General features: G+C 44.8%; 1 protein-coding gene across 3 annotated transcripts; it reads left to right on the top strand.

Annotated features, from left to right (window-relative positions):
• Window positions 1-56887: 56887 nt before the first annotated feature.
• Window positions 56888-129720, top strand: SOCS6 (suppressor of cytokine signaling 6). 3 transcript variants are annotated; one of them, XM_069219892.1, is made up of 2 exons: window positions 56888-57003; window positions 125705-129720. In XM_069219892.1, the coding sequence occupies exon 2, from the start codon at window positions 125828-125830 to the stop codon at window positions 127424-127426; it is 1599 nt and encodes a 532-aa protein (XP_069075993.1). In that variant the 5' UTR covers window positions 56888-57003; window positions 125705-125827; the 3' UTR covers window positions 127427-129720. The 3 variants fall into 3 exon arrangements, with proteins under 3 accessions (XP_069075993.1, XP_069075994.1, XP_069075995.1); XM_069219893.1 differs by having other exon boundaries at window positions 56931-57048; XM_069219894.1 differs by having other exon boundaries at window positions 56936-57094.
• The last annotated feature ends 14459 nt before the right edge of the window (window positions 129721-144179 follow it).

Raw genomic sequence — 144179 nt, 5'->3', positions numbered from 1 at the left:
GGGGTGACTTGTGGAGCTCTGGCCAGGTTCTGTTACCCAGAATCCTTTGCAAACCTCAAACTTTGGCTAAAAAAACACAATTTCCTCAAATTTTGGTGACAGAAAGTTCTGGAATCAGAGAGGAGCCACAAATTTCCTTCCACCCAGTGTTCCCCCAAGTCTCCCGATAAAAATGATACCTCACTTGTGTGGGTAGGCCTAGCGCCCGCGATAGGAAATGCCCCAAAACACAACGTGGACACATCACATTTTTTTAAAGAAAACAGAGGTGTTTTTTGCAAAGTGCCTACCTGTAGATTTTGGCCTCTAGCTGAGCCGGCACGTAGGGAAACCTACCAAACCTGTGCATTTTTTAAAACTAGAGACCTAGGGGAATCCAAGATGGGGTGACTTGTGGGGCTCTGACCAGGTTCAGTTACCCAGAATCCTTTGCAAACCTCAAAATGTGGCTAACAAAACATGTTTTCCTCACATTTCTGTGACAGAAAGTTCTGGAATCAGAGAGGAGCCACAAATTTCCTTCCACCCAGCGTTCCCCCAATTCTCCCGATAAAAATGATACCTCACTTGTGTGGGTAGCCCTGGCGCCTGTGACAGGAAATGCCCCAAAACACAACGTGGACACATCACATTTTTTTAAAGAAAATAGAGGTGTTTTTTGCAAAATGCTTACCTGTAGATTTTGGCCTGTAGCTCAGCCGGCACCTAGGGAAACCTACCAAACCTGTGCATTTTTGAAAACTAGAGACCTAGGGGAATCCAAGATGGGATGACTTGTGGGGCTCTGACAGGTTCTGTTACCCAGAATCCTTTGCAAACCTCAAAATTTGGCTAAACACATTTCGTTGACAGAAAGTTCTGGAATCTGAGAGAAGCCACAAATTCCCTTCCTCCCAGCGTTCCCCCAAGTCTCCCGATAAAAATGATACCTCACTTGTGTGGGTAGGCCTAGCGCCCGCGAAAGGAAATGGCCCAAAACACAACGTGGACACATCACATTTTTTCATAGAAAACAGTGCCTACCTGTGGATTTTGGCCTCTAGCTCAACCGGCACCTGGGGGAACCTAGCAAACCAGCGCATTTTTGAAAACTAGAAACCCAGGGGAATCCACGATGGGGTGACTTGTGGAGCTCTGGCCAGGTTCTGTTACCCAGAATCCTTTGCAAACCTCAAACTTTGGCTAAAAAAACACATTTTCCTCAAATTTTGGTGACAGAAAGTTCTGGAATCAGAGAGGAGCCACAAATTTCCTTCCACCCAGTGTTCCCCCAAGTCTCCCGATAAAAATGATACCTCACTTGTGTGGGTAGGCCTAGCGCCCGCGATAGGAAATGCCCCAAAACACAACGTGGACACATCACATTTTTTGAAAGAAAACAGAGGTGTTTTTTGCAAAGTGCCTACCTGTAGATTTTGGCCTCTAGCTGAGCCGGCACGTAGGGAAACCTACCAAACCTGTGCATTTTTTAAAACTAGAGACCTAGGGGAATCCAAGATGGGGTGACTTGTGGGGCTCTGACCAGGTTCAGTTACCCAGAATCCTTTGCAAACCTCAAAATGTGGCTAAAAAAACATGTTTTCCTCACATTTCTGTGACAGAAAGTTCTGGAATCAGAGAGGAGCCACAAATTTCCTTCCACCCAGCGTTCCCCCAATTCTCCTGATAAAAATGATACCTCACTTGTGTGGGTAGCCCTGGCGCCTGTGACAGGAAATGCCCCAAAACACAACGTGGACACATCACATTTTTTTAAAGAAAATAGAGGTGTTTTTTGCAAAATGCCTACCTGTAGATTTTGGCCTGTAGCTCAGCCGGCACCTAGGGAAACCTACCAAACCTGTGCATTTTTGAAAACTAGAGACCTAGGGGAATCCAAGATGGGATGACTTGTGGGGCTCTGACCAGGTTCTGTTACCCAGAATCCTTTGCAAACCTCAAAATTTGGCTAAACACATTTCGGTGACAGAAAGTTCTGGAATCTGAGAGAAGCCACAAATTTCCTTCCTCCCAGCGTTCCCTCAAGTCTCCCGATAAAAATGATACCTCACTTGTGTGGGTAGGCCTAGCGCCCGCGAAAGGAAATTGCCCAAAACACAACGTGGACACATCACATTTTTTCATAGAAAACAGTGCCTACCTGTGGATTTTGGCCTCTAGCTCAACCGGCACCTGGGGAAACCTAGCAAACCAGTGCATTTTTGAAAACTAGAAACCCAGGGGAATCCACGATGGGGTGACTTGTGGGGCTCTGGCCAGGTTCTGTTACCCAGAATCCTTTGCAAACATCAAAATTTGGCCAAAAAAACACTTTTTCCTCTCATTTTGGTGACAGAAAGTTCTGGAATCTGAGAGGAGCCACAAATTTCCTTCCACCCAGTGTTCCCCCAAGTCTCTCGATAAAAATGATACCTCACTTGTGTGGGCAGGCCTAGCGCCCGCGACAGGAAATGCCCCAAAACACAACGTGGACACATCACATTTTTTTAAAGAAAACAGAGGTGTTTTTTGCAAAGTGCCTACCTGTAGATTTTGGCCTCTAGCTCAGCTGGGACGTAGGGAAACCTACCAAACCTGTGCATTTTTGAAAACTAGAGACCTAGGGGAATCCAAGATGGGGTGACTTGTGGGGCTCTGACCAGGTTAAGTTACCCAGAATCCTCTGCAAACCTCAAAATTTGGCAAAAAAAACAAGTTTTCCTCACATTTCTGTGACAGAAAGTTTTGGAATAAGAGAGGCGCCACAAATTTCCTTCCACCCAGCGTTCCCCCAAGTCTTCCGATAAAAATGATACCTCACTTGTGTGGGTAGGCCTGGCGCCTGTGACAGGAAATGCCCCAAAACACAACGTGGACACATCACATTTTTTTATAGAAAACAGAGGTGTTTTTTGCAAAGTGCCTACCTGTAGATTTTGGCCTCTAGCTCAGCCAGCACCTAGGGAAACCTACCAAACCTGTGCATTTTTGAAAACTAGAGACCTAGGGGAATCCACGATGGGGTGACTTGTGGGGCTCTGGCCAGGTTCTGTTACCCAGAATCCTTTGCAAACATCAAAATTTGGCCAAAAAAACACTTTTTCCTCTACTTTTGGTGACAGAAAGTTCTGGAATCTGAGAGGAGCCACAAATTTCCTTCCACCTAGTCTTCCCCCAAGTCTCTCGATAAAAATGATACCTCACTTGTGTGGGTAGGCCTAGCGCCCGCGATAGGAAATGCCCCAAAACACAACGTGGACACATCAAATTTTTTGAAAGAAAACAGAGGTGTTTTTTGCAAAGTGCCTACCTGTAGATTTGGCCTCTAGCTGAGCCGGCACGTAGGGAAACCTACCAAACCTGTGCATTTTTTAAAACTAGAGACCTAGGGGAATCCAAGATGGGGTGACTTGTGGGGCTCTGACCAGGTTCAGTTACCCAGAATCCTTTGCAAACCTCAAAATGTGGCTAACAAAACATGTTTTCCTCACATTTCTGTGACAGAAAGTTCTGGAATCAGAGAGGAGCCACAAATTTCCTTCCACCCAGCGTTCCCCCAATTCTCCCGATAAAAATGATACCTCACTTGTGTGGGTAGCCCTGGCGCCTGTGACAGGAAATGCCCCAAAACACAACGTGGACACATCACATTTTTTTAAAGAAAATAGAGGTGTTTTTTGCAAAATGCCTACCTGTAGATTTTGGCCTGTAGCTCAGCCGGCACCTAGGGAAACCTACCAAACCTGTGCATTTTTGAAAACTAGAGACCTAGGGGAATCCAAGATGGGATGACTTGTGGGGCTCTGACAGGTTCTGTTACCCAGAATCCTTTGCAAACCTCAAAATTTGGCTAAACACATTTCGGTGACAGAAAGTTCTGGAATCTGAGAGAAGCCACAAATTTCCTTCCTCCCAGCGTTCCCCCAAGTCTCCCGATAAAAATGATACCTCACTTGTGTGGGTAGGCCTAGCGCCCGCGAAAGGAAATGGCCCAAAACACAACGTGGACACATCACATTTTTTCATAGAAAACAGTGCCTACCTGTGGATTTTGGCCTCTAGCTCAACCGGCACCTGGGGGAACCTAGCAAACCAGCGCATTTTTGAAAACTAGAAACCCAGGGGAATCCACGATGGGGTGACTTGTGGAGCTCTGGCCAGGTTCTGTTACCCAGAATCCTTTGCAAACCTCAAACTTTGGCTAAAAAAACACATTTTCCTCAAATTTTGGTGACAGAAAGTTCTGGAATCAGAGAGGAGCCACAAATTTCCTTCCACCCAGTGTTCCCCCAAGTCTCCCGATAAAAAAGATACCTCACTTGTGTGGGTAGGCCTAGCGCCCGCGATAGGAAATGCCCCAAAACACAACGTGGACACATCACATTTTTTGAAAGAAAACAGAGGTGTTTTTTGCAAAGTGCCTACCTGTAGATTTTGGCCTCTAGCTGAGCCGGCACGTAGGGAAACCTACCAAACCTGTGCATTTTTTAAAACTAGAGACCTAGGGGAATCCAAGATGGGGTGACTTGTGGGGCTCTGACCAGGTTCAGTTACCCAGAATCCTTTGCAAACCTCAAAATGTGGCTAACAAAACATGTTTTCCTCACATTTCTGTGACAGAAAGTTCTGGAATCAGAGAGGAGCCACAAATTTCCTTCCACCCAGCGTTCCCCCAATTCTCCTGATAAAAATGATACCTCACTTGTGTGGGTAGCCCTGGCGCCTGTGACAGGAAATGCCCCAAAACACAACGTGGACACATCACATTTTTTTAAAGAAAATAGAGGTGTTTTTTGCAAAATGCCTACCTGTAGATTTTGGCCTGTAGCTCAGCCGGCACCTAGGGAAACCTACCAAACCTGTGCATTTTTGAAAACTAGAGACCTAGGGGAATCCAAGATGGGATGACTTGTGGGGCTCTGACCAGGTTCTGTTACCCAGAATCCTTTGCAAACCTCAAAATTTGGCTAAACACATTTCGGTGACAGAAAGTTCTGGAATCTGAGAGAAGCCACAAATTTCCTTCCTCCCAGCGTTCCCTCAAGTCTCCCGATAAAAATGATACCTCACTTGTGTGGGTAGGCCTAGCGCCCGCGAAAGGAAATGGCCCAAAACACAACGTGGACACATCACATTTTTTCATAGAAAACAGTGCCTACCTGTGGATTTTGGCCTCTAGCTCAACCGGCACCTGGGGAAACCTAGCAAACCAGAGCATTTTTGAAAACTAGAAACCCAGGGGAATCCACGATGGGGTGACTTGTGGGGCTCTGGCCAGGTTCTGTTACCCAGAATCCTTTGCAAACATCAAAATTTGGCCAAAAAAACACTTTTTCCTCTAATTTTGGTGACAGAAAGTTCTGGAATCTGAGAGGAGCCACAAATTTCCTTCCACCCAGTGTTCCCCCAAGTCTCTCGATAAAAATGATACCTCATTTGTGTGGGCAGGCCTAGCGCCCGCGACAGGAAATGCCCCAAAACACAACGTGGACACATCACATTTTTTTAAAGAAAACAGAGGTGTTTTTTGCAAAGTGCCTACCTGTAGATTTTGGCCTCTAGCTCAGCTGGGACGTAGGGAAACCTACCAAACCTGTGCATTTTTGAAAACTAGAGACCTAGGGGAATCCAAGATGGGGTGACTTGTGGGGCTCTGACCAGGTTAAGTTACCCAGAATCCTCTGCAAACCTCAAAATTTGGCAAAAAAAACAAGTTTTCCTCACATTTCTGTGACAGAAAGTTTTGGAATCAGAGAGGCGCCACAAATTTCCTTCCACCCAGCGTTCCCCCAAGTCTTCCGATAAAAATGATACCTCACTTGTGTGGGTAGGCCTGGCGCCTGTGACAGGAAATGCCCCAAAACACAACGTGGACACATCACATTTTTTTATAGAAAACAGAGGTGTTTTTTGCAAAGTGCCTACCTGTAGATTTTGGCCTCTAGCTCAGCCAGCACCAAGGGAAACCTACCAAACCTGTGCATTTTTGAAAACTAGAGACCTAGGGGAATCCACGATGGGGTGACTTGTGGGGCTCTGGCCAGGTTCTGTTACCCAGAATCCTTTGCAAACATCAAAATTTGGCCAAAAAAACACTTTTTCCTCTACTTTTGGTGACAGAAAGTTCTGGAATCTGAGAGGAGCCACAAATTTCCTTCCACCCAGTCTTCCCCCAAGTCTCTCGATAAAAATGATACCTCAATTGTGTGGGTAGGCCTAGCGCCCGCGATAGGAAATGCCCCAAAACACAACGTGGACACATCACATTTTTTGAAAGAAAACAGAGGTGTTTTTTGCAAAGTGCCTACCTGTAGATTTTGGCCTCTAGCTGAGCCGGCACGTAGGGAAACCTACCAAACCTGTGCATTTTTTAAAACTAGAGACCTAGGGGAATCCAAGATGGGGTGACTTGTGGGGCTCTGACCAGGTTCAGTTACCCAGAATCCTTTGCAAACCTCAAAATGTGGCTAACAAAACATGTTTTCCTCACATTTCTGTGACAGAAAGTTCTGGAATGAGAGAGGAGCCACAAATTTCCTTCCACCCAGCGTTCCCCCAATTCTCCCGATAAAAATGATACCTCACTTGTGTGGGTAGCCCTGGCGCCTGTGACAGGAAATGCCCCAAAACACAACGTGGACACATCACATTTTTTTAAAGAAAATAGAGGTGTTTTTTGCAAAATGCCTACCTGTAGATTTTGGCCTGTAGCTCAGCCGGCACCTAGGGAAACCTACCAAACCTGTGCATTTTTGAAAACTAGAGACCTAGGGGAATCCAAGATGGGATGACTTGTGGGGCTCTGACCAGGTTCTGTTACCCAGAATCCTTTGCAAACCTCAAAATTTGGCTAAACACATTTCGGTGACAGAAAGTTCTGGAATCTGAGAGAAGCCACAAATTTCCTTCCTCCCAGAGTTCCCCCAAGTCTCCCGATAAAAATGATACCTCACTTGTGTGGGTAGGCCTAGCGCCCGCGAAAGGAAATGGCCCAAAACACAACGTGGACACATCACATTTTTTCATAGAAAACAGTGCCTACCTGTGGATTTTGGCCTCTAGCTCAACCGGCACCTGGGGGAACCTAGCAAACCAGCGCATTTTTGAAAACTAGAAACCCAGGGGAATCCACGATGGGGTGACTTGTGGGGCTCTGGCCAGGTTCTGTTACCCAGAGTCCTTTGCAAACATCAAAATTTGGCCAAAAAAACACTTTTTCCTCTAATTTTGGTGACAGAAAGTTCTGGAATCTGAGAGGAGCCACAAATTTCCTTCCACCCAGTGTTCCCCCAAGTCTCTCGATAATAATGATACCTCACTTGTGTGGGCAGGCCTAGCGCCCGCGACAGGAAATGCCCCAAAACACAACGTGGACACATCACATTTTTTTAAAGAAAACAGAGGTGTTTTTTGCAAAGTGACTACCTGTAGATTTTGGCCTCTAGCTCAGCTGGGACGTAGGGAAACCTACCAAACCTGTGCATTTTTGAAAACTAGAGACCTAGGGGAATCCAAGATGGGGTGACTTGTGGGGCTCTGACCAGGTTAAGTTACCCAGAATCCTCTGCAAACCTCAAAATTTGGCAAAAAAAACAAGTTTTCCTCACATTTCTGTGACAGAAAGTTCTGGAATCTGAGAGGAGCCACAAATTTCCTTCCACCCAGCGTTCCCCCAAGTCTTCCGATATAAATGATACCTCACTTGTGTGGGTAGGCCTGGCGCCTGTGACAGGAAATGCCCCAAAACACAACGTGGACATATCACATTTTTTTATAGAAAACAGAGGTGTTTTTTTGCAAAGTGCCTACCTGTAGATTTTGGCCTCTAGCTCAGCCAGCACCTAGGGAAAACTACCAAACCTGTTCATTTTTGAAAACTAGAGACCTAGGGGAATCCAGGATGGGGTGACTTGTGGAGCTCTGACCAGGTTCTGTTACCCAGAATCCTTTGCAAACCTCAAAATTTGGCTAAAAAAACACGTTTTCCTCTAATTTTGGTGACAGAAAGTTCTGGAATGTGAGAGCAGCCACCAATTTCCTTCCTCCCAGCGTTCCCCCAAGTCTCCCAATAAAAATGATACCTCACTTGTGTGGGTTGGCCTAGCGCCCGTGACAGGAAATGCTCCAAAACGCAAACGTGGACACATCACATTTTTTGAAAGAAAACAGAGGTGTTTTTTGCAAAGTGCCTACCTGTAGATTTTGGCCTCTAGCTCAGCCGGCACCTAGGGAAACCTACCAAACCTGTGCATTTTTTTAAACTAGAGACCTAGGGGAATCCAAGATGGGGTGACTTGTGGGGCTCTGGCCAGGTTCTGTTACCCAGAATCCTTTGCAAACCTCAAACTTTGGCTAAAAAAACACATTTTCCTCAAATTTTGGTGACAGAAAGTTCTGGAATCAGAGAGGAGCCACAAATTTCCTTCCACCCAGCGTTCCCCCAAGTCTCCCGATAAAAATGATACCTCACTTGTGTGGGTACGCCTGGCGCCTGTGACAGGAAATGCCCCAAAACACAACGTGGACACATCACATTTTTTTATAGAAAACAGAGGTGTTTTTTGCAAAGTGCCTACCTGTAGATTTTGGCCTCTAGCTCAGCCGGCACCTAGGGAAACCTACCAAACCTGTGCATTTTTGAAAACTAGAGACCTAGGGGAATCCAGGATGGGGTGACTTGTGGGGCTCTGACCAGGTTCTGTTACCCAGAATCCTTTGCAAACCTCAAAATGTGGCTAAAAAAACACGTTTTCCTCACATTTCGGTGACAGAAAGTTCTGGAATCTGAGAGGAGCCACCAATTTCCTTCCACCCAGCGTTCCCCCAAGTCTCCCAATAAAAATGATACCTCACTTGTGTGGGTAGGCCTAGCGCCCGTGACAGGAAATGCCCCAAAACGCAAACGTGGACACATCACATTTTTTTAAAGAAAACAGAGGTGTTTTTTGCAAAGTGCCTACCTGTAGATTTTGGCCTCTAGCTCAGCTGGCACCTAGGGAAACCTACCAAACCTGTGCATTTTTTTAAACTAGAGACCTAGGGGAATCCAAGATGGGGTGACTTGTGGGGCTCTGGTCAGGTTCTGTTAGCCAGAATCCTTTGCAAACCTCAAACTTTGGCTAAAAAAACACATTTTCCTCACATTTTGGTGACAGAAAGTTCTGGAATCAGAGAGGAGCCACAAATTTCCTTCCAACCAGCGTTCCCCCAAGTCTCCCGATAAAAATGATACCTCCCTTGTGTGGGTAGGCCTAGCGCCCGCAATAGGAAATGCCCCAAAACACAACGTGGACACATCACATTTTTTTAAAGAAAATAGAGGTGTTTTTTGCAAAATGCCTACCTGTATATTTTGGCCTCTAGCTCAGCCGGCACCTAGGGAAACCTACCAAACCTGTGCATTTTTGAAAACTAGAGACCTAGGGGAATCCAAGATGGGATGACTTGTGGGGCTCTGACCAGGTTCTGTTACCCAGAATCCTTTGCAAACCTCAAAATGTGGCTAAACACATTTCGGTGACAGAAAGTTCTGGAATCTGAGAGAAGCCACAAATTTCCTTCCACCCAGCGTTCCCCCAAGTCTCCCGATAAAAATGAAACCTCACTTGTGTGGGTAGGCCTAGCGCCCGCGATAGGAAATGCCCCAAAACACAACGTGGACACATCACATTTTTTGAAAGAAAACAGAGGTGTTTTTTGCAAAGTGCCTACCTGTAGATTTTGGCCTCTAGCTGAGCCGGCACGTAGGGAAACCTACCAAACCTGTGCATTTTTTAAAACTAGAGACCTAGGGGAATCCAAGATGGGGTGACTTGTGGGGCTCTGACCAGGTTCAGTTACCCAGAATCCTTTGCAAACCTCAAAATGTGGCTAAAAAAACATGTTTTCCTCACATTTCTGTGACAGAAAGTTCTGGAATCAGAGAGGAGCCACAAATTTCCTTCCACCCAGCGTTCCCCCCAATTCTCCTGATAAAAATGATACCTCACTTGTGTGGGTAGCCCTGGCGCCTGTGACAGGAAATGCCCCAAAACACAACGTGGACACATCACATTTTTTTAAAGAAAATAGAGGTGTTTTTTGCAAAATGCCTACCTGTAGATTTTGGCCTGTAGCTCAGCCGGCACCTAGGGAAACCTACCAAACCTGTGCATTTTTGAAAACTAGAGACCTAGGGGAATCCAAGATGGGATGACTTATGGGGCTCTGACCAGGTTCTGTTACCCAGAATCCTTTGCAAACCTCAAAATTTGGCTAAACACATTTCGGTGACAGAAAGTTCTGGAATCTGAGAGAAGCCACAAATTTCCTTCCTCCCAGCGTTCCCTCAAGTCTCCCGATAAAAATGATACCTCACTTGTGTGGGTAGGCCTAGCGCCCGCGAAAGGAAATGGCCCAAAACACAACGTGGACACATCACATTTTTTCATAGAAAACAGTGCCTACCTGTGGATTTTGGCCTCTAGCTCAACCGGCACCTGGGGAAACCTAGCAAACCAGCGCATTTTTTAAAACTAGAAACCCAGGGGAATCCACGATGGGGTGACTTGTGGGGCTCTGGCCAGGTTCTGTTACCCAGAATCCTTTGCAAACATCAAAATTTGGCCAAAAAAACACTTTTTCCTCTAATTGTGGTGACAGAAAGTTCTGGAATCTGAGAGGAGCCACAAATTTCCTTCCACCCAGTGTTCCCCCAAGTCTCTCGATAAAAATGATACCTCACTTGTGTGGGCAGGCCTAGCGCCCGCGACAGGAAATGCCCCAAAACACAACGTGGACACATCACATTTTTTTAAAGAAAACAGAGGTGTTTTTTGCAAAGTGCCTACCTGTAGATTTTGGCATCTAGCTCAGCTGGGACGTAGGGAAACCTACCAAACCTGTGCATTTTTGAAAACTAGAGACCTAGGGGAATCCAAGATGGGGTGACTTGTGGGGCTCTGGCCAGGTTAAGTTACCCAGAATCCTCTGCAAACCTCAAAATTTGGCAAAAAAAACAAGTTTTCCTCACATTTCTGTGACAGAAAGTTTTGGAATCAGAGAGGCGCCACAAATTTCCTTCCACCCAGCGTTCCCCCAAGTCTTCCGATAAAAATGATACCTCACTTGTGTGGGTAGGCCTGGCGCCTGTGACAGGAAATGCCCCAAAACACAACGTGGACACATCACATTTTTTTATAGAAAACAGAGGTGTTTTTTGCAAAGTGCCTACCTGTAGATTTTGGCCTCTAGCTCAGCCAGCATCTAGGGAAACCTACCAAACCTGTGCATTTTTGAAAACTAGAGACCTAGGGGAATCCACGATGGGGTGACTTGTGGGGCTCTGGCCAGGTTCTGTTACCCAGAATCCTTTGCAAACATCAAAATTTGGCCAAAAAAACACTTTTTCCTCTAATTTTGGTGACAGAAAGTTCTGGAATCTGAGAGGAGCCACAAATTTCCTTCCACCCAGTCTTCCCCCAAGTCTCTCGATAAAAATGATACCTCACTTGTGTGGGTAGGCCTAGCGCCCGCGATAGGAAATGCCCCAAAACACAACGTGGACACATCACATTTTTTGAAAGAAAACAGAAGTGTTTTTTGCAAAGTGCCTACCTGTAGATTTTGGCCTCTAGCTGAGCCGGCACGTAGGGAAACCTACCAAACCTGTGCATTTTTTAAAACTAGAGACCTAGGGGAATCCAAGATGGGGTGACTTGTGGGGCTCTGACCAGGTTCAGTTACCCAGAATCCTTTGCAAACCTCAAAATGTGGCTAACAAAACATGTTTTCCTCACATTTCTGTGACAGAAAGTTCTGGAATCAGAGAGGAGCCACAAATTTCCTTCCACCCAGCGTTCCCCCAATTCTCCCGATAAAAATGATACCTCACTTGTGTGGGTAGCCCTGGCGCCTGTGACAGGAAATGCCCCAAAACACAACGTGGACACATCACATTTTTTTAAAGAAAATAGAGGTGTTTTTTGCAAAATGCCTACCTGTAGATTTTGGCCTGTAGCTCAGCCGGCACCTAGGGAAACCTACCAAACCTGTGCATTTTTGAAAACTAGAGACCTAGGGGAATCCAAGATGGGATGACTTGTGGGGCTCTGACCAGGTTCTGTTACCCAGAATCCTTTGCAAACCTCAAAATTTGGCTAAACACATTTCGTTGACAGAAAGTTCTGGAATCTGAGAGAAGCCACAAATTTCCTTCCTCCCAGCGTTCCCCCAAGTCTCCCGATAAAAATGATACCTCACTTGTGTGGGTAGGCCTAGCGCCCGCGAAAGGAAATGGCCCAAAACACAACGTGGACACATCACATTTTTTCATAGAAAACAGTGCCTACCTGTGGATTTTGGCCTCTAGCTCAACCGGCACCTGGGGGAACCTAGCAAACCAGCGCATTTTTGAAAACTAGAAACCCAGGGGAATCCACGATGGGGTGACTTGTGGAGCTCTGGCCAGGTTCTGTTACCCAGAATCCTTTGCAAACCTCAAACTTTGGCTAAAAAAAACACAATTTCCTCAAATTTTGGTGACAGAAAGTTCTGGAATCAGAGAGGAGCCACAAATTTCCTTCCACCCAGTGTTCCCCCAAGTCTCCCGATAAAAATGATACCTCACTTGTGTGGGTAGGCCTAGCGCCCGCGATAGGAAATGCCCCAAAACACAACGTGGACACATCACATTTTTTGAAAGAAAACAGAGGTGTTTTTTGCAAAGTGCCTACCTGTAGATTTTGGCCTCTAGCTGAGCCGGCACGTAGGGAAACCTACCAAACCTGTGCATTTTTTAAAACTAGAGACCTAGGGGAATCCAAGATGGGGTGACTTGTGGGGCTCTGACCAGGTTCAGTTACCCAGAATCCTTTGCAAACCTCAAAATGTGGCTAAAAAAACATGTTTTCCTCACATTTCTGTGACAGAAAGTTCTGGAATCAGAGAGGAGCCACAAATTTCCTTCCACCCAGCGTTCCCCCAATTCTCCTGATAAAAATGATACCTCACTTGTGTGGGTAGCCCTGGCGCCTGTGACAGGAAATGCCCCAAAACACAACGTGGACACATCACATTTTTTTAAAGAAAATAGAGGTGTTTTTTGCAAAATGCCTACCTGTAGATTTTGGCCTGTAGCTCAGCCGGCACCTAGGGAAACCTACCAAACCTGTGCATTTTTGAAAACTAGAGACCTAGGGGAATCCAAGATGGGATGACTTGTGGGGCTCTGACCAGGTTCTGTTACCCAGAATCCTTTGCAAACCTCAAAATTTGGCTAAACACATTTCGGTGACAGAAAGTTCTGGAATCTGAGAGAAGCCACAAATTTCCTTCCTCCCAGCGTTCCCTCAAGTCTCCCGATAAAAATGATACCTCACTTGTGTGGGTAGGCCTAGCGCCCGCGAAAGGAAATGGCCCAAAACACAACATGGACACATCACATTTTTTCATAGAAAACAGTGCCTACCTGTGGATTTTGGCCTCCAGCTCAACCGGCACCTGGGGAAACCTAGCAAACCAGCGCATTTTTGAAAACTAGAAACCCAGGGGAATCCACGATGGGGTGACTTGTGGGGCTCTGGCCAGGTTCTGTTACCCAGAGTCCTTTGCAAACATCAAAATTTGGCCCAAAAAACACTTTTTCCTCTAATTTTGGTGACAGAAAGTTCTGGAATCTGAGAGGAGCCACAAATTTCCTTCCACCCAGTGTTCCCCCAAGTCTCTCGATAATAATGATACCTCACTTGTGTGGGCAGGCCTAGCGCCCGCGACAGGAAATGCCCCAAAACACAACGTGGACACATCACATTTTTTTAAAGAAAACAGAGGTGTTTTTTGCAAAGTGACTACCTGTAGATTTTGGCCTCTAGCTCAGCTGGGACGTAGGGAAACCTACCAAACCTGTGCATTTTTGAAAACTAGAGACCTAGGGGAATCCAAGATGGGGTGACTTGTGGGGCTCTGAGCAGGTTAAGTTACCCAGAATCCTCTGCAAACCTCAAAATTTGGCAAAAAAAACAAGTTTTCCTCACATTTCTGTGACAGAAAGTTTTGGAATCAGAGAGGAGCCACAAATTTCCTTCCACCCAGCGTTCCCCCAAGTCTTCCGATATAAATGATACCTCACTTGTGTGGGTAGGCCTGGCGCCTGTGACAGGAAATGCCCCAAAACACAACGTGGACACATCACATTTTTTTATAGAAAACAGAGGTGTTTTTTTGCAAAGTGCCTACCTGTAGATTTTGGCCTCTAGCTCAGCCAGCACCTAGGGAAACCTACCAAACCTGTTCATTTTTTAAAACTAGAGACCTAGGGGAATCCAGGATGGGGTGACTTGTGGAGCTCTGACCAGGTTCTGTTACCCAGAGTCCTTTGCAAACCTCAGAATTTGGCTAAAAAAACACGTTTTACTCTAATTTTGGTGACAGAAAGTTCTGGAATGTGAGAGCAGCCACCAATTTCCTTCCTCCCAGCGTTCCCCCAAGTCTCCCAATAAAAATGATACCTCACTTGTGTGGGTAGGCCTAGCGCCCGTGATAGGAAATGCCCCAAAACGCAAACGTGGACACATCACATTTTTTGAAAGAAAACAGAGGTGTTTTTTGCAAAGTGCCTACCTGTAGATTTTGGCCTCTAGCTCAGCCGGCACCTAGGGAAACCTACCAAACCTGTGCATTTTTTTAAACTAGAGACCTAGGGGAATCCAAGATGGGGTGACTTGTGGGGCTCTGGCCAGGTTCTGTTACCCAGAATCCTTTGCAAACCTCAAACTTTGGCTAAAAAAACACATTTTCCTCAAATTTTGGTGACAGAAAGTTCTTGAATCAGAGAGGAGCCACAAATTTCCTTCCACCCAGCGTTCCCCCAAGTCTCCCGATAAAAATGATACCTCACTTGTGTGGGTAGGCCTGGCGCCTGTGACAGGAAATGCCCCAAAACACAACGTGGACACATCACATTTTTTTATAGAAAACAGAGGTGTTTTTTGCAAAGTGTCTACCTGTAGATTTTGGCCTCTAGCTCAGCCGGCACCTAGGGAAACCTACCAAACCTGTGCATTTTTGAAAACTAGAGACCTAGGGGAATCCAGGATGGGGTGACTTGTGGGGCTCTGACCAGGTTCTGTTACCCAGAATCCTTTGCAAACCTCAAAATGTGGCTAAACAAACACGTTTTCCTCACATTTCGGTGACAGAAAGTTCTGGAATCTGAGAGGAGCCACCAATTTCCTTCCACCCAGCGTTCCCCCAAGTCTCCCAATAAAAATGATACCTCACTTGTGTGGGTAGGCCTAGCGCCCGTGACAGGAAATGCCCCAAAACGCAAACGTGGACACATCACATTTTTTTAAAGAAAACAGAGGTGTTTTTTGCAAAGTGCCTACCTGTAGATTTTGGCCTCCAGCTCAGCTGGCACCTAGGGAAACCTACCAAACCTGTGCATTTTTTTAAACTAGAGACCTAGGGGAATCCAAGATGGGGTGACTTGTGGGGCTCTGGTCAGGTTCTGTTAGCCAGAATCCTTTGCAAACCTCAAACTTTGGCTAAAAAAACACATTTTCCTCACATTTTGGTGACAGAAAGTTCTGGAATCAGAGAGGAGCCACAAATTTCCTTCCACCCAGCGTTCCCCCAAGTCTCCCGATAAAAATGATACCTCACTTGTGTGGGTAGGCCTAGCGCCCGCAATAGGAAATGCCCCAAAACACAACGTGGACACATCACATTTTTTTAAAGAAAATAGAGGTGTTTTTTGCAAAATGCCTACCTGTATATTTTGGCCTCTAGCTCAGCCGGCACCTAGGGAAACCTACCAAACCTGTGCATTTTTGAAAACTAGAGACCTAGGGGAATCCAAGATGGGATGACTTGTGGGGCTCTGACCAGGTTCTGTTACCCAGAATCCTTTGCAAACCTCAAAATGTGGCTAAACACATTTCGGTGACAGAAAGTTCTGGAATCTGAGAGAAGCCACAAATTTCCTTCCACCCAGCGTTCCCCCAAGTCTCCCGATAAAAATGATACCTCACTTGTGTGGGTAGGCCTAGCGCCCGCGAAAGGAAATGGCCCAAAACACAACATGGACACATCACATTTTTTCATAATAAACAGTGCCTACCTGTGGATTTTGGCCTCTAGCTCAACCGGCACCTGGGGAAACCTAGCAAACCAGCGCATTTTTTAAAACTAGAAACCCAGGGGAATCCACGATGGGGTGACTTGTGGGGCTCTGGCCAGGTTCTGTTACCCGGAATCCTTTGCAAACATCAAAATTTGGCCAAAAAAACACTTTTTCCTCTAATTTCGGTGACAGAAAGTTCTGGAATCTGAGAGGAGCCACAAATTTCCTTCCACCCAGTGTTCCCCCAAGTCTCTCGATAAAAATGGTACCTCACTTGTGTGGGTAGGCCTAGCGCCCGCGACAGGAAATGCCCCAAAACGCAACGTGGACACATCACATTTTTTTAAAGAAAACAGAGGTGTTTTTTGCAAAGTGCCTACCTGTAGATTTTGGCCTCTAGCTCAGCTGGGACGTAGGGAAACCTACCAAACCTGTGCATTTGTGAAAACTAGAGACCTAGGGGAATCCAAGATGGGGTGACTTGTGGGGCTCTGACCAGGTTAAGTTACCCAGAATCCTCTGCAAACCTCAAGATTTGGCAAAAAAAACACGTTTTCCTCACATTACTGTGACAGAAAGTTCTGGAATCAGAGAGGAGCCACAAATTTCCTTCCACCCAGCGTTCCCCCAAGTCTCCCGATAAAAATGATACCTCACTTGTGTGGGTAGGCCTGGCGCCTGTGACAGGAAATGCCCCAAAACACAACGTGGACACATCACATTTTTTTATAGAAAACAGAGGTGTTTTTTGCAAAGTGCCTACCTGTAGATTTTGGCCTCTAGCTCAGCCGGCACCTAGCGAACCCTACCAAACCTGTGCATTTTTGAAAACAAGAGACCTAGGGGAATCCAGGATGGGGTGACTTGTGGGGCTCTGACCAGGTTCACTTACCCAGAATCCTTGGCAAACCTCAAAATTTGGCTAAAAAAACACGTTTTCCTCACATTTCAGTGAAAGAAAGTTCTGGAATCAGAGAGGAGCCACAAATTTCCTTCCACCCAGTGTTCCCCCAAGTCTCTCGATAAAAATGGTACCTCACTTGTGTGGGTAGGCCTAGCGCCCGCGACAGGAAATGCCCCAAAACGCAACGTGGACACATCACATTTTTTTAAAGAAAACAGGTGTTTTTTGCAAAGTGCCTACCTGTAGATTTTGGCCTCTAGCTAAGCTGGGACGTAGGGAAACCTACCAAACCTGTGCATTTGTGAAAACTAGAGACCTAGGGGAATCCAAGATGGGGTGACTTGTGGGGCTCTGACCAGGTTCAGTTACACAGAATCCTTTGCAAACCTCAAAATTTGGCTAAAAAAAATGTTTTCCTCACATTTCTGTGACAGAAAGTTCTGGAATCAGAGAGGAGCCACAAATTTCCTTCCTCCCAGCGTTCCCCCAAGTCTCCCGATAAAAATGATACCTCACTTGTGTGGGTAGGCCTAGCGCCCGCAATAGGAAATGCCCCAAAACACAACGTGGACACATCACATTTTTTGAAAGAAAACAGAGGTGTTTTTTGCAAAGTGCCTACCTGTAGATTTTGGCCTCTAGCTCAGCTGGCACGTAGGGAAACCTACCAAACCTGTGCATTTTTGAAAACTAGAGACCTAGGGGAATCCAAGATGGGGTGACTTGTGGGGCTCTGACCAGGTTCAGTTACCCAGAATCCTTTGCAAACCTCAAAATTTGGCTAAAAAAAATGTTTTCCTCACATTTCTGTGACAGAAAGTTCTGGAATCAGAGAGGAGCCACAAATTTCCTTCCACCCAGCGTTCCCCCAAGTCTCCCGATAAAAATGATACCTCACTTGTGTGGGTAGGCCTGGCGCCTGTGACAGGAAATGCCCCAAAACACAACGTGGACACATCACATTTTTTTAAAGAAAATAGAGGTGTTTTTTGCAAAATGCCTACCTGTATATTTTGGCCTCTAGCTCAGCCGGCACCTAGGGAAACCTACCAAACCTGTGCATTTTTGAAAACTAGAGACCTAGGGGAATCCAAGATGGGATGACTTGTGGGGCTCTGACCAGGGTCTGTTACCCAGAATCCTTTGCAAACCTCAAAATGTGCCAAACACATTTCGGTGACAGAAAGTTCTGGAATCTGAGAGAAGCCACAAATTTCCTTCCACCCAGCGTTCCCCCAAGTCTCCCGATAAAAATGATACCTCACTTGTGTGGGTAGGCCTAGCGCCCGCGAAAGGAAATGGCCCAAAACACAACATGGACACATCACATTTTTTCATAGAAAACAGTGCCTACCTGTGGATTTTGGCCTCTAGCTCAACCGGCACCTGGGGAAACCTAGCAAACCAGCGCATTTTTGAAAACTAGAAACCCAGGGGAATCCACGATGGGGTGACTTGTGGGGCTCTGGCCAGGTTCTGTTACCCGGAATCCTTTGCAAACATCAAAATTTGGCCAAAAAAACACTTTTTCCTCTAATTTCGGTGACAGAAAGTTCTGGAATCTGAGAGGAGCCACAAATTTCCTTCCACCCAGTGTTCCCCCAAGTCTCCCGATAAAAATGATACCTCACTTGTGTGGGTAGGCCTGGCGCCTGTGACAGGAAATGCCCCAAAACACAACGTGGACACATCACATTTTTTTATAGAAAACAGAGGTGTTTTTTGCAAAGTGCCTACCTGTAGATTTTGGCCTCTAGCTCAGCCGGCACCTAGCGAACCCTACCAAACCTGTGCATTTTTGAAAACAAGAGACCTAGGGGAATCCAGGATGGGGTGACTTGTGGGGCTCTGACCAGGTTCACTTACCCAGAATCCTTGGCAAACCTCAAAATTTGGCCAAAAAAACACTTTTTCCTCTCATTTCGGTGACAGAAAGTTCTGGAATCTGAGAGGAGCCACAAATTTCCTTCCACCCAGCGTTCCCCCAAGTCTCTCGATAAAAATGGTACCTCACTTGTGTGGGTAGGCCTAGCGCCCACGAAAGGTAATGGCCCAAAACACAACGTGGACACATCAAATTTTTTCACAGAAAACAGAGGTGTTTTTTGCACAGTGCCTACCTGTGGATTTTGGCCTCTAGCTCAGCCGGGTCCGGGGGGGCAGAAATGGCCTAAAATAAATGTGCCCCCCCCAACCCCCCCTGGGAGAGACTCTTGCCTACGGGGTCGCTCCCCCTGCGTGACATTGGTGCCAAAAAAAAATCCCCAGTGCCTAGTGGTTTCTGCCCCGTTGGGGGCAGATTGACCTAAAATCGGCCAATGGTCTAAATACAATTTGCCCCCCAGGGGAGCGACCCTTGCCTAATGGGTCGCTCCCCATCTCTAAAAAAACAAACAAACCAAAAAAAACACACAAAAAAATGTTGTCCTGGCGCCTAGAGGTTTCTGCCCCCCCCCTGGGGGCAGATCGGCCTAATAACAATAGGCCGATCTGCCCCCAGGGGGGGGCAAAAATGGCCTAAAATATATTTGCCTCCCCACCACCCCAACCCCCCCCACGGGAGCGACCCTTGCCTACGGGGTCGCTCCCCGTGCGTGACATTGGCGCCAAAAACAAAATCCCCGGTGCCTAGTGGTTTCGGCCCCCTTGGGGGCAGATTGACCTAAAATCAGCCAATCTGCCCCCAAGGGGGGCAGAAATGGTCTAAATACAATTAGCCTCCCAGGGGAGCGACCCTTGCCTAATGGGTCGCTCCCCATCTCTAAAATAAATAAACAAAAAAAAAACACAAAAAAGAAATTTGCCCTGGCGCCTAGAGGTTTCTGCCCACCCTGGGGGCAGATCGGCCTAATAACAATAGGCCGATCTGCCCCCGGGGGGGCAGAAATGGCCTAAAATAAATTTGCCACCTCCCCCGGGAGCGACCCTTGCCTACGGGGTCGCTCCCCCTGCGTGACATTGGCGCCAAACAAAAATAATCCCGGTGCCTAGTGGTTTCTGCCCCCCTTGGGGGCAGATTGGCGTTGCAAAAATTGCCCGATCTGCCCCCAAAGGGGGCAGAAATGGCCTAAATACAATTTACCCCTCCAGGGGAGCGACCCTTGTCGAAGAGGTCGCTCCCCATCTGTAAAACAAAAAAAAACAAAAAAACCCTGGTGCCTAGTGGTTTCTGCCCCCCTGGGGGCAGATTGGCCTAATCAAAATAGGCTGATCTACCCCCCAGGGGGGCAGAAATGGCCTAAAATAATTCCCCCCCCCCCAGGGGAGCGACCCTTGCCTAAGGGGTCGCTCCCCTTGTGTGAAATTCGCGTAAAAATAAAAAACTCCCTGGTGTCTAGTGGTTTCTGTTCCCCTTGGGGGCAGATTGGTCTCATCAAAATAGAGCAATCTGCCCCCAAGGGGGGCAGAAATGGCCTAAATATAATTTGCCCCCTAGGGAGTGACCCTTGCCTAAGGCGTCGCTCCCCACACCTAAAACAAAAAAAATAAACAAAAACAAAAGAAAAAAAGAAAAAATATCCCTGGTGCCCCTCTGGGGACCCCCCTTTCTGCCCCCAGGGGGGGCAGAAAAGGCCTTCCCAAAAAATGCCCCCCCTGGGAGCGACCCTTGCCCAAGGGGTCGCTCCCTTATGACAATTAAAAAAAAAAAATCCCTGGTGTCTAGTGGGCGTTTCAAAAGCCGGATTGCAAGCAATCCGGCTTTTGAAACGCTCGGAGAGACTTCAAAGGGAAGGAAATACATTTCCTTCCCTTTGAAGCCTCTCCGGGCCTTCCCCACGTGATCGAAAGAGAAATGCAAAGAATTTCTCTTACGATCGTGCTGAAAGCTGAGCTTCCGCGCGATGGGGGACTCTCTGTGACAAACTGCGCGCGTTCGCGCACCGATGTCACGGGGTGGGGGGTGGAAGGGGAAGGGCTTCCCCTTCCATCCCTGCCTTTGGGGGGGTGGGGGGAAGCACACAGAGGGAGCAAGAGCACTTCCTCTGGGCTGTGAGCCGAGGAAGTAATGGTTACGTCCTCGGCACAGCAGCACTGTGCCGCAGGACGTAACCACTACGTCCTCGGCACAGAACCGGTTAAAGAAAGACCTCTATCCCAGGAAAAACGCATAATTGTTGTTTCCTCAATCCCAGCCCTAGAGGCTGTTACAAAAGCCAGCGTTCCAAATGCAAAAGCACGCTGGATACAATGGGGCATGTCTTTGACAGCCATTGATGTAAAATATATTTTTGACCCGAAAATAACAAACTTAAGAATTTTTGCAGTATGAACTAGAATATCCAATTCCAGCAAACACGCTACCTATTGAACAATATCATAGTCATGTACACTGATGGCTCTGCACAACCTGCAATTGGCACAAAGCCCCAATATTCTGCTGCTTGTGCAGTCGTAAGCGGCTATATGGAGGACAATAAATGTTGTCCCCTACATACATTTACGCAAACCCTAGGGAATTGCACAGCACAATTGGCAGAGCTGAAAGCTCAGTTGATGGCACTGGAACATACGAATCCTGCACAGCCAACGCTGATTGTTTGTGATTCGTACTATTGTGTCCAGTCCTTCAATGAATACCTACATTACTGGGGCGCCAGAATGGGTTCAGAGATTTTAAAGGCAACACTATTAAACACAGAGTTCTATGGCGGAAAGTAGCAGATCTGAAAGAAATGCTACCAAATATCCACGTTGTACACTTGGACACCAGCGCATTGGAATACATGTTGCTGGGAATACATTGGCTAATGAAGCCGCAAAGTCAGCAGCGGCTGTGGCTGCTGTTGCTGCAGTAACTAGTTTGAGTTCAAAACCGGACGCAGACATATGGGCTGCCGTGACAGCTATGGCAGATGGTACGCCCTATCCAAAAGGATTTCCTGACAAATATTACTACCGAATGGGAGGTATGCTGAACGCTCAAGTTAAGATGCCAGGCGTAGGGGTACGAGATATTCCCAACAGAGATATAAGATCACAATTGATTAAAGCAGCGCATGAAGGGGTGGCAGCTACAATCTCAATTTTATAAGCACGTTGTTGGTGGCCAGGCCTCTACAAAGAGACCAAGCAGTATCTCCTTTGCTGTGACATCTGCCAACAAATTAAAGTTTCAACTGCCAAACTTCCGCTGCAGACACCCCTCTTGATTTCAAATAAACCATTACAATGTGTGTACTTGGACCATTGTGGTCCCCTAACACCGGACAGTGCATACAAGTACATATTAGTCGCTGTTGATTCTTGCTCCAGATTTTTATGGGTGTGGCCACAATGCTCGGCTAACGCTCGGACTGTTATTAAAGATTTGCGAGTCTTTATCGGTACATATTCGTTTGCGGCTTGCCACTCGGACCAGGGCCCTGCTTTCACCTCAAGGCCATTCAGGGATGCCATGCCTTCGTTGGGGGTCCACCTCCAGTACTTGTCTCCATTTCAACCCAAGGGAAATAGTATTGTGGAGTGCCTAAACTGTGATTTAAAGCAATCCTTAACAGCCAGAGTTTTAGGTACGGGTCGTAGTTGGCTTAATCACTTGTATGGAGTTCAGAGAGCACTTAACAATATGCCTAGAAGGTAGTGCCTGTTCAGGAACTCAAATGTATGTTCCTGATCTTGATGGTCCTAGCGTGGAGGTGGCAGAAACATCTTTTAACATAAATGAACGTGTCACTGTCTTACAGGAATTGCAACAGTTCCGTGATGACAATTCTTCTATCAGTGCTGCCTCCACAGGAATCAAGGATGTACCTGTAATGCCCACCGGCTGGATTACTAGAATCTGGAATCTAGTACGCAAAAAGGTTGCTGTGAAAAAGGAATTTGGTCCTTCTTATTGAGCACCAGTTCCAGTCTTTGGGATACATGGTACCAGACCTGTAATTCTACCACTGTTGGCAGGTGCCAAATAATTTTTTTTTGTCTCCATCGACAAAGTCAAACTACACCATCCGATCCTGCACGCAGACCAAGAGGAACAGCCAGTAGTTCCCGAATCCCTCTCACTACTGGTCAAGAAGTTCCTTTACATGTTGGAAGTAGCAACACTGACACCTCTCCGAGCTTGGGGAGGGTGGAAAATGATCTTGCATTGGTTCCATTAACATAAAATAATACAGAGATGATTGATCTATTTGATACAGCTTCGACACAAACGGATGGTGCTATTTATTCTGTGCCACTGCGAGAAACACCAACTCCACCAATGAACACAACTCCAGCTTTGGCACAAACTGCTTCTGGATATTTTGCAGACATCAATGATGACGTCTCAGACTCATTCGCCTCTACGACACCTGAACTGTCAAACACACGTAAGCTAATGAAATGGCTTAACACAAACATATTTTATTTTTCCATGGAACTATCTATGGCTTTCCTTGGCTGTACTAGCTTTCCTACTTTGAATTGGTTTTGTTATCACTTTCTTTTTATTAATACATGGTCATTTTCTTCCTGAAAAATAAACAGTTGAACTGGTGGATGAGGTCCTAAAAACACATTTTTCATCACACAAGGCCCGAAGAGACTTATCTTTTGTGAACATTTCCGCAATACCAATTCCTGATGGGATTGTTTGGGATAAGGTAATATTTGATATATATGGTCCCACAGAAGTTATTCAAATACCATATTTGTTCAAACTATCAATGAATTATATAATAATACCAGCCATTGTTTCTGATGTTTGGGATGTGAAAACAGTTGATTCTATGATGAATGAATTGCAGTATTATACTGTATTTGAAAACAAAAATGTTTATCAATCTAAAGAAAATTATGGTGACATATTTTGCTATAATTATTATGGGTACCATTTTATACATAGAGCAAGCTGCCCCAAAACTGTTTTTAATTATACACAATGGGAACATTGTCCGACTCCACCACAAGGGAGTTTCAAAACATATTTTGAAAAGTTTACATATTTTTCTGGGCAAGATGTAAAAAATGCTGAGTTGTATTATTATAACTTGCCACCTACTAAAGATATACATATATTATTGACAAATGCGAAATTTATATATTCAGAATCCTTTGTTTCCCGGTTGTCTATAGAAGGCTATGAATATTGGCTGAAGCTGATTGACTTAAAAAGTGTATGGGGAACTAGACATTGGCAAATAAGGGGGAAGGAAGCTTCATTTAGAGCATGCCTGATACCTGTACAAATGATATTCTTAAATGAAACAGTACAACAAACAAGTTGTCTAGGCTTAGCAAAGATCAAGGACTAAACACGCCCAGTATACCTGCCCCTGCAAAGTTTTGTAAATGGCAGAAATATACAAATGCAACTGCAGATCAGCTCGACGAACGGGTCCAAAATGGTACATTTAATGTTTCACTGACACGTCCTGGCGGGTGGTTATTGTGGCCAGTAGATACCAATGGGTGTATTAATCCCCCGGGGGGGTTTAGAACTAATAGGCCAGACCCTCTCTATAGATCATCTGAACATGAGGGTATAGTTACAACATACAGTGTAGGGAAACTATGCCAGCAATGGTTAAGAACTTCCTCACTAAATGTGGTTAGAGAACACCTCAGTCTCCTGTCTAATAATACTGATTTACAGGATGTCCTGTTAGGCCCCAAAAAGCACCATAGAAAGCGTTTCTTATATGAAGTATATAATGAAATATGGAAGCTTTCCCAACAAGAAGCAGCTGCCCGGTTAAGACAAATAGACCAGGAAAATCTAAAAAAGGCTGTTGTGGATAATGGGATTAATACCCCGTCCGACTGAATATACACCTTAAATAACATTGTCTCTTCTGCTATAGACATTATACAAACAGATATGTCTTCTTTACATCATGGACAGAGTCAGCTAAGGTCAATTATGCAGTTGGGTTGGACACTTCAAACATTAAGGCGGGTTGCGTTCCCTGGCAGCATGTCAATGTAAGGGAAATATTTTCTTCCTTTAATTTAACGCAACAACAACAACTAATGGCTAAGAAAGAAGCGACTTATGTTAAGCTAAACACTGAGAAGTTAGAAAAGTTGCCTTTTACTGTGGCTGAAATACCATCTGCTGAGTGGTTAATACACGGGGTCATCAATCTGCCTATTTCTACACTTCAATTGACCTCCTGTTTAAAACACATTCTGGTAGGCAGATATGAAAGGCTGGGAGATAGTTACATCCATAAGGTGTGGGACCTTCCCTTCTCATACAAATGTCTCAGTGGCATGAAAGAAGTCTTTCTTAGAGGTAGTGAATGTGAGACTTAAGTCAGCCATTCAATGGTTTGTAAACAGCTGTCCTTGCATAGGGCGTGTAACGCGTCTGCAGCAAACTTGGCTTGTTATCTGAAGGGAGTTCCCGTCCCCTTGATTGGACCTACGTTCCAGGTGCTTTCAAATGGCAGCTATGTCCTCCTCAACGGTGAAGACTTTTGTGGTATGCGAGCCGGAATAGTTTGTCATTTCGGTCTCTAAGAGAGTTACATGCTGCAGGAATTAACTTTTTCCGCCAACTAAGATTAAAGAAGTAGCTGACATTTGGCCTCACATTGCTACTTCAAATGTGAATTCTGACAAGTTGAGAAGAATCAAGGCTTTATTGTTTCAAAAGCATGTGGCCCTTACATCTGTACACAAGACCTACGCAATTCAGGTGGCAAGGTCGTCAGCAGAAATACAGTCCATTTTAAGTATAAACTTTCCGAGACACTTTGGTGAACTCGTGGGATGGATATTTAATGCGTCCAGTACAACTGGAATCGCACATTTCTTTAAGGCTGTTGGTTCTGGTTTCATTCACACCTTCTCCTCCATACTCGGTTTAATACCATCAGCCATCCACTCAATTTTTTCTAGAATTTTCAGGGGATTTCCAATAACTTTGGCTTTACTAGCTGGCATTCTGCTGTTGCTACTTTTTATGCGCAATGGCTGTCCCGCCACAACAAGGAGGAATGAAAGTGCTCCCATAAGCGCAGCTGTGTCGTGACCGCATAATGCAGTATTTTGGAGCAACACTCCTGGAGCAATTGGAGTGTGGCTGGTATCTGTCATTCAGACCAGTTTTATATTGTGTGCAGCCCGTGTTTCAGTGCCTCTGGTGCTCTTTTGAACACGCACTGGAAGTCTGTATTTCTCCGCAGCGCTTGCTTTCATTGGACGCTGATCTGTTGATTGTTCATTACCAGACATGCGCGTTGAGGTTGCGTTTGCTACGGGAAGCTACTTATGAGTTGCCCCTCCTGGAGGATGTGGCTTGTGACTCATCATTGGGCATACCACGGAATGCTGCATTGGCTGAGGCTGAGGCTACGGAGCACTACTGCTCCTTGATCCTTCTTGGCGATGACTTTTCAACTTTCACATCGGCCGAAGTGGAAGATTTTCTGTCCTCTATGGTCTCAGAATCGATTGGAACTTTTAAAATCGGGTTCTTTATGCCACATGTTCATGTTTTTAATTGTCATTCTATATGCTCACATGTCCCTTCCACTTGTCATAATTGACATTGCTTTTACATATATGTTCTAGGTTGAGCTTTTAGTAGCAATTTTATATGTCCTTAAGCTTTGAACCACCTTCAACAGACAAGGGGAGGGTGTTGTGTAGCCATTTTAGCAATAGCTCCATGCACCTTATTTTAAGACGCTATGCCAAGCCGCTGTGCACCTTAACCTAGATATATTTTATTTGGCTTTATTTTATTATTGTTACAATAGCCACTTTCACGGTCTTGTTTTATTTTCTGTTTATCTAACTGTTTTTGCCTAAGCCAGCACTCTGTTCTCAAACAAGACATTCTTGCTCACTCTGTGCTTCTTCCAAGGCTACAGCACGGAACATTGCCGGTGATCGTGGTAGAAGTTTAGTCTCCAACATTCGTAGAAAACACACATCCTTACGTAGGGACATTTTCTCAGAACATTAGCTTTATTGTTATAAAAACACTTCCTTGTCCCTTACACGTTAGAGGGATATTCCAGCCAGAGAACCACAACTGTATGCTGATTGCCGAGAGCTTTGTTACAGATGCTAATGCAGACTGCAGGCCTTTGCTCAGGTATGGGGGATGATGTCTTCCCAGGGGAAGCTGAAGGGCAGAATTAGAGCTTAACATGCTGTGCTCTACCATGGTCTAGGTAGGAGTTAGTCTATTTACCATAGCGACAATATGATAGCATTATTTCTATGCTTCACTCTTCTCATCACAATTTTAATACTGTCATGTTGTGTCGTCTTGGTTATTGTAGCTCACGCTTTGCTATCTAAAATGCAGTCATTTTATTAAAATCATTCTTAAAACCTATACTGCCACTGTTTGTCATTTATATATGAGACTAAGGCAACTGAGAGAAACAGATCTTGGCTGCCCAGTCATCCCTATCCTTGGGTAGAGATGAGGCACTGCTAGTTAGCCGGAGCAAAACCCGGGCAGGAGCAACAGGTGTCACCCGCAGTGGGTTAGACTTAGTATCCCACACTGCAGGCGATTCTGCCACTCAAAATCCAGTAGTCTCAATAGAGTAATGAGAGCCGACGCGACAACACTAGTCAACAAAGTCTTGTTCTAGCCTTAAGAGTAAATTTCAACAGCACTACACACTCAGTTTGTGCAAGTGTCAGATGATTGAAGGCCTAGAACAGTCTTACTCAACCCGGAGCAGTAGGTGAGTTCAGGAAGGAACTTGGTGCATCATCTTGGTCTCCAGCCTCTCGATGTGAGAGGGTTGTGGCATCTCACAGTCTCCTCTAGATGATGATGCATTAGGATACCACATTCTCTGGACAGCCCACAGAAGTGTTGGACAACTCCTCCTTGACTTCAATGGCATTTACTAAGTGTCACCACCGATAGTGGTCTCAAGGTAAGGTTCCTCTTGGTTGATTCTGCAGTACGGATTCTCTTCTCATGATGTTCCAGGGTGACACCCTAAAGCTTCACTGGTATCACCTCCTGACATACAGGGTCGCAAACGTATACTACCTTCAGGGCTACAGTCCTAATCTTCACAGTGGGCCTACCTGGTGTAGATGGTCACTGACTTACTCCAGCAAGGGTGACAGTTCTCAACTTCATGGTGGTCTCGAGTTGCCAAACAGGGATTTGCCGCTTTCAACAGCAAGGGTGACAGCCCTAGATTTCACACTGACCTGCAACAAGCATACTAGTGTCACCGACTTTTAACAGCAATAGCAACAGCACTAATCTTCCACTGACATATGGGGGTCACCAACTTACCACACCAGGGGCTGTCACCCCTCTTTACCGCAATGGTCACAACTGGACGTCTCACACTCGCTCATCAGGATCCACTCAACAGGATCCCCGCTGGGCCTTCCTCCCTTCAGGCACTGTCCTCCTCATAAGGTTAACTAGTCTTTGAAGGAAGGCAGACAGCTGGTGCTCCAAGCTAGGGGCAAGTGGTCTTGTTGATCTTCCAGCCACACTGATGAACAGCTTGTGGGACTCATGTTCATATTTTATAGTCAATATCCAGAAACAAATGAGATTTAGTGTCTGGGTCTTTCCAATTCAGGTTGTGGGTGTCAACTCCTTTGAAGTGCTCCCCCTCCTCTGTCCTGTCCTTTGTCAAAGTGAACAGTCTGCCACAGTATGTGAAATTCCAATTGACCCAAAATCTCTCATCTTTCTCTTCATTTTCCAAACTTTTCACTTGCAAGACACATTTTGTCTTCTTCCTCCTCAATTTTCCATTTTACCAGATGAACGTTATTTACCCCTCGCACTCTGACAGTGGCCAATCTTCCAATTTTCTACCCACCAAGTACATAACAAAACATCTTGCATTATTTCTTGTGTGTTCCATCTTCCGACATTTAAAACACCTCTCTTCCGATGGGAATACCCCTTTATGATATAGAGGTGTGCTCCCCTGCCCTGAGTGTCCAACTACATGTATTTGCTGGTAACCTGACTTATTTTCCTCCTGTTGTCTTGGTACTCTAAGCTTGTGAGCAGAGGTCTGGGTTGCACCATAACTGTTAGGTCCTGGACCAATCATTGTGGACTGTGAACTATAGTCCATGTCCTATGCATAGTACAAAAAGCAGTGGTGACAGCATACTGTGGGCATGATTGACAAAGGACCTCCGCTGACACGTGGACCCTGCTGTTTGTCTGTGCCTGATACCATGTAGGTCTTTGAGTGCCTCCCATAAAGTTCTAAGAGAGCTTTAGAAATGTACTTCTCTGTGGCGGATTGGGTCTTAAAGTACTACGTCATAAGGTGAAAAATTTGAAAAGGATGAGTCTGGTTGCCACTGGTCCACTTGGATTTTTCACACGAATATCTTCTGCAGCTTCTTATTGGATCCACCTTATGATTCCTAGAGATCTTCCAGTCGTTGGATTTCAAGTGAAAGGTAGTCCAGCCTCTTCAGATGCTTCTCACAGGTCACAGATGGCAAGTGCAGCAGGTTCATTTCACCTGCTATCCTTTCTAAGGAAGGCTGGGTCAGTGTAACGCTTTGTAGCGTTCACCAACCTGTAGGTAGGGGACACCCTAAGATACTCCTAGTCCATATCTGATCAATGGAGTAAATGTTCCCAGGTCCTGGTCTACCAATTTGTTAGTACTTCCTGTTTGCCTCACTGTAAACACGCCCAAAATGCAATATGCCAGACAAATCTAAGATCTGAAAGCTGTATATCCTAACTAGTTAGACACAATCTAACTCTACCAATGTATTTGATTTTTAATAACAGTTAGGAAAAGACGCTGAACTTTTTCTGTAGCCATTTCATATCGGATAATACACCAAAAAATATTTAATATGCTTTATCAGTATTTACTGTGGCAACAGCTAAACCCAATATAGTGAAAATAGCTTTTGGGTGATTTATTCAATGTAGGTATATGCTAACATTAATATAGTCATGTACCATTTCTAGACAGTGTGCACCCTACATTAAGGGCAATAAGCTAATTTTAAGGCTGCCTTATTTTGCACTTAAGGTCAGAATTTTAGGCCTGTAAGAGTTTAATTTTGCAGGTCTCTCTACAACCATGAGATCTCCATGCTGTAGGTGACTAGACTTTGATGGAGGTTTGTTTCATGTTTTCAGGCTGACAAAGTGGACGGCCCAATATAGTGCTTCGGTCCACATGTGACATTTAATCGTACATGCCATAGGTGACGTTTTTATGCTGCATATGATCGTTTTATAGTAAAATTAAACATGCCAAATTGTTTTTCCGCCTATTTCAAAGTAGTTTTAGGAGTTAGGGCATGTACTAGAGCACATAAACTGGATACCAGTGTCCCAGTGCTGACAATTCTAAATTATGAGAAGTGGAGTCCCAAAGAAAGAAAAACTGGGGGGTAACCGTGAAAGAAGCCACTTAATTCTTTATGTATGTTCTTATTCCCTCTGCTTTGTTTTCCTATAAGTTTACAATTTAGTCTATTTATACATGCATAATTATGTTTTGTTTTTGTACAGAATGATCTTGTGCTGGAACAAAAGATGTGCTATAACTCAGTACTGTTATGTGAGTGGGTTTCTTTGAAATAGTTAAACAATTATGATTTGGCTGCCATGTGCACTGTTAGAATGTGTTGCATTAGTTTAAGAGGCATTAACTCATGATGAGGGGATACCATGTTAGAGCATATTCTTAAGTTTATGTCAGCTAGAGATAGGGTACTGAATGCATTTGACTCTACTGATCGTACCCCATTTATACCATTAAATAATCATCCTATGTTTATAAAGCAGTATGTGATATACCATTCTCTTTTATAAGAGTCCATCATGCTTTTTTGCTAGTTTGCTAGCAATTACGGGTGTTTAGGCAGCAATTGTCTTTACAGTACAATCTCAATTACAGGAAGCTCAATGGGTAAGAAAGCATGAGAGCAGACTGCTTGATGGGTGGCTCTGAAGACATACATGTCCAGCTTAGGATGTTAACAGGCTTGCGTTTGCAGTAGGGTTCCATTTGCTGCAATTCTGGCCTAGCATATGGATAATGTATTAGCCTTATGTCCACAAGCAGTGCTGATGATCTGATATCGGCAGCCATAATTGTTGATCAATCTCTCTCAAATGGTGATTGCATCTGTTAGGCATTGCTAAGACATCTGCCTCCCCTAAGGCTCAGCTCACTTGCTGCACACAAAAGTGAGCCACAGCCTGGCCACTAAGACACCTGTGAGAAATTGGGTTTTTGGTTGGGAGGGATGTGAGCCCTTCTCAAGCAATAGTCACAATCCTTGTCAAGGTGAACAACAAAAGCTACTAAATTAATCTGTGCTCACCCTTCTGGTAACATGGCAAAATACAGTAAGGCTTTACTTAGAGGCAACGTGTAATGTATTCATGCACTACTCAAAGAGCAAAAAAGTAAAAACGCAACAAGAAAATCGTACACAAATTTAGAAAAACAGAGTCAAATTTAATAAATTAAATGACACCAACATGACAAAAATCAAATCAGTAGACCCAGAGTGATTAATCTTTAAAATTTAAAGTGAAAAATAGCGCCAGAAAGAACAAAGCACCAACAACGGGTATCTTGTTGTGTGAGACCAAGGCAAAGTCAAAAGTTAAGACCAACAATGATAAAGTGCAGTTTGGCTACACAGGGTGGATTGGGCCAAGACTCTGCTTATCTTTGGACTTAGAAGAGTTTTTGAAGAAAAATGCCTGAGACGGCAAAGTTCAGAGGGACAAGGCAGCCGGCGGTGTTGTCGGTGAGTCAGTTGATTAGGTCGTTGTGATGGTTTCTTCGTCTGGACTTAGTCTCTTTTTTGGAAGTCAAAGATCTCCAGAGGGATGAGGAGACAGGCTGTAGCCAACATGAGTTCCATGAGGCTGGATACGTCTTCTGCGAGGAGCTGCTGAACAGATTTTGCTGTTGAGGAGAACGTAGCAGGAGACACTGCAAAAACAAGCTGAAAGACGATGCAATCTGGCTGGATCGGTGAGCAGGTAGGTCCCAGTTTCCTGATGGTTCAAGCTTAAAACCAGGTCTCAGGCAGCAAGGCAGTCCTCTGAAGTACACAGCAGGCCTCAAGCAGCAGGGCACTCCTCTGCGAGTCCTTCACATGTCCAGAAGTGAACTGAAGAGTGGGTTTGAGGGTCCTATTTTTATATCTGGTGCCAGCTTTAAAATGGAAGAGATTTCTGGAGTTTTCCCACCCACAGATGATTCTGGGATTGGGTGGTGTAGGAGGCTAGCCTGGTGTGTAGTGGGTACCAAAGATACTTACACCGTATTCCAAGTCCAGTTATCCCTTATTAGTGAAATGTAGTCAGCAGCTAGCAGCTAGACTGCCTAGAGGTAGCTGTAGCAGAGCAGCCCAGGCTGAACTAAGAGACATGCAAAGCTCTTGCAATACAACTGTAGTCACACAGTACTCACGGACACGAAAGACAATACTCAGTGTTACAAAAATAAAGGTACTTTATTTTGGTGACACAATGCCAAAAATACCTTAGAGATTACAATCCCTTAGGAGGTAAGTTATATACACAATACATACACTAGTAACCAAAAACAGGTAAATACACAGTCAGAAAACAGGGCAAATAGTGAAAATCACAACAGGTTGCAAAGAGCCTAAGGGGAACACAAACCATATACTAAAATAGTGGAATGAGACAGTCGGTTACCCACCCAGGCAAGTGTAGTGTGTAGAGGGGTGCTGAGAGTGTAAGAAAACACTAAAGATAAGTAATAGAGCCCACCCCCAGAGCCCAGGAAAGCAGGAGTAAATCACAGTAAGTTTCCTGAAACACACAAGAAGTTGTGATAGAAGATTATGCAAGAAGCAGAAGAGACTGCAAGACTGCAAGACACCAACGATGGATTCCTGGACCTGAAGACCTGTGGAAGAAGGGGACCAAGTCCAAGAAGCACTGAAGAGTCCAGGAAGGACAGGAGCCTCTGCTAACCCGGATGAAGGTGCTAAATAAGATCCACGAGTGAGAAGACAAAGTCTATGCACCCAAGAAGACAGGTGCGGGTTCCTCGATGGTACAGAAGATATCCCACGCCAGATGGATGATTACAGTCTGGTTTGTGTCACTGGATTTCACCAACAGGCCTTGGCACACGCAAAGATCATGGTTAGCGGAAAATGGCGTTTCCCGGGAGCAGGAGGGACCTGTTGGCCTCTACCCATAAGGGGGAGAAAGAGGGGGCTCTCAGCAACTCAGAGAGCCCTCAGAAAACCAGGCAGCGTGCACAGGAGTCCCACAGCACGGGGAAAAAGAAGGTGCAAATCGAGGCCCACGAAGCACGACATAAAGGGATCCCACACCTCTGGAGAACCATTGTGCTTCACAGGATGGAGTGCTGGGGGCCTAAGCTGTGCTCTGCACAAAGAACTTCTTGGAAGGTCACACACAAGCCTTGGCAACTGCAAGTCACGCAGTGCACGGGGGTCCTGTCTTGCGTCAGGAGGCAAGCTCTTACCTCCACCAAAGTGGGACAGCTGGACCCTGGGACTGTAAGAGTCACTGTAAGAGTCACGTTAGTCAACCACCCGTGTTGCTGGACCCTCGCTAATCGTCTGGACAGGGAACCCACGCCACCGGTCGTCGCTGCAGAGAGGTGCCTGCTGAAGCAGGGAAGTGACTCCATCACTCCATGAGAGAGTCCTTCGGTTCTTCTGGTGCAGGCTGAAGACAGGCAGTTCTTGGAGGATGCAGGATCTGGAAACTGTTGCAGAAGTCATCTTTGCTTCTTTGTTGCAGTTTCTACAGCTCCTAGAGGGTCCAGCTGTGGTTCCCTAAGTAGAAGATGAAGTAAAGGATGCAGAGGATTCCTGCTGGAGTCTTGCAATCCGAATCTGAAGAAACACCCAGAGGACACTAAATAGCCCTGAAACGGGGATTGGTCACCTAACCAGGTAAGCACCTATCAGGAGAGGTCTTGGACATCACCTGCTGGCACTGGCCACTCAGATGCTCCCAGATTGTCCCACCACCCTGGAATCCAAGATGGCAAAACCCAGGGACACTCTGGATGAGCTCTAGGCACCACCCCTGGGGAGGTGATGGACAGGGGAGTGGTCTCTCCCCTTTCCTTTGTCCAGTTTTGTGCCAGAGCAGGGACTAGGGGCCCCTGAACCGGAGTAGACTGGATTATGCAAGGAGAGCACCATCTGTGCCCTTAAAAGCATTTCCAGAGACTCTGGGAGGCTACCCCTCCCATGCCTGTAACATGTAACAGGTAACACCTGTTTCCAAAGGGAGAGGGTGTACCACCCCTCTCCCAAAGGAAACCCTTTGTTCTGCCATCCAGGGCTAGAGCTGCTCAAGCAACAGGAGGGCAGGAACCTGTCTGTGAGGTGGCAGCAGCTGAGGCTACCTGGAAAATCTCAGAAGGCTGGTATGGAAGTACTGGGGGTCTACTATGGAGCCCCCATAGTGCATGGGATTGTACAACCAGTACTAGAATCAGTATTGAGGTACAATTCCCAGTTGTTAGACACGTCACATGGCCATATTTGGGGTTACCATTGTGCCTCAGGATGTAGGAATCATGTACTGATCCTGGGAACTTAGCGTTCACATGTGTTACGTATTTGTCTGGAAGGCACACCACTTGTACACTGAGCGAATATGTACTCTTCCGGTTTCTGTAGATCGGTTCATTGGTCCTCGGAGGTACCAAGGAGATGTGAGTCCCAGCAATGGCACCAATTACATGAGGGACATTTTATATGTTGTAGAAGACTGCTTTTGCAGTGGGCAATTTAGGATGTTGGGGGAAACCTAATGCTTGAGTAGGGCATCCAGCACATCATGCAACACCTTACTGAACTTGGGCTGTGAAAACCCTGCAGGCAGTCCCACTGTAACTGAAATGAGCCACTCACCAGAAAATGCAGGACTGACAACACCTGGACTGTTGGAGGAATGGCATGGGGATTTCTCAAACCCGGCAGGAAGTCTGGCTTCAACTGGGCGACCAGTTCCCTGATTCACAAACGGTTCAGTCGATAGGTCAGGATGATGTGGCGCTCTTCCATAGTATCAAGATCTACGAGTGGCCGGTAAACTATTCCTCATCACTCCATTGTGGCGATATCTGTGCGGGAACACAAACCACAATCTGGGAACCTCTCACAATGTAGGGCACCAAGTATGACACACGACAGTCACAAAGTTTTATTAATGCAAGTTGGCTGTAATGTTGTGAGAAGACAATAACTCCACACTCCATTCCTAACTAGACGATGGCACATAATCCCTGTGACAATGGACGTATACAGGACATGTACACATACACCTTCCATGTGTTCCACTAGACGGATCATATATGCTGACAGCTGTAGTGTGGTGATGTCACCAGACACTCACTACAAGTGTCATTATCCACTGTGTGACCTAATGTATCTATTTGTGATGACATGCAGGTACTTACGCAGTGTGAACCCGGAACAGTCATGTTACAGACTAATTTGGCATCCTCCTGTCCAGCATGCACTGGATAGCTGGAAGTGACCTCGTTCTGCCGGCAGAAGTCGTCATGGCAGAAAGGCGGTCAGAACCGCTGCGCAACTTCTCATTTGTTAACATTGATGTCTATGGAAGACTGGGAGCAATGCCGATCACCGCCGACGGTGACGGTCATGACAGCTGCAGTTGAAACCACCATTTTGTATGGGCCAGCTCACTTGACTCCTGGCATTCGGGCAAGACAGACCTCCACTTTGTGTGCTGCTGTGTCCTGTATCTGGGAGCAACAATGGCATGCACTGCAGGGGATAGAGCCCCAGCCTTCACTATAGAGGAACTGGAAAAACTAGTGGAAGGGGTCCTACCCCTGCATTGGCGGTTGTACGGTGCTCCAGGACAACAGGTCAGTACAACGTCCTTTGTCCCATGTCGGGTGGTGTTTGACGATATAGGTATGCACATTGACATGTCATGACTTATCAGGTCTGTAGCATGCACATGATATTTGTGGGATATTGCCAATGTGCATGGTCCAAGTTTGTTGTGTGTCGCCAAAGGTTACAGCTGTATTGGTATTATTTACATCATGTCCCCCATTTTCGGAATGTTTCCCATGCAGGTCAGTGCCCACCAGAAAAAAGGGTTATGGAGAGCCATCGCCAAGGAAGTGAGGACCCTATGGGTCCATAGCCGGCGGAGCACCCACTGCTGGAAGCCGTGGGAGGACATGACATGCTAGGACCAGAAAACCACTAAAGCCCAGCTGGGGACAGCCCCCAATAATGGGAGGGGTGCCCGTCAGACCCTGACCCCCATAATGGCTCACATACTGGCAGTGGCCTACCCATAGTTGGATGGGCGCTTGAAGGCAGCCACAATGGGGTAAGTGTTGACTGTTAGGTGACTTCTGCATGGTTGTGTACTGTGACCCTCACTGGACTTGGAATTTATGTGGTCAGATGAGATTTAGAGAATGTACAGTCCTGGTTGTCACACCAAATATGTAGGAGTGTGTCACATTATCTATGTTGAGCCATGCAGAAAAGGAAATGGTGGTACTGCGACACAAGCTCACCTGTACGTATAGGTTGCTCAAGTATGCTATCATGTCACTGGGTGCATCCTCCATCTCTGTGTGTACTCTAGTAGTACAAGGTGGTCATATTGGCACTGTATATGGGTGATGACAGGCATGTTACATGAACGTTGCAACTGCTTCACTTGCTACATCAATGGACCTCTCTACCACATGTATTCCTGCCAGTTAGTTAGTTTGCTCAGATTTGTATCATCCCGGAATGGATGACCTGTGGATGGGTATGTTACTGGGCTGGATTGTTGGATAAGTCATTTAGACAATTGATAGGCATGTAGTGGTCTTCATTCAGGTGTTTTGGCTGCAGGGTTGAGGTGATCTCTGATGAGTTTGGGTATCGCTTGCATGACTCAAGTGTAAATGATTTCAAAATGGTCTCTTGCCTTCCCAGCAGGGGATGTAATATATATTGTTTGTATGTGAAGTGGATGTGTGGGTTATCATCATTTCATCCCTTTCTGTTTCTCCCACCCTCTTTCTCTCTCTCTGCCTCTGTCTATGTGTGAATTAGCATAATCTGGTGAAGGAGGAAGGTCACCGGAAAGTGGGGATGCAGTAGCCCACGGGACTTAGGAGGCTGGCACCAGTGAAGTTGAGGGAACCAGTGGGACAGAGGGGGGGAGCACCACAGGGAGACTGGAACAACCAACACATTTGTTACAGATTCCTCCTCCGATGGCAGCTCCCTGGCGGTGGCGGACCCATCTGGGACCACCCCAGCACCATCCTTGTCTGCCACCCCCTTACTAGCACTGCCCTCCCCGTAGCATCCCACCCAGTTGCCCGTGCCTGCTCACCCAAGAGGGTGGGCGTCTCCTTCGCCGCAGGCACCACAGCCGCACCCATGTCAGCCCTGCTGCCCTCACAGAGGAGGCTATTGACCTCCTGAGAACCATCTCTGTAGGGCAGACAACCATTGTCAAAACCTGACACACATCCAGAACACCATAAAACACCCCCAGACACACCCCACAATCCCTTGCAAGGAAACCAGGACCAGAAGACGGAGAGCACCAGAGCCAGACAGAGAACACCAGCAGGCAGGACACGCATAGCGACCCACACAGGAGCACCAAACACCGTCTCCAGTTCCAACGCCATCCGCCATCCACCACCCTCACCATGTCCCCCCTCAAAAATCCACATTTCACCGAAAGGGAGCTAAGGACCATGGTGGATGAGATCCTAAAAGTGGAGCCACAAATATTTGGTTCCAAGGTGCAGCACACACCCATCGCCCGGAAAATGGAGCTGTGGCAGACCACTGTCAACATGGTGAATGCAGTGGGACACCATCCACGCACCAGGGACGACATCCGCAAGAGATGGAACAACCTGCGGGGGAAGGTCCGGGCCATGGAATCCAGGCAAAACATCTCAATGCAGAAGACTGGGGGAGGACTGCCACCAAAACCACCGGGCTACACTGACAGGGAGGAGAAGGTACTCGCCATCCTGCACCCAGAGGGACTCACTGAAGGATGTAATGCATGCACCACCCCACCCCATCCACACCCACCTAGACCCACACCCCTCCCAGCCATTCCCCACCACATCCACCACTCTGCATCACCCACAACTCACTACCAGGCCCACATCACTCCCGCTGTGCACAGCCACCCACCGCTGCACGTACCCACAATGGAATAATAACCCCCACTACAATGAAACGCCACCACTGCCACTAAATGCAATGTCCACCTCACAAAGGCACCCCTGAAGGCCACTTCAAACCCTCCTGCATATGTAACAAACATTTCTATGTTCCCCAACAGGCACCACCACCCTTGCAACCCTAATGGAGGGGACAAGGAGTGCCACAGCATTCCAGGCAGACCGAGGCACATCACAGGACACTGGTGAAGGATCCCTGGACACTGATGAGCAGGCAGGCCCCTAACACAGCTCTGGATGCTCACCATGCAGCAGCCCCAACCAGGAAAACACTGTCACATCTAACACCCAGTCAAGACCAGCAAGCCAGGGGAGGAGTTCCCACACCAGGGGACCCAGGGCACAAACAAATGGAACACAGCAACAGAGGCCAGTCTCCCACCCCCAACATGCAGGAAGACTAGGGCCCCAGCACTAGTGGCACGTCAAGACCTGCGCAGGGTACACAGGCACAGGGGGCCAGGGCAAGGTCAAGTACCCCAGTGGGTCAAGGGGTAGGGCACCGGATAGGTGCAGCAGTCCAGGATGTCATTGCAGAGGTATTGGGGGCATACCAACATACCCAAGACAGGTTGGCACAGATTGTAACCCCCTGGAGCAAAGTCAGAGGATGCAGCTGGAACAACACCAACAGGCCATGGAGCAGTGGAAAGAACACAATGCCACAATGGCCACCATTGCTGGAGCACTGCTGCAGTTGGTCAACAAACCATCAGACACCCACACCGGACATGAGGCCCCCACAACAGCCCTGGACAACCACCATCAGTTGTCCCAAGCAGCTGAAACAGCACAGGAAATACCCTCCCAGGAACCACAAGGGCCAACCATGTCACCCCAAGTAGCTCCACAGCAGGCGCCCCAACGTAGTCTCAGGCCAAGATGTGGCACTGGAAACCCGGCTAAGAACAAGCCCCCTTTCAACAACTGGCACTGCTACTACTACCAAGCAACCATCCCACCCATTCACCAACTGCACTTAGCTGAGGGCTAAATAAAGTACTAAACTACAAATAGGACCAACCTATGATATCAAACAGGCCTGCCACCAAGTTGGTTTTGAGGACACCCAACCATTACGACTTCCATCGCTGTACATAGCACATTTCACTGTATTCCACCAATAAACAACATATTTCACCTGTAACACTGTCCCCTGTCTTCAGTGTTGAACAAAGTGGAGTAATGATGCAACAGGCAGGGATAAACTTTATTGTCAAATTGTGTATGGTAGTGGTACAGTGTGTTTCAAAATAGTCAAGAAGGGAATGAATATATTGTCTGTCAGTACCATGCTGAAGAGGTCCATGACTCGCACATCATGACCAATTCCCCCTAGTTGACATGGCACACTTACAGTATCAGTCACTAACCACATTTACAGGCTGAAGTCCCAGACAGTTATTGGAAGTAGAGTTGTATTAGTTGGTTTCTGAAATTGACATCTTCCCCTTCCTCATCCTCACCATCACTCTCCTCACCTCTCTGAGGTAACATATCAGGACCTATAGCACCCTCCACCTCCAAAAGGGGGATTGAATGTCTCACTGCCACATTGTGCAGCATGCAGCATGCAGCACGCCACGACTATCCTACACACCTTATCAGGCCCATAGGCCAGGGAACCCCCAGAGATATGTAGGCACCGGACTCTAGCCTTCAGGAGAGCTATAGAATGCTCTATCACCCTCCTAGTACGTCCATGGGCCTCATTGTATTTCCTCTCTGCATTTGTCCTGGGATTCCTCACTGGTGTCAGGAGCCAACGCAAGTTTGGATAGCCAGAATCACCTAGAGAAATGGTCAATACAGAGTCGTCATTGGAATGTCCTTAGTGACAGGCTGTTTTTCTGCAATGTGTCAGTTAGTGACAGGCACACTTACCTATGATCCACCCTCTGTCCTCTTGGAGTTGTTCCATCTTTTGTGGCACACTACTGTTTCTCAAAACAAATGAATCATGGACTGAACCTGGAAACATGGCATTCACATGGGATATGTACTGGTCTGCAGTACATACCAATTGGATGTTCATGGAGTGAAAGTTCTTCCTGTTTCTGTACACCTGCTCACTCACTCTTGGGGGGATGATCGGTATGTGGGTTCCATCGATGGCACCAGTAACATGGGGAATGTTTGCAAAGGCATAGAAGTATGACTTGATGGCAGGGAGCTCAGCACTTTGGGGGAATCGCACATAGGACAGCAGATGTTGTACAAATGCATTCAGAAATCTTATCAGTACCTGGCTGAACATTGGCTGTGAGAGACCGGCACCCATTCCCACTGTCACTTGAAAAGAGCCTGTGGCCAGGAAATGCAGTGTAGAGAGCACCTGCACCTCAGTTGGAATGGCATGCTGATTACGATTTCCGGGAGTCAGTGCAGGATCCAGTAAAGCACATAGGTCCTGAATAGTTGCATGTGTGAGTCTGGAAGTGATAATGATCTGACGCTCCACCATGGTCCCCATATCCACAACTGGTCAGTACACAGATGGTGCCCTTCCTCGCCACAAGGGTCGGTATCTGTGAGGGGTAAGAACAAGGAGTCATGTGCACACATACACTGGCATATTTGCTAAACACATTCACTGCATGCTTCATAGTAGTGTCTGCACAATAACTGCAACCTGACAGATGTACATTGACATCACTAAGAGGGAACGGAGTAAATCATGTGTGATTATATACTCTATGGATAGAGACAGTGGTGCTTCATATGGCTTGTAGGCCCAGCATTGTGAGTAATTTGAATTTCAAGAAGCGTAGGTAATGGCAAAATGTCTGACCAATGTAGTTCTGCCCCTTTGTTGTGGAAGTGATCTAAGACCGCTAGGGGTTGACGTCACAGCGTACGGCGGTGTTGACCGCTGTTCGCACCCTCATTGGCTAACATGGATGCCAATGGGGAATCCCGGCGTATCATGATCGCCGCTGCTGGTGACGGTGCATTCCGCCGCAGAACGTACTTGCGTTCGTCATCGTGTGATCAGTTGACTCTCTGATCCTGTGCAGACAAGTACTCCACTCTGTGTACTGCTGTGGCCTGCCTCTGGCTATGGATTTTCCACGTGGTGCAGGGGAAAGGGCCCCATCCTTCACCCAGGAAGAACTGGAGAAACTGGTGGAAGGGGTCCTGCCCCTGTACAGCAGACTCTACGGCCAGCCAGAGGTACAGGTGAGTCCGGGTTTGGGGGACACTGTGTGGGTAATGGATGGAGTGGATTGCTCAGATGTGCGCTCCTGTGAGCCAGGATGGGGCTTGGTGCATGGAATGCTGCGTGCCACTGTCCCGCATTTCTGGGAGTACTGTCTGTCCTATGTCTAACAATCAGCCAGCTATTGCCATCGTGCAGGTGCCTGACCTCTGTGTTTCTTCTCTGTGTCTCCTTACTAGGTCAGCGCCCACCAGAAGAGGGCACATTGGCATGCCATCGCCAAGGAGGTACGGACCCTGGGGGTCTACAACCGGCGGAGCATCCACTGTCATAAGAGGCGGGAGGACGTGCGGCGCTCGGCACAGGAGATCAGTGAGGCCCAGCTGGGGAAGTTCTCCCAACGTGGTAGGGGTGCCGGTCGGGCACTGACCCCCCCCCACCTCATGTGAAGGATCCTGGATGTGGCGTACCGACCTGGATGGGCGCTTGAAGGCTGCACAGCAGTCACAAGGGGGTGAGTACTCACAGCCCATACTTCAGCCTGGAAGGATGAGTGTGTGCGCGATAGGGCTCATGGTGCTTAGAGCAGGGTTTTTGACTGGTGTCCATCTACTGTCTGCTCCCCAAAGGGTGTCGGGGTGTCCCTGTCAGGTTATACCTACCTCAGCCTCAATGCAATGACAGGATATGGGTGTAGGTCAGTATACTGCTCTGTAGTCAGGGCCATGGTCATAGGCCTAGTGCAGGGTGCTGCCTGTTGGGTGTGTCTGCTGGGTAGGTGTATGTCTGGCCATTGTGTATCAGCATTCAGCTACTTACAAGTGTGTCTCCTGTTTTGTCTCCCCATCCCTGTTCTCTTTTGTGTGTCTGGTACAGCATCAACATCAGGCGAGGGAGCTGAGGCACCGGCTAGTGGGGAGACAGCAGCCCGTGGATTCTCTGAGGCAGAGACAACGGGCGCCCAGGGGGCCAGTGGGTGGGAGGGCGAGGGGACTTCTACGGGGGAGGCTACTACCACAGGGGGTAGTGACTCTGAAACCTCCTCCGATGGGGGTCCTCCGGCAGTGGTGGACACTAGTGGACAAATCAAGACCGTGAGATCTTCCGCCACCACCCATACCATCAGCGCCCTCCCTTCTGCTACCCACCGAGTTGCCTATGCCCGCCCACCCAGAAAGGTGGGCTTCTCCTTTGCCCCAGGCACCTCCTTCCCTGTCCCAGTCAGCCCTGCTGCCCTCACAGAGGAGGCTATTGACCTCCTGAGAACCATCTCTGTAGGGCAGACAATCATCGTCAATGCCATCCAGGGGCTAGCATCAGAGGTGCAGCAGACTAATGCCTATCTGGATGGCATTCACAGTGCCATGTCTGCCCTACAGAGATCTTTTCAGGCTCTGGCCTCCTCCTGGACAGCAGCCAGTTTCCCTGGCCATTCCATCCCCCCTCCAACCTCCTCTACCCCTTCCAGCACCCCACTCCCTTCACCCGTCCAAGGCACACATTCAGACATGCAGTCAAGCACATCAACACACAAGAAACACACTTCCAAACACAAGCACCACACATCCCACCCCAAGCGTTCACACAGCCAACAGACACCTCCACACACAACAACGTCCACTTCCCCCAGTGTGGCCGCCTCTTCTGCATCCCTGTCTGTCCCCTCTACATGCCCACCCTCATGCACTGCACCTTCACTCACTGTTACTGCTCCTCTTCCTGCACTCACCACAATAGCATACAGCCATACATGCACCCCATACATCACACCTGCACTCACCACCTCCACTGTAGTTGACACATGCAACACACTCATCCGACTTCCAGACACCCACTCAACATACATCCACACTAGCTGTCTGTTTTCTCCCATTGTGTCCACCCCCCCCAACCTCCCAAAACACTCAAACGCACCAAGACACCCACCCATCAGACATCCACCACACCACAGCATACTGAGCAGTCACCGGCACCCACTACACGGACGCCTACACCCCATACATCAACTCCCTCTGCCTCCACTCCCACACCCTCATCCACGTCCACCCCAATTGCTCCCAAAAAACGTTTCCTCTCCTGTGTAGACCTGTTCGAACCCACTGGCCCACCCTGTCTTGTCCCGAAACGTGCCCACCTCCTTGCCCTTTCCGCTCCTTCCACATCGCAGTCCATCCCGGTCCAGCCTTCCCATTCCCGTGCCCCTTCTCCAGTTAAGAAAAAGGCCCGCTCAGAGCCTAAGGCATCCTGCTCTGCCCGAGCCAAACAGCCCCCACCCCCTTCAAAGGAGAAGCCCACCACCCCTCCAACCTCCTCACGCAAGTCTAAGTCCCACCCCCGTTGTAAATCCCCACCCACCTCACCCACATTCCGTGAGGTGCCTGGATCCCCCTATGGTGCCCCGTTGAGTGGAGTACACAGCACTTGTGGGAGTCAGGTGTAGCCAGTTGTGGCCAAGGACAATTGACTGTTTATGGACTGGCCATTGGCCCTGTTAGCATCATTTGGCTCACTGAGCTACTGAATAAAGTTTCTGTGTGGCCTGTGTTTGGGCTGCATGCAGTTCCACCCTGGCGTTTGTTTAAATAATTTATGGCTGTGGTGCTATTGTATGTCCTATGGCCAAGTTGCAGTGGCCTTCGGTCGGTAACTTCCCTCTTGGTGTGGGGTGTCTGACTATTGCTGCTGGGAAGGATTAGGGGGGGCTTTGCGGGGTGGGTGGGTATGTAACTTTGCCCTTTCCTCCCTTGTTTTGTAGGTTGGGGTACTTACCGTCGTCGTCTTTGTCGGCGGTCTCGGTCGTGTAGATATACGGCAAGGGGCAAGGCTGGCATGATCTGCAGCTCTTTGTCCATGGCTGCCGCTGCACCTTTTGTTGACCTCCAGTGAGTGTTTCCTTCTATTTATTTCATTTCCGCGTGGCTTTGTGTGGCGGTGGTTACCGTCCCGGAACGGGCGGCGGAAAGGTGGTTCATAATTTGATGGGCGGGTTGGGCTTTTCCGATGGCCTGTATGCGGTCTCTGCCGTCGTCAGCAGGACTCCTTTCCTTGCGGTGGGTGGTGCGCGGGACACGCAAGTTTTGTTTGGTTCATTATTTGGCGTCCGGACCACTCCTCTGTTGGCGGTTTCTACCGCCACCGCCGGCGGTGTGGAACGGACCGCCATGTTCATAATGAGGGCCTGAATGTGTATACTGAATGAATGCGTACAGGCAAATATACAAGGCATAGTGGTATTAGTGCTGGATGTTAAGTGTGCTGAGAATGTACACTAAGTGAATATGCCTGCAGGATAGTACATTGTATGGAGAGCCCCGGGTTACATTTTGAAGAGCCAAGCCTCCCTGGTGAAGACATGAGGTGGAGATTAATATCCCACACAGAAGTGTGGATTGCTGCATTCCTTTGAACTGGGTGGGGATACACTGGACAAAAAATGAAGAGACTCCCTATACGTTTCAAAAGACTGCTCTTTGATCCAGTGTTAGGTCTCAAGGAAGGGGCCTGGACAGATTTAAGGAAGGGAGACAGTGCTGATAAGTGAATTATAGAGAGTATGGCTGGGGGGTAAACGGGGCCAGGGATTAACCTTTTGTTCCAAATATCACTGTGGCAGAAATATAGGTGAACTCTGGCCACTCCCATGAATTGTGTTGTGGACAATCAGCTTCATAGTAATTAATGCCTGCCGTGGCTAATCTCTTTCATGAAGGAGGATAAAAAGGAGAAGTACCCACTTCAAAAGAAGCAGAACCCCAACATGAAACTTCAAATACCCAGACCATGTTTTACATTTGCTGCCTGAAGAAGGACTGTAAGAAGAGGGTGGGGCGGTGACAAACAGTTGTCATCTGCCTAGCAGCCAGACAGGCTGTGTGGGGCAGGGAAGCTCTGCAAGCCTTCTAACGGTGACCAGGACTGGGGGAAAAGGCCTGATAGTATCCCTGTTGCATAAAGGAACATCATTCAGGAAAACAAAGACCATATGTCCTAGAACAACAGTGTTTGTCTGCTTGCCAAGACCAGTGTGCATTGTGAGGAAGAGGAAAGTGATGGACGGAGCAAGGTCCTGTGGGGAGCCCCACCATAAGAACTCCCTGTACAAGGTTTCAGGATTTGGCTGTGCATCGATTGGGCTATAGCCCTTGTGTAGAACTGTTTCTGGTGACCCCTATATACCTGGGGACTGCCACTGTAGACTGTGTCTAGTATCTAGAAATGTGGAGGGAGCTGGGCCTACACGGCTTTGTTGCGGGGACCCTGGATACCAAAGGGGGCCAAGACCAAACTTATTTGGGCAGAAGTGTGAAAAATGTGTTCGGGTGATCGCACAGGAGAGTCTGTGCCTACTTCTGAGCAACTCGACTACCCTGTATGCCAGAAGGGGCTGCCTGTATGGCTGTGGCCAACTGTTAAGGTTGTGGGCCAAGCAAAAGGATTACTGCCATGGCCAACGGGTCTAGTCTGTGAACTGCACCTGTTTCCCAGTGAAGAGAACTCTCTCCTTTGTTAGGGTAAGAGCAACTTATCTTTTGTGTCCACCTAGCAGGAGCAGCTCCAATCACTGGAAACCGACTGGCAGCACTGCTCGACAGGAAGAGCCTGCGCCACTGGGTACTGACGTGTCCATCGTAAGCGGCCTGACTTTCCTGTACAGGATCCCAGCTTAAAGGAGTTGAAATCACCAAAAACGGCAGTGTAAACCCAGGGGCATAGCTTCGGTGTTTTTAAAGGAATTTACACAGAAGCCCTACTAATGCAAGTACTGAATCTGTTCTTCATGGGAACAGTGTATCCCAAAGCTTGGTCATCCCTTCACCCTTCAGCATAGTTTTTTAGTTGGGAAGTTTGCAATACACATGCACCAAATCTCACAGACAAAGCTATGCCCCTGTGAAAAGGTACCTAAAGAACAAGTTACTTACCTTTGTTAACACCTTTTCTGGTGGATACACTAGCTACCTGTGGATTCCTCACCTAATGAATTCTCCCAATGCGCCAGCATTCGACGGAAATTTTCTTCTCAGCTATGCACGTCGACGAGGACATCACTATTGCCCGACTCCCACGCGACTCCATCTGATGTCATTGTGGCAATAAGAGGTCCTCGCCGGCGTGCTGACGTCAGTTTACACCATTTTTTACGTGCCTTTGAGGCGAAGAGGTGATCACCTGACATCACATATCTGACATGACTACATCAATCAAATATAATACGTAATATTTAATCAAATAAAAACAGCAAAATATACAAATATAAACATCTATACATACCACATATATATACAAATACAATCAAATATACACTCACCATAGGAAATCTTGGTATGACCAACCATGCACTGGGGAGGCGGGTGGGACCATAAGGAATCCACAGGTAGCTAGTGTATCCACCGGGAAAAGGCACTACTGAAGGTAAGTAACTTTTTCTTTTAATGGATACAACTACCTGTGGATTCCTCACCAAATGAACAGAGTCCCAAAGCAGTACCGCACTCGGTGGCGGGTGCCTGAATGGTCACATCAAGAAATCCCGCAGAACGGACTGTGCAAAATGGTCATCCCTCCTAACCTCCCAGTCCAAGCAATAATGCTTTGCAAAAGTATGGAGGGAAGACCAAGTTGTGGCCTTACAAATTTCAGCCACAGGAACACCTCTAGCCAAGGCCGAAGAGGCCAACTTAGCCCTGGTGGAATGGGCTCTTATTCCAACAGGGGGAACCTTCGTTGCTAAGGAATAACATACTTTTAAGCAAAGAATGACCCATCTGGACAGTGTTCTTTTGTGGACAGCCTTGCCTTTCCTCTTCCCCACGTAGCCAATGAAGAGCTGATCGTCCACCCAGAACTCTCTTGTTCTCTCGATGTAGAAACTTAAAGCTCTCCTCGGGTCAAGCCGATACAGTCTCTCCTCCTCTATTGATGGATGGGGAGGAGGGTAGAAAGACGAGAGCGTTATAGATTGTCCCAAATGGAAGGGTGTAACAACCTTTGGTAGGAAAGCCGCCCTGGTCCTCAGAACCACCTTGTCCGCATGAAAAGAAGTAAAAGGGGGTCAAACGCTAAGCGCTTGAAGTTCCCTCACTCGCCTAGCCGACAACCTTAACGGACATAAATGTAAAGGTTCAAACGGCGAACCCATCAGGAATGTAAGAGCTAAATTCAAATCCCACTGAGGCATAATAAACAGAGTGGGAGGAAACCTATTAGTAAGACCCTTTAAGAACCTTATAACTATGGGGGACTTAAATAAAAGGGTTGATCGGGAAGGCACAGAAAGGCCGACAGTGCAGACAGATAGCCCTTAACAGTCGCAACTGCACAACCCCTCTGCACCAAGGATAACGCAAATAATAAAATGTCCGACAAATGGGCCCGTAAAGGATCAATTTGCTTCTCTCCACACCAAGCAACAAATTTTGCCCATCTGCCAACATAGATGCATTTGGTGAAGTGTCGCCTGGCCGATAAAATAACGTCCACCACTTCTGGCGGGTAGAGAAAAGGAACTCAGATTGCCCCGTTCAATCTCCAGGCACTAGGGTGCAGGCTCTGAAGGTGGGGGTGTAGAACCTGCGACTGTGAGAGGAGATCTGCCCTGTGAGTGAGACGGAGCGGAGGGCACAGTGAGAGTTGGAGAAGGTCTGAGTACCACACCCTTCTTGGATCTGGAGCTATTAAAATGACTTGGGCCCGGTCTTGGCGAATCTTCCTCAGAACCCGAGAAATCAAAGGTATGGGGGAAAACGCGTAAAGCAACTGGCCGTACCAGGACATCTGAAACGCGTCCCCCAACGCCCCTTGCACCGAATACTGGAGGCTGTAGCTCGACTGGCAGTGCCCGTTCTCCCGAGTGGCAAAGAGGTCTACATGAGGGAATCCCCATACTCGGAAGATGTGAAGGACCAGGTCTGGATGGAGATGTCACTTGTGATCGACCGAGAAGTGTCAACAGACTGTCGGCACGTACGTTCAGAACTCCGGCCAGATGGTTTGCTACTACGCAAATCTGATGGTCCTGTGCCCAGGACCAGAGCCTCTCTGCAAAGAAGGTACGACCCTACTCCTCCCTGCTTGTTGATGTACCACATTGCGGTAGTGTTGTTCGTCAGGACCTGAACCGAATGACCGCAAAGGGAAGGGAGTAAGGTCTTGAGAGCCAAACGTATTGCCCGCAATTCTAACAGATTGATATGAAACATCTGTTCCACTGGAGACCAATGACCTTTGACCTCCAGGTCCCCCAGATGAGCTTCCCACCCTAGAGTGGAGGCATCCGTTATAACCGTGGCCACTGGTGTGGTAGCGAAAACAGCCTTCCTTGGAAAAGGTTACCGTCCGCAGCCCACCATCGTAGATCTGCTGCAGTGTCTCTGGAGATCTTTATAGACTCCTCGAGATCCCCTCTGTGCGGAAACCACTGCCTGCGGAGGCACCACTGAAGAGCCCTCATGTGCCAGCGTACAAAAGTGACCAACATAATGCAAGAAACGAACAGACTGAGCAGACGAAGGATCTTGAGGACTGGAACAACCGCTCCACTCTGAAGCATTGGAATCAATGCCTGAATGGCCTGAATCCGCGGAGGCGGAGGATAGGCCTGATTCAATATTGTGTCCAGTACTGCCCCTTTGAACAGGAGGCGTTGAGAGGGCTCCAGGTGAGATTTGGGCATGTTTACCGAAAACCCCAGATCGGACAACAACTGAGTTTTCATTTGCAGGTGATGCAGCACGAGCTCCGGAGACTTGGCTTTGATCAACCAATCGTCCAGGTAAGGGAATATCGATATTCCCTTCCTCCTGAGATTTGCTGCAACCACCGCCATCACCTTCGTGAAGACTTGAGGTACTGAAGTAAGACGAAAAGGAAGGACCGCAAACTGGTAGTGTTGCGGCCCTACCACAAACCGGAGATACTTCCTGTGCGACTTCAGAATAGGGATATGAAAGTAAGCATCCTGTAAGTCGACAGACACCATCCAATCTTCTTTGTTCAATGCCAGAAGCACCTGCGCTAGAGTCAGCATTTTGAATTTCTCCTGTTTGAGGAACCCATTCAAAACCCTCAGGTCCAGGACCAGCCTCAAACGACCATCCTTCTTGGGGATCAGGAAATATCTTGAATAACAACCCTGACCCCTTTCCTGTTCTGAAACCAACTCCACTGCACCTTTCGATAAAAGGACTAGAGCTTCCTGCTGCAACAACAGGAGATGGTCTTCTGTGCAAAAGGGTGGACAAGGAGGGACGGGAGGGGGAAACTCCCGAAAAAGAAGGGCATAACCTTTCCCCACAATATTGAGGACCCAGGAGTCCCATGTGATCAACTCCTACATGCAGAGAAAATAAAACAACCTTCCCCCTACAGGTGAAGCATGGGATGCAATGAATGGAGGACTAAGGCTGCTTTCCCTGTTGCACCCCCCCCCGAGAAAGAGGAAGAGGCAGGTTGCTGCTGGGTGGCTCCTCTCGTTCTAACCCTACCTCGCCCTCTATAGGACCTATAGGGAAGACTAGACGGTTGGTGGCCTGCCGGCAGGGGTCTCCCCCAAAAGGAAGTTCCTCTTCCAAACCCCCTGAATCTTCTAAAAAACCTGAGCGGGGTGGTCGTAGAAGCCTGCAGGCCTAGGGACTTGGCAGTAGCCCTGCTCTCCTTAAAGCGCTCTAAGGCAGAGTCAGCTTTGGAACCAAACAACTTGTCCCCATCAAACGGCAAGTCCAGCAGGGTCGTCTGAACATCTGTTGAAAATCCACAAGACCTCAACCATGCATGTCTCCTGGTGACCACAGATATGCCCACTGCTCTGGCCACTGAGTCCGACGTATCCAGCCCCGACTGAATAACCTGAGTCGCTGCTGCATGCGCATCAGACAGGAGACCCTGCATATCCTGAGGCAAATCAGGTAGCACAGCCTTGGCTGCCTCCATCAGGGCATGAATATACCTGCCCAAAACACAAGTGCCATTTGCAGACTTAAGGACCATACTGCACGAAGAAAAAATCTTCTTGGCAGATTGCTCCATCCTTTTCGACTCCCTGTCCGATGGAGCCCCAGGGAAGGAACCAGGAGCCGAACGTGAGGAGCACGAGGCCTGAACCATGATACTCTCCGGAGTCGGGTGCCAAGAGAGGAATCCTTGGTCCCCAGGAGCCACTCTATATCTTCTCGCCAGAGATCTGCTTACAGCAGTCGAAGATACAGGCTTCCACCATACTTCCAGGATTGGTTCTGTAAGAACCTCATTGAACGCAAGGAGTGGTTCCGCAGCAGCGGAAGCAGGATGCAAGACTTCCGTCAGAATGTTCGTCTTTACCTCAGCTGCAGGTAGCGGAAGGTCCAGAAAGTCAGCCGCCTTCCTTATCACCGTATAGAATCAGGCAGCCTCCGCAGTAAATTCCCCAGGAGAGGCTAGATCGCACTCAGGGGAAGTATTGAGACCACTCACGGAGTACAAACCCTCAAAGTCTTCCAGGGGCTCAGCAATCTCTCCTTCCTCCAGGAGCCACATTCTATACTCTTGCTCCTCCACAAGCCTTAGAGCCCTTCTTCTTGAGCGCAGCCTGGCCTCTACCCTCGGCGTCGACATAGAATTGGCCGATGCCAACGACCATCGACCTTGGCTTACGCGGCCCAGGAGACACACCCCGGTCTCCGGATTCATCCGACGCCGGATCCATCGGTGTCATGGATAAACGGGCTCTCTTCCCCGGCGTCGACTGGATTAGTGGCGAAGTCATCGGCACCACCGGATTCGCAGAAGCCACCTCTGCTGGACAGAAGGGCATGAATGGCGTTGACTTGTATGAAGCCGGAACACCCAATCCAAAAGCCAAGGGGCCTGAGGGACCAGCCAGTGCACCGCCAGGGGCCACAGAGTAAAAAATATTAAACACAGCATTCAAGAATGCCGCTGGATCCGCTCCTGGAGCCAGGAAGGATGGATACTCCTGCGGCGTCTGCGCTGAATCAGGCACCTCCGACTGCGCTAAATGCGAGAAGCCTAGGACACTGGGAAGGCTCGACCACCTCAAACACCGACGGCACCGGAGAAGCCTGAGGGCTCTCAGGCTGAGGAGTCACCGTCAGACTGACATCCCACGTCGGACGACACCGACGAGATAGTGACCTGACCGGGATCGGTTCCTCTCCGAATGGCACAGGCAATCATGCTGACGCCGGGAATCATGCTGACGCCGTCTTCTATGCGACCTCGAGGACTTCCCTGAAGATGACTTCCGATGCCCATGCTTCTCTTTCTTTTTAGCCTTGGACAAAAACCGCTTGGCCTCTTGCTCCTTCGGGTTCATTTTTTGACACGAACCACACTACTCCACGTTGTGCTCGGAGCTCAAACACCACAAGCAGTCATTATGCGGGTCTGTCACTGACATATGACCCCCGCACTCTCTACAAAGCTTGAACCCTGATTTACGAGGTGGAGACATTTTAACAAAGTAACACCTTGGAGAAACAGTAGCTTCCCAAGAGCCAGGAGAAAAACTGTTATGCTTCGAAGGCACGGAAAAAAGGGAACTGACGTCAGCACGCCGGCGAGGTCCTCTTATTGCCACGATGACGTCAGATAGAGTTGCGTGGGAGTCGGGCAATAGTGACGTCCTCGTCGACGTGCAGAGCTGGGAAGAAAATTTCCATTGCATGCTGGCGCATTGGGAAAATTCATTAGTTGAGGAATCCACAGGTAGTTGTATCCATCAGAATAATGAAGTACGGATTGTGAGGATTTAAAAAAACATCAGTAGGATTCAAAGAGGGATTATAATTAAATGCACAATACTATTAACATGAGATGATTAACATGTACTTGAAAAAAAAATAGTGTTCTGTGAAAACTGCACTTATCACGTAATATTGGCCCCTGTAGGCCTCGACTTAAAAAATGCTGGTGCTGCCTGCAGCTATCTTTTCAGTATGTAATCATCCTTCTTGTCTTTGTCTCACCTTGCATACAGGCTATTCATGCACATGAAATTTTGGGTTGTAATTCACTAAGAATTAATTTTCCGAAGAACGTACTTATTGCAACCACAGTTTGATTTTTCACAAGAAGTTGTCATTGCATATTAAGCAACAACATTTTTAACAATGTGGGTGTCTAATGAGAAACGCATTACGTGAATCTTTGGGATAGTGCTTAGAATGTGATCTCAGATACCGTATTGCTATCTCTTTAACAGGATTGGACTAAACCGTGTGACGCTTACACAATTATATTAAATGTATGACTTCATTCTATAACGGATTACAATAGAAGCCCTTTCTATGGAGTCAGGCTAATATTTCCCTTTATTTTAGGAGGCAGCACCACGCTGGCCTGACATCGAATTTAAGACTTTGATTTATTTACTAGAACCAGCATATCTGTGACGTTTTCCAGGTCCATGCGCTGCACTAGTCCAGAATTTTTCTTTTGAACTCTGGGATGAGCTTATTTCTTTATAAAAACAGGACTACAAGTCACAGATTGAAAAGAAAAAAACATGGACTGGAGAAGCACATCATGCATGAACCTGGAAAACTTGATTAAGCTGTATTATTTCTTGCATTTTATTCTGAGCTTCATGCTATTTCTTGATTTAAACAACACACTGACTGATGATTTTAACCACTTAGTTGCTTTTTGTAATTATTTTAACCCTTAATAAAACTTAATTGTTTTATTATACTATTTGTCCTGGTTTTTGTTTTCATTGTAAATCATAATGTGCTTTACAGCTTGCACTGTAATGTATGACCCGATCCAGTTGAGGAGTAACAAAATCCTTGGGGATTACCCCCACTCCCGTTCTGTCAGAAGTATTTCAATTTGACATATGAGGAAAAAGTGACATCTCATTAGAGGGCGCACTTAAAGTACCAGCAGAATGTACATAAAACCAATGTGGACCATCCATTGTTAAATCCAATAGGTCTCACCAGGCAAGAGCTATTGGCTTTGGCAATGTGCTTTAATCACGTTGTTCACAAGCGTGTCTGCTGTTCAGCATGGCTAAAAGTAAGTGGCATAGAGGAGAGTGGCGTAGAGTGGAAAAGCAAAGTGGATTGACACAGTGTTGTATAATGAAGCGGCATAGTGAGTAGTTGCATAGAGTGGCATACACTGGAGTGCCGTAGAGTGCACTGGCGTAGTGTTGCAGAGTATACAGCATAGGGTGCAGTGGCATTGAATTCAGAGCCAAACCATTCAGTGGCATAGAGTGGTGCACAGCAGAGTATAGTGGTGCAGAGTGTAGTGAAGCAGAAGAGAGTTGAGTTACATAGAGTGCAGAGTAGAGTCAAGTGGCACAGATGGAAATGGTGTACAGTGGTGCACAGTAGGGTAGCACAGAGTGGTGCAGTGTAGAGTATAGTGTCAGAGTGGAATAGTGCAGAGTAGAGTGGCGTACGGTTCAGTGGTGGAGAGTGCAGTGTTGCAGAGTAGAGTGAGAGCAGGGGTGTGGAGTAGAGCAGTGGGGTAGAGGACAATGTAGAGTAGAGTGAAGTGGTGTATACAGGGAGTGCAGAATTATTAGGCAAATGAGTATTTTGACCACATCATCCTCTTTATGCATGTTGTCTTACTCCAAGCTGTATAGGCTCGAAAGCCTACTACCAATTAAGCATATTAGGTGATGTGCATCTCTGTAATGAGAAGGGGTGTGGTCTAATGACATCAACACCCTATATCAGGTGTGCATAATTATTAGGCAACTTCCTTTCCTTTGGCAAAATGGGTCAAAAGAAGGACTTGACAGGCTCAGAAAAGTCAAAAATAGTGAGATATCTTGCAGAGGGATGCAGCACTCTTAAAATTGCAAAGCTTCTGAAGCGTGATCATCGAACAATCAAGCGTTTCATTCAAAATAGTCAACAGGGTCGCAAGAAGCGTGTGGAAAAACCAAGGCGCAAAATAACTGCCCATGAACTGAGAAAAGTCAAGCGTGCAGCTGCCACGATGCCACTTGCCACCAGTTTGGCCATATTTCAGAGCTGCAACATCACTGGAGTGCCCAAAAGCACAAGGTGTGCAATACTCAGAGACATGGCCAAGGTAAGAAAGGCTGAAAGACGACCACCACTGAACAAGACACACAAGCTGAAACGTCAAGACTGGGCCAAGAAATATCTCAAGACTGATTTTTCTAAGGTTTTATGGACTGATGAAATGAGAGTGAGTCTTGATGGGCTAGATGGATGGGCCCGTGGCTGGATTGGTAAAGGGCAGAGAGCTCCAGTCCGACTCAGACGCCAGCAAGGTGGAGGTGGAGTACTGGTTTGGGCTGGTATCATCAAAGATGAGCTTGTGGGGCCTTTTCGGGTTGAGGATGGAGTCAAGCTCAACTCCCAGTCCTACTGCCAGTTCCTGGAAGACACCTTCTTCAAGCAGTGGTACAGGAAGAAGTCTGCATCCTTCAAGAAAAACATGATTTTCATGCAGGACAATGCTCCATCACACGCGTCCAAGTACTCCACAGCGTGGCTGACAAGAAAGGGTATAAAAGAAGGAAATCCAATGACATGGCCTCCTTGTTCACCTGATCTGAACCCCATTGAGAACCTGTGGTCCATCATCAAATGTGAGATTTACAAGGAGGGAAAACAGTACACCTCTCTGAACAGTGTCTGGGAGGCTGTGGTTGCTGCTGCACGCAATGTTGATGGTGAACAGATCAAAACACTGACAGAATCCATGGATGGCAAGCTTTTGAGTGTCCTTGCAAAGAAAGGTGGCTATATTGGTCACTGATTTGTTTTTGTTTTGTTTTTGAATGTCAGAAATGTATATTTGTGAATGTTGAGATGTTATATTGGTTTCACTGGTAATAATAAATAATTGAAATGGGTATATATTTGTTTTTTGTTAAGTTGCCTAATAATTATGCACACCTGATATAGGGTGTTGATGTCATTAGACCACACCCCTTCTCATTACAGAGATGCACATCACCTAATATGCTTAATTGGTAGTAGGCTTTCGAGCCTATACAGCTTGGAGTAAGACAACATGCATAAAGAGGATGATGTGGTCAAAATACTCATTTGCCTAATAATTCTGCACTCCCTGTAGTGGAGTGGTGCAGGGTAGATTGCAGTTGCATGGAGTGGCACAGAGTAAAGTGATGTAGAGTGCTGTTGCATAGACTGCAGTGGTGCAGAGTAGATTAGATTGGCATAGAGTGCAGGTGCATAGAGATAAGTGTACAGAGTAAAATAGGGTGGAATTGTGCAAAGTAGATTGGTGAGGCGTAGACTGGAGTAGTGTGGAGTGCAGTGATATAGAATACAGTGGCAAAGAGTGCATTGGCATAGAGTCATAAATGGTAGAGTAGAGGGACATAGCGTGAAGTGGCGTAGGATGGAGTTGAGTGGTGCAGGGGTGTGGAATGGTGTAAAGTGGAGAGGTGCATAGTAGAGTGCAGTTGTGTGGTGCAGACTATAGTGGAGTATTCATGGCGTGGTAACATGCTGCCACTACAGGCAACACATTTTTAATTGATCGGTTTTACTAATAAAACTATAGAGAGCACAGATGAAAATGTGGGAAAATTGCATCACCTAGTTAATATGATTAAAACAAGTCATTAAACGTAGTTTCAACACACTTCAGAAATAACAAACGTGCTTTATTTGTGCATTCATGAGGCTGATATATTCTGAAATACTTACACAGTTCATTTAATCATTGCTGCATGCTAGGAAAAAACTATTTCATACCCCCTAGTATCCAGCAAGATTGTAATAAATCCTCTCACTTTAAAGTCAGAGAAGAAAAATTAAACAAGCTCCATTGGAAGCCAGCACCTAACATTTGACCTCTGTCTCTGAATGCACAGCAAATGTGACGGGATAAGAACAAGTGGTGTTAACAGAAGTGGAGTTCATGGGAAGATATAGACAACGACGTTTGGGCAAAGAGAGAAGAAATAAGCCTGGACAGCCTAAAGAAAATAAAGCCATTAAATGGAAAGCAAGAAAGATTGCATCACAAACTAAAATGATAATCAACGAACGGAAAGCAATCTTGGGTTCTGAAAGTCCCCAAAGATGACACATCTGCCTTAAGCAACTTCAGCCCCGAGATGTTACCGATCTCAGACGCTCTATGTACGGCTGTCACTCTCAATATGAGCCAGGAGACAAAAGGGCCAGCGCAGGAGTCAATTATAAACACCCCGAGAGTCCAACCACCGCTCAACCATCACTTTCGACCGTACTCTGCTGTTGTAGCCTCCCTCCCCTTTCTTATTGAGAAGTTGAAAGGCAGCAACCTGGCCTCATCTATTTCACCAAAGGAAGACTCACACCGCCAAATCAGCAACTAACATCCCTCTAGTGGAGCTTCGGGTAAATACCGCTCGAGTCGCTACAATCGTGTGCGGCACACGCCGACAGTTAGAGAACAGATAGGGAAAAAGCATGTGCAGATTCTAGAACCAATCAGCACCTCTGAATTCTTACTGCGCGCTCGGATTGGTTTATGGGTTCCTAAAACTCCAATCCCAGGTCATCTTACACACAAGCAGTATCGCCCACTTGTACGTTACTCCCAGTGTACGTTTAACCGTGGGATTGGTTGTTATGCGACCCGGAAGTGCTAGAGTTATGGACAAATGACGTCCATTAAAAAAAAGAATCAGCAACGGACGAGGAACATGAGGCTGAATTCACGGAGGGTCCCTGTAAGTGGAGAACGGCGTGTTGCTGCTGGTCGCCGGATAAGTGTTGTGAGTTTGCGGTGGTGCAAGTTCGTAGATTGTCGATGGATCTAAGGTTGTTGTGATTGTGCTGCATTACTGATTTATAAATCACAGTTGACTGAATTAGGTGGCACGATAAGTCAAGTTATGCAGCTCACGCTTCGGCGCTATTAAATGGCTAATTTAACGTTTGCATACTGTCAAAAATGTTCCTGGTGTGGTAGGAAAACAAGAAGCGCCTGAAAAGGAAAAGTATAAACATTCAACAGACGCTATTGAACATGTTATTCTCAAAAGCAATTTTGTTTTGCAAGGACCCAATATAACTGTGCTTTTGTTGATAGTGTTGTATCTCCCGTCCAGAGTTAAATAGTATTTCTGTTGCACATTCTTTTTTTTTTTTTTCTTAAATCAGTGGAACGTAATGTTTGTAAAATATTCCTGAACCTGCTTCTAAGTTAACCGACGTCTCCTGTTAGTTGTTTAGGCAACTTTTGTTTATTAGACAGTTGTAGTCTACTTTAATATCTGCCCTGTTAAATCGGATCAGTTTTTAGAAACGGGCTGCCTCAGTTTTTTGGTTTGAAGTAATCAACCAAGGTTACTGTAGTTGATACGTTTGAAATACTGACACACCTAGGGCGTTGAAACCTTGGGAGTAAACGGTATGCGGGGGCGCCTATAATTGTACAGGTGGTGCCAAACTCAGAACACACATCTGCCTATAAGCACTTTTTTCAAGGGCAAGGTGCAGTTTGTTGTTCGGAGACTAAACCTATAAGCATTTTTTTCAAGGGCAAGGTGCAGTTTGTTGTTCGGAGACTAAACCCTGGAATCTTTGTTTGCACAGTTAATAAAAAAAAAAAAAATTACAATTGTAGGATAAAGGCATTGGCTATTCATTACAACCTACAGACATTTGTTTAACCATGGTAAAAATTAAAAAGACAGACATTTAAAAATATTTATCGTTTACTAGGCTATTTTTGTGCAACGGAGGATAAAAGTTCAATTCGACGACCGTTTTCAAAGCACCAAGCGGCTGTGCGACATTCCCAGTCAAAAGAAATCTTTAAAAAAAAAACACAGGCATTCGCTATAAAACATTTCTCCCTTGAGTTGCACCGCCTAAGACTATACTAATAACGAGAAAAGGAAACATTGCTAATCGACATGACTTATCATTAGGTCGACTCGCGACGGTTGGCCAATTTGTGTGCATTTGCAAATAGTTCCTTTTAAGAGTTTTATTCACGTAGTCGATTCTGTCTAGTCGTTGTATCTGAGAAACGGTTTAATTTTGATCAATCTGATCAAAGTTCTCGCATCTTTTGTGACTGAATAGAGCAATTGACAAGCCATCAGGCACCTTATAAATAGACCCAGGAGCTGCATCAATTTTACGTGTGGAAAATTCATAGTAACTTGATGTTTGAAATCTGTAACTTAAATGGCAACGGTGGAAACGAAACAACAACGTTTATTTGAATTTGCATACTTTTCTCAGTGTATAGTGAGTGTTCAGTTGATTTCACCAAAGAAAATTAAAGCCTGATGATGGATGATTCCTAGGTAGAGGATGCAGATTGTTGTGTATGTGAAAAACATAGTGGGACGTGTCAGAACCTAATATGTATGTGGTTCTTCACCGGTGAGGTAGTCTGATGTATGAGGTGCAATTCATAGTTGGATCTCCGAGTTGATGGGGGCATATGGGTCAACCTTGATTTTTATGATGAGGCAAAATTATGACAGCATTTAATGCCTTACCAGACTAATTCTGAATTCACATAATTGTATTACGAAAGACTTTCTTTGCTTGAAAAAGTTTTTCCTCCGTAAGGTCCCATGTCAATTGTAGGAGTGGGTCAAAAAAGTTCCGCTCTGCTGGTGGAGTTTTGGCCATGTGGAGTTCCGACGGAAGTTTGCGCTGCGTAGCAAGGTTTTTTTCTTTTTCTCTTTCCTCGCGTGTGGCTCGCTAAAGGTAACTTGGCAAGTGAGAATTGGCATCCCCTAGTGTGATTTTTGGGAGCTAGGTGGGCACCCCGCAAAATTTTCCCATTGCGGGCAATCGCATCCATTTATGTTGGAAAAACTGCTGCTTGAGTAGACAATGCTGATTTCTCAGCAGTCATATGCTCTCAGCACGGGCAGCACAACCTACCAATTTCCGCTCACTCACGGAGTCTCAGAGTTCTTAAGTAACTCCACGGAGTGAAACTCTTCAAGTTTAGGTCAGCCCTAGTCAGTTGTTTGTAGTACTTTACGATAAAATAGATGTAGGCAAGGGTTATTTAGTGTTTGCAAAATAAGATCCCAAATTCATTATCTGTGTACATTGTTTATAATTACATTGGATGAGACTTCCTAATGTACTGCAGCAGTGCGGGTATTATGAGGTTCGATCCTTGATTAAAATGTCATATACAGTTGCTTTGGGTCTTAGGTCTAAGGCTACATTTCCTGCTTTCCTGATAATGTTAAATGTGTAGGACGTGTATAGAAAGGCTTCTTTTTGACAAAGTATTTTTTTTGTTTTTTTCTGAAATTGTATGACTAAGAATAAGTCGAAAATAGTGATTGTCTTGAAGATACTTAAGGGAGGCTCATGGATATCTCTGTGTTAAGATAAAATTGCTTGAAAGATGCACCTTGTAAGGGCAATGTGAGGTGTGTGTTGTTTTTGCATTAGCTTTAAGGGATAATACGTTTTTACACTGGAATTTAAGGTCATGGTGTTTTGAGGTAACTTTTTTCTTTCATATGTTTGAGCATCGAGAGACACTGTGTGAAAAATGGTTTGTAAAATACTGTAAAACTATAGTTTATAGAAAACTCCTTTCATTGCATTGGCCTGGCTTTAGCTGTTGTAAACAAGTGTGCTCCATCTTTGTAAAATCATGCATGCAACATTCAAGCTTTACACTGACCACTCAGCCATTCAGTGGGGTCATCCCTTATTCACCTTGGCTTCATTTTCATTGTCTGTGGCATATTTCCATCACTCACGTCAGTTGTGCTCTGATAGAAAGGCATGAAAACGTGCTGTATTACGTCATCATCGGCTTTCACGTCTTTTACTGTTACCTCCTTATGGCACAATCAGTTCTTCTCCTTCCTCCAACTTTACTTGTGTGAAATGTTACCTAGACTCTTGCCACTACAGTGAACCAATACTATACCACTACCGTTTTCTCTGAAAGCATTTGATTTCCTTTTATTTTCTGTATCTAGGCATTTTTTTGACGCCTTCTTTGTTATTTTAGCCAGCGCATGGTCATTATTCTATCTAGTTTCATCATGCCTACCAACCACATGTTGCATCCCCATGGTAAAAAGATTGGTTTCAGGTTTTTTTCCCTTTCGATATTTCACTGTCAAATGCTGTGTTGCATTGTAAACCCTTACTTTTCTTGGCATCTTCCTCTGCTGGCACTTAGACCAGCACTGTAATTTATATACTTTTCTTCATCATACATAGCAACTAATTTCATATTGCCATACAGGGCATGATGCTATGCGTCTTAAAATACATTGAGGTTTATTTGGAAACATCTACTGCACTATCACTTACGTTTTTCAGGTTGTCGCTCTTGTGGAACAGCCTAAAAAATCCCACTGATCTTCTTGTATTTGGTACATGTTTTAAATACTGTTGCTGTGATAGTAACTTTGTTGCACGGCCTTAGAAATCCACTGCCCTTGTTATCCATGGCTGTGGCTCTCTCCTGTAGGTTTTTGTCCCCTCCTCTTTAGATCTTATTCCTTTTCAAACAGAAATTACACACCTTGTGACACTCTGCATTCCCATCTAAACATAGCCACCAACATTGTTCATTGATTCATTCCCCACCAGGCCACTTATTCACAATGTTTTTCCATTACAGTTTTTAACTCCTGCATCAAGGAGCTTTAGGATTTCTTGCTTGTCAGGTGATCGCATTCACTTATTCAGTCTGACAGTTGAAGATGTGGCTTCAAACTAGCTTCCTTAGCTAGAGCGGTGAGGCATATTTCATCAGGCAACGTTTCTTTGGCAAATTCAGATTTATTTTTCTTTTACAAGGCCCACTGGCTACCCAAACGTTGAATGCACTTCACTGGCAGACTCATTCACACTGTCACTTCTGGTAGTCTCTTGCACACTGCCACCAGTACTGACCACATTCACATTCGTGGCATCATCTCCTCAATTTGCAGCATTGACAAACCATAGGCTGTTATCAGTACTAAATTTGTTTAAAAAAACAAAAAATAATACAAAAAAAAAAAGTAGCAGGATCCAGGCTTAAGTCTTTCACAAAATGTGTAGGTAGGACATAACTTGACACACCCCTGTAATCTTTCTTTCCCTTTCCTCTCTGTAATCCCACTTTTCCCGTTGTGGTAAAATAACCTGTCTTTAACGCCTGTATTTCTTTGACTAAATTGAATATTTAGTAAGCAATGGTCTTGATCTCCAATATTGTTTTCCCCCTGATTATACTTTGTGATAATGGAGACATTCCGTTATAATGCCTGACCTTTGTAGTCTTTTGACGGGGATAAAAAAAATAAGAATACCCATAGAAACAAAGTTTGCCAGTAGTATAAGATGCTAGTTAAGAACATGCACCCACACTCTTCTTTAATGTGATGGCAAAACCTAATTCCAACAACTGCTTGAAATATTTTACGCTCATACCATAATTTTGCTTGCTTGAGGATTGGCGTCCTTGGTGATGTGCACCTGTTTGAAATGTTTGAGTGCCAACTGCTTTTTAAAAGCTGGCCTGCTTTCTGGAAAGTGTCAGACGGGTGTGTGTAAAAGCAGGATATACCTATCATTATGGAAAGTTAATCACAGCCCCCTGCAGGTGCAGTTTGATGTCTGGTCACTTATTTTTATGACTGTCTCATCAAAACAGAATGTCTCTTGAGGTACTGTTTTTTTTCACTGTATCTGGGTACGAACGCTGGGTAGGAAGGAACAGCCGAGATGTGTTTTATAATCTTAAGAGGAAATCTGTAATATTTAAAAGGATGTGGTTTGTGTTCTGTGGTTGTTCTCATATGTGCATTAACATCAAAATCCAAGACACAGTATCTGTGTTCCAAGAATTAAGTATGGGCATGTTGTGTGTGTGTGTGTGTGTGTGTTTTTTTTTTTTTTTTTTTTTTTTTTTTTTTTAAATACTTTTCATTTTAACCACTATAACTATGATACTGAGAGCATAGTTATGCTCAGTTGCTTTTTTATTTAAAGTGGCTTGAATTATTGAGATTTAAATGAATATTTTAGAGGGTGTGTTTTCCACATGTGGTTAAGATAATCTTAAGAGATAAAGCACCCCGAAGCTAATGGAAGGAAGAGAGTCCTGATACATGCTACATAATTTGTTAAACAAAAGGGCTCGAGCACGACTTAAATTCTGCCCAGATAAGGTAAGAATATGCCAAAAAATTGGCCCTATGTCTGGTGTATTGGTATTGCTTTTTACTCGAACATTGCAATTTAAAGGTAGTACCTTTTACGTTGTTTCTGTTTATACAAGCATTAGAATGTAGCTGTTCTTTTATTCCCCATACTAGAGCTAAGATGATGGGGCAGAAATAGCAGTATGTTTCACCTTCTGCTGCTGTAAAGACCCATTTGACACACACATACCACCATTATGTGATCTGACTCTCTATGAATAGAGAAGTCCTTTGTCTGGCAACAGTCTAGATTTCAAAGTTCCTCCATCCAGCTTTTGACCGTTTCATCAGGCATCTAAGGCAAGGTCACAGTGTCTAAGGACCCTTAGGGTATTACATTATGTGGTGCCTTCATTCAAAATAATATGCCCAAGTTTTAAATTCTCAGGTCTGGAAGCTCTACCCCCCTCTTCCTCCCCTCTTTCAAGTTGACACACTTCATTAAGTACATTAGAGGTGTGGCATTCCTATAACCCAACACCCAGGACATATTGTTTAGGGTCATGGACAACCAATTTTCATCATGTTTATTTTGTCCTTGTGACAAGTAGGTCCAAGCCCCTGCAGCACAAACCCTTTGGTTGCCAGTTTACAGGAAAGGGTTTTTCTGCAGTTTTGGTAATACTTGTGCCCATATGTTAATATTGTTTGAACTTGTGATTAGGGTGAACACTCTAAATAAACTTGTAAGGTCACACTGCACTACTGACAGTGCATCCAGTTAAAAAAAAAAAAGAGAAAAAAAGTGTATATACATTTGAAAAGTTTAACAATATGAGGCTACAGATAATGCTCCCAGAAAGCTCTGATTAGGTACAAATGTTTGCAGAAACTGGTAAACAAGATTGATGATTCTTTACTTTCAAAATAAAATGTTCAGACATAAAATACAAATAGGAAAAATATTTTGCTAAATTAATGTGAACTTTTAGGTACTATTAATTTGAAGCATCATTCAGTAAAATGTGCAGATGCATGTTAGTATTTCCCAAAATTATTCATAATGAAAAATCAGTGTAATAATTTCAGCAATATTATGGGGAACTTTTAAATAAACAAGCACTGGCAAAAACAACCCAACACTGGGTGTCCATCTTACGGATTTGTCACTACGTGTCTTGTCTTGACATGGCTTTTGTAACACTTTAGTGTTGTGGGAGCTGCCAGACCCTCACCAATGTAACAAACAATTCATAAAGCAAAAAAAAAAAAAAACATTTTTGGTCTGAAAAAGCACACATGGCCACTAGTTCCTGGCACTGAGCAAAACTACTTTGCGGTCTATTATGTTCCTTGTGGAAGAGCAGAGTGTCCACAGTCAAGCCAGCTGATGTATGGATGGATGGAGAGAGAGAGAGAGAAATCAAAACTTAATAAAAGCAAAATGTCTTAACGCCAGATCTAATTATGGGCCCAGTTCTTAAAGAAAGTATTTACATTAGTACAGGATTGACGCTTTCATTCATTCACAAGAACTTACAGAAGTAGACCAGGAAATTGTACTCATAGAAAACATTTGTGAATTGCATTTTATTACAAGCAAATATGCGTGTGTATATTTGCTCCCGCAAAAATCTTTTGAGGGTATACAAGTTCACTTTCCCTCCAACAACCTTTTTCTATATATTATAGTGATATCCTGAATGTTATTAGTTCAAGGCTAATAATTCTATTATCAAAAGAACAATTCAGTCTAACGAGGAACTGTTCTATTGATTGCCATACTGCCAACGAGATTAATAATTCAAAGACTTGGGGTTCGTTCTCCTGACAGTCTGTCGTTATGTGAGTAGTAGTTTTATCTTTGTCTTTTAAGGTATTATTAAGAAATGCAATCCACACACTTAAAATAAAGTATAGAAGGGGGAAGACAAGTCATATCTCCCAAGTCGATTAAATGCAAAATTGTACACACCTCATCCTGAGAGGCAGTGAACTTCTAGAAACATCTTCACATGTATTCACAATATATTTTTTATGTCTCCAGAATAAACTTCCACCTGGTCACCTAGGTTTATTTTGACGCTCTTCTTATCAAAAACCAAAGATTATTAAATGTGATTGTGCATGAATTGTATACATTTTTCTTTGAAGTAACAATCTGCTAGAGTTTTATCTAATGCAATCCCCGAAATTGGAAAAGTCTAATGAATATGCTTGAAATGGACAAGTTTCTGTTGTCCATTTTAAGCAAAGACTCCTAAGCCAAAGTGTGATGTGCGAGACCCAACGAAGCTTGTTGGTGACACTTATTAATTCTAAGTCTCCTGAGGTATCCATATTAGTGTGATGGTGCATTATAATTCATTGTCTGCCTTTGGCTCTATTTGTACCACAAATAATGTTGCATGTAAATCAGCCAGTTTTAAAACACATATTAGCTTTTTGTGCCCATATATTAGACTCCTCTTCAAAACGACTTCTATATTGACCTAATTTTCAACATCGGGGTGATATGATTTAATTAATTGGCCTATTTAGCAATGTAGGAACTGTTCAAATTTATCAACTTTTTTTTTTTTTTTTTTTTTAAACCCAATTTATGATGTAATTTCATTTAAACAGTTTGGATATTAAACTGTTAATAGTTCGTTCACCTTGTTTTCCGATGTAGAAGTCGTCTTTTGATTTTTCCACCTGCTGGATGTCTGTCCACAAGGCCCCATAACTGCAAATTATCATGCATTGTTTCTATTAAGTGTGTTGCCACATCTGATTCATTTGATATTTCTGAGTTTAATGTGAAATTTGTACGCTGCTGTATTAGTTCTCAATGATCTTGAAGCGTATCCAGCATATTTTTCCACAAGGGCATTTGATCAAGTAGATTGTATTACAAGTTTTGCATGTAGCATATGATCACAACAATATCCTTTTATCAGAAATTGCAGGCTGTGTGTACTTACCTTTTTGACATTGTTTCATTGGGTGCATTTAAGACGCAGGCAAATTCTTTCGATTTTGCCGAATGGTAACTTCGTATTGGATGACTAGTTGTGGCCTCTCTTCAGCAACCCCCAGGAGCTGCTGCCTGGGCTACTGAAGTAGGGTGGACCTGAGAATGTTCAGTTGGGATAAGGCAAAGGACATTTAGTTGTCTGGGAAGCAACAGTTCTCTCAGTTATCTTGCTCTGTCCTCCATTTTCCTCTGTTTTCTGTCTCTTTCTTCTTCCGGTTTCTTGTGTCCTATGAATGTTAGCTCCCTGCACCCTTCATCCCCAGTGTCCTGCCTCTAGCTTTGTCCTCCAGCTTCCTTCTATGTGCTCCCTTCTTCTCCCAGTTTCCGTTCTCTTTCTCCTTGCTTTAGCCTCCCCTGTTTAGCTTTGTATCGTCATGTGCACTTCATCATGAATCACTTGTTTTTCAAAGAACTTTCCATATGACAGTTATTTCTAGCAGGTAGATTGTACCATTGTTTTTCTTTTTAATGTAGTGAAAGACCTTTACAAAAATGGAATCTAATAAAACAATCTTATTTTGAGTGTTTGTGGTCGTTGAAAGTTTGGCTCTTTTTAAAGGTGCAGATTTCTATCCCTTATGTGAAGTGAGTGTTTGTGTGTTGTTGTTGTTCCCAAAATCGCAATACCAGATTTCTTGCTTTGTGATGGTCATTTAACTATGAATGTTGGAATTGTTCACTTACTTTGTCTATTTTCTAATGGCAGTACAGTGCACAGATTAAGAGACATCCATTTTACGGAATTATTTTCTTTCAAGTGTGAAATGTAGAATCTAAACTTGGTTGCTACAGTACTCGTGACGCCTCCAAAACAGATGAAGTGCTTGACATTAAGTGCAATTATTTAGTGGATGTTAAGCCTGAATGCCAGATACATAGTGGTAAATAGTATAATTTGTATCCACACTTTACCTTAGCATCCAATTTAGCTAGTCCCAATTGTTTAATAAATACAGTTGTTTGTGTCTGCGAATAAGACTGTGATGTGACAAGCCCTAAAAAGACTTCCCCCTCGTGGTTAGCACAACTGTGTGCTTGTGCTAGGAGGCTTGTTCGTATGAAGAATTATAAGCCAACTCCAACTTGAAGGTGCACTTCAACATGTTACTAAAGCCAACAAAACATGTTGAGGTATTGCTGTTTGCAATTTGAACCCACTCGAGTTGAATACATTTGTGTGTTTTAAAAGCCTGAGATAGCAGCCAGGCATCATGTATGGACAGGTCGTTCTACTCTTAAAAATAATGTATAATAAGTCTTATCAGCTAGTTTTGGTGACATCCAGTTAGAGTGAACTCAAATATATAGGCAGGCTAGAATGAAAGCAAATTTTTTTGCATTGGGTGTGACCAATCTAACATCTTGTCCTTCCTCCTAATGTTGAATGGTGTTGCTGGAGATCAGCATAAGGGGTTAAATGCTTATCACTATTCCAACTGGAGAGTCTGCAGACCAGCACCATAGCTTTATGACTCTGGGTGCTGAAAGGCCAGGCTAGGTGATTTCCACTTGGTGGTAAATCATTTTTGGAAGTTGGGGTGGAAGTGTGGACCAAGGGGTGATCACTGAGTAGGAACCTTGATGCTGGCAATTTCTGTGGCCCAAATGGCTGCAACTTCTCAGTTAAGCAACCTTTTGCTGGCCTTCTGGACTCCTGACACATGGGATAATTCTAAGGTTATGAACCCTGATGGGACAGAGAAGAGTTTGCAGGTTGCATTGCTGACATATAGCATAGTGGTTGGAAGTGCAAGAAAAAAACAAGCATTTGCAATGCAATAGGTCTCGCATTTGCTCGAGTTGCAGCTATTAGCATTGTTAACTCCTAACCGGACTTTTGTTGCTACATCACTTTAAAGAAAAGAAGTGAGCGCGATTGTGCTATGTAAAACCCCGTGCGATTGCGCTGAAACTGAAAACCAAAAAAACAAGCTCTGTAACAATTTAACAAAAAAAACAGGAAGAAAAAACGTCGCCTCAACAACAGATGAGGAATGGAAGCACAAGGAAACTGTAGTTGAGCGGTGCGCCGCTGCAAAAAACGTAAGTGATGTATCGCTGCCTGAACCACCTATGATGCTGTACAGAAGAGGGACACTGGACTAGACCAATGGTACGCAGCAGGCGGGAGCAAAGTCCGTTATACAATACAACAGGCCCTCCAGACAGCACATGTGCGCTGCCTTGGCTCGACCTAAAAACATGTATGTGTCTGAGAAATTCTCCATGTTGCATTTAAGTAATGCAAGAGAATCTGGAAAATGCGTGGTTACCAGCGTTAAGGGCGACAAAGGGGAAATGTGAGGACACCCTGTTAAAAAAAAAAAAAAAAAAAAAAAAAAGTTATATTTTAAGGGGTCTTTTACAAATGGCATCCTCAGTCCATTTTTACCGTAAATACCTGGAGGAAGTTCAAGAGCTAAGGCATGGGTGCCTATTGTACCAAAATAATTCCTCTTCCTAATAATAGGCTGAGAAGCAATTCTGCCTACCTCTGTAGAATACTGCGCTTTTCCTGTCCTTCAGAGTCACCAGTTTCTCCTGAAATTTCATTGTATTTATATCTAGTATATTTGAGTTCTATAAAATACATTTTTAATATAGTTATGACGGATAGTTAGAGGGTTTCTTCAGTGTTCTACCAAAAACCTTGAGCTCATTACAGTTCTGCTAGTTTTCAGTGACTAGCATCAGAGTGATCTGAGTAAGGGAAATATAGTCCCCATAGAGAACAAAAAATGCACCTCAGTCTTATGTTTATGCTCTAATTTATCTGTGTATGAATACTAAAATAAAGGTTCTCTTGGAAAATGGAGACATTCATAGATTCGCAGAGGTAGAACTGAAATCCATAAGAGTATTTGCAGGACTTTAATTTACAAAGGCCTGAACATTGGTGAGTGTATTTCTGCCTCTAGTCTTTGCCTCTTCAACTGGCAGCCCAGAGTAATATATGAATATAATAACACAAAGCTAACCAGCAAGTAAACTGCTCCTTTCATAAAGAGTTATTTAGTTATGCATGTTGTGCATTACACATACAAGGTTTTAATTTTTTGGTTTGCTACTTTAAAATCCATTATGTGTGTTTTTTTTTTCTTTTTTTCTCTCCTCTAATTTGGGACACAGGGGCAGGGTTGATGGTGCCCTGAGTGTCTGGATGTTTGTTTGTAAAGAGAGTGAATGTTAGTGGATAGGGTGAAAGTGGAGCAGTGAGCTGGATTGGTGGCGAAAGTGCAGAGCTGTAAGCTAGGACAATGAGGTAGTTTGAGGCAGGGAATCTGCTTATGAAATTCTGCTGGGAGGACTACTAATAAAGGCCACAAAACGACTTTTATTTATGAAACTATTTTATTTTCATGCATTCTTCATATACAGTATTTCGGTTATCCAAAAGGTATGGCTTTAAAAGGCATACTTCTGATGGATACAACTACCTGTGGATTCCTCACCTAATGAATACTCCCACGGCGCCAGCATTCGACGGAAATCTTCTTCCTAGCTTCTGCACGTCGACGAGGACGTCACATTTGCCCACGCGACTCCGTCTGACGTCATACAGGCAATAAGAGGTCCTCGCCGACGTGCCGACATCAGTTCCCTTTTTTCCGTGCGTTCGAAATGGTTATCTTCGAGGGAGCTACTGTTGCTTTCGAAGTTACAGTGTGTTTTTCTGCATCCTGTTTTTCTCTGAGGTTACTATGTCTAAGAGGAAGTCTGGTTTCAAGCCCTGTCGGGAGTGTGGGGGCAAGATGTCCGTTACTGACCCACATTCGGACTGCTTATGGTGCTTAAGCTCCGACCACGACGTCGCAACATGTGATTCATGTCAACACATGAATCCGGAAGCCCTAAAAGAGCGAGAAGCCAAGCTCTTCATGGCGAAGTCAAAAAGGAAGGAGAAGAAACATCATAGGAAGTCCTCCTCGCTGAGGTCTCATCGGCGTCATCGAGACTCCCGGCGCCGTAGGGATTCGCGGCGCCATTCCAGCAAGGAGAGGTCTCGATCGAGTCGGCTCGGCGTCGAAAGACTTGGGAGGTCAGTCACTCCACATCCATAGACGCCGTTGCCTTCTCCGGCTTCGCCGACTTCGCCGACTTCGCCTGGGCAGACCTCTTCAGTGATTGAAGTGACGCAGCCTCAGGTGGTCTCTCCGGCGTCGCAGACGTCGAGGCTGGCATCGGGGTCGCCTTCGATCCAGGCACCCCAGTATCTGGCTTTTCCTGCCCCTGGAGCCGATAATTCCGCATTTCTGAATGCGATGTTTACCATCTTCCAGCAGATGGCTCTAGGCGGTGCTCCGACTGGTCCTTCGGGTCCGTTGGCTTTCACCTTGGGTGCTCCGGCGTCGCTACAGCCAGCACCCTTCATGCCCTTTCTCCCTTTGGGGAATGTGGGCTCGGTGCCGGTGTCGGCTCCGGTGGCTCCAGAGGTTTCGGCCCCAGAGGTTTCCATCCCGTCGACTTCGGGGTTTCGGCCAGTGACCCCGACAGGACCATCTGAGACTCCGAGACGAACCTCTCTTCATCTGGCTCCGAGCTCGGCGTCGAAGCTTCTTGTGGCGCCGGACATTTCGTCGGATGGATCCGGCGATCGGCGTCGTTCCTCGAATTCGGCAGATGCCATGTCGACGCCGCGTATTGAAGAGAGGCTACATTCTAGGAGACGTGCTCTCCGTCTCTTGGAGGAACAAGAATACCAACGGGTCTTGGAGGAAGGAGAAATTGAGGATTCTGGCGAGGGTCTTCATGGACTGGATACAGCTAGTGGGCTGGATACTTCCCCTGAGTGGGACTTGTCATCTCCAGGGGAGTATACTGAGGAGGCAGCCACTTTTCACGCTGTAGTAAGAAAGGCAGCTAACTTCCTCGAACTGCCTTTGCCGGTAGCGGAGGCGAAACAGATTTTATTAACTGAGGTCCTACATCCGGCCTCTACTGCAGCAGAGCCTCTTTTACCATTCAACAAGGCTTTGCTTGATCCGGTATTGGAGGTTTGGAAGAAGCCGGTATCTTCCTCGGCGGTTCATAGGGCTGTGGCCAGGAGGTATCGGGCTGCACCATCTGACCCTGGCTTTCTGTCCAGACACCCTACGCCGGAGAGCTTGGTGGTCCAGGCTTCCTGTTCTTCTAGATCTGCGCCTGGATCTTTTCCGACGGTGCCGGGGGACAGAGACTCCAAGAAGTTGGACTCGCAATCCAAGAAAATATTTTCGTCCTGTAGCATGGCGTTTAAGTCCACCAACGCTACATGTATCTTGGGGAGGTACATCTATGCTCTTATGGACGAAATAACATCAGCGCATACGGAGCTTCCCCAAAGGCTCTTGAATATCGTGTCGGATGCCCAGGCTGCTGCAACCCAAGGTTATCCAATCTGGGTTGGACACAACTGGCTCAGTGGCTAGAGCGATGGGCACAGCTGTGGTTGCGAGGAGACAGGCTTGGCTTCGCAACTCAGGGTTCTCTTCGGACGTGCAGTCGACCCTGTTGGACCTCCCGTTTGATGGGGACAAACTTTTTGGGGCCAAAGCGGATTCGGCCTTGAAAAGGTTTAAAGAAAGCAGGGCCACAGCCAAGTCATTAGGACTGCAAGCCGCTTCTTCTGCCTCCTCCAGATTTTTTTTAGGAGGTTTCGTGGATTTGGACGTGGCTCTTCCTCCTCTTCCTTTCGGGGGAGATTCCAACAACCTGCCTCTTCTCTCACCTTTAGATCAATTAGAGGGAGGGGTAGGGTCCGCACCAGGGGAGCCTCTCAGCAGCACTCTGCCTCTTCCTCGTCCTCTGGAGGGGTGCAGCAGGGGAAGCAGCCTTAGGCTTCCACGAATTCTCACTCACTCCTCTCCTGTAGGGGGAAGGTTACTGCATTTTCTTCACAAATGGGAAGCTATTACATCAGACACTTGGGTTATCAGCATTGTGGGAAAAGGCTACACCCTTCCCTTTCAGGAGTTTCCGCCCCCCATCCCGCCCCACCCATCTTATTGTTCAAAAGACCACCTCTTCCTGTTAGAACAGGAGATTCAAGTCCTCCTTTTAAAGGGCGCGGTGGAGTTGGTTCCAGAGCAGGAAAGGGGTCAAGGTTGTTACTCGAGGTACTTCCTGATTCCCAAGAAGGATGGTCGGTTGAGACCAATCCTGGACCTGGAGATCTTGAATTGGTTCCTCAAACAGGAAAAGTTCAAGATGCTGACTCTAGCTCAGGTGCTTTTGGCGTTGAACAATGGAGATTGGATGGTGTCTGTCGACTTGCAGGATGCTTATTTTCATATCCCGATACGCAAGTCGCACAGGAAGTATCTCCGGTTTGTGGTGGGGTTGCAGCACTATCAGTTTGCGGTCCTCCCGTTTGGTCTTACTTCAGCACCTCGAGTCTTCACGAAGGTGATGTCGGTGGTTGCAGCAGAGCTCAGGAGGAAGGGGATAGCAGTATTCCCTTACCTAGATGACTGGTTGATCAAAGCCAAGTCCCCGGAGCTTGTATTGCATCATCTGCAGTCGACAACCCAGTTGTTGTTCGACCTGGGCTTTTCGGTGAACGTGCCCAAATCTCACCTAGAGCCCTCTTAACGCCTCCTGTTCATAGGGGCAGTACTGGATACAACATTGGATCGAGCCTTTCCTCCGCCTCAGCGGATTCAAGATATTCAGGAGTTGGTTTCAATGTTTCGAAGTGGAGCGGTCGTTCCAGTCCTCAAGGTCCTTCGTCTGCTCGGTCTGTTTGCCTCCTGCATACTGTTGGTCACGCATGCTCGCTGGCACATGAGGGCTCTTCAGTGGTGCCTCCGAAGGCAGTGGTCTCAACACAGAGGGGATCTCGAAGGTTCTGTCAGGATCTCCAGAGATGCTGCCACGGATTTGAAGTGGTGGATTGCGGACGACAATCTTTCCCAAGGAAGGCCGTTCACGCAGCCTCCACCAGTGACCACGGTCATAACGGATGCTTCCACTCTAGGGTGGGGAGCTCATCTGGGTGACCTGGAGATCAAAGGGCTTTGGTCTCCAGGGGAACAGATGTTTCATATCAATCTGTTAGAGTTACGGGCTGTACGTCTGGCTCTCAAGGCCTTCCTACCATCCCTTCGCTGTCAGTCGGTTCAGGCCCTGACGGACAATACTACCGCGATGTGGTATATAAACAAACAGGGAGGAGTGGGGTCGTACCTTCTCTGCAGAGAAGCTCTTCGACTATGGTCCTGGGCAAAGGACCATCGGATTTGCTTGGTAGCAAATCATCTGGCCGGAGTTTTGAATGTACGTGCGGAGGGTCTCAGTCGCCATTTCTCGGTCCGCCGAAGAGTGGTGTTTCCATCCAGATCAAGTCCGTCTAATCTTCCAGTTGTGGGGGGTTCCTCGGATAGATCTGTTTGCCACCTGGGAGAACTCGCACTGTCCGTTATTCTGCAGCCTCCAGTATCCGGTGCAGGGGGCTCTGGGGGACGCGTTTCAGAGAACCTGGTGCGACCAGTTGCTTTACGCGTTTCCCCCCATACCCTTGATTCCTCGAGTATTGAGGAAAATTCGCCAAGACCGGGCCCGAGTAATCTTAATAGCTCCGGATTGGCCAAGGAGGGTGTGGTATTCAGACCTTCTCCAACTCTCAATGTGCCCTCCGCTCCGTCTCCCTCAGGGCAGACCTCCTCTCGCAGTCGCAGGGGCAGGTTTTACACCCCAACCTCCAGAGTCTGCACCTACATGCCTGGAGATTGAACGGGGCAACCTGAGTTCTTTCTCTCTCCCGCCTGATGTAGTGGATGTTATCTTAGCGGCCAGGCGACACTCCACTAAAACTATCTACGCTAATAGGTGGTCTAAATTTGTGTTATGGTGTGGAGAGAGACAGATTGATCCCTTACGCGCTCATTTGTCGGATGTTTTATCTTTTGCTTTGTCTTTAGCGCAGAAAGGTTGTGCAGTGGCTACTATTAAAGGTTACTTGTCTGCCCTGTCAGCCTTCATTTGTCTACCAGACCAACCATCGTTATTTAAATCTCCTATAGTACTTAGATTCTTGAAGGGCCTTATGAATAAATACCCTCCAAAACCTTTTGTTATGCCTCAATGGGATTTGTCCTTAGTCCTGACTTTTCTTATGGGGTCCCCTTTTGAGCCTATGCATTCTTGTCCATTAAGGTTCTTAGTTATTAAAACAGTTTTCCTGGTGGCCATAACATCTGCAAGGAGAGTGAGTGAGTTGCAGGCTTTATCGGTAAAACCCCCCTATACAGCTTTTTATGGGGATAAGGTGGTGTTGAGGACCAAGGCTGCTTTCCTTCCGAAGGTTGTTTCACCCTTCCATTTGGCTCAAACAATTACTCTGTCCACGTTCTATCCTCCGCCTCATCCTTCAAATGAAGAAGAGAGACTTCATCGCTTGGACCCAAAGAGGGCGTTAAGCTTCTTCATAGACAGAACGAAGGATTTTAGGCTGGATGATCAGCTTTTCATCGGATACGTGGGCAAGAGGAGAGGAAAGGCAGTCCACAAGAGAACACTCTCCAGGTGGGTTGTTCTTTGCATTAAAATGTGTTACTCTTTAGCAAAGAAGGATCCTCCTGATGGTATTAGAGCCCATTTCACCAGGGCTAAGTCGGCCACTTCGGCCTTGGCTAGGGGTGTTCCTGTGGTCGACATCTGCAAGGCCGCAACTTGGTCGTCCCTTCACACTTTTGCGAAGCATTACTGCTTGGACTCTGAGGTCAGAAGGGACGGTCATTTTGCACGGTCAGTGCTGCAGGATTTCTTGGTTTGACCATACAGGCACCCACCACCGGGCGTGGTACTGCTTTGGGACTCTATTCATTAGGTGAGGAATCCACAGGTAGTTGTATCCATCAGAAGAACGAGTTACTTACCTTCGGTAATGACTTTTCCGGTGGATACATTAGCTACCTGTGGATTCCTCACGGACCCACCCCCCTCCCCGTTGCCTTTTTGGTCTTACCAAGTAATCCTTGAGTGCGCTCCTCTTGGTTTTGAGGACGGGTGTAGATTATGTATATATGGATATTTGTATATATATATTTATTTGTGTATATACATATTTAGTGTATATATCTATTGTTTAAAAAAAAAAAAAGTTTTTTATTAAATTTATAGCCATCTTCTTGCGATGATGTGTAGTTTGCGATATATTATGAAATGTTGCCTTTATTTTTCATTACATAGAATTATTGTTCTCAGGCACGTAAAAAATGTTGGTACTGACGTCGGCAAGTCGGCGAGGACCTCTTATTGCCTGTATGACGTCAGACGGCGTCGCGTGGGCAAATGTGACGTCCTCGTCGACGTGCAGAAGCTTGGAAGAAGATTTCTGTCGAATGCTGGCGCCGTGGGAGTACTCATTAGGTGAGGAATCCACAGGTAGCTAATGTATCCACCAGAAAAGTCGTTACCGAAGGTAAGTAACTCGTTCATTTGCTGCCTATAATTTGTGTTGGGAGTCAGCAAAAGTAAGCCTGAAATCCTTCTCTTGTACCTTGCAGAATTTTTCTATGTGAAAATAGTGTTCACAATTGTTGTCTTGTAGGTGTTCGGAGGTGGAGTATTGGACAGACCATATGGCTGTGACCATCGCCTCATCCTCCACCTCCTTCACATGTTTTTCTTAAATATCTGACTCTACCTTTAATAGGGGCCTGCAGTACCAGTTGCTCGTTTTGGAAATATGTAATATTTCCTCATTTGATGAGAACTTAATTTGGATGCCTATTTAAATGCTATATTTTTCATTTCTGTCGTCATTAACGAACAATTAAGAGCCTGCCAAGCCTGTTTTTTCAAACGTGCTCTGATAGTGACCCTAGTTTTGCATTACTCATGTCATTCAATCGATTAGTTTTGCATTTCATGTTTGTATTGTAAATTTAGCTGATGTTCATATGGTAGTCCCTGCCTGAGTGTTTGCTGGTCGTCCATTAAGTGATCCACAACCCATAGATATGCTGCAGATAATTTAACCAAGCCTCAATGTGCCGCAGACCTGTTTGAGTTTGGGAGAGGGAGTAGGTGTTAACAACTCATTTCACACTGTTTTACATAAGGCTACTGCACACATTTCTGAAACCTCGCCAATTTCCTATTGAATTGATCAGTTGAACATGTCTCATAAGCAAATCGTGTCACAGAAGACCTTCATAAAAGTGGACAAATGTATATTAAAACTCAAGTCCAATTATCAAATGTAGCCCCTCCCCCATAGACCATTTGCACCCCCCTTGATTGTCTGTGATGTGCAGATTGAACCATGCTTTTCACTCAAATCACACATCAGTGATGCCTCCCACTCAGGTTTCCTGAGTTCGGGCTATAAAAGTTGCACTGAAAGCCTTCTCTCCTTGAGAAAATTATTAGGCAGTATCTTGTGTGCTTCAGTTAAGGCAGTGTTGCCTGCTGTAAACGTTGTTAGCAGTCTGTTTTGCTTTTCATTAATGACTGAGCTGTAAAAAATCTCTGGAATGCACCTCTTAGTAAAAAGAAGACCTTTATTATTTCACCACGAGGTTGTTGAAAGCACACATTTAAAAAATAGTCACAGCAGAGAAAGGAAAACATACCAAAATGGTTTTCCACTGCAATCTACACAGCAAATATATGTATCTATTTTAAAATGCAAAGCAAATAATGAATAAAAAATGCATCATCAGTAGGGCCAGTCGGGTTCTTCATCTTTCTCATGCCAGCAAGATGATGACCCTTTTCGACTGCGAAAGAGATCTCTACCCTCACAGGAAAGATATTAGGCATCCGACGTCTAGAAACCTCATTGAGGCCACTGGCCCCCTCACTGTTGCACTGGGTCTTTTTATATCTTAAAAAAACAGGAGCCTTCCCAATTTTGCAATTCAAACATGCTGGCTAGTTTAGGTATGCTTTGAAAATAACATATTGGAGTTTGGCCACAATCCCAAAATGTCAAGTCAAAACAAGGCTGTTCCCTGCTGTCTGAGTACATCCCTATCAACCAAAGCCTTTGGTGAGAAAAAGCACGAAAACAAGATGGAATGTACAGTTTGCAATGTGGACAATTACAGGCAGCCTTTACCATGGCAATGTCTAATGCTACGATAGTCAGTAGGCAGAATGAATCTAAGGCTAAACTGAATACAAAATGTAATCTGTAACTGGTAAACACTGGACAGCTAATCCAGATGTAAAGTGGTGCAACACAGTCAGTGGTCAAAACACATATTTCACTACACAGTCCTGCAGGTACTTGTATCACAGTATTGGTAATATTGTAAATAATTGTTGCATTATGTTCTTTCTTTTATCACTTGGTACAGAGAGAACTCTCCAGACCCCTGGTTTCAAAAAATAAATAAATAAAAAAAAACTCTACATTCAGAAATTGTATGCCCAGGATGGATGAGTCTGCAGCAGTCACTTGCCATTTATGCTTTTTGTTTTTTTGAGAATAGTAGCTCAAGTAACTAATTGCATACGATCACCAGACCAAATTATAGCTCCGTGCTTATGTATTGGTGTGGTTTAGCACAAAGAACTGGCAGTTATTCCATTGCTGGCAGGAAGTGCAGGCGCTCTAGCAAACCAGCCATACAGGCGGCGGCGGTGGTGGATGAAAGTCCATTTTTGCTAAACTGCGAGTTGAAATGATCTAACTGGACACCAAATCCGTTGGGTGGGTTCTATTTTTTTATTTATTTATTTATTTTTTTAAAGTTCTAGTCAGGATGCCCTCTACAAACAGAGGAGGGTGGTGACTTTGACAACTGCATTTAATAATTGTGCATGGTTTTTTTAGCCCCAGTTGTTTAATTTATTCAGTGGTGCCAACATTAACATGGGGTCTAAATGAAGGTGGTTGATAAATTCACATAATATTGTTGAAACTGGTTACACTGATTTTTCATTATGAATATTTTTTGGAAATACTAGCATGCATAAACACATTACTAGAAATGGTATCCAAATTTTCGAAGGAGTTTTTTAGGATTACAAGTTTCTTTTCTTATAGCATTATTTTGTGAACATGTTATTTTTAAAGCAAAGCATCATCAATCTTGATTTCAAGCTTCTGCAAATATTTGCATCTTTATAGGAGAGCATTCTGAGAGCATTATTCGTAGTCTCGTAGTGGTAAACTTTGCAAATGTGTGTACACATTTTTATACCGGAACCGCTGTCCGTAGTGTAGTCCGAGCTTACATTTCCTTAGTGCGCTGACCCTAATAATAACGGCTTTGCGTTAATGAACCACAAATGCAAGTGTGAATAGCATTAAGATATAAACACAATTCCTAAACTGCAGACCGTGCCCTCCCCTGATACATAATGTGGTGCTGTAAACTGGTAGCTAAAGGGTTAGTGCCGCAGCAGGTTGGACCAACATGTCCCAAGGACAAAATAGACATGCAAACCTGTTATCCTTGACCCCCAAATAATGTGACATGGGCTTCTGGTTACAGGAACTCTACACCCCTGGAATGGAGTAAAGTTTAATGGAGTGGAATATCATAGAGTGGATTGTTGTGAAGTGGCGTGAACTACAGTGGTGCAGAGTAAATTGGCATAGAGCACATGTGCTTAGAATGCATTTTTTTTTTAGTAAAGTGGTGTTGAGTGCAGTAACGCAGCATAGACTAGTGCAGCCTGAAGTGATGGAGCATTGAGTACGGTGCAATAAGGAGATTGTTTCAGAGTAGAGTAAAGTGGCATTGACTGGAGTGTTGTGGAGTGGCATATAGTGCACTGGCATAGAGCGGAGGGATGCTGAGTGGTGTAGAGTGCAGTGGCAAAGATTGCATGGGTGCATAGTAAAGTAGTGTGCATTGGCATGGAGTAGTGACAGAGGTGTAGAGTAAAGTGGCAGAGTGCAGTGGTTCGCAGTTGAATAGCGTGGGTATTGTGCAGTGGCACAGTGATGCAATGCCATAGTGGCGCAGTGATACAGAGTGTTGTAAAGTACAATAGTGTAGAGTGCAGTGACAGTGTGTTGCAGAGAATGGTGACGTGCAGTGGCACAGTATTATTTGTAGTATAGTGGGCATAGTGTGTTATTTTGAGTATAGTGGCATGTATTTTGCAGGGTACAATGCAGTTGTATAGAGTACAGTGACAGTAGAGTGGCAGAGTGCAGTGTTCCATAGTAGGATGTAGTGTGCAGTGGCGTAGAGCACATTGGTAGAGTACAAAGGAATAGAGTGACATGGAGAGCAGTAGTGCAGAGTAGAACAGTGTGTTTTAGAGTACTATAGTGTAGAACGCAGTGACGTAGAGTGCAGAGTAGATTGGCATAGAGTGCAGTGTATTTGAGTATAGTGTAGAGTGCATTGGCTCAGTTTGGCTAGAGTAAAGTGCAGTGGTGTAGAGTAGCAGAGTGAAGCGATGCAGTACATTACAGTGGTGTATTGTATAGTCGTGCAGAGTAGATTGTTTCACATTTGAGGGAAGTGGCGTAGTGTGGAATGGCGCACAGTACAGTGGAGTTATGCAGTGGAATGGCGCATGGTAAAGTGGAGTGTTGCGTGGGGAGTGGAGTGACGCAGAGTGGAGTTGCAGTGGTGCAAGGTGGATTGGTGCAGGGTAGTGGGGTGCGGAGTGGATTGGTACAAGGGGGATGGGAAGAGTGGATTGCATGGTAGAGCGGGGTGGAGTGGCACAGGGTATATGGGCGCATAGTGGGGCAGGGTAGATTGCAGTGGCACAGGTTGCAGTCATGCATGTGGATTGGTGCAGGGTAGAGGGGAGCGGGGTTGATTGGTGAAGGGTAAAGGGGAGTGGAGTGGCGCGTGGTAGAGGAGCGGGGTGGAGTGGCGCAGGATGTGTGGGTGCATAAAGTGGGGCGGGGTAGAGTGGAGTGGCTCATGATAGCATTGTGGTATCATACTGCCGTTACGGACAGGACATTTTCAATTGAATTGACCATTACATTTACACAGACACATAATGGGGACTCTAGAGCAGAGGCTGTCTTTGTGGGCTGGTGTCACTGAGACATTTAGAATTTGAGATTTCTACATGTTCACTTTAAGGCCTGAAATCTACCCAAACCCTTGAAGTTCGTCCACAAGGGCTGGAAGATAAGTCACTGGGTCTTAGATAGACAGTGTCATATTATCCGCGTATAAGCTAATGAGGTAGTAATCTCCGCCAAACTTTTTCCCTCTAATGTGGAGAATTGGCTCGAATCTTTTGAGCAAAAGGCTCTGTGTATAGGGTGAAGGGAGGTGGGGAGAGGGGTCGTCCTTGTCTCTTCCTGCATTGTATTGGGAAAGGCTGCGAGGACACCCTGTTCACATGTACTGAGGCCCGAGGTGTGCTGTACACACTTCTGAAGCAGCGTCTTGAATTTGTGCCCGAAGCCTAGATTGGAAAGGGTTGCAAAAAGTTGGGGCCAGTTACTCTATCAAATGGCTTTTGGGCATCTATTGATAGGAGTGCTTCTTTCTTGGATCTATGGATCTTATACAGTAGGTGTAAAATGCACTTGGTGGTGTCTCTGCATTGTCGAGTAGGGATGATATTTGCCTGGTCTGGGTCAACCAAGTAGGGCTTAAGGGTGTTAAGGCAGTAGGTTAATACGCTAGTGAAGAGTTTGGCATCAATATTGAGTAAAGAGATGGACCTGTAGGACCCACAGATAGTAGTTCTTTGCCCACTTCGGGAACATGATAATACTGGCTTCAAGCATGGATTCTGTAAGGGAGCCTGTGTTGGCATAGGAGTTGAAGAGTCTTGCAAGGAGGGGCACCAGTTCTGGGCAGAAGGCCTTGTAGAAATGGGAGGAGAAGCCATCGGGACCTGGGGCCTTCCTGGGTTTTAACTGAGCTATGGCTGAAATGACCTCTTCTATGCGGATGGGTTTCTCCAAAGCCTTCTCTTCGTTCGGTGGTAGGGGTGTAAGGTTGCATGTAGTCGGATAGCTTGTGTAATCTATAGGGTCGCCCACGGCGGCCGTGTAAAGGGTGTGATAAAATTGTTAAAAGGCGGCTGCTATTTGTGGGTCCATGTGCTCTATTTCTGTCTGAGAGGGCTGGATGACCAATATGGAAGCAGCAAGGGTGGTCAGCCTATGTACCAGCATCCGACCACAGCAATTGCTCCCCAAGTAGAACGTATGTTTTAGTCGGGCTGTTGCTTACTCAGCCCTGTCAAGATCAAGTCGCTTAAGTTGCTCTCTCCAGCTCCCTCCATACTTTTGGAGCCCCAGTGCATTTTTGTATGGATTCTCATTTTAGCCTACTGCGTTCCAGCTGTTGTGTTTCTTTGCAGGTTCTGTTCTTGGCTGCTGAAATTGCAATGAATTCCCCCCTTATTGCAAGCTTTAGTGCTTCCCAGAGGGAGGAGAGAGGCGTTGTCATTGTTGCTACGATAGTCTGTGATGGCTTGGTGCACGGCCACGATGTTGAACGAGTGGAGCAGTGTTTCTGTATTGAGTGGAGTCAATGTGTGCAGTAAGTGTTGGGGGAGCATGGTCATACAATTATCTACGTACAGTCGAGGTGTCGCGTATCAGTTGTGAAAGGGCATTGGTGGCCAAGAGGTAATCTATGCAGGAATAAGTTTTCCAATCAGCCGAGTAGAAAGTAGAATCCTTTGAGTGGGGGTGGACCATGTTTCAGACCCCAATCCTTCAACCATTGAAGACCTCATTATGAAAAGGATTGAGTCCGGTCAGACTGTTGACCGGACCGGTCATATTTCTGAGATTAATTTCTCTTGGTCCTTGTTAGGTGCATAGATGGTTGCAAAGGTAAAATGGAAATTCCCCACCCATAGTCGAAAGGCCAGAAGGTTTTGGACAAGATCCATAGAGAAGAATATGGCCTGCTCCCCCTTCCCCTTACCACCCCTAGTTTGGGTGAAGTACTATGGTTTCTGTGGGAACCATTTGAAATGCATTCAGTGTGTATCTTTATCTAGCAGGTGGGTCTCTTGTAAGAGACAAATACTGCTTTCTGAGCACTCCAGTAGGGACAGCACCACAGTGTGTTTAGTAGGATTTTTTAGACCTCATAGATTGAGGCTCATTATTTTAGGTTCCAGCTGAGTGTTAATGGATTAGAGCATGCTGTTGTGCAGTGACAATGTTGAGAGAGTGCCCTGATGAGACCTTTGCTATTGTACATTATGTGGTTGGCTGACTGTTATAGAATTTACTCCCCTACAATACCTGGTCTTCCCCCTATAACAGAGTTAAATATCTAACCAAATTAACTTACTAGAAAGCAGAGTCCTGAGACTGGAATATAGTAATATATCTGATGGATACAACTACCTGTGGATTCCTCACTCATTGAATTTTCCCCTGCACCAGCTTCCGACGGAAATTTTCTTCCTAGCTTCTGCACATCGAGGACGTCAGAATTGCCCAGGCGACGCCGTCTGATGTCATACAGGCAATAAGAGGTCCTCGCCGACGTCGGTTCCCTTTTTTCCGTGCCTTCAAACGACGGTTAGTCTTCGAGGGAGCAACTGTTTCTACTCTGCGTAGTTACAGTTACGGTTTCTTTCTTCGAGATGTCTCAACGAAAGTCGGGATTTAAGCCCTGCAGGGAGTGTGGAGGCAAGATGTCGGTGACAGACCCACATGTAGACTGCCAAGACCGGGCTCAAGTCATCTAAATAGCTCTGGATTGTCCAAGGAGGGTATGGTACTCAGATCTTCTCCAACTCTCACTGTACCCTCCGCTCCGTCTCCCTTACAGGGCAGACCTCCTCTCGCAGTCTCATGGGCAGGTTCTACACCCCGACCTCCAGAGCCTGCACCTTCATACTTTGAGATTGAACGGGGCAACCTGAGTTCCTTTTCCTTTTCTCTCCCGCCGGAAATGGTGGATCTTATTTTATCAATCTATGCTAGTAGATGGGCAAAATTTGTAGTTTGGTGTGGAGAGAAGCAAATTGGTCCTTTATGGGCCCATTTGTCAGACATTTTATTATTTGCGTTGCCCTTGGTGCAGAGAGGTTGTGCAGTTGCGACCGTTAAGGGCTATTTGTCGGTGCTGTCGGCCTTTCTGTGCCTTCCTGATCAACCCTCTTTGTTTAAATCCCCTATAGTTGTAAGGTTCTTAAAAGGTCTTACAAATAAGTTCCCTCCCTCTCCTCCTTTTATGATGCTTCAATGGGGTCTGAATTTAGTACTCACATTTTTGATGGGTTCACCGTTTGAACCTTTGCATTCATGCCCCTTAAGGTTTTTAGTGTTAAACTATTTTTCTTATAGTCATCACAACAGCTAGGCGAGTGAGTGAGCTTCAAGCACTTAGCGTTAAACCCCCTTTCACTTCCTTCCATGCGGACAAATTGGTGCTGAGGCCCAGGGCAGCTTTCCTACCGAAGGTTGTTACACCCTTCCAATTAGGGCAGTCTATTACGCTATCATCATTTTATCCTTCTCCCCATCCATCGAAAGAAGAGGAGAGACTCCATCGGCTTGACCATAAAAGAGCTTTAAGCTTCTACGTTGACAGAACACGAGAGTTACGAGTGGAAGATCAGCTCTTTATCGGCTACGTGGGGAAGAGGAAGGGCAAGGCGGTCCACAAAAGAACACTATCCAGGTGGGTCATTCTTTGCATTAAAATTTGTTATTCCTTGTCAAAGAAGGTTCCTCCTGTTGGAATTAGAGCCCATTCCACCAGGGCTAAGTCGGCCTCTTCCTCTTTGGCTTGAGATGTTCCTGTGGCTGATATTTGTAAGGCCGCAACTTGGGCTTCCCTCCATACTTTTGCGAAGCATTATTGCTTGGATTCAGAGGTTAGGAGGGATGGCCATTTTGCACGGTCCGTGCTGCAGGATTTCTTGGTGTAACCATTCAGGCACCCGCCACCGAGTGCGGTACTACTTTGGGACTCTATTCATTAGGTGAGGAATCCACAGGTAGTTGTGTCCACCAGAAGAACAAGTTACTTACCTTCGGTAATGTCTTTTCTGGGGGATACACTAGCTACCTGTGGATTCCTCACAGTTCCACCTGCCTCCCCGTTGCCTGGTTGGTCTTACCAAGATATCCTAGGGTGTGTATGTACATAATGGGGTGTATATGTTTGATGGTATATGTAGAAACATATACATATATGTAGTTTTTATATATATATATATATATTTGATATTTTGATGTTTATATTTGATTAAAGTTTATGTTTTATATTTGACTGATGTATTCATGTAGAGTATGTATTGTCAGTAGTCACCTGTTCGCCTTGAAGGCACGTAAAAAATTGTGAAAACTGACGTCAGCACACCGGCGAGGACCTCTTAATGCCTCGATGACATCAGGCGGCGTCGTGTGGGAGGCGAGCAATTGTGACGTCCTCGTCGACGTGCATTGCTGGGAAGAAAATTTCCGCCGAATGCTGGCGCATTGGGAGAATTCATTAGGTGAGGAATCCACACGTACCTAGTGTATCCACCAGAAAAGGCGTACCCCAAAGGTAAGTAACTTGTTCATTTGGCTTTGAGTGGTATTGTTCGCACGATGGCGCCAGTGTGTGTGTGTGTGTGTGTGTGTGTGTGTTTGTGAAATGCCTTCATGTTTGGATTGTTTCTAGAATAAAAATGGGCACTTTGCCGTACCAAATAACACCATAATTGAATGTAAACAACCTTAGTTGAACTTAGGAGGGTCCTAAAACATTGGCAAGATCAGGGAATTACTAATTTGGGGTGTAGAAACGCAGTCCACATTTCATGCTAGTGTCCCGCTGCTTCAGTGCACAGGGATATGGCTGGGAGACTGAGATAACCATGGCAATTCAGAGATGGCCAGAGGCATAAAGCACCTTTTACAAAATACTGTGGCATTTCCTTTTGGCTGCAGGCTTGCAGATGCTTTAAGCAGGGTCCTCGTTCACTCTCACCTAGTAAGATTTTTTTATCCACAGCCCCTAAAACAAGTAGGATGTGGAGAACTTAGGACCTGTCCAATTATGGGGTTAGAAACTTTGGGTGGGGCTTTCTGATGTTCACAGCGATTACCAGTAAGTCCTGAAAGTGTGTGTGTTTTTTTTTTTTTTTTTTTTCTTCTTTTTTTAAAGCATGGAGGAACCCAGATTAGAACACATGAACTGATGCTCCAACTCATTTCTCAGATATCTTAAGAGAAAACCATCCGTCAAAGGCAAACTTGCCTTCAGACTTAAGAAGCCTCCCAGGACTTGTTTAACTGTCCATCCAGTGTCATGCCACATGTCTCAGTGGGTCTCTATAATTGAGATGAACAAGAGTTTCACTTACCATGTCCATGCAGAGAGCCATTATCCTCCATGTGGGGGAGCAGAAACCTCGCCTGAGGGGGAAAACTAAACCAAAACTGCTTCTTACATCTAGTCCCAAATCAGAAGTGTACATTTTAATCAAGCAATGCAGCTCTGCTCCACAAACTGCTCACCCGACCATAAACTAATACTTAATCAAGTTTTTTAAAGTGGTGGAATTTTTAAGTTAACTTTGTGTGGTAAGCACACACAGGAGCATATTGCAGAATACGAGGCAGGTTCACCACTTTAGTGTAGTTATAAAAGGGCTTTTACAATCGGATCCAAGTGCTTTGGCCGTCTGAAGTTAAGATAGACCACTTGTGTAAAGATGCTGAGTAGAGAAATATACTTGGCAATCTTTAGCTGATGTCCAAAGGGAAATATTTTTCAGCCGAGCAAAATGGGAAGGGGTACAGGAGAGGGCAGGCAGATCGATATCGTGTAAAGTGAGTAAGCCATTGGAGGGCGCTGCTACCAGAACACACATCCATAGCAAGGGAACTGGTGGTCTGGAGATTGGAGGACACTCCTCTCAGAATACACACACACAGACAGTCAGGTAGTGCAGGAAGCAGACAGTTCTTTGCGAGACACGTCTACCTAGACTATATAGATATACAGCAGGAATAATAATGCGGAGGGGGGGAGGGTATCATCACAGGATACACCTACCCAGAACGTGGACAACTACAGTGACGAGGGGGGTTAGTAAATGTCTGACACTCTAACACAGAACATATATTTACAGCAAGGGGAAAGCTGCATCCCTCCCATTAAAACATTAACTACACACTAGCCACAACAGTTCCACGCCCACTGTCATTCAATGCCCGCCTCAGAAAACAGCACCACTTTTACAACCATATGAAATTATCCCAAGCATGCAAAACCCCACACTAACTGTGCCAACACTCACACCAACCTGGTCAAGCTGTTATCATGTGAAACCTAGTCTAACAGCACCTAACTTACAACCAACTACTCAAACTTTGTCTAATACAAGAATCAATTCGGTGGCAACAATAGTAATTCCTTAAGTAATAGTCACCCATGTCAACACTACACCATCTGGGTCCACTGGGCATTGTTATCCTCCGTACCACACCAACAGAATGAATAACCTCTTGAAAAACAATACACGGCTGAAAGGTGGATAGCGTTGCAGTGACTTACTAGTATTACAAATCTGTACTAACATAAAAGGCAAGCCAGAGCAGATCTCCCTTTTAACAGGACCACAGACCATATCTTTATATTGAGCCTTGTAAACTGTGGTCAGTGTCCTAGAGATGGGAAATATGAGTCCTTACATCTGTGTAGATCACAAAAACAAAATCCTATTATATGCAATCTATTGGAGTCGCCAAAGCCCAACATATAGAAAAGCCTTTAAAATATTTAAAGGTTCTTGGATTGTGGGTATTCCAGTTTACAATGGTTTAAGTTTAAATTGTATATTTAATATGAATAGTGACTATTCACACTAAAATTCCATGCATTGCTGCTGTGCTGTATCTGCTGTGTGTGGGAAGCTTGCATTGCTGCTGTGCTGCATCTGCTATGTGTGAGGGAAGCTTGCACTGCTGCTGCCTATGCAGTATCTGCTCTGTATGTGAGGGAAGCTTGCACTGCTGCTGTGCTCGATATGCGCTATGTTTAGGGAAGCTTGCACTGCTACTGTATCTGCTGTGTGTGAGGGAAGCTTGCACTGCTGCTGTGCAGTATCTTTGGTGTGTGACGGAAGCTTGAACTACTACCACTGCTGTCTGTGCTGTATCTGCTTTGTGTGAGGGAAGCTTGCACTGCTGCTGCCTGTGCAGGAACTGCTCTGTATGTGAGGGAAGCTTGCACTGCTTCTGTGCTCGATCTGCCCTATGTTTAGGGAAGCTTGCACTGCTGCTGTGCTATATCTGTGGTGTGTGTGTGAGGGAAGCTTGCACTGCCGCCTGTGCTGTATCTGCTCTCTGTGTGAGGGAAGCTTGCACTGCTGCTGTGCTTCATCTGCGCTGTGTTTGAGGGAAGCTTGCGTTACTGCTGTGCTGTAGCTGCTGTGTGTGAGGGAAGCTTGCACAGCTGTTGTGCTGTATCTGCGACGTGTGTCAGGGAAGCTTGCACTGCTGCTATGCTGTATCTCTGTGCGTGTGAGGGAAGCTTGTACTGCTGCTGTGCTGTATCTGCTGTGTATGAGGGATATTTTCACTGCTGCTGCCTGTGCTGTAACTGCTGTGTGTGAGGGAAGCTTGCACTGATGCTGTGTTGTATCTGCTGTGTGTGATGGAAGCTTGTACTGCTGCTGCCTGAGCTGGATCTGCTCTGTATCTGAGGGAAGCTTGCATTGCTGCTGTGCTGTATCTGCTGTGTGTGAGGGATGTTTGCACTGCTGCCTGTATTCTATCCGCTGGCTGTGATTGGAGTTGGATGGATTGTGTTGGGGTGGATTGAATTGGGGTGGGCTGGGCTGGATTGGATTGGGGCGGACTAGAGTGGGCTGGGTTGATTTGCTTGGAGTGAATTGGGGGTGTGGGGTAGATTTAGACTGGGCTGGATTGGGTGGATTGGAGTAGTGTGGGTGAACTGGATTGCAGTGGGGTGGATTGGGGTGAGGTGGATTGGGTGGGTGAGACAAGTTATTTTGGATTAAAGTATGGCGGGGGGGAACGGGGACTGCACTGAGAGTGACGTAAAGGTGTATACATATGGTCTTACCTACTGACTTAAGTTACTCAGTAAAATATGTGCCTTACATCACTGCACGGGTGGGGAGCATCTATTTTCCTGCTAATATTGTACACTAACTGTGTTCTGCTTTGCTGCCATGGGTTATTGTTATGCAAAAAATATAAATAAAAGTGTTAAAGTGGGGCAGATTGAAATGGCATGCAGTGAGGCAGGTTGGTTTGGATGAATTGGAGCAGATTGGAGTGGAGTGATTGTATTGGATTAGGGGCATATTGCTGTGGTTTGGAGTGAGGAAGACAGAAGTGAGGCATATTGTTTTGGATTAGAGGGTGTATTGGAGTGTGGTGAATTGGATTCTTGTAGGGTTATTTAAATGGGAGATGGGTGATTGGAGCGGGGTGCATTGGAATGGTGTAGGGTTAATTAGATTGGTGATTTGCAGGGGTGAATTGGGATGGAGTGGGGTGGTTTGCATTGGGGTGGGGCATATTGTTTCGGATTGGTGTGGGCAGTTTGTTTTGGATTAGAATAGGGCAGAGTGCAGTGGGACGCATTGGAGTGGGGCGGATTGTTTTGCATTGGAGTTTTTTATTAAAGTATGGTTTATTGGAGTGGGGCAGACTAGGTTAGGGTGGTATGGGAGGAGTGGGTTGGGGTGGATTGGAGTGGGATAAAGTGGGGTGGGATGCAGTGAGTGGATTGAAGTGTACTCCATTATGTGTTAAAACATAATTTCATAAATGAAACATGAAAAAGAAACCATGTTGCTTGAAGTAGTTGTCCTCTTTAGAAGAGCGCCCACAAGCAAAACCAGAAGAGAACATGAGTGGAAAGTGAGAAAAGATGATTTGGCAAAATGAAAAAGTTAGCTTTTAAAGATTTAAAACTCAGCAATTTTGTTTGGCAAAAACGTGCCCAGCAGGACAATCTCAATCCTTTTTGCAGGGTAATAGAAATTAAAAAGAGCAAAATAGTACCTCGATCATGTTGGAGCAGCGGACGGGTACTAATTAAGTTTAAACAATCAGTGCTTGGTCTGTGCTCCACACTGAGGAATTGAAATGATGCCAGGCCTGCCCTGAAGAATTAAGAGACTGTAAAGAAGAGTGCCATACAAGTCATCAAATGGTGAGCAACAGGCAGGCTCCAAGCACTGAACTGTACACAACAGACTCTTGCAAGCGAGATGCATGTGCTAGCGCAGACTTGACCCTAAAAAAGGGTTTGTCAATTTGGAATTGCCCTACAAGGTTCAAACATAATAGCACCCGTGCTTCTGGTGGATACAACTACCTGTGGGTTCTTCACCTTATGGATTCCTCACCTTATGGATTCTCCCATGCGCCAGCATCTCACAGAAAATCTTTTTCCCAGCTCTCCACGTCAACGAGGACGTCGCAATTGCACAGCTCCACGCGACTCTGTCTGACGTCACCATGCCAATAAGAGGTCCTCGCCGGCGTGTTGAAGTCGGTTCCCTTTTTTCCGTGCCTTCGATGCTAACTGTTTTCTCCTAGCTCTCGCTACTGTTGAAAGTGTTCCATCTTGTTACTAGTTACTATCCTGTTTCTGGTTACAATGTCACCTCCTAGGAAGTCTGGATTTAACCCATGCCGAGAGTGCGGGGTCGCATGTCGGTTACTGGCCCTCATGATGGTTGCCTTTGGTGTCTGAGCTCCAAGCATGACGTTGAGGTGAGTGTTTGCAACCAGAGCATGAATCCTAAGGCTCTAAAGGAGCAGAAGGCCAAACTCTTTTTGGCCAAGACGAAGAAGGGACATAAGAATCATCACAGGTCATCTTCTCATACTTCGTCGAAGAAACCCAAGATGCGACGTCTTCATGACTCTCTGCGTCACTCAGCTCGGAGCCGTTCAAGATCAAGGTCTCCATCTCGGTGGCGCCGTACAACATGAGAGGTTAGTCCGACTGGGACTCCACAACCTCAGAGCCCCCAGGCTTCTCCGGTGCCGTCGGTCTTCGAGGTAGTTGCACCTCTGGAGAGTCCTCTATTTTTTTTCACCTGCTGCACAGGATTCGGATGTTCAGCAAGCGCAGGTGCAACATGGAGATCAGCGGTATCCTGCCTTCCCGGCTCCGGGATCGGATCTGACGGGATTTTTAAATGCCATGTTTTCTGAGTTTAATGCTATGGCCCCTGCTGGTGCACCGGCTGGTCCCACGGGTCCGTTAGCATTTTTGTTGGGCTCCCTGGCTCCTTACAAGGTGGCGCCGTTTATGGGTATCGGTTCGGCACCAATTACGTTGCCCTAAGGTCCTCCGGTTCTGATGATGTCGCCTTCTAGACCTATGGCACCGATCTCCTTGCCCAGTCAGTCAGCGCTGATGATGGAGCCTCAGGTGTCCACGGCGCCGTTGGGATGCGCTCCAGTGCTGGATCCGGATGCCGGATTAGACTGGTCAGCCTTCTTCTCCTGTTCCGCGCCTTACAGGTTTGAAGCCAGTGTCATCAACGTCGGCTAATTCTATGTCGACGCTGAGGTTAGAGGCCAGGCTGAGGTCGCGTAGAAAGGCCTTGAGACTTTTGGAAGAAGAAGAGTACCAGTGGCAATTGTTGGAAGAAGGGGAGATTGTGGAGCCCTTGGGAGAGAATATCAAGGGCTGGATTCAGTCAGTGGGCTTGACACTTCCCCGGAATGGGACCTTTCTTCACCAGGGGAGTTTATGGAGGAGGCGGCCTCTTGCCATACTGTGATTAGGAAGGTGGCACATTTTTTGGATCTTCCGTTGCCTGCTTCAGAGATCAAAACAAATATTCTGACTGAGGTCCTGCACCCTTCTTCTACTTCAGTGGATCCTTTGCTTCCATTTAATGATGCTCTTACGGAGCCTATCTTAGAGCTATGGAGGAAGCCTGTGTCGTCCCCTGCTGTCAATAGGTCTGTGGCAAGGAAGTACAGAGTGGCGCCTGGGGATCCGGGTTTCTTATCAAAACATCCTACCCCAGAGAGTTTGGTTGTTCCAGGATCCTTCCTTGTGATTCTGTCGGACAGGGAATCCAAAAGGATGGAGCAGTCTGCGAAGAAAACTTTTTCTTCTTGCAGTATGCCCTCAAGGCAGCAAATGCTACTTGTGTTCTCTGCAGATACGTCCACACCCTAATAGATTCAGCTAGGGCTATGGTTCTTGACCTGCTGCAGGAGGTACAGGGACAATTTGGAGAACTCCTATCAGATGCTCAGGCTGCAGCAAAACAGTTAATCCAGTCTGGCCTGGATTCCACAGACTCGGTGGCCAGGGTGATGGGTACCTCTGTTGCTACCAGGAGGCACGCATGGTTGATGTCCTCTGGTTTTTCATTTGATGTACAGACTGCTCTCAGGGACTTGCCCTTTGATGGGGAAAAACTTTGTGGTGATAAAGCGCTCCAGGGCAGAGTCAGCTTTAAAGACAGTCGGGCCACAGCAAAGTCCTTGGGTCTGCAAGCCTCCTCTGCTACCCCTTTCAGAGGTTTAGGGGGTTTGGGCGTGGAGCCGTTTACCGTGGGAGACCACAGTCCAACAGCCTACCAGCCTCCCCTGTAGATCCTTTAGAGGGTGGGGGAGGGTTCGGCAAGAGAGGACACCCAGCAGCACCCTGCATCATCCTCTTCCTCTGGAGGACAACAAGGGAAGCAGCCCTAGTTTTCTGCCCAATTGCAACCACACTTCGCCTGTAGGGAGAAGTTCGCGCCTTTTACTCCACGAGTAGGAGTTGATTACATCAGACTCCTGGGTTCTGAACATTGTGAGGAAAGGCATGGTCTTCCTTTTCAGGAGTTCTCCCCGTCCCTCCTTTTGTTCAGAAGACCAGCTCCTGTTGTTGCAGCAGGAGGTTCAGAACCTATTCTCAAAAGGTGCGGTGGAGTTGGTTCCAGAGCAGGAAGGGGTCAGGGTTGTTATTCAAGATACTTCCTGATCCCCAAGGAGGACAGTCGTTTGAGACCAATCCTGGACCTGAGGATCTTGAATTGGTTCCTCAAACAGGAAAAATTCAAGATGCTGACTCTGGCAAAGGTACTTCTGGCGTTGACCAAAGAAGATTGGATGGTGTCTGTCGACTTGCAGGATGCTTACTTTCATATCCCTATACTCAAGTCGCACAGGAAGTATCTCCGGTTTGTGGTGGGGTCGCAACACTACCAGTTTGCGGTCCTTCCGTTTGGTCTTACTTCAGCTCCTGGAGTCTTCACGAAGGTGGTGGCAGCAAGTCTCAGAAGGAAAGAAATATCGGTTTTCCCTTACCTGGACGATTGGTTGAGCAAAGCAAAGTCTCCAGAGCCTGTGTTGCGTCACTTGCAGATGACAACTCGGTTGTTGTTCAGTCTGGGTTTTTCGATAAATGTACCCAAGTCTCACCTGGAGCACTCTCAATGCCTCCTGTTCATAGGGGCAGTACTGGATACTACATTGAATCAGGCCTATTCAGGACATCCCGGCGTTGATTCCAATGTTTTAAAATGGAGCGGTTGTTCCAGTCCTCAAGGTCCTACGCCTGCTCTGTCTGTTCGCTTCTTGCATTCTGTTGGTCACTCATGCACGTTGACACACGAGGGCTCTCCAATGGTGCCTCCGCAAGTAGTGGTTTCAACACAAAGGGGAATCTCGAAGATTCGATAACGATCTCCAGAGACACTGCAGCATATCTACAATGGTGGGCTGTGGACGGCAACCTTTCTCAAGGAAGGCTGCTTTCACTGCCGCCTCCGGTGGCCACAGTTATGACGGATGCTTCCACTCTAGGATGGGGAGCTCATCTGGCGGACCTGGAGATCAAGGGTCGTTGGTCTCCAGTGGAACAGACTTTTCATATCAGTCTGTTAGAACTGCGGCCGATATGTCTGGCTCTCAAGGCCTTCCTCTCGTCCCTTCATGGTCAGTCAGTTCAGGTCCTAACGGACAACACTACCGCGATGTTGTGTGTGTGTATATATGCAAACCGTGAGGAGTGGGTTCGTACCTTCTCTGCAGAGAAGCTCTGCGACTCTGGTCCTGGCTTAAGGACCATCGGATTTGCTTGGTAGCAAATCATCTGGCCGGAGTGCTCAACGTACTTGCAGACACTCTCAGTCGACATTTTTAGGCCGATCACAAGTGGCGTCTCCATCCGGATCTGGTCCTGCACATCTTTCAGATGTGGGGTTTTCCAGGGATAGATCTATTTGCCACTCTGGAGAACACGCACTGCCTGTTATTCTGCAGCCTCCAATATCCAATGCAAGGCGCTTTGGGGTAGGCGTTTCAGATCTCTTGGTGGAACTAGTTGCTTTACACATTTAACCCCCAATGCCTTTGATTCTTCGAGTTCTGAGGAAGATTTGCCAAGATCGGGTTCAGGTCATTTTAATAGCCCCGGATTAGCCAAGAAGGGTGTGGTACACGGACCTTCTCCAACTCTCGCTGTATCCTCCGCTCTGTCTCACTCTCATGGCAGACCTCCTCTCGCAGGGGCAGGTTTTTACACCCCCACCTCTAGAGCCTGCACCTTCATGCCTGGAGGTTGAACGGGGCAAACAGAGTTCTTTTTCTCTCCCACCAGATGTAGTGCATGTTATTCTATCGGCCAGGCGACACTCCACTAAGACCGTTTATGCCTGCAGGTGGGCAAAATGTATGGCTTGGTGTGGAGAGAAGCAAATTGATCCTTTAAGGGCCCACCTCTCCGATATTCTGTTATTTGCTTTAGATTTAGCACAGAAGTGTTGAGCAGTTGCTATTGTTAAGGGCTATTTGGCGGCACTTTCTTTGCCTCCCGGATCAGCCCTCCTTGTTTAAATCGCCTATTGTTATGAGGTTCTTAAAAGGTTTGAATAATTGGTTTCCTCCCACTCCTTTTCATATGCCTCAGTGGGATCTGAATGTCTTTTTAGCTTTTTTAATGGGGTCACCGTTCGAACCCATGCATTCTTGCCCGCTATGGTTTGTAGTTCTTAAGACTGTTTTTCTCATTGCTATAACCTCGGCTAGGCGGGTTGGTAAGCTTCAGGCTCTTTCTGTTAAACACCCCTCTACCTTATTCTTTCCGGATAAAGTGGTGCTGAAAATCAGGGCGGCTTTCCTACCAAAAGTTGTCACTCCTTTTTATATGGGGCAAACTATTACCCTTCCATCTTTCTACCCTCCTCCTCACCCATCGAAGAAGGAAGAGAGGCTTCACCGTTTGGACCCCAAAAGGGCTCTCAGTTTTTATATTGAGAGGACGAAAGACTTTTCGCATGGAGGACCAGCTGTTTGTGGGGTATATTGGGCAGAGCAGTCCATAAAGAACTATCTCCAGGTGGGTCATTCTCTGTATCAAGGTTTGCTACTCGTTGGCAAAGAAGGTTCCCCCTGAGGGCATTAGAGCCCATTCCACCAGGGCTAAGTCTGCCACTTCAGCCCTGGCGAGGGGGTTCCGGTGGTGGATAATTGCAAGGCAGCAACTTGGGCGTCCCTCCACACCTTCGCAAAGCATTACTGCTTGGACTCGGAGGTTAGGAGGGATGGCCATTTTGCACGATCTGTATTGCAGGATTTCTTGGTGTAACCAGTCAGGCACCCACCTCCTAGTGCGGTACTGCTTTGAGACTCTATTCATAAGTTGAGGAATCCACAGGAAGTTGTATCCATCAGAAGAACAAATTGCTTACCTTTTGGAAACGCTTTTTCTGGTGGAATCAATAGCTACCTGTGGATTCTTCACAGTTCCATCCGCCTCCTTGTTGCCTGTCTGGTTACACTAAGATGTTTGTTTTACAAGTGTATATACATTTTGGTGTTTGTGTATATATAAATGATGGTTTTGATTCTATTGCATCATTGTGGTTTTATGTGTGTGTGTGTGTGTGTGTGTGTGTATATATATATATATATATATTCTTTGAGCTATTGTGAGGTCGGTTTTCACCTGTTCGCCTGAAAGGCACGTAAAAAAATGGGTCAAACTGACGTCCACACGCCCGCGAGGACCTCTTATTGGCACGGTGATGTCAGATGGAGTCGCGTGGAGCCGTGTAATTGTGACGTCCTCGTCAACGTGGAGAGCAGGGAAGAAGATTTTCGGTCGGATGCTGGCACATGGGAAAATTCATAAGGTGAGGAATCCATAAGGTAGCTATTGTTCCCACCAGAAAAAGCGTTATCGAAGCTAAGTAACTTGTTCTTTTAGCATCAAGGTAATAATAATAATAATAGTGTTAAGTCTTTATCACTGCATTATTTTATTATTCAAATATGAGCTTTAAATATTTCTGGAAATCTGTGTTCTGGAAATACACACATTTCCCTCTTGAATACACACTTAAAATTTTGGTGTACATATCTTAATTGAACCAAGTAAAAGCGTCTATTTAAATAGACTCGGTGCACTCGTGAGAGCTACTCGCATCTAACAGGACAGCAACCAGTAGCTCACCAGCTGCTCGTTGGAGAAGCCTGCAAGCATTTCAGCTCTTTGTCCTAGGTCGATCTCCAGCACAGTGTTGGGAAAAGGAAAAACAACAGGGAGACTGGTGCCAGACTGTCTTTTGCAGGCTATTGCTTCCCTGTGCGGCCATCCCCTGCAGCCCACCACTCCTCCTCCTGCAGTGTAAATGTAGAGAGATGGACCTTGAAGTGCTACTGCAGTTCTACACAATTTGTTGGTCTTTTTCTGAGGGAAGTATGTTTTTTTGCCTTTCCTTTTCTTCCTGTTAAAGAGAAACTGATTTTCTGCTCATTTTACCAGGCCTGTGTTCATCTTTGTGACCGAAGACAGTATTGGCCCTGTATGGCATTGTGTATTGTCATTATGTCACGTGGGACAACATGTTCTGTATTCTCAGTGTAGGAAGTTGGCTCTGAATGTACTATTTCAAAGTAAGAAATAGCATGCACAGAGTCCAAGGGTTCCCCTTAGAGGTAAGATAGTGGCAAAAAGAGAATTCTAATGCTCTATTTTGTGGTAGTGTGGTCGAGCAGTAGGCTTATCAGAGGGTAGTGTTAAGCATTTGTTGTACACACACACAGGCAATAAATGAGGAACACACACTCAAAGACAATTCCAGGCCAATAGGTTTTTATATAGAAAAATATATTTTCTTAGTTTATTTTAAGAACCACAGGTTCAAGATTTACAATCTATACTTCAAATGAAAGGTATTTCCCTTAGATAACTTAGGAACTTTGAATTAGCAAAATAGCATTTACAGTTTTCACACAAATGGCAAATAGCTATTTTAAAACTAGTCAGTGCAATTTTCAACAGTTCCTGGGGGAGGTAAGTGTTTGTTAGTTTTGCAGGTAAGTAAACCACCTACAGGGTTCAAAGTTGGGTCCAAGGTAGCCCACTGTTGGGGGTTCAGAGCAACCCCAAACTTACCACACCAGCAGCTCGGCCGGTCAGGTGCAGAGGTCAAAGTGGTGCCAAAAACGCATAGGCTTCAATGGAGAAGGGGGTGCCCCAGTTCAAGTTTGCCAGCAGGTAAGTACCCACGTCTTCGGAGGGCAGACAAGGGGGGGTTTTGTAGGGCACCGGGGGGGACACAAGTCGGCACAAAAAGTACACCCTCAGCAGCACAGGGGCGGCCGGGTGCAGAGTGCAAACAGGCGTCGGGTTTGCAATAGGTTTCAATGGGAGACCCAGGGGTCTCTTCAGCGAAGCAGGCAGGCAAGGCGGGTGGGGCTCCTCAGGGCTTCTTTTCTCTCTCTCTTTTCTCTCTCTCTTCTCTCTCTCTCTCTCTCTTCCCTCCCCCCCCCCCCATCCCATGATGGGATGAGAGAGAGATTGTCATTTAAATGGTCTCTCCATGCAGTTACTTCAAAGAGTAAGACTAGCATGATGTTTGGTAAGAATGTTGTAGTTAAGTTTGGATGCGGAGTGGAAGAGTCACATCTGGGTTAACGGTCAAGGTCTTGTTCTGTCACTCAGTAGGCTGAAGGTTCAAATCCTAGTATGGTTTGGCAGTGTGTTTATCTGCTAGTATTTTGAGTGTTGGACCTTCCTAGTGATGGAACATTCACATTTCTTTCCAATACCATGTGTTGGTTGATCGTCATAGGAATGTCTTGAAGCATCACAGTAAGGAGTCACCTATGGCCTAAAGGTTAAGGTCACAGACCATTGCACTGAAGTTGAGGGTTCTTCTCCAGGTGTTGTCTGTGGTAATTTTCCTTCTTTAACTTCGTTTAAACTTCAAATGTTTAAGGTTCATACTGAAAGATGATCTCACTCATTTTAATTGACAAATACATTTTCCTTTTCAGTTTCTCCAGAAATTTCTCATTCTAAGTTTATCATTCATCAAAGCATAAACAAATCTTTCATTAATTCTCCCACTCAGTCAACCACTCAAGCCTGTACGTACCCACTCTCACACCCAGATACGCCCTTTCACACCTATTCTCACACCCAGAGAGACAGGCTGCGTCCACCTCTTGTCGCGCACGGCCAAAGGGAGTGGGTGGTAGGGGGGGGCTGGCCGCAAGTCAGGCCCTGCAGCCAACCCACGCTGTGCAAGGCAAAAAGGCTGTGCGTGGGGTTGGATGGGTATAGGGGTCTTGCGGCCAATCCCTGCCGTGCGTGAGCTTCAGCCCTGCACGGCTGTGGTTGGATTAACGTATATTAATAAAAATTACTTCACGATAAAAAGACCATAGAAATTCACTGGGGAAAAAAAGGGTTACAGGGACATTCTAGTTATGCTCACATTTCATGCATACCAAACCAGTGGAATTCAGCAGTTTTAGTTACCTCCGCTAAGTATTTGCGCCCTAAAGTAACTGTAACTCGTGCCCCCCATGCACAGGTATGTCATCAATAGTTTTACTGCAGATGTTACAGTGACGTTATCAAAGATGTAATGAGTGCTGTAATTTGTGGGATAATTAGCAGTGCATGGCGATTCTTCAATTTCGGGTACAATTTATAGTTACTTTAGATAGGTCTTAACTAGAACAGGTGCATTTCTATGGTTTTGTACTAGTAAATTCAGAACTTAACTATAACGTCCCTGTATCCTTTGCTTTTTTCAGTGAATTTGTTCTTCCCCCCCCCCCCCCATTCCAATCCCTAACTATAACCTCTCTAAGTTTTTATTTTTTTTATTGTTTATTTTTTTTACTAAATGTGTTTGCTGTTCTAAATGTATTTAGTATTAGAACTCGTATCCTTATGCATCAGTGCCCAAATATTGGCCCCAGGACACTTTTGTGCTGACTGACTTGACAACAGAATTTTACAGCATCTCTCTAGCTGTGAGACGGCTGTGACAGTCTGTCCTGCTGTGAGAGTGAATGCGATAGTGTTTGCCTCCATGTGAGGGTGAGTGTCGGAGTGTGTCTCTGGGTGTGAGACTGTTAGTGTCTATATTATTGTAAGACTGAATATGAGAATGTCTGGGTTGGGTGTGAGAAAGTGTGACAGTGTCTCCCTGGATGTGGGAGTAGGGTTAAGTGTGCCTCTCTAAGAGTGAAAGTGTCTGTATGAGTGTGACCGTCTTGGTTTGAGAGGGAGTGTGACACTGTCTGCTTCAATGTGAGAGGGGGTGTTGGAGTATCTCTGAGTGTCAGTGTGAGTCATCTGGGTGTGAGTCGTAACAGTGGCTAACTTGCTGTGAGAGTAGGTGAAGCCCCAGCAAGAAATAATTTGTATATATGAGAATAGGGAAAATCTATCAGAAAATGGGCAAGACCATGACTTACCGATCAAGATCCTATCCTGGAATGTGGCAGGCCTGACTCAGAAAATAGATAATCCTGACTGGTGCAGATTTATAGATCAACATCACATTATTTTACTGCAGGAGACATGGGCGTCATCTGTAGTAAATAGAGAAGGCTACTGGACCTTTCAGAAGGCGGCATTACCATCGCCATCAGGTAGGGCTTCAGGCGGCCTGATAATTTGGTTAAAACACGACCTGTTCCCAAAAGTCAAAGAGATAGTATCCCCTACGAGGGATCTACTAGCTGTTGCGATTGAAATCAGTACCGTTAAAGGTCCAGTTAATATAATAATTGTAAATTTATATATCAGACCTGGCACTCAAAGGACCCAGACCATTCAGATGAGTTCAATAGTAGATTTCTTTAACTGCCTACCTAATGGGCGGGGTATAATGGCCGCGGGTGACTTCAATATGCAATTGAATTGCAGCGATGGTAATCAGCAAGAGGGAACCCAGCTCACAGATTCATAGGATAGATCAGGGCCGGTGCAAATTACATCTAAGAAAGAAGGAGGAGTATCAGAACTATTGGAAGACCTAATAAAAATAAAGGGATTAAGAATAGTCAATGGGAATACCAGATCAGATAACCCGGCGTCACCTACATATAGGAGAGGCGTATACACTAGTCATCTGGACTATGTTTTAGTAAATGACGCCCTCTGGAAATCCCTAACTCTCCCACGTATGGACAGTGACCATCTAGCCTTAAGCACCTCCTTTTCCACTATTTTATTTAGTTCCAAGACACTGTCAACGTGGACTTCAAATAGTGTCCTCACTAGGACCAACGATCGTAAAAATGTGAAATGGGATCGGGTTGAAAGTGATGCGAATTTTCAGCTAGCGATCTATAGATCGCTCGCAACAACACTCTCTCCCTTGAAACATACAAACATCAAATTGGTAGACTTGGTCTATCTTCATAACACCTTGGTCACCCGACTAAAACCACACTTCCAGACGGTAAGGAGGCGGACAGAGACTGTGATTAAAACCTCTAGGTGGTTCTCCAATCCCTGCCGCCAAGCTAAGACGCAGTTATTGGTAGCACTTAAGGAAGGGAACCCAAGAGAGATAAGGAAGAATAGGTCTGTATACAAAGACACACTTAAAAATGCAAAAAAAGAATGGACGAATAGGAATTGGAATAAGATGGTTGTGGCGCTCCAGGAGAAGGATCTTAACCTATTCTGGAAGCTAGTGTCAGATAAGAGTAGCCCCCAAGAAATGGGAAGCTACCCTGTTATTCAGCCAGAAATTTGGATGACACACTTTTCAAATATATATAGGAAACCACATATCAACAGTACAATTACACCCCTACTAAAACCTAATGATTCTGTTGGCAATATCTTAACGTGGGGGAGTATAACACCACCCAAATTTGATCTGGACCTATTTTCCTTAAAAGAAACAACAGAGGCTCTCAAATCTACACGCAAGGGAAAGGCCCCTGGTCTTGATGGCATCCCAGGAGATCTATATCTTTCTCGTCTGACAACGTGGTCATTGTATCTAAATGCACTTAGTAATGAGATATTGAGGGGGGGAGGACTCCCTATCACATGGCAAGGAGCAGTCATAGTCCCTATCTATAAGAAAGGGCCAAGGGATCAACCTGACAATTATAGGCCTATCAGCCTTATTGATGTTAGTCAAAAAATCTTCGCTAAGCAAGTGCTTAACAGACTACAGACATGGATAGAGGATTCCCAAATTCTCTCCGAATTCCAGGGAGGCTTCAGAAGAGGAGTGAGTACAATAGACCAGGCATTTAGGTTCAACCTCCTTTGCTGGAAATACCTGTCACTCAATAAAAGCTTATATAGAAGCAATAGTGAAGGAAAAAATCCCCAGTCTCAATCTCATGGCTAAAAGCCTACCTTGCACCTCATGCAGTTTTGTCACCACTTCCCCAGGGAATGAGCATGCCAACAGTATTGCAACCCCTGCATGTTTCGTTGATGCCGAAGACCAGAACTGCCTAGGGAATCTCTTAGAGCGCATGCAGTAAATATATTTTGGGACTAGATGTCTCCTGCAGCAGGCATATATGACTCCCCGACCTCTCTAAGGCAGACAGGATGGCTAGCCTGTTAGTAGGATTATTAAGCCCTCGGACATTCAAGCTTGTACATTTAATAATCATACCCTATAATGAGAGAAGCATTCAAAAAGGAAGGGGCCCCACAGGAAGAACACCCCCGGGCCAGAATATGAACCACCTGAAACACCAAGGCCTGAGACTATCTCCACACAGAAGCCAGCGTCGCAGGGAAACACAACAACATTCAAACAATGCGCACAACAGGTGCTCACAACCAAAAGTCCTCGCGCATCCAACTTCACGAGGAAATGTGTCCACCGGGCCGTAGAACCATCCATGTTTGGTAAACCAGGTCCAACGCCCCGACCCTCCTCAGCGGCCGACAAGCCGTCGGCATCAAGGCCATCCGCAGTTCGGGGCCGTCCTACCCCCCTCCTCTAGGCTGAAGTTCTGGCGGCCACGCTGGTCAGATCGGATTCCCGCTCCGACCTCAGCTCCGAGGTCATAGGGCGCTGCAGTTTCCTTATTTTCTCCTTCTGCCACCAACGTGGGGGGCCCCCCCACAGGCAAGGCCGCCCTCTCACTTGCGTCCTGGCAGTTCTCCTCTAAGCCCAAGATCCGAAATGCTTCCGAGACGGATCTCACCTGCCGGAGCTGTTCCCAATGGAAGACCAAGCGGAACGGGTGGCCCCAGTAGTAAGACACATCGTGCGCCAGCAACTGCTCCGTAATAGGTCTAAATTCTCTCTGCCTCTGCAGGGTCCGCACAGAGAGGTCGTGGAATAATTGGAGCTCATGTCCTCTAAAAAGTACCTGCTGAAGATTGTTAGACCACTGTAGGATCGTTTCTTTAAGCACAAAATTGTTGAGACAGGCCAGGATATCCGGGGCGCGGCCCACCTGCTGAACTCTGTCCAGGACTATCTCCTGAGTGTCCTCCGGGCCCAGCAGTGAGCGAAACAGGCCCACCACATACTCTCCAATGTACTCCTTTTCCGCCCCCACCTCGGATATTTTGTCTCCTCGAACGATTTTCCAAATCCTCGACCGCTATCTGGAGGAGATCCTACTGCTCTCAGACGGACGACCTCCTGCTGCAGGCCCTTCACCACGAGGAATTTCGCCATCTTCCAGCTGTGCTACTCGATCTCCCAGGGAGGTAACCTCTCCTCGCAGCTCCTTCACCTCCTGTGATATGTCCCTCCGAAGCTCCTGGATGTCGCTCCAGAGCAAAGCAAACAGGGAGGTCAAAAAGCCCTTCGTGACTGGGGAGCCCTCATCTGACTCCATCTCCATCTGACCCTCCAGGGGTCTCTCGCCAGTGGATCCTCAGCCATGCCCCCTGATGCCATGCGGGCCCCTGTCAACATTTCTCTCACTGAGCATTCCCGCTTGGATTTGGATGCCACCATGGCTCTCGGGCATGGACTCGATTCGCCTGGTCAACCCCGCCCCCCCCTCCCCCTCCAAGTCTCTCCAAAAGCTCCGTCCGGAAGTAAATCCCCAGGTGCCTCTGTGTCAAAGATTGCGCCTGGCTTTCGCACTGTGTAGCCTCCTCCAAATCTTCGCCTTATGTAGCTTCTGCAGCCTCACACAGGGGCCCGCACTTACTTGTAGTCCTGGCTGGTGAGTATGATGACCTCGAGGCAAAACAAAGGCCTCTCCTCTATTTGTCCGCGCCTCCAGGTCCCTCCACAGCCCTGGAGAGACCCTATTGGGGGGGGGGTTCCCCCCACCAGGTCCTTCAAAGGGGGCGCCTTCTGCTCCCAGGGCGGCTACTACTCCTGGGGTCTAGGCCCCCTCCAGCCACACGGGGCCCAGCGAGATCCCTCTGGGGCTCCGGTGCCTCCAAAAGAGGGCCCAGGTAGCCGCCGAAGAGGGGCACCGCCCAAGCCGGTCCGCGGGCCCAAACATGTTTCGGGGCCGGCCGCTCCTTTCTCCCCAGGAGCAGCGTCGCGGGCCGCTCAGCCTCTGTCGGGCTGCCCCCAGCCAAGAGCAGTGTGCGTCGCCTCAGGGGGTGGGGGGGTCAGCAGTCAGGCCAGTCATCGGTGCTCCGAGCCAGGGCAGCGGAGCTCGGGCAGAAACGTCCTAACGCGCCGCCATCTTGGCCACGCCCCATAAGACCAGTTTTAATTTTGAGCGCTCTACCCCAAGTAAACATCCTCATTTTCTGCACTGACCAATACACCACCAGTGCTTCCTTCTCTAGTACAGAATAATTAGGTTCTGCTTCCCTTAATGCGCTTGAAATTAATAAGATTGTACGCTCAGCATCCTTATGACACTGGATAACAGCCCCCAAGCCCTTTGAGCTGGCATCGGACATTACAAAGGTATCATGTCCTGGCTCAAAACTCTGTAATGTAGATGCTTAATTTAGACAGGTTTTCACTTGATTAAACTCCCTCTCACACTCGCTGGACCACTACACATTTCTTTAGAAGTGATCTCATGTTTTTAGTTTTCTGCAAAATAAGGAAAAAACTTGCTGTAATATTCAGACATAACAAGAAATTTGACCAGTTTGTTCTTGATGGTATGTATTAATTCCTTTCTCGGTTCAATACCTCCCAAGGTGATCCTGTGTCCAAATCTGCTTTTCGCAGATTAAATTTACATTTGTCGGCTCTTAATGTAAGTCTGTTTTCTTTCAGTCTACCCAGTACCTTGCATACACGTTTTATCACGTTCCCCATCAATTCCATCAATGAGAGCATATTCTTTCAAAATATCAGAGGGGTAAAAATTAATCAAGATATACTCAATCACCCTCTGAAAAAGCATAGCGGCTGAAATGAGCCCAAACAGCTTAATTAAAAATCTCAGTCTCAAAAGGAGTGATGAATGCATTTAGATCTTGGGAACCTCTCATAGAAACATATTTTATCTACTGTGGATCTATCTTTGAATTGAATCAACCCAGTAAAATATCCCATTAGGTATATATTGGTTCTCCACCATAGCCCTTAAGTCGAACATCCGGTTTAAGAAGAGTTCCCTTGACTTTAAAATCTTCCTCATACACATCCTTGGTAATTAGTGTTGTCTTGGTCCCTGAATCAAATAACATTGGTTTTGAAATATTTTCTATCTTCTGAACCAGTTCAAATGCTCCGTCTCTACCAATACTTGACAATTGTAAAATTGTTTCTTCACCATAGTCTAACATGACGTACTTTTTTTTCTTTTAACACTAGTAATTCTACATCACTTGGATACATGGCCCTTTCTCCTACATATTTTGCATGTAGCTTTCAACCCAATGCAATCCTTATGTGACAAATGACCAACCCTACTGCATCTAAAACATGTACCCTGGAATTCACCATCAGGCTTTGTTCTTTAACCCCTTCTGTGCCGCGGACGTAGTGGTTACGTCCTGCGGCACAGTGCTGCTGTGCCGAGGACGTAACCACTACGTCCTCGGCACACAGCCCAGAGGGAGCGCTCTCGCTCCCTCTGTGTGCTTCCCCCGACCCCCCCAAACTCCCCTGTGACGTCAGCTCGCGCTGATTAGTCACAGGGTCTCCCCCATCGCGCTGAAAGCAGAGCTTCCAGCGCGATTGAAAAAGAAATGCTTTTGCATTTCTCTTTCAATCACTGGGGGAGGCCCCGAGAGGCTTCAAAAGGGAAGGAAATGTATTTCCTTCCCTTTGAAGTCTCTCACAGGTTTCAAAAGCCGGATTGCTTGCAATCCGGCTTTTGAAACCCCACTAGACACCAGGGATTTTTTTTTTTCTCAATGAAATTGGCAAAAGGGAGCGACCCCTTGGGCAAGGGTCGCTCCCAGGGGGGCATTTTTTTAGGAAGGCCTTTTCTGCCCCCCCTGGGGGCAGATTGGCCTATTAGGCAGAAACCTCTAGGCACCAGGGACTTTTTTTTTTTTTTTTTTTTTTTTTTGTGATGTTTTCTTTTTTTGTAGGTGGGGAGTGACCCCTTAGGCAAGGGTCGCTCCCCTGGGGGGCAAATTATATTTAGGCCATTTCTCCCCCCCTTGGGGGCAGATTGGCCTATTTTGATGAGGCCAATCTGCCCCCAAGGGGGGCAGAAACCATTAGACACCAGGGAGTTTTTTTTTGCGCGCAAATTTCACGCAACGGCAGCGACCCCTTGGGCAAGGGTCGCTCCCAGGGGGGGCATTTTTTTGGGAAGGCCTTTTCTGCCCCCCCTGGGGGCAGATTGGCCTATTATTAGGCCGATCTGCCCCCAGGGGGGGCAGAAACCTCTAGGCATCAGGGAGCTTTTTTTTTTTTTTGTGATGTTCTTTTTTTTTTTGTGGGGAGCGATCCCTTAGGCAAGGGTCGCTCCCCTATGGGGCAATATATATTTAGGCCATTTCTGCCCCCCTTGGGGGCAGATTGGCCTATTTTGATGAGACACCAGGGAGGTTTTTTTTTGCGTGAATTTCACGCAAGGGTCGCTCCCTGGGGGGGGGGGGGGGTTATTTTAGGCCATTTCTGCCCCCCTGGGGGGTAGATCAGCCTATTTTGATTTGGCAGATCTGCCCCCAAGGGGGGCAGAAACCACTAGGCACCAGGGATTTTTTTGTTTTTTCGTTTTACAGATGGGGGAGCGACCCCTTGGACAAGGGTCGCTCCCCTGGAGGGGCAAAATGTATTTAGACCAGTTCTGCCCCCAGGAGGGGCAGAAACCTCTAGGCGCCAGGGCAAATTTTTTGTTTTTTTTTGTTTTTTGTTTGTTTTTTTTAGAGATGGGGAGCGACCCATCAGACAAGGGTTGCTCCCCTGGGAGGCAAACTGTGTTTAGACCATTTCTGCCCCCCTTGGGGGCAGATTGGTCGATTTTATGTCAATCTGCCCCCAAGGGGGCAGAAACCACTAGGCACCGGGGATTTGTTTTTTGGTGCCAATGTCACGCAGGGGGAGCGACCCCGTAGGCAAGGGTCGCTCCTGGTGGGGGGGTAAATTTATTTTAGGCCATTTCTGCCCACCCTGGGGGCAGATCGGCTTATTATTAGGCCGATCTGCCCCCAGGGGGGGCAGAAACCTCTTGTTGCCAGGGCAAATTTTTTTTTGGTGTTTTTTTGTTTTGTTTGTTTTTTTAGAGATGGGGAGCGACCCATCAGACAAGGGTCGCTCCCCTGGGGGGCAAAGTGTGTTTAGACCATTTCTGCCCCCCTTGGGGGCAGATTGGTCAATTTTAGGGCAATCTGCCCCCAAGGGGGCAGAAACCACTAGGCACCGGGGATTTGTTGTTTGACGCCAATGTCACGCAGGGGGAGCAACCCCGTAGGCAAGGGTCGCTCCTGGGCAGGGGGGGGGTCAAATTTATTTTAGGGCATTTCCCCCCCCCCCCCCCCCCCCCCCCCCCCCCCCCCTGGGGCCGGCTGAGCTAGAGGTCAAAATCCACAGGTAGGCACTTTGCAAAAAACACCTCTGTTTTTTGTGAAAAAATATGTTGTGTCCACGTTGTGTTTTGGGCCATTTCCTTTTGTGGGCGCTAGGCCTACCCACACAAGTGAGGTACCATTTTTATGGAGAGACTTAGGGGAACGCTGGGTGGAAGGAAATTTGTGGCTCCTCTCAGATTCCAGAACTTTCTGTCACCGAAATGAGAGGAAAAAGTGTTTTTGGGCCAAATTTTGATGTTTGCAAAGGATTCTGGGTAACAGAACCTGGTCAGAGCCCCGCAAATCACCCCATCTTGGATTCCCCTAGGTCTCTAGTTTTCAAAAATGCGCTGGTTTGCTAGGTTTCCCCAGGTGCCGGCTGAGCTAGAGGCCAAAATCCACAGGTAAGCACTGTTTTCCATGAAAATTTTTTTATGTGTCCACGTTGTGTTTTGGTCCGTTTCCTGTCGCGAGCGCTAGGCCTACCCACACAAGTGAGGTATCATTTTTATCAGGAGACGTGGGGGAACGCTGGGTGGAAGGAAATTTGTGGCTTCTCTCAGATTCCAGAACTTTCTGCCACAGAAATGTGAGGAACATGTGTTTTTTTAGCCAAATTTTGAGGTTTGCAAAGGATTCTGGGTAACAGAACCTGGTCCGAGCCACACAAGTCACCCCATCTTGGATTCCCCTAGGTCTCTAGTTTTCAGAAATGCACAGGTTTGGTAGGTTTCCCTAGGTGGCGGCTGAGCTACAGGCCAAAATCTACAGGTAGGCACTTTGCAAAAAACACCTCTGTTTTCCTTCACAAATTTGGATGTGTCCACGTTGCGCTTTGGGGCGTTTTCTGTCGCCGGCGCTAGGCCTACGCACACAAGTGAGGTATCATTTTTATCGGGAGACGTGGGGGAACGCTGGGTGGAAGGAAATTTGTGGCTCCTCTCAGATTCCAGAACTTTCTGCCACAGAAATATAAGGAACATGTGTTTTTTTTAGCCAAATTTTGAGGTTTGCAAAGGATTCTGGGTAACAGAACCTGGTCTGAGCCACACAAGCCACCCCATCTTGGATTCCCCTAGGTCTCTAGTTTTCAGAAATGCACAGGTTTGGTAGGTTTCCCTAGGTGGCGGCTGAGCTACAGGCCAAAATCTACAGGTAGTCACTTTGCTAAAAACAGCTCTGTTTTCTGTGATGTGTCCACGTTGTGTTTTGGGGCATATCCTGTCGCGGGCGCTAGGCCTACCCACACAAGTGAGGTATCATTTTTATCGGGAGACTTGGGGGAACATAGAATAGCAAAACAAGTGTTATTGCCCCTTGTCTTTCTCTACATTTTTCCCTTCCAAATGTAAGACCGTGTGTAAAAAAGACGTCTATTTGAGAAATGCCCTGTAATTCACATGCTAGTATGGGCACCCCGGAATTCAGAGATGTGCAAATAACCACTGCTTCTCAACACCTTATCTTGTGCCCATTTTGGAAATACAAAGGTTTTCTTGATAGCTATTTTTTACTCTTTGTATTTCAGCAAATGAATTGATTGAAAACCCACTGCAGGGTGCAGGTCATTTATTAGCTCTGGGTACCTAGAGTTCTTGATGAACCTATAAGCCCTATATATCCCCGCAACCAGAAGAGTCCAGCAGACGTAACGGTATATTGCTTTTGAAAATCTGACATTGCAGGTAAAAGTTACAGAGTAAAACGTAGAGAAAAATTTATGTTTTTTTCACCTCAATTTCAATATTTTTCTTTTTCAGTTGTTATTTTCTGTAGGAAACCCTTGTAGTATCTACACAAATTACCCCTTGCTGAATTCAGATTTTTGTCTACTTTTCAAAAATGTTGCGGTTTCTGGGATCCAGCGTTGGTTTCATGCCCATTTCTGTCACTGACTGGAAGGAGGCTGAAAGCACAAAAAATCGTAAAAATGGGGTATGTCCCCGTAAAATGCCAAAATTGTGTTGAAAAATTGGGTTTTCTGATTCAAGTCTGCCTGTTCCTGAAAGCTGGGAAGCTGGTAATTTTTATCACCGCAAATCCTTTGTTGATGCCCTTTTCAGGGAAAAAACCACAAGCCTTCTTCTGCAGCCCATTTTTCCCATTTTTTTTAAAAAAAAAACGAAATTTTCACTGTTTTTTGGCTAATTTCTTGGCCTCCTTCTGGGGTACCTCTAGAATCCCTAGGATGTTGGAAAAAAAGGACGCAAATTTGGCGTGGATAGCTTATGTGAACAAAAAGTTATGAGGGCCTAAGCGCGAACTGCTCCAAATAGCCAAAAAAAGGCTCGGCACAGGAGGTGGAAAGGCCTGGCAGCGAAGGGGTTAATTGACCCTTTATGTTTAGTTTTAACAATTTGAATCTCTGCTTCACTTCTAGCGACTGTAGAAGAGCCCTTTTTTATTTTTTTCAACACTAGTTTGACTATGTTCACAAATTTTAGCAATCGTAAGTACTTCTGTCAAAGTAGGATTGTGCTTCTGCCAAAATACCTTTTTTACCTTTTCCAATTTGCATCCGAACATAAACTTGTGTCGCTTCACATGAAACACCAAAATTACATGTAGAACCCAACTTTCTAAGCATTGTGATATATTCCTTTACCATTTCACCATGTTTCTGTAATCATTTACCAAAATGGCACCCTTCAAGTACTATGGAAGCTTTCGGAAAATAATGTTTATTTTATTTTTTCAGACATATTTTGAATTAAGATCACGCTCTTCTTCACTAGATAAATCAGACAACTATTGGAACACTTCCTGACCATCCGGTCCTAACCAATGTAACAACAGCAAAGTTTTCTGTTCTTCGCTCAAGGAGGTACCACCCACCTGTGCATAATGATTAAACATTTGTAAAATTTTCCCATTTCAGTGTTGGTTTCTTGGGCTTCGTTAAGAAAAATGGAGGTGTAGGTACATTCTGCATTTCCGTTAAGTTAATAAAACCACAAAACAAATGAAAAAAAAAATTACTGATTTAGTACACCGGTATCCTAGATACCGGAACCACCTTGCCTGTAAAGAAAAGGTTAAAATGTCGTATATAACATATATAATAAAGTTACACAACATCGTGATGACACAACACAAGAGAAAGCAGCAGGAACTTCAAAGTGACAGCGCCTAAGTTCATCCCATAGGAAAACGCTCAAGAAATATTGTCATTAGTCAGGTTTGCACAGCCGTGTGTATCGGTGAGTATACACTAAGTTAACAAGCAGTACTTTAGATCCAGCTACATGGTGAAATTTGATAACTTGTGCGCTGAAATGTAATACCATGTCCATCGGTGTTTATGTACTTCAACTGGATATGCGCCAGAATGTAAGCCAAGCTGTCCGCATCGAACACTGCTTTGGTCATTCCAATAGAAAGTTCCTCAGCCATGCACACAAATAAAGACAAAGCGGTGCCATTGCATGTGTGCTGAAATGTAATTTTGTGCACATTGGTGTTTTTTTATATATATATAATATTACATCTAGAATTGAGCAAGAATGTAAACACAGCCATGATGATGCATTGTTCTTCAAAGTAGAAATTTCTTATTTATGCGCTTCGATGTTCATTTTCCTCCGGTGAGGGTCCCAATCAGGTTCTTTTCAAAAGATCCACTAGATGAGTGATTGCGCATGAGCGCGATCGTGCCTTAAAGCCGTTAACGGTGGGGAGCTGTATGTGAGAAGTACACAGAAAACATAAATTGAAAAAGTGTCTTAGCGATCAAAGTTAGTCAGTAATGATACTCAAATCTTCATTAAACTAAATCCACGGTGGTACCTTTTTATTAATTAGGCTTCTTCCTCCATAAACACTTGCTGAGATGTGATAATTGAGGTTAAGTTGAGTCTGACACCAGCTGGAGTATATCCTTTTCTTTTTTATGTATAAGACTTCATCCAGCACCATCTGCATCTTCCTCCTGCACCTGCTCTCCTGCTCTGCCCCCCAGCACTTCAAGCCTGACTCCTACATTAGAACCCACAGCAGTTCACACAGCAGAGCTGCAAGAGATACCATAATCTTTTCAAAATATGATTTTATGTCTTAAGACAAATCAGTATGCCCGACTGCAGCATATCCCTTTTTTTTTTGTTTTGCACCTAAAGCTTGCTCCCTTAATTGGCGCATATCAGTGTTTCAGCTGATGCCACCAAGCCTCCTTACTAGAATGTGTTTGCTGTTATTGTGCTGCTCTCACATTGGAGGTAAGGATTCTAATTTAATTTTTGGCTTTAAATTTCAAATCCCTGCTCATTTACAGAGCATTTTAAAATGTAAATTTTACATTTTGTTTTTGTATAAATACACTCTATTAATCTGCAAATATTCTTCAATTATTTAAACACTTGTGCCCCCATCCCTGAATAGGTGTCGGTAGGCCAGTGGGAGTTCACAACCCCAGGTTAAGAACTACTTCTCTGGAGAACATTTTTGTTTAAGTGACTTGCCATTCAAACCTTGTTGCCCATTCTGCCCTCGAAGTCTATTATCGTTTTTCTATTTTCCAACAAATGCAAGGCTTCTTTCACACCAGTCAGTGTCTCTTACATTTAGTCCAACTTCAAGCTAAAACAATGAACTTGTCCCACCTTCTTTCCGGGTTGACACTTGTTGAATAGTGGAAGCTTATGCATGTTTTTCAGTGTTTTCCAAGTTTTATTTTGTCCCAGTCTTTTTTGGCCAACTAGTGCTCAGGTAGCATTATGCTAGTAACACTCAAACCTATATAAAAAGTCTCAAGACTGCTATGTTGTAATTCCCTTAAAATGTTTGGGCAGGATTAAAAGATGGCTGTCGGAACCCTGTCACTGGGTAAACGGCTCTAAAACTGATATAGTCTTTGTACTGGCAGGGTTGCTCTAAAAAATATTAACCCCTTAAATCTCAATATTCGGCCAACAGTTCTTAATATCCAAAATAGAGGAAATGTGGTGTCACCCATTTGACCCCCAATCATCCACCCACCCCCCCACTCAACAACCCACTCCTCATGTAAGAGTGGTGGTGAACTGCTGTTTCAGTATCTGTAAATTAAGCAAGATCCTGCCCCTAATCTCAGAATTTTACCATAGCAGTGGAAGGGACTCCAGCAATATGTGCTTCAGTTATTCCAATACTATCTATATGCTCTTCCCACCTGGTCAGATAAGCTCCCCCCCCACCCTTCTTCCCAGCATGAAGTATGACCCTGGTTTTCCTTTTATATTTTAGATTTGCCTCCTTCATTCTCCCAGTCTACCCCCATCTTGTTTGAGATAAGCCTACCCTTTACTGATATTTCCACTGCTATCATCCTTTTACTATTCCACATTCTATCCACCCTTTTGTCTACCATGTACATTTTCTTTACCAGTGTCCGTATTATAGCATGTGTATATTTCTTCCTTTCCTTACCAACCCTTCATTTACCTGCACTTTAGTATCTCTACCTATTTTCTTGTACTAATATGGCGCACCGATGAAGGTGATATTTCTGATGGCTTCTGAAAGAATGACTGTTTCACCATGAGTAATAATGGTACCTTATGTAGTGATTTAAAAATATTTTTTTCCGTTAGCAGCAGTGTATTGTACTGAAAGGTTGCAATATGGAGGATTGTTAAGTTGGATTAAGCAGTCTCCTTTCTGCAACATTTTGAATAAGTAGCAGACTAACTGAAATGTCTGTATGCCTAAATATCAGGAATTACTGTGTCATATATTAGTAGCTTTAGAGAAGGTTTTTATGACCTTCAACAGGAAGGAGCAGAGTAACATTACATAACATCCAGCTATAGATAAAACATGAGAAGGTGATTGTTGATTAGAACCAAAAATAGTGGTTGTTCTCCATTCACTGCTGGCAACATCCAGGATATGCCTCGTTGGTAGTCCAGTCTCAAGAGCCACTGTGGCTCAGTTCTAATAGTGCTCCAGTGCCACGCTATCTAGCCAGCAAGTGCCAACTGGCCCGAATTTAGTCTTTATCGCACCTGCAAGGCTCAGAAGGTGCAGAGTTCCTGAGCGCAACCCCTCTGCGGGTGTTGCAGTGGCTGTTCTTGGTGGGTTTACTGCATGCATCCTGGGCAGGCAGCACTCGTTGACCTCTGATCTCCTTCACATATGGTCATGCTCCTGTGGCAACTGGAGATTCCTCACTGCTCCTCGTTGGAATTAAGGCTTTTTGGTGTCTCCCACGGTGGGAAGAGGGGGTTGGGGTGGGGGCAGGGGTAATGGCACGGGTCCATGCAGCAGGAATCCTCTTTAGACCTCACTCCCTCAAACACCCCCCTCTTCCTCAAAGGGCAAGCTGATCTTGGCAAGCAGGCAGGTGATATTGCTCATGGGCAGGATGTCTTGGATTTCCTGGCAGACGTCCCCTCTTTAAAGAGCTTGCTGTGCTCAGTCAGCTTAGAGAGTGTGGTTTGACCATTTCATATGCCCAGCATCCCACTTTGTAGAACCTTTGGCCATGCCCAGGGCTCAACATTTTGCCTTTGGGCACGTTCTGCCATACCAGACAAAAGCACGTTGGGTTATGACTGTGACCTCCAAGCATTTTGCTTATTCTCATAGCTTTCTGCACATAAAGGGAAAAAAGTAACTGTCTGAGGCAGTGAAATTCATTTTATGTTTGAATTTGTGCTTTGCTACCTGGGTCATGGCTCTTTATGGTGTGCTTTTCATATCCAGCATTCTGTAAAATTAAATTGTCGTACCAGATTGAAACCTTTTCCTATTTATTTTTCAATTCAAATGGCGCAAACTGTGGAACAGCACCACAAAATAAACAGGGTGTTTGTGCATGCCATGGTTTTTTATTTTTTTTATTCCACACAGTATTTTTTGTGTTCTCAGTTAAATGGTTCAGGAGGAAAGTTTATATGGAGAACTTATTTTACAACTTTTCACCCAAAACATATCTCCCCTAAAACCTTTAAGCCTGTCCTGCCAATAACATTCTCATACTTTGATTTAGGCTACAACCCTAAAACAATTAAATACAACATTTTTGGTAAATAAGTGGCTACAGAGTAGAAGCACGATTAAATAAAAAGTACAGTATGTTGTTGGGTTAACTGTGTCCAGAGAGTTTGCTATCGTTTACACCTCTGAGTATGTAGGTTATCAGTGGCTTTTTTTGGAACTTGGCTGGTAATAGTTATGTTTTGTGTGAGTTGCACACAGCACAAATCCAGCCATTTGTTGTTGCTGTTTCTGAGGTTCGCAATAATGTCACCTGATTTTGTATTCAATACACTTTGCAGCGGTTTCTCTAAAAGGAGGTCGTTGGTGCCTTCATTGGTGAAGGCAGTGGCTTCCATACCATGCATAGTGTAAATCAGTGAACACAGGTGCTTAAAACATTCCAGGTTAAAATCTGTAGATTGAATTGGTAGCTTATACTCACAAGTGAAAGTGTACACTTTTGATTGGGAATACTAGTCCTTTAAAGTACAGTTAAACATTATACATAGTGCAGTTGCTCCCTCAATTTAAAAAATCCTAGTTTTCTAAAATGCAGATGAGGTTAAAATGTATACCATTGTACTAATTAAATGAGTATGAGATGGGGTTTAGCTGTTGCCATGTTAAAACCATCGTATCGCACAATTTGTAAATCAGCTGTCAAAATTGTATCTGCATTTCTCACACTGCAGCTTTGCTGTGTCTGGGCATTTGGTGCTTATGCCTTTGTGTAGACATTAATTTGAAGGGTTGTTTTCCATGGCTTGAAAGTCACAACAGTGAACATTGTTAGCAATCTTCACCAAATTATGACACATAGCCATTTAAAATCTGTGAATGGCCATGGCCCAGTACAGTATAAGCCTTTACTTTACTACACGCATCGCCTCCTTGCCCTAGTCCGTGGGACCCATGGAAGAAGCGGAGGAGCTATTGTGGGTGTAATGTGGTCTAAAAGACCTGTAGAAGCTGTTGGCTTTCACTTGTTAGTGGCTGTCAGCCACGGCCCCAGGTCCCCTCTGCTACTGAAGGAAAGAATAAACAGATAAAGTTTTGCGTGATCTGTCAAGCACGGGCTGACAAAAGTGGGTGGTGGGGTGGGTCTACAAAATAGCTTTTCCCCTGTTAATCCCCATAAGACTTTTAGACATGACTACAGCCTGAGCCACTGGACAGAATTAAAGCAAATTTGGCAGAAAGCTAGCTTTCAGTACGCAGATTACGCTTTCACATATTTGGTGCAAATCCACTCAGTTTTTGAGGTATTAAAGATAATCCAAATTTGTATATCTGCAAAGCCTTTGCAAATAATGACTAGATTGTACACAGAAAGGGTTAGCTCTGATTGGCCGCCCTGAGGTAACTATAATTCTCGCCCTTGCCATGCACTGCTAATTACCCCATATATACAGCACTCATGACAACTGCTATAACATCATTATTATTAAAAATATAAATGAAACCTTATCACTCAAATATTGAAGAATAAACTGCATGGCGGGGCGCAAGTTATAGTTGCTTGAAAGAACTCTTAACTGCTGAATTTCTCTGGTTTTGTATGAGTAAATTCAGAACTTAACTATAACGTCCCTGTAACCTTTGTGTTTTTTTCCCAGTGAAGAAATAAAAAATAAAATACAAATATATATATATTTATGTATATGTTCGATGGCATGTGTAGCTGCAGATACACATGCTGTGCATATCCCGCCATCTGGTGTTGGGCTCTGAGTGTTACAAGTTGTTTTTCTTCGAAGAAGTCTTTTCGAGTCACGAGACCGAGGGACTCCTCCCATTTCGACTCCATTGCGCATGGGCGTTGACTCCATCTTAGATTGTTTTTTTTCCGCCATCGGGTTCGGACGTGTTCCTTTTCGCTCCGTGTTTCGGGTCGGAAAGTTAGTTAGAATCTCGGAAAAAACGTCAGTATTGTTTGCGTTCGGTATCGGGTTAGTTACAACAGATCGACACCGAATTTTGAAGAGCTCCGGTGGCCCTTCAGGGTTTTTTCGATCCCCCGTCGGGGCCTGGTCAGCCCGGCCACGTGTGACTTCAAGGCTGATGGAACGGACCCCATTCCGCTTCTGTCCAAAATGCCATAACAAGTATCCGTATACGGATCAGCATCTGGTCTGTAACTTGTGCTTGTCCCCAGAGCACAAGGAAGATACTTGTGAGGCCTGTCGAGCGTTTCGGTCCAGAAAGACATTGAGACCGAAGAGCCAGAAGACTGCAGATGGCGTCAACGCCGACAGGACAAGAGCGTTTCGAGGAGGAAGAGGAAGCTTTCTCTATCCACGAGTCGGACTCGGAAGAGCTCGAGGCCGAAGAAATGCCGAAAACCGTGAGTAAGACGTCGAAACATAAGACTCATGAGAAGTCAACATAAGCCCAGGGGACGCCACCGCCAACAGGCCATGGCTTAACCCAAAAAATAGGTGACCGATCCAAGGCACTGAAAAAGGGCACGCTGTTGTTGAAGTCATCCGACTCCGGTAGAGATACCGCCACACAGCAATCTCGGACCCGAGACATCGGCTCAGAGAAACTTCGGCACCGTGACAGCGGCACCGAACAAATTCGGCACCGAGACACCACCACGCCGAAAATTACAAAGGTTTCTTTGGAGCCTAAAAAGACGTCCGAAAAAGTTTTGGTTCCGAAACATCCACCCTCGGAGCCGAAAACAGGTTCCTATACAGAGGAACAAGGATTGTCCTCCCAAATGCAAAAACATAGATTCGGAGAGGAACTTCAAGCTGTAGAGCCAGACTATACTCAAAGGATGCTCCACATTCAACAAGACACAGGGAAGATAACCACTCTTCCCCCAATTAAAATAAAAAGAAAACGCCTTTCAAGAAAAGGACAAGGAGCCACAGGCAAAGGTGGCAAGGAAAACAACTCCACCACCGTCTCCACCACCATCAGTGCACACATCACCAGTAGCAACTCCTCCACTGATGCACTCCCCGACTCATACTACCATGAGTCAAGATGATCCCGATGCATGGGACTTTTACGATGCTCCAGTATCGGACAACAGCCCAGACTCGTACCCTGCCAGGCCGTCCCCACCTGAGGACAGTACATCTTACACACAGGTGATCGCAAGGGCAGCTGCTTTCCATAACATCACCTTGCATTCCGAACCAATTGAGGATGACTTTTTGTTTAACACGCTATCCTCCACTCATAGCCAATACCAAAGACTACCTATGCTCCCAGGAATGCTAAAACATTCAAAACAAATCTTTCAGGATCCTGTTAAAGGCCGAGCCATAACTCCAAGGGTGGAGAAAAAGTACAAGCCACCGCCAACAGATCCAGTTTATATTACAACGCAGTTAACACCAGACTCAGTAGTTGTCGGGGCAGCTCGTAAGAGAGCAAACTCTCATACATCGGGGGACGCACCACCTCCAGACAAAGAGAGTCGCAAATTTGATGCTGCGGGCAAAAGGGTTGCAGCACAAGCAGCAAACCAATGGTGCATTGCCAATTCACAAGCACTTTTGGCAGGATATGATGGAGCTCACTGGGATGAGATGCAACATTTGATAGAACACTTACCCAAGGAGTTCCAAAAAAGAGCACAACAAGTGGTGGAAGAAGGACAAAGTATCTCTAATAATCAGATACGGTCTTCAATGGATGCAGCAGATACAGGTGCAAGGACAGTAAATACTGCAATAACAATAAGAAGGCACGCATGGCTGCGCACGTCAGGGTTCAAGCCGGAAATTCAACAAGCCGTGCTAAATATGCCATTTAATGAACAGCAGTTGTTTGGGCCGGAAGTCGACACTGCTATTGATAAACTCAAGAAAGACGCTGATACAGCAAAAGCCATGGGCGCACTCTACTCCCCGCAGAGCAGAAGCACATTTCGCAAAACACCTTTTAGGGGAGGGTTTCGAGGACAACCTACAGAAACCACAACATCACAAACAAGGCCCACTTACCAAAGCCAATATCAGCGGGGAAGTTTTCGGGGGCAATATAGAGGGGGACAATTCCAAAAAAATAGAGGAAAATTCCAAAGACCCAAAACTCCTCAAAATAAGCAGTGACTTACACGTCACACATCCCCATCACATAACACCTGTGGGGGGAAGACTAAGCCAATTTTACAAACATTGGGAGGAGATAACAACAGATACTTGGGTACTAGCAATTATCCAGCATGGTTATTGCATAGAATTTCTCGAATTCCCTCCAACAGTCCCACCGAAAACACACAATATGTCAAAACAACATATAAATCTTCTAGGATTAGAAGTTCAAGCATTGCTCCAAAAAGAGGCAATAGAATTCGTACCAAAACAAGAACTAAACACAGGAGTTTACTCACTGTACTTTCTGATACCCAAAAAAGACAAAAGTCTAAGACCTATACTAGATCTCAGAATATTAAATACATGCATCAAATCAGACCACTTTCACATGGTTACATTACAAGAAGTAATCCCACTGCTCAAACAACAAGACTACATGACAACACTGGATCTAAAGGATGCATATTTCCATATACCAATACATCCTTCACACAAAGTACCTAAGGTTTGTATTCCAAGGGATACATTACCAATTCAAAGTGTTGCCATTCGGAATAACAACTGCGCCAAGAGTTTTTACAAAATGTCTAGCAGTAGTAGATGCACATATCAAAGGCAGCAAATACATGTGTTCCCGTACCTAGACGATTGGTTAATCAAAACCAACACGCAAATACAGTGTTCACGACACACAAATTATGTCATAGAAACCCTACACAAACTAGGTTTCTCAATCAATTACTCAAAGTCACACCTTCTGCCGTGTCAAACACAGCAATACCTAGGGGCAACAATCAACACAGTAAAAGGAATTGCCACTCCAAGTCCACAAAGAGTCCAAACATTTCACAATGTAATACAAGCCATGTATCCAAACCAAAAGATACAGGTCAAATTGGTAATGAAACTGCTAGGCTTGATGTCTTCATGCATAGCCATTGTCCCAAACGCAAGGCTGCACATGCGGCCCTTACAACAGTGCCTAGCATCACAATGGTCACAAGCACAGGGTCAACTTCTAGATCTGGTGTTGATAGACCGCCAAACATACATCTCGCTTCAATGGTGGAACAGTATAAATTTAAACCAAGGGCGGCCTTTTCAAGACCCAGTGCCACAATACGTAATAACGACCGATGCATCCATGACAGGGTGGGGAGCACACCTCAATCAGCACAGCATCCAAGGACAATGGGACATTCAGCAAAGACAGTTTCATATAAATCACTTAGAACTGTTAGCGGTGTTTCTAGCGCTGAAAGCATTTCAACCCATAATAACCCACAAATACACTCTTGTCAAGACAGACAACATGACAACAATGTATTACCTAAACAAACAGGGAGGAACACACTCGACACAGTTGTGTCTCCTGGCACAGAGAATATGGCATTGGGCGATTCACAATCACATTCACCTAATAGCACAATTTATTCCAGGGATTCAGAATCAGTTAGCAGACAATCTCTCTCGGGATCACCAACAGATCCACGAATGGGAAATTCACCCCCAAATACTGAACACTTACTTCCGAATTTGGGGAACGCCACAAATAGATCTATTTGCAACAAAAGAAAACTCAAAATGCCAAAACTTCGCATCCAGGTACCCACAACATCAGTATCAGGGCAATGCACTATGGATGAACTGGTCAGGGATATTTGCGTACGCTTTTCCCCCTCTCCCACTTCTTCCATATCTAGTAAACAAGTTGAGTCAAAACAAACTCAAACTCCTACTAATAGCACCAACATGGGCAAGGCAACCTTGGTACACAACACTACTAGACCTTTCAGTAGTACCTCATGTCAAACTACCAAACAGACCAGATCTGTTAACACAACACAAACAGATCAGACATCCAAATCCAGCATCGCTCAATCTAGCAATTTGGCTCCTGAAATCCTAGAATTCGGGCACTTAGACCTCACACAGGAATGTATGGAGGTCATAAAACAAGCTAGAAAACCTACCACTAGACACTGCTATGCAAATAAGTGGAAAATATTTCTTTATTACTGCCATAATAATCAAATTCAACCTTTACACGCATCTGCAAAAGATATAGTAGGATACTTACTACATTTGCAAAAATCAAAACTAGCTTTCTCTTCCATTAAAATACATCTTACTGCAATTTCAGCTTACCTGCAAATTACGCACTCAACTTCATTATTTAGGATACCAATCATAAAAGCGTTTATGGAAGGCCTAAAGAGAATTATACCACCAAGAACACCACCAGTTCCTTCATGGAACCTCAACATTGTCTTAACACGACTCATGGGTCCACCTTTTGAGCCCATGCACTCTTGTGAAATGCAATATTTAACATGGAAAGTTGCATTTTTAATTGCCATCACATCTCTAAGAAGGGTGAGTGAAATTCAAGCATTTACCATTCAAGAACCATTTATTCAAATACACAAAAACAAAGTTGTTCTACGGACAAATCCTAAATTTTTACCAAAACTAATCTCACCGTTCCACTTGAATCAAACGGTAGAATTACCAGTGTTCTTCCCACAGCCAGATTCTTAGTAGCTGAAAGAGCACTACATATATTACACATCAAAAGAGCACTAATGTACTACATTGACAGAACAAAACTAATTCGAAAGACAAAACAACTATTTATTGCCTTTCAAAAACCTCATACAGGAAATCCAATTTCAAAACAAGCCATTGCTAGATGGATAGTTAAGTGCATTCAAACCTGCTATCTTAAAGCTAAAAGAGAACTGCCTATTACACCAAAGGCACACTCAACCAGAAAGAAAGGTGCTACCATGGCCTTTCTAGGAAATATTCCAGTGAACGAAATATGTAAGGCAGCAACATGGTCTACGCCTCATACATTTACCAAGCACTACTGTGTAGATGTGTTAACTGCACAACAGGCAACAAACAGTAGGTCAAGCTGTACTAAGAACATTATTTCAAACTACTTCAACTCCTACAGGCTGAACCACCGCTTTTGGGGAGATAACTGCTTACTAGTCTATGCACAGCATGTGTATCTGCAGCTACACATGCCATCGAACGGAAAATGTCACTTACCCAGTGTACATCTGTTCGTGGCATTAGTCGCTGCAGATTCACATGCGCCCACCCGCCTCCCCGGGAGCCTGTAGCCGTTTAGAAGTAGATCTTAAACATTTGTAAATATATTACTTTAAACTTCATTATGTACATACGCATTCACTCCATTGCATGGGCACTATTACTGGCATACACAACTCCTACCTCACCCTCTGCGGGGAAAACAATCTAAGATGGAGTCGACGCCCATGCGCAATGGAGTTGAAATGGGAGGAGTCCCTCGGTCTCGTGACTCAAAGACTTCTTCGAAGAAAAACAACTTGTAACACTCAGAGCCCAACACCAGATGGCGGGATGTGCACAGCATGTGAATCTGCAGCGACTAATGCCACGAACAGATGTACACTGGGTCAGTGACATTTTATATATATATATATATATATATATATATATATATATATATATATATATATATATATATATATATACATATACATACATACATACATACATACATACATACATACAGACTTTCCTCGTGGGATGCAGAGTATATCATAAAGAATTAACACCAAGTTTTATGTGGCTCTATAAACATCCCAGAATGAAAATTGAGGTTTGAAAATGACTGAGTTTGGAGGTCTAGCTCTTTCAGATCTGTCCTTGTTATTTAGCAGTTTTCACAACACAACAGCTTTAACAGTCTGTTATTAAAAACATTTCAGGATCTGAAAATTCAAGATTTATCTTGCTTTATCAGATTTTCAGAGTCTACAAATGATTGATTTAAGTGTCTGTGGGCTCTGTGTAAACCTTGGTCATTGGTCTGTCTGGTACGTTGAACCCCAGCTTTCCATGTGGAACCCCTACTTAACCCCTTTGCTGCACGGTCTTTTCCCCCTCAGGTGCCAGGCCTTTTATTTAGGGCAGTTTGCGCTTAGGCCTTCATAACGTTTTGTCCACATAAGCTACCCACGCCAAATTTGCGTCCTTTTTTTCCAACATCCTAGGTATTCTAGAGGTACTCAGTTTGTGGGTTCCCCTGGAGGAGACCAAGAAATTATCCAAAATACAGCAAAGATGTTTTATTTCTTTAAATTGGAAAAGGGGGCTGCAGAAGAAGGCTTGTGGTCTTTTTTTTTCCCCCCTGAAAATAGCATCAACAAAGGATTTGCGATGCTAAAATAATCATCTTTCCAGCTTTAAGGATCAGGCCGACTTGAATCGGAAAACCACATTTTTCAACACCATGTTGGCATTTTACTGAGACATACCCCATTTTTACTATTTTTTGTGCTATTAGCCTCCTTCCAGTTAGTGACCGAAATGGGTGTGAAACCAATGCTGGATCCCGGAGAGCTGAAAAGTAGACAAAATTGTGAATTCAGCAAAGGGTCATTTGTGCACATCTTACAAGGTTTTCCTGCAGACAATAACGGCTGAAATAAAAAAATATTGAAATTGAGGGAAAAAAAAACAAAAAAAATGTCTCCTTGTTTTACTCTAACTTTTTCCTGTGATGTCAGATTTTCGAAAGCAATATACTGTTACGTCTGCTGGACTCTTCTGGTTGCGGGGGTTTAGGGCTTGTAGGTTAAGAACTCTAGGTACCCAGAGCTAATAAAGGAGCTGCACTTTGCAATGGGTTTTTATTGTGCACTGGGTATACAGCAATTCATATGGTGAAATATAAAGAGTGAAAAATAGGTATGAAGGAAACCTTTGTATTTTTTAAATGGGCACAAGATAAGGTGTTGAGGAGCAGTGGTTATTTGCACATCTCTGAACACTTGTTCTTCTATTCTGTGTTCCCCCAAATCTCCCGATTTTAAAAAATGGTACCTCACTTGTGTGGGTAGGCCTAATGCCCACGACAGGAAACGCAACATGGACACTTCACATTTTTACATTGAAATCTGATGTGATTTTTGGAAAGTGCCTAACTGTGGATTTTGGCCATTAGCTCAGCTGGCACCTAGGGAAACCTATCAAGCCTATGCATTTTTCAGAACTAGACACCTAGGGAAATCCAGTGTGGGGTGACTTGTTGGGCTCTCACCAGGTTCTGTTACCCAGAATCCTTTGCAAACTTTAAAATTTGGCCAGAAACACTTTTTCCTCACATTTTGTTGACAAAGTTCTGGAATCTGAGAGGAGGCCCAAATTTCCTTTCACCCAGTATTCCCTCAAGTCTCCCGATAAAAATGTTACCTCACTTTTGTGGGTAGGCCTAGTGTCTGCGACAGGAAATGTTCCAAAACACAACGTGAACACATCACATTTTCTCGAAGAAAACAGACCTGCTTTTTGCCAAGTCCCTAGCTGTGGATTTTGGCCTCTAGCTCAGCTGGCACCTAGGAAACCTACCGTACCTGGACATTTCAGAAAATTAGACACCTAGGGGAACCCAGGATGGGATAAGTTGTGGTGTTCTCACCAGGTTCTGTTATCCAGAATCCTTAGCAAACCTCAATTTGGCCAAAAAAACCAACACTTTTTTTCCTTACATTTCGGGAATAGAAAGTTTCGGAATCTGAGGGAAGCCATAAATTTCCTTCCACCCAGCATTTCCTGAAGTCTCCTAATAAAAATGGTACCTCAATTGTATGGGTAGGCCTAGTGCCCGTGACAGGAAATGGCCCCAAAAACTACGTGGACACATCAAAATTATCAAATACAAAACAACGTCTTTTTGATGGGGTGGGGGGGAGGGGAGGCACCTAAATGTTGGGTCCTCAGCAGCCATCTACGGAAAACAGCAAACCCAGACACCCAAGGGAGTCCATGGAGGTGGGACTGGTGTGGATCCCTCAGTGTTTTCTTACCAAGAACCCTCAGCAAATCTCAAATCTAGCTAAAAAAAAAAATCACGTTCTTCCCACATTTGTGTGTGGGATCACTGCACCGCACAAATTTGCAACCACCCAATGTTATCCTCAGACTCCCGATTAAAAATTATACCTCACTTGTGTAGGTGGGACAAGTACCTGCGACACGGACGAGCCAAAAATGTGTCTAAAATGAGGGGGAACCAAAGCGGGTCCAAAAGGGCAGTTTGGAAAAAACATTTTTAGGCCAACAAGTGGGGCAGATTCTTTTTATCGGTATAGATCGGACTATGCTGGGTAGTACGAATTTTGTGGATTTCTGCAGATTCTGGAAGGTTCCATCAAAAAAATGTGGGGAAAATGTGATTTCAAGCAAAGCTGGAGGTTTGCAGGGCTTGTGGGTAGGAAAATGGTGCGGGGTGCATGTATTGTATTGTAATTGTATTTATATAGCGCTTACTACCCCTGACGAGGCGTCAAAGAGCTTTTCGGTGAGTAGCACGCTACTCTGGAACCAAACAAGAATTAGTGATGGATTAGTAACTTGGAAATAATGAGTACTGTTTTAGTAGTATTATGAGTTAATGTGAGCTGCGGATATGAGCGTTTGTTAGTTAGATTGACTGGAGTAATGGAGGGGTGGAGGAGGAAAGAAATCCAGAAGTATTAATTGGGAGTATATCCTTAATTTACTCAACCCAAAGGCTTGGGATGAGTAAAGGGGGGTGGAGGAGGGAAGAGTATGTGGAAGGGTTAGGGAGAGCATAGTAGCAGGGTGAGATAAATGCGGGAGAATTTAGTAGGGTTGTGTGGGAGGTCACGGTAGTAGAGTGAGGTTTGGTGAGTTAGATGGGGAAGCGGAGGGAAGAGCTTAGGCAGAGTTATGTGAAGCATTCCCCCATGGACTTAACTATATGTTTAGTTTTTAGATGTGTCTAGGTCTTGTAGACTTTTCTACATGGCAGCGTCCCAAAGTCCAAAAAGTGCAGCCCTCACCATTCCAAGTGGAACGATTTTGAGAGTTAGACAAGTTCTCATGGCCCAAATGTAAAGCCAAAACCAAAATAATCAAATGTCCTGTTGGGGGTAAGATCTTTTAGTGTGCTGGTGGGGAGGGGGGTGCTGAAAGACTGTTACCCCTTCAGTTGGGGTGGGGGCATAACCATGCCCCTACTGGTTGGTAGCCACCACCCCACTATTTTTTTTCCCAAATTCTCTGGCATCTAATTGACTTTCTGCATCACCCCTCCACCCCCAGGAGTGGATCGGGAGTAATTGCCCTAAGAACAACTTTGTCCCCATTTATTTGGGGGTGAGGGTATGGCCATATCCCCACCCTCTTTCCTGTTTTTTGAAGAAATTCTTCTCTGGTATCTGGGGACAGATGAGCCTTACAAAAATATGCCGATCTGGCCCCAAGGGGGCAGAAATGGCCCAACACATTTGCCCCCCAGGGAATGACCCTTGCCTAAGGAGTCGCACCCCTTGTGTGAAATTAGCGCAAAAAAATAAATCCCTGGTGTCTAGTGGTTTCTCCCCCCAAGATGGGTAGAAATGGCCTAAAATAAATGCTCCCCCACCACCCCTCCCGGGGGAGTGACCCTTGCCTAGTGGGTTGCTCCCCAGCTGTTAAAAAAGAAAAGAAAAAATCACTGTGCCTAGTGGTTTCAGCCCCCCCCAGCCCCTGCCCCCCAAATTGGGCAGATCGGCATAAATTGAGCTCCCCTTATACACATAAACCCATCCCTGGTGTCTAATGGCTCCTCCCCTGGGGGCAGATCGGCCTAATTAACATAGACTGATATGCCCCCGGGGGGGGGGAGGGGGGAGGCAGCTGTAATGGCCTTAGATAAAATGGTTGTCCCCTACAACCCCCCCCCCCCGAGCCCCCCCTTGGGGAGGGAGCGACCCTTGCCAAAGTGGTCACTCCCATCATGTTACTTCCCCCAAAAAATCTTCACAGTTGTCTTGTGGGTATTCCTGCAGTATGATCGGCATGAGATCGCGCGGCAGGAGCGCTCGGAAAGACATGAAATGGGAAGGGAAGCCTTGAGCAATGAAATAATTGATTAGTAAGTTGTACTCCCCAAAACACTTGATTTTAGGATACGGATGATATATGAGGTTACAAGTGGAGTCGTTAAAGAAACTAACGCAAATCATAAGTAAACGGGAAGATGTGAAAGGCATTAAGTGTTCTGTGTGGGAGAGTGGTGCAGTATTTATAAGCAAACTCCTCCTACAGTGAATATTTGCTCCTTGCAGCTTAGTTTGTTTTTAAACAGGTGGGTGCTACATTACACTCTGTTTAAATTAAATGTATTTATCATCAACTACCTGTCTGTACTGTGAAGTAAATCACAGCAGTAAGCAGCAATTAGAAACCTATGTTTTAGACAAGTCTAGTGTTTAAGCTGTTTCTGGGATTCAAGTTTTAATCCTAGTAGTAATGAAAGTGGCCTTGCTCTTATTCCTACCCTTTATAGTGTTTATTTCCATATCACCGACTAAAGGATGCAGCTTAATTTTTAAGGAAAATTCTTATTCTCTGTGCTTACTGTGTGACCTACCATTGTTTGGAATTCTTTCCATCTCTTCCTTTGTATTCTAAAATGATTTAAGATCTCCCACTGGGAATATTCGTTTAATCTCCAGGTTGATAAGTTGGAAATAAGTTGCAGGAAATTCTCTGAGGGGGTGAGAAGAATTTCCATTGCCCTGTGTGTTTTTTTTTTTTTTTTTTTTTTTTTTTTAAATGCACTTGTGAAATTACAGGATTTGTTTATTATTTGTTTTATGGTGATTACGTTAGTGTATTCGAAGACTGGATTATGAGGTATATCTTCTTGAAATTGTGTGAGATATTTAATGTGTTTTGTGAATCCAATTTAAAACAAAATTTGTATCCACTAAGTTATGTGATATGCGTTTGGGATATGGTGAAGTAAGTTGGAGATGGTGATGACTGAGCCCAGAACCACTTTTATATGCTTGATCCCTTGAAACTTGACTGCGCTTTCTATCCTTATGGTTTGTAAAGTCAGTTAGGAATAGGAGAGGTGATGGGAGGGGGTGAGAAGCTGAATACATAATAGTGAATTGATTTAATTGTCATCCTCTAGGAGTTTTCTACATTAGAACTCGAAGGTAGCAACAAGGCTTCAGTGGACATTACCTCGTTTATAGTCTTGTATTCCTTGACACTTGGTGGAAGATATTGCTTTTATTAATGCTCCCTCCTAAACTCTGTTAGAATTATGAAGATGAGTTTAACTATCCAGGTACTGTAGTTAATGACTCTAATATTGTCATCAATTGGAAATTGTTTTTGGGGAAACAAGATGATCAGTAATTTTAAGTGATCCTTTGTATTTTTTTTTGTGTAATTATTTGTAGGAAATGGCTGTTGAAGTTAAATGACGCTGGATAACATTGTGAATGAAGGAGGAGCTGCATTCTGATTTTCTTTGGGCGTAGCCACTGGAACACATCATTTGATGGATTGAATAGTTTACCACCATGAAGAAAATAAGCCTAAAAACAATTCGCAAGTCCTTCAATTTAAACAAAAGCAAAGATGATGGGGAGTTTGTAGTGGTTCAGCAGCCATCACTTACTAATGACTTCTGCAAAGATGACTCCTTGTTTGGCAGCTGCTATGGCAAAGACATGTCAAGCTGTGAAGTGAACAGTGAAGATGAAAACAGCAGTGGAAAAATCAGAACCAAAAGTGAGAGTTTAATGGGTACACTGAAGCGTCGTCTGTCAGCAAAGCAAAAGCAGAAGGAGAAAGTCAATGCATCGGTTAGCTCAGTTGAAGATGACACTTTCTCTTCCTCCTCAGCCCCAATAATGTTAAAAGATGTCCGGGCTCAAAGACCTTTAAGATCCACCTCACTTAGGACCCACCATTACAGCCCAACTCCTTGGCCCCTACGATCTACCAACTCCGAGGAGACCTGTATCAAAATGGAAGTGAAAGTGAAAGCATTGGTACATGCCCCTAGCCCAGCACTCAATGGTGTTCGGAAAGACTTCCATGACTTGCAGTCAGACAGTGTATTTCAAGAACAGAACAATGTATTAAAAAGTGCAGAATCTCAAAATGGAGATTTGCATCTTCATATGGATGAACATTTGCCTGTAGTCATAGGACTCATGCCTCAGGACTACATACATTATAATGTGCCTTTAGATGATGGAATGTACCCATTAGAAGGACCACGTTCTTACTGTCTGGATAGCTGTTCTCCCATGGAGGTTTCCACCATTCCTTCCCTGGGGAGTAGCAGTTTTCATGAAGACCGCCAACATGTGGTACATGATGTAATGGTTCCTCAAGACATCTTTGCCCATCATGCAGTTGATAGTTTGTTGATTGGTACCACAGGAGTTTTATTGCAAAGCCCGAGAGATACTCGTGGTGATGTCCCTCCACTCTCCCCATTGCTACCTCCGATGCCTAATAGTCAAATCCAAAGGAACTTTAGTGGACTGAATGGCACAGATGCCCAGGTTTCAGAAAGCATGCGCTGTCATTTAAATTTTGACCCTCATTCTGCCCCCGGAGTTGGACGGGTTTATGACTCTGTCCAGAACAATGGGCATTTGGTTGTGACTAGTCTTACAGAGGAACTAAAAAAGCTTGCAAAACAGGGATGGTACTGGGGCCCTATCACACGTTGGGAAGCAGAAGAAAAGCTTGCTAATGTTCAAGATGGGTCTTTCCTTGTTAGAGACAGCTCTGATGATCGTTATTTGTTAAGCTTAAGTTTTCGGTCTCATGGGAAAACACTCCACACCAGAATTGAGCATTCTAATGGTAGGTTTAGCTTTTATGAACAACCAGATGTGGAAGGGCACACTTCTATAGTTGATCTAATTGAGCACTCAATCAGAGATTCTGAAAATGGAGCATTTTGCTACTCACGGTCAAGGTTGCCTGGCTCTGCCACCTATCCTGTCCGATTAACAAATCCGGTTTCACGATTCATGCAGGTGCGCTCCTTACAGTACCTGTGCCGTTTTGTCATACGCCAGTACACCAGAATAGACCTGATTCAGAAACTGCCTTTGCCAAACAAAATGAAGGACTACTTGCAGGAAAAGCACTACTGAATGCTTGTGGGAATCTTGCATCTTGCACTTTGGGAAGAAGAAAGTGATTGAAATATGGTTTACAAACTGCAATCGGAAACATTTGCTGTCTCAACAATTAGTTTGCTGGGGGAAATGATTTTCATTTATTTTTTCCTATCTTTGGAGATGCTGCAAATCTCTGAAGGATTTCAAAAGTGTGGAATTGCTACTTTTCTGTCATCCAGTGTACAAAATGATTACAATGTGAATAATGAGATCCCCCAATATTGTCAAGTTCTTTGCTGCTATCCACTGTGATTTATATGCATTGAGAAGCACATTACATGTATATTCAACTACAGTTGACATACAAAACATGTTAATTTTATCTTTTTTATTTAATCTTTTATTGATCTTTAAACCAGAAGCCCTGCCTGTGATTTCTAAGAAAAAAAAATTAAACCACACACCATTTGCTTAGTTTGACCGTTTAGATGTAAATTCTTCTAGACAGTCTCAATTTTTTAAGCTAAATGTTATATTTTGGGCATTAAATCACATTGTCCCCCGTGGACTTGATATGCAAACTTGTGTATGGTTCTGAGGGAATTCTAGAATTGCCTTGAGGTTTTTATTAAATGTATTGCGCATAGCAGTTGTGCGCCAGTGTTAGAAGGTACAGGGCCAGTGTTTGCTCTAGAACTGCAAAGACTTAACCTTCATAAAATCCTTGCTCCGTGAAGCTTAACAGAGGCTGGATGTGAGATGCCCATTTTGTACATAATTTGCAAGGGCTACTGCTTTAAAACAATAATTGGGAAAACATGATCAGGATTTTGGTGAACTGTTAGTGAAACCTACAGCTCATTATATACTAATGTGTGCCGTACCTAATAGATAATCCCAACTGAAAATCCATATTTGGCTTTCTTTCTCCACAGTGCTTCAGCAATTATTTCGTATTTGAATATATGGCCAACATTTTGTTCATTTTTTTTGTGTATTGATGATATAGATTGAGTTCTCCTTATACATATTTAAATTGCATTTTATTTACTGTTTATCCATACCAGTGAAATTGTTTTCTTTGTGAATATAGTTCAATAGTCCATTCAGATTTTGTTACTCACCAAAGTGCTAGACTTCCTGTAAGTTGCAGTACGTTTTAATGCTGAAGAATATTGTTGCTTCTAGAGAATGAATGGAAGGTCTCTCTTAATATTAGTTTGTATGGATTCCAATCTTGCCCAGTATTGCTTCTATTTAATGGTTGTATTTAGACTTATCTCTCCAAGTGGTTTCTTTAGAGAAATAGGTCCAGAAAATCATCTGTAGGTATTGGTTACCTAGAAGTCTTTAAATGTGCCGTCTGTGCAGAATATAAAGCAATGATTTTCAGGAATCTGAGCTTGTAAGAAATACTCAGATGCAGAATTCTCAAATCACATGGTTCGATAAATCCTTGGAGATGCAATCCAAAAATGGTTAATATTAATGGTGTTCAAGCTCAACATAATGAAAGGCAACCCAAAAAAAAAAACACTCGGCAGAAGCTATTCAGTATATCAAAGTAATTAAACTTTGTATTTTTTTAAAAAAAAATTTAAAGCTTATTTTGAACATAACCAATCCGGTTTCCAATAAAAACATTAGTGTTTTTCTTTTACACAGCCTGTGATTAAAAACATACAAGGTACTTCATTGTTTTGGCCATTGCATGGTATGGGTATCAATTGTGTATCACGGGCAATGATTCCGTTCACTACCTTGCTATAAGCACAGTCTCCTAACCTTTCAAGAATTATTTTTGTTCACATCACTTTGGTATTGGTTGTAGTTTTTAAAACAGATTGAGTATTGCTGTATATAGTCATGTTCAGCAGCACTTATATTGCATCCATCAGAAGTAAAAAATGTTTGAGGATTGAGGCTAACTGGTCTAAGTAACTTGTTTCAGTATTTCAAAATGCTTTCTTTTTTTGTACTCCCACAGTATGCTCTCTGCATATAACTTTTGTGTCCCCTCTTAAGTCACCATGCGGTCTATTGTAAATTTTGCATTATTTTGTGGTTCGACCATGGCACTAGCGAATTTGAAATACGGATTCCTTTCCTTTAAAAAAAAAAAGAGAAGAAAGAAATACTGTACATCACATTGCCTCATCATAAAGCATTTTCTTTTTTCAGTTATTTTTCAACTCCTCAATCCTCTGAGCGCTGAAATCAAATGCATTTATAGTGTTTCAGTTAAATCTTACATGAAACACATTCTTTGAACTCTTCATTTTATAAACAAATTATCCAAATAAAGTAAATTCCAGGTGCAGTCAAAATGAATGTTTCATTCTAACTGGACGGATTTGTTTGCAGTGTGAAAGATTGTTTGGTTAGGAACATGACAAAGCTTCAGTAATGGTTCTTTGAATTGCAACTTTAAATACAGGTTTACCATTTATGTTAAATGGTATCTTTTAAAGTGTAACCTCATAGAAACATTTTTCCAAAACAGGATTAAGACTACAATGCCCAGCACTTACAAAATGAATTCACTTGTGCCCCAGACATGATTACATGTTTATTTTGCTGTTGCTTTAATTGGGTAATGAATGCTTCCACCCATGTATTTTTTTTTTTTTTTTTGCTTTGATCAGTAATAGGGTACCCAAAATCCTAATGATTGTTATAGGAATGATCCATTAGAAACGTTATTTTTTAAAAAAAATTTTTACTGGCGGAAGACAGTTACTTGGTCTTCTCAAATATTTTTAGTTAAGCAGTTTCTTGTAAACTCTTCATTCTAGTAAACACTTAGTATCCATTAGTCATACACCTCTTTATAATTACAGCCAACAGAGACTTGAAACGTAATAGTTACAAGCCTCGAGCCATCGTTTTTATATTTCTTCCTGTTGCCAACATGCAGTTGGCTGAACCTTGGACTGAAACACTTGAACGGATGAAGTACTCAACAAGTGGTCTTTACAAGGAATGAAAACCTATTGAAGGAAGCTGTACAAAAAAATTAAATGCATAGTAAGTAAGAATACACAGAATTGTTTTGGGAATTTACATGAGAATTCAAATATAAAGAATTAAAAGCTGTAGAGATGATGTTGCAGTGAATCCGTTTAAAAGCTATCAATCGTGCTTTTGTGTGCCAGTCTTGTCTTATTTTTAAACAGTGAATATAGTGAAGACTTCAATTCTCCAGTACACATGAATATTTTATTTGCCAATACAGTTGGTGAAATGGTTTACATTTATATTACAGACTTAAAATATTGAAACATTCATGGGCTAGCACTTAATTGTTGGTAGCTTGCGCAACCTCTTTTTCACCCTCCCTATCATTAAATTAGCAAATGCACATCATTTATTGAAGTAGAAAAAGGAAAGAAAATTAAAGTATCTCTTGATACTCCGAAGGAACATAGAAAGTAGCTGGAGCCCTGTTTTAGCTTTGTTGTGGCATAATGCAGTTCACAAATCAGTGTACATTTAGTGTATCTGACTGTTTTGCTGCTAAATTCTTGTTTTCACAGTACAATGAAATTATTATTATTTTATTTTTTTAAACCTGCTTTTTTCGTTAGAACCCGTTTACCTTAATTGGGCATAAATGGTCAATTTTTTTAAAAATGCTGTCTAAATTTGAAACCGTTTTTTTGAGTTCAATATTTCTTGTACTTCACACTTGAACAGTACTGTAGGACTCTTTTGATTAGAAGTAGCCGTCATTAAAAGCAAAAGTTGAAGAGTAGCCGCCTTAGTCATTCCATGGTTTTATTCATTCTCTCAGATGTTGGTAGTCAGGCATACAAGTGATGAGTTTGAGAGAACATTTATAGGCACTGCACACTTTTTCTGTATCCAGTTTTTACGTATGTGCCAGGCAGACGTATTCGTCTCCAGATGTTTGAGACTGTTTAATATATGAAAATGCAGCATTGCAATGGTCTTCATGTTTCCCTCTATGCAGCACAATTGTTCAACACTACTTCACTAAAGTTCTGTCTTAATAATTTTAGCAAGCTTTTGATTCTAAAAATCTTTTTTGGACATTAAATGTTTCCCAGAACCATCCTGTAATGGATTTTGAGTTTCATTTTAGAAACTAAAAGGATACTCACTCTCTTCTTAATTCATAATCTGCAGAACATGTTTGAACTGTAATTTACTGGTACATCAGTAACTTTAAATTTTTGTTTAATGATGTTTTGTTATGCCCTAATAATTAAATTTATTCTTTAGTTGAAGCATAAATGGTCATTTTTTTTGTGGCAAATTGTTGTACAGTTTGCCCCCTCCAAGAAGCGTTCAGAACTCCCTAGGTAGACCTTGACAAATTCTTATAGAATTTTTGTATTGAATATACATGTCGGGTCAGCTATTTTTTTATAAAGTTGATGGACAGTCATAACACTTGATACATGTGCACTCCAGATTGCTGTAGTTTACACTTTGTACCTGTATGTTTTAAACCAGATGTGCGCAATTTGTACTGACTACATGACAGACTGAATTATCCAAAGTCTTTTGATTTTAGTATGTATTTTGATTTGTAAACAAAATCAGAGTAATTTCTTGCGCATTTTTTAAACAAAATACTTGTACGAGTATTTGTGTCTGCTTCCAGATACAGCGTGTAAATAAAAGATGTAATTTGCAAAATTTATTTAAGTTGTTGTATTTGGTATGAAATTCTAAAATTGTTGTGTAAATACGCTCTACACAATAGTACATCTGTGTTCTACAGAAAGTGAAAATGTAAGAAAATAGAAGCACAAAGTTATTGAAAGGATATGACGGTTAAATGTCTTCAAAGAAAATGTGAAAGCAATTTATGGCGATTAAAAACTAGGCGAATTGTAAAACTAAGACTGGAATGTAAAACTAATTCATGTCTTCTACTTTTAATTATCCCAAAGAGTATACAGTGCAGTCTGTGTCCATGAGTTCATTTAACAGGGTAGATGCATATTTTTCGACCAGGGTTCCATACTTTACCCTGTCCTCTTCAATCTCTATTTGCAACAGCTTTGTGCTCTGCTCACAGAAATCGGCATCAGTAATCACTCTCCAGTGACACCCGACCAAGCCATAATTCCTGTTTATAAGAACAAGAAACTGTACAAACTTGTCTCGGTGACATGAACCTTGAGAACTTCAAACTTTCACTAAATGCCAGCTTACTTGGATTCATCCTGGAACCACCCTTACCCTCAAGGAACCAATTGCAAAAAAAAAAAAAAAAAAGAGCCTGGTACCAGCTATCTCATTCAAAGAAAGGGATTTAAAAAAAGCTTAAGCCCTTGTACCCTCACATCCTCATGGTGTTAGCCTGATCCATGGCCTCTCAGACTCCATAGTGCCTCCTTAAGAGCATCCCACACGCGGTAGCATGTCTCATCCGACCCCTGAAGAAATATATTCCCATCACCTCATCCTGCTAGAACTTTATTCGCCTCGCTTCCCTTCCCTTCCCTGTGCAGACTATAGGAGACGATGTAGCCTAGAGACTTGAGATGCCACCTTTGTAACCTGGAGACCCAGGTTTGAATCCCAGCCTTGGCGCTAGACTCGACATTATGTGATTTGGGCAGATCACTTAATCTCCCTGTACGGAAAATTTATGTGTAATGCCTACTTGAGGTATATTATCTTGCAGATCATCTAAGGACCCCTCGTGTAATGTACAGTGCTCTGTGGCTGTACAGGTAGTTTTGCACTATATAAAAGCCAATACATACCATCTTCAAAACCCTTTGCATAGTTAACAAAGCCATCACATCCGCACTTCTGCCTATTTTTCAGACCAGCTCCCCATCTCTGGTGGCTCTTGGCACTCCTGCAGCCAGTGTACCGTCAGTGTGGACTAAAGTTTAAAAAAAAAAAAAAAAAAGCAACAGGCCTTTTCTACCTGTGTGCCCATGATCTGGAACAACATCCCAATATCTTTAAGGACCGCTCCAGTTTAGGGAAGAGTTGAAGACGCAAAAAAAAAAAAAAAAACAGTATGTAACAATACATTACAAGGCTACAAATCTGCTGCATTTCCTATCACTCATTGACTTTATGCTTGCCTTTGACCCTGTAGACTGTTTTACCCTTTATGGCAAGGCTTGACCTATAGAATTGCCATGTACACACAAGCAGAACATCAAGTAGAATGTTAACCACACTTTTCAAGGACTGTTTGTATTGATCCTTTGTCCACTGTTCCACAGAGACTATCTCCGCCCAAACACTACAATGAATTGCACTAACCAGTCCTTGGGTTGGTTCTGCCTGCATTTCAGCTACGTTTGAGTTTAAAAAATAAAAAAAAAGTAAATATTTATCATCAAAATTCTGATGTTTGAGATGCATACACCCACAAAAGGTATGACCCCTCGAACATGCTTTTGCAAGACCTGACTTGGTCACAATTAAACTGATTTAGAATATAATGCACAACAATCCCTACATCTGAAGGCTATTTGTAAGCCAATCATGTTTTGGGTGTTGCCAAATGGAGGTTGTTTTAGATCAAAGAACTCCAGTGGCTAAACACCAGAGGGAATAACATACTGTTTGAATAGTTAACAAGGCACAGATCTTGAAATGTTTTGCTGCAAGCCACTTTCGCACCCTGTGCGTGCTGTGCTCCACTGAAGAGCTCATGAATAGGGCAACTGGCAGTTCCAGTGAAGCAAAGATAGACCAGATTGACCAGAATACAATAGGGGACTGAATTGTGTTTACTTTGACACCCACAGCTGAAGACTGTTGGTGAGTGCTAGTTCTGTTGCTAGTACTGCGTAATAGAGGTTATATTGGAATCTAATGGTCATATGCATGTGATCCATAATACAGTTGTAACTCTCTGATGGACAGGTGTTATGATAATTAATCAAGGATATTTTCCAGTATTTAAAGGGTGAAATGCTGCATTGTTCCTTTTAGGTTTTCATTCTTTGTTGTATGCATTTGCATTACACCTTTGGTGTATTAATGTTTCTTCTGATGCTAAGGGGCAAAATGGCAAATCTTCATTGTAACTGTAAACTAGCTGCATGTTATGGGAAGATAATTTTTCTCTGCCCCTAGCCAGTCGGCGTGCTCTCCCTCACTAGTGAAACATCAACTGCCAAGAAGAACTTTCACAATGGAATGAAGACTTGCCGACTGGATGAGGGACAGCTGCCTCAAGCTCAAATCCGACAAGACAGAGATCCTCATCCTGGGGCCTACCACTTCTGCCTGGGATGCCTCCTGGTGGCTCAGTTACCTCAGAACTGCACCAACTATGATCGATCACACCCGCAACCTTGGCATCATCTTTGATGCATCACTGTCCATGGCCTGCCAAGTCAACGCAGTCTCTTCATGCTTCCACACCCTTTGCCTGCTCCGGAAGATCTTCACGTGGATCCCCCTTTGACCCAAGAACAGGCACTCGTCAGCAGCAAGCTCGACTACGGTGATGCACTCTATGCTGGAATCAACATAAAACGCCAAGAAAGATTCCGGAGAATTGAGTACGCTGCGGCCAGACTGATCCTGGACATCCACTGCCACAACTCTGCCCACCTGAGACCTACACTGGCTCCTCATCAACAAACGCATCACCTTCAAACTCCTGACCCCTAGCTTACAAGGCCTTCCACAATGTCAGACCTGCCTACCTCAACCACCGCCTCTCCTCCTACACCCCTCCCAGCCAACTCTGCTCAGAGCAACCGGCCCTCTCCACCATCCCCAGGATCCAGAAAAACACAGCTGGAGGAAGATCCTTCTCCTACCTTGCTTCACAGACCTGGAACACAGTGCCTCGCTAATCAAGCAGTCCCCATCGCTGGCTCAGCTTAGGAAGGACCCCAAGACCTGGCTCATAGACTGACACGCCTCCCCTGCTAGCTTCTTGAGACCCCCTGGGTGATAAGTTGTGCTTTATAAATGTTCCTTATTAATTAATTGATAGACCCCCAAACGGATTTGCCCATCTTCGTCGCTTCCATCTGTGAGCCACCCTGCTTTACTTTGACGCTCATCGCTTCAGTCAACCAGCTTGGCCTTCGATAACCTGGAGCTTGTGTTCTCCCTACACCCAGTTGCCACACCACTCTCCCACAGTCCCTGTCGGCTTCCCGGCAACCGGGCTCAGGAATCAAGCATTGGCCCCAGAGAGGAGCTCAACAAGGACAATATTGTAGTCTATAAAAGCAATGCGCACCCATGCGGAGGAGTCCCTGGCACCACCTCTTTGATCTCTGCATTTGCCCATTAACTTTGCTTTATTTTTGAGTGCAAAACAAATATTTCATTATTTACAAGTTGTACCTCCATTGTGGTTAACCAGATAAGCAAGCTTCATTTTTGTACATCAGTGTAGTCTTTTGGGGATGGGGGTGGGGATGAGGGGTGTGTGTGTGTGTGTGTGTGTGTGTGTGTGTGTGTGTGTGTGTGTGTGGCTCACTTTCTAACAGATTGTCATGACTAGTAGGCCATTTGGCTTTCTGTAAGCTATTTTAACAGTCAGGGTGCATAAATGAATAAAATAAATATGCCAGTCAGGTCTAGGCCAATTTTACCATGTTTTAGGGAGAAAACACAAGCAGTTTATTGGTAAGTCACCTAGTAAATGGTACAAGAGTCTCTTTCCCACTGACTAACGCTGAGGTACCTTTTTTCCATTTGGTGTGTGCTAACTTGGGATTGGGAGCAGATAGAAATACGATGTTATGCCTCAATTGAACTGTAATTGTATGTTCCTCTTTAATGGTCAAGTCCTATCTTATGTCATTTTCGAAACGGTCACTCTTAAAAAGTTGGCATTTTCTTGCCCCAACCATTTGTTGCTTCTAAAAGTGTCCTGGGTCAGATGACTGATTGACTCTGCTTGTCTGGTTTCTGTATTCCTCCCAGACAGTGACATAAAGGGGAATAGTTGAGGACAGGCTGGTCCATCCTGACAAGTATATCTGAGGGGTGGGGGGCAGATCTGTATCCTAGCCCAATTACACTTTAAATTATTTTACCTCCAGCACACAAAAAAACTGATGCTAGTCTTTTGTCACCCCAGACAGTTTGGAGCCTTGCAGGGGAAGGGATGACCTTTGTCAAATGCACATATTTGCAGATACTTACAAATGCATTTACAAAGGAGTTTTTGACACAGAGAGCCGGAGTGAAAAATCAATGACCAAAGGTCTGTTTATTTTTGCTGCAGCAAAGAGGACAGGTTTACCACTGGCATCCCAGGCCCGAAGTAAAGTGTGCTGACCTGAAGCGTTTAACAGTGATATTTATACTCGTACATCAAAGGATACATAGTGTGTAAATAATGATATACGTCATACAGATATTTTAAGGAGTTAATCAGTTTTCCACACACCGGTTCCATTCCCAGCTTTGTCCTCGACTCCCTTCTGCAGCTGCCTGACTCCCCACATTCTTGAGACCCTTCAAAGGATTGCGTGGTTCAAAGGTATAGATATCAGCCTTTCCCTCCCCAAAATACAACAGCCGAGGTCAGTTAGTTATTTTGAACACATGATTATAATGAGTAATGTGCCCCAGTTAGGGAAAGAAACCAGCTGCAAGCCTGTGGTGTGGAACCAGGCTTATTTTACTTAAACAAATATTCATAAGATAACATATGTGATAGACAGTGCGTTCAGAGAGGAAAAAGCTCAAACTTACACGTGTTAAAAGAAACAAATCAATTCAAAATGGATTCTAACACCTTTCCTGTTTTTCGCTTTCTTAATGCTTGGTGATTCATAAATACTTTATCCATTTCCTATAAGTTAAACCTGACGGCCTCTGTGCCAAACTATCAGAGGGTTAAGCACAGAATAAATTAGTTACTTTTGAGGTTCACCCTGACAATGGTTGTGGTTGTTGCCTAAGTGGGGCTCATTCCCTCTAAAACTAACAACCCAAATGTCTTAAAAGAGGGATGTGGATAAATGGATGCTAGGAAGCACAGTGCTCTAGCACTAAAAACATGTGTAATATGGAATGGTCCCTGACATGTTTGCCTTGTCCCTTCCTCTTCTCAGTATCGGATGGCCCAGTTGCAAATTACCTGTGTCGCAACTACTCTGACCCAGGGCTCTGTAATTTATATTGCGATGCCAGACTGCGTACTAGACTGACATGTAGGTGTGTCCACCCAAAGTGGTACTCTTTTCTACATAGGTGTCTAGTGTCCCCTTTGCTGTGCCATGAGTAAAGGTTCAGTGTTTAGTCAGTGGTTAAGGCCATTTTACTTGCATAACAAATTGGGGAGAGTGTCCTGATCCGTGTAGTCTTTGACTTGACATCATCAACGCCTACTGAGTTAGTGGTATTTGAGAGTAGTACATGGATACTTGACAAATGAGTTAACATAGGGTACCCGTGTGTGTGTGTGTGTGTGTGTGTGTGTGTGTGTGTGTGTGTGTGTGTGTGTGTGTGTGTGTGTGTGTTTGTGTGTGTTTGTAGACCCAAGGTTGTAGAATGCTTCAAATGTTAAGTGGTAACCATATGCAGGTGTCTCTGCCTCCTCCTACATCCCCATTGCTAGCATATTACTCTCCTTCACTTCAGCTACATCCATTGTATGCCTAGTGTAGATCTGGTTTGAAATCACAAAGGCACATGAAGGTTTCTTTTTGTCCAGCTTTCTTGGATAAGTTAGTAATGCAATGTGAACTTCTTCTAGATACTATTGTGTTCCCCCATCTTGTATTTGGGTCCTGAAGGGTCCTCTAAAGTACAAAAGTGTATAGTTATCTTTCAGAAACCAACTGCAAGTTCATTGTTCCAACGGGTGACTTTAATTTTAGTGTTTAGTATTTTCTTTTTCTTTTCTTTTTAATTGTGGTTTCAGATATGTAGTTGGAGTACTGCTGATTAAGAGATGTATTTGTTGAGTGGGATACTGTGGGAAAAGATGATTTTGAGATCAACTGAGAGAACGTGCATTCAATAATAAGTGCAGAGTTTATCTTTGGATCGCCTCAGAGCTGTGTGTGCTTTTTAAATTCTCTGTAAAATGCAGTGTAAAGTTTGTCAATACAGACAAACATCCAGTATGTAGATTATGTCTCCCTGAGGACTGTAGGTTTGAGGATTGCAAAGTGAGATTTTTAATGCAACCAAAGACTCTTATTCAGAGAGGTAAAGTATTCTTGCTTTAGTGGATGAATAAGCTATGTATCAATGTTCTGATTTCTTGAAATGCAGAGCCTATTGCAAAGGACTGATGTTTTTGGAAACTTTGTCAGCATGTAATTCTTCAACGCACAAACAAAAACTCTTAGATGATAAGCATTCAACATGTAATATGCAATTGAGGACAAATGAGAAAATCTTGAATGAACTTTAGAAACAAAACTCTTAAGATTGATGATGAACAAAGCTGTCAAAAGGGAGGTGTATAAATCACACTTTGGGTCGTTATTAAAGGCTACCAGAAGGGTAAATGCTGATGAGCTTTGCCTTGATTTCTGTAAAAAGTCTAGACAAGACGAGAAAGGAGAGAAGGTTGAAAAGCAAATATAGTGACCCGAAGCCTATTGGTTGAAAATCCTTTATAGGTTGGTAAGGTTGTCAAGGCACAGAAAAAGGAGGCGGCAGTTTCACAATAGTGAACCTATTGAAACAAAGATACACTAAAACTTCTAGAGGGAAATCTAAAGGCATGGAACAAAGGGAAAACCCCACATTTGCCTCCATTTGAAGAGGAGATAAATGGCAGCACATGTTCAGGACGATGGACAGTTGCAATATAGCAATCGGGAGGAAGAACTCACTATAACAAAAGCTATGTACAGAATCCTCACACGGGGGGATACTCATACCATATATGATCATTTCCATCTGCTGATACCATCATAGGAAGGTGAAGAGGGCCAGCAATGGTGTTCAGAGTAGGAAGAACCGGAGCATTCATACTTTCTCATTGAAATAGGTTTCCTTTAGAGATTATATTTGTGATCCTACCAATGTTAATGACAATTCTACAACAAAACAAAGGGGGTTTTAAAAAACTAGCCACCTCTAGTGTTGTGGTGCCAAAACAATTAGAAATCTTTATGACCAACAACCTTTGATCCTACTTGCATTGACTTGTGAGTGTGAAGGAATGATTGTTTGAAACAGCTAGAAAGAGGATGCAGTGATAAGGATAGCAAACCACTGGAGCAGTGGTTCTCAACCTTTTGCCTTCTGTGGACCCCCAGTCTATCCTTACTGGAACCTCAGTTGAATCATTACTGGAACCCTGGGACCTCCATTGAATCATTATTGGAAGCCAGGTATCCCCACTGAGTCATGATTGGAAGCCAATGGCTCAGGACTATACATTGTCAATAATTTGAACCTCAAAACAATACACAAAAAATGCAGAAACAAGCATTCCATCAAGTACATACACAAACAATAACACATTGTACTTAATTTGCAAAAAATAACATAAAAAAATATATTTTATAGGAAGTTTGCTGCTTTCACAAATTCAGTTGAAGCCACAATCGTTCATACTATATTCTGTTTGATGCACCAGCACTGCTCCCACGATTCAATTTGAAAATACCCATTTAATTTTTAGTCTGCAGTTTAAATTTCTTGAAATTCACAGAATGTTTTAACATTTTCAATTGTACATTTAGCCACTTTATGTACTTTATTAATGTGTTAATATTAGTAAATTTTCTAAGCAATCAAGAACCCTCTGAGCAGGCTTCCTGGACCCCAAGGGTCCCCAGACCCAAGTTGGGGACCCACTGCACTAGAGGCATTCAGAAGAAAAATGGGGTTGGCAGCAGCAGTGCAAAAGCTTAATTAGATCTCAAGTGCATTATTAAAAAGATACTGCAACCAACAGTAAGAGGAGGTGGGAGATCCCAGGCTGTCCCAGAGAAATAGTTATGATTTTGCTCTCTTTCCGCAGGAAGATAGCCCCTTTCAACTATTAGGAATATGCATTAGATTAGCTGACCTTGCAAGCAGAAAGCCAGCAATAGCCACATAACTACACAGACCATCTTGAATGAGGGTTTCTAATTTCAGTAATGGGCTACAGGGAACAGTTGACAAGCACTTCATGGGACAAGACACATTTGGTCCTGTGGTAGATCAAAGCTGTGAAAAAAAGCGAAAATATGACTGTAAAACTGCATGGACATGGCAGATTAGAGGCCGCTTTAAAAGAAATCCACCGAGAGACAGAAGAGGTCAGGGTAGAAAGGAATAAATGTAGCAGTTAAAAAAAGCGGGGGGGGGGGAGAAAATGGAAAGCGCCTTTGGTGATAGTCAATGGCAGCATGTGAATCAGCCATGACACAAGTAAATCTAAAGGACAAGCTTCAAAATGCTTTGTAAACAACCATATAATTTCACATAGTCCTTTGAACAGCTAGCAGGATTTGGAAAGTGGGGGAGCAGGGAGGCTGGACAAAATGAGGCCGCCTAACTCATTGGGGGTCTATAACAATTAATAGAGGAGGTACAACAATACTACAAAAGGAAAATAATCTAGGGGTATTTGTTTTATGTATTTCCTCATACCAAAACATGATCTGATATTACAAACTTGTAGACAAAATGCAGGTCCATTGTAAGTTTATATGATGCAAAACTTCAAAATAGTCTTCCAAGATTTAGTGTAATTATGACCCCCACCCACGTGTGCGGATGACAGTTCCTTTCTTTTCATTCCTTCCCACACACAATCTCAATGTTGTCAGTCTTTCAACTAGTCACAGATGTTTCCACAGTGTGCTAGGGAATTATGTCCCCATCAAAAATAGCAGGATTTAGGCTGGGCCAAGACTGCAGGAGGCAGATGTCTGTCACAGATCCAAATGAGATGTCTGGGCTCTGGACATAGCTCAAGTTATGTGATTAATGAGCTTAATGCATTAGAAGGCCTTTTCAAACTGTTAGGCAAAGCTATACATCACAAGCCCACTACCAGAGTTGTTCCCACAGCCACTTCTTCTCCTGCTCAAAATCCTGGGGTAAGCCTAAGTCCAAGCGTAAGGAAGGGAAGCGAGACTCAACCTCATCTTGCCACTCTGGTCCTAAAGAGAATGAACAAGGTTGTCAAGATTCATGTCTTACTCCATCAAGGTCACTGGCCATTGAACAGATTTCTCAGTTGGTCCAGACAAACTTGAAATTCCATGTGCATCATCTACCCTAAAGCAGATGAAGTCATGCTGCAAATTTTCAGTGTGCTTTTGCAGGCAATGGTACTGGTTTATGATCGGGTTCCCATGATATGCTACACAATTACAAAAATGCAATGAATTGCTATGTAGCCAGACCCTAACCCAATACCTCTGCTGTGTCACACCTACCAGCAGAAGCGCCATTATCTTATTGATTTGACTGATCATGTGCTAGATCAGGTTACTCCACACGATTGATGGTGAGGGGATTGTCTCACAATCCCCCTTTATATTAACAATGCTTTATGCATTGATTTATAAAGGACCAGTGTGCTTGGGTCCTTCCCAGATACAGAGCATAACTCAGAACATGGACCACCAAATGAGGAATGTGGCTCATGTAAAGTGATTGTCCGGAAGGCAGTTACAGTGCTAGAATAACAGTTGTCCTTCACTGAGGGTAAAACAAATGTTTTGCTGGAAATTCTGCAACACCTGAATCATTGCTCCCAGTTAATGATGCCCTAACAGACACTCTGACCACCTGGTTGAAATCATGTTCCTGCCCGCCTGTTGGGTGGTAGATGATGTTGCGAGCCACTCACCTGAACTCCAGGTGGTTCCGATGGGGCAACAATAATCCCCAAATCCCAATGAGAACAGACAATGCAGCAGCGAAAGACACACTCATCCCAACTCTCCTTCACCTTGGAAACTACTAGGGATTCAAAGAGAGAAATTCCTGGTCTTCTATGTATTCAGATTTCTCTACTTTGGGAACTGCTGGGCTAAAGGATATCTGGATTCTGTTACTGGATTCAGGGTACTGGCAATCAGGATTATTCAGATACAAGGGTCTGGACTCTGATTTCCCTGTAATGAACCACACTTTAAAACAGGAAAAGCTAAACAGATCTTTGGCATTAACTAACGTCAAATCAACATACAGATAATTCATATTAAAAACAATCCCCAGTGTGATAAAAAAAAAAAAAATATCCAGGAATTATTATGAACTGGAATCATCATGTACGAGGATTTTCCTGAGCGAAAATAACTGGGTCAACTACTTTAAATTCTTCAGTAGTTCAAGGTTCATATGCAATGGCAATCAGATTATAGTTCAGTTGTCCCAAAAGTCTTTAGAACACCAACATCCGATTCTGATCGCGAAAACACAAATGGAAAGCCAACTATGAGCACAAAAAACAGGAAGGTGCAGCTATTACAAGAAATCCAACTTTTCTCTAATGTCTTTTCAGTCACAAGATTGATCCAAATATTATTGTTGGTTTTGGATAAGCTTGATTAATCAGCGCTGAGCAAGATCCCAAATTAAACAGAAAAAATTGCGCTACCTTATTTGGGATGAAGTGTGTCTTTTGTCAGTGCAAGAAAGCGCACCGGGGAGGGGATGGATTGCAAGCTGCCCACCTTGTACAGGTACTGTGGTAACTGCGGAGAAGATCAGAAATACTGGGTCAGAACCCAGGAAGTGGGTTGCTGTGAGGCGAAGACTGTTGCATAGAAAGTATGGATGCCTCTGTGAAGAGAGGACTGCAGCTGTGAAGGGAAGGCTGCCAAAGACTGGAGACCGGTAAGAGTCGCTTCCAAGTTAAATGAGGCTAAGCAGGATTTAGTCTGAAACACTGGCTTTTATATCTGTCCCGAACCAGGTGCAAGGAAACACATGGGGAAAACAGAGGAACTTGTTAGTCATTATTGTAATTGCACATGTTTATCAACTGTCTTTTTTCCATTAGGAGGATCAATTAAAGAATCTGCAGTTGACAAGTGCTTCCTGGATTACGTGGGTGAGGCCCAGGTATTAAGTTATCTTTAAAACAAGCATTGGTCTAGATCTGCTTTAAACATTGCCATTATGTTAATAACTGAGTCGCCAAGTTACACAAGGTTTCAACAGCATAACATGATAACAAACTGGTAAAGTGATGCAAAGAAAATAACATTTCTGATATCACTCATAAAGGGGGGGGGGCATAAGGCATGACTAGCCCTTCTCACAGCTAGGACCATGCCAGTTGTCCCTCCCAAAGGTTGGCCAACAGGCTGCAGTATAGTGGGGTTCAGAGCATAGAACGTTGGATCACACAAGGGGCATGGACAAAGGGGGCTGATTCCCAAGAGCGTTCTGAAGGAGGGAAACCCTTTCAGTCAATCAATTGTTTTCTTTTTTTCTTGAATGCGTCTAGGATACGTTGCACTTCATATTCCGTGTGTGTGTGTGTATATGTATGTATCTAATATATATATTTGTGTGTATATGTATGACATGGTTTGATAAGAGAAATTTGAAACACTGGATTTATAGCGTATTCATCTGATAAACATTCTGTGACAGATGTCAGAATATCAATCAGAAAAGGACCTATTAATCGTGGTTGAAGTTTCCTTAGGCCCTCAAGTTTGATGTTGCGAGTGGATAACTTCACCATGTCTCCTTTCTTATATTTAGGTTCAGCAGTTCTATTTTATCCACTTTTGTGATTAGTTTGCTTTGTGCTAATCATTTATGGGCTTGTTCTTGTGTGTGTCTTGTAATGTCAATAACCTTTCAGAAGCTGTAGGCATTAACTATGGTGTGTTGGGTAACATAATTGGAAGAGACTGTGGATGATAACAGGTAA

Source organism: Pleurodeles waltl, chromosome 2_2, assembly GCF_031143425.1.
Source record: "Pleurodeles waltl isolate 20211129_DDA chromosome 2_2, aPleWal1.hap1.20221129, whole genome shotgun sequence".
NCBI lineage: Eukaryota > Metazoa > Chordata > Amphibia > Caudata > Salamandridae > Pleurodeles > Pleurodeles waltl.
This window is presented reverse-complemented; position numbering and strand designations above follow the sequence as displayed.

What these genes read in the sequence shown, in the direction of transcription:
- SOCS6 (XM_069219892.1), top strand. Translation starts at nt 125,828, where the DNA reads ATGAAGAAAATAAGCCTAAAAACAATTCGCAAGTCCTTCAATTTAAAC.